Raw genomic sequence first — 141,961 nt, 5'->3', positions numbered from 1 at the left:
TCTTCCTCTCTTACCATAAGAAGCTGCATTAACACTAGGTAGGCACCGTGCGCTGTGTCCCTTGTTCTGCGTATGCCTTGCGAAGTTACCAATCACTTCAACAAACTAAAACATTTTAACTCCTCAGACCACTACTTTGGCAGTATCGAAATTGACATAGACAATGGAACTCTGTAATACTGCAACGCCACACACAATGCAGAAAACATCATGAAATGCTGTACGCACATACAGCACAACACTGACATAATCAGAGAGATGTGAAAACATAGGTAAAAAATTTTTAACAACTTAATACGAAACCTGGCGGTGGTGGTAGCACTGTTTTATCGACCCTGTCAGAGTCACTGCTGCTAATTAGCCTACAAGGTTTCTTCCGGAGACGTCGTGAGTCTGCATCAGATTGCAGGTCTGATGTTTGTTCAGCAGTATAGGCAGTTTTCTTCGTGCTTCGTTATCTGAACCTAGCAGAAACAGAATGCGGCTATCACACAGAAACTTCTTTAGAAAGTGACAAAATGCGATATGCTACAGCTAAATGGCAACAAAGATTGGAACAGCTGCAGAATTTTACAATAAAAGTTCATGTGGCTGCTGCCGGAGATGTTGTCTCACGTTCCATGAAATGAAATCCGTATAAGCTGGTGAACATGTGGTTGCAGTGAAAACTGCTTATTTCTAAGAAAAAGCCACACTCCAGCACAAAACGAACATTTTTGCCTGTGACGTAGTATATCCTTTGAGTATTTTCCGGAGGAGGGAGAATTTAATCAATACTGCAGCTTCCATAAAAAGAGGCATACTGTATAGACATCCTATAGAGCGTCAGAGCTCACACTCGAGCCGCAGGACGATATGCTCTGACGAATTTTCCGATTTCACCATCCGCATGTCCTAAGCTTATTCCGTCGAAGCTCAGTGCATGCACGAAGTCGTGGATGATACCCTCCGCTTGCTTCTCCCGTTCTCTTTGACGAACGAGCGTGTCCATCATGGTGGGCTGCAGACGCTGCTCGCGTTCCGCTGTTTTTAGCTTGATGTGCCGTTTCGATGCAACATGTTCCCAAAAGCGATCATACGGCTTTTTGTCTGGGTCTGGCGACAACTCAACTGCGGAGTACTTGCAGCACAGTAGCGTTGCTGACTCCGGTGCAGACGAAGTTGGAGTTGCGTCGGTGACACCGTCGCCTTTCTGTCGCTTTATGACTTCAAAGTCCGGGTACTCCTTTGACAAATCTTTGGCGCTTTTTTTTTTTGCGGCGCCCCAAAAGGTTAGCTTTAACTAGTTTTAGGTTACCCGCAAAAACTAATACACACCGAAAAGTTAAACCTTCGATTCCCGGCAGCCTCTCGTCCCAACAACATTCGTATTGCTCGCTGCTCACGCATGCGCATCGCGTGACATTCCAAGGGCGCAAGCAAGCTGATCCAATTGGCAGAGCTTTCGTTTTTCTTTTTTTCGTTTTATAACATTTGAAACACCAGCGTCATCTATTGACATTCCGTCGAAATATCTGCGCTGGAATGGGAGACACATTGAAGACCTCGTCTTCACCTTGTCGAAGTACGGTTTTCCAGGTATTTATCGGGTTTAACCCAAACTGCCCAAACTTCCATTCGGGGTGCAAATTCGGGGAAATATCGGGTCAAACCCGAAAACATCAGGCTCTATCTATAAGGCAAGGAGGTACTTACAGAAACCTTCTATTACAATGCATGGTACTTTCCTCCAGCTTTCCAGAGGTGCTTGACCCCTCACAATCATGGTGTGTAGCTTGTTGCAATTTTTCTCTGGCGGCCACCAACACAAGCCACGGCCACGTAATTTTCTTCATCCGGAAATTTAACAATGAGGAAGGCTTCTTCATCTGCATAAAATGTTTGCGTATAAACACAACAAAGATTTGACGCACACAAAACAAACCTTAAAAATGCCCAATGTTTATACAAACTTAGGCACAGACATCTTTCTCCATCAATGGTAGTAATGACGACGAGCTAAAGCTTACTGGCACATGAGTGACGACGGCCATCATGCGCCATCAATGGCACAGTGCATGTAGAAGTGGGAAGACTGCCCACTCTCCTTCAAATAGCAGCAACATGCATTTTTACTACGCGACCACCAGTGACCAGACACAAATGTCCGAGGGCTCTGATGCCAGGAAGATTTTTAATGAAGATGAAGGACAGGGAAACGAGTACATGTCTCGCATCCGCAGGAACTTTCTTCCGATGATGCAGGGCTTCTTTGTTGTGAAAAAAAAGCAATATTGTGTACTACGACCACCGTGCCATCTAGCAACGTGCAGCAGTTGTCATCGCAGCTAGTCCTCAAGATGCACTTTTCGCCTAGAGCAACCGTTTTGTATTCAGGTCCTCCACACCCCAGTGGCAAAGTTCCGGCAGTATGTTGAAGACTCGATGTTGTTTTGTCTCTTTCTGCTTTCACATGTGGGACGGGTGGTCTTTCTCTCTTTCAAAACACGCGTGAATAACTGTTCAAGCGGCCGCTCTGGCTCTCTGATGCACTGCTTCACCTTCTGCATTAAATTTTCGAATGGGAAAGCGCTCCAACTGTCTACAGGGCCATGAGTGTCAACATCATCCGCTAATCAAAATGTAATGTTTTTTTTAAATTCCGTGTTAGCGCCTGTGTTAGCAACTGTGGCTATGAGCGGCATACAGACGTGGACAGATGGAGAGAGGACAGCAGGAAGGAGTGGGGGACAGAGGGGTTAGTATGCGTCCTGGGCCGACTTCAGAGGGAACTGTGCCGACATTCGTCTGGAAAGTCTTCGGAAAACCCAGGGAAAACCTCAGACAGCACAGCCCCGCTGACAGGATTCGAACCCGTATCATTCCCCAGTCTCGGCGTGGAAAGCCATCATCCTAACCACTATGCCACAGGAGCTGGTGATGATGAAAATGTAGACACAAAGTATCGCAGCAGTTCCTTGGCATGTCCCAAGTGCTCCTTGTAATGTGTGGCACTTGCGAGTATCGTGAGTGCACAATATAGCACCGTGAAATTTTTTGCGCGTGACGCTTGGAATCGACGAGTAGAGCACTACTGGTCCAGTATAAAGTAGCGCCATTCTAAATTCAGCCGCTTTCCACGCGTCGAGCTCCATAAAGCTCGTCGGCATCCTCGCAAATTCAGCACCAATATGTTGCCGAAGGGACACATGGTTTTTGGACACCTCCATGCATGTTTTTGAGCTTTGCCTACATGCTATTCTTGGACCAGTAAACCAGAGTTGGAGCAGCTTCCGTACAACGCCTAGGCAAACAAGATACATAAAATCAAGAGGAACTGCACTGATAATATCGATGGGAGGTTGAGTCAAAATAGTTTCTCCAGTGTGATGTTCTTTGCCTGTATTAGTCCTTCCATCAGATGGCACAACAGGGTAACAAACTCTTCCGTCCTTGTAGTCCCCTTTCACAGTACACTTAGTACAGCTGTAGAAGCGGCCGTGACTTTTAACGGACCAGATAAATGCTCTTGCTGGGGCATCAGACACAGTTGCTCAGACTTTAACCTGAACTAGCTTGTGCTGTATTTCGATGCCGGTTGTGAGAACATCTTTCCGTTCTGTTACAAACTGCTCAAGAAAAACATTTGCAGATTGTGGTTTTGACTTTCCACAAAATAATCCAACATGGATGGGTTCTCCAACACTACAGTTGACTACTCTGCAAAGTAGGGGCCAGAATTGGTCCCTTGTGCTTTTCGCAATTGGAAGGCCGTCAATATTGAAGTGAAGCACGAGAGTATCTGGAAGGCACGACACACCCTGCAGCGAATGTTGCAAGCCCGATGCGAGTCTAAGAGGGCAGTACTTTCCGCAGCCCAGTTCGACAACTCTTGCACTGTTCCTAGGCGCCCGTAGTAGTGTTCTTGCAGAGCCCGGCAGGGATTCATGACAAGGGTGTGTTCGCAGAATTTTTAACAAATATGTTAAAACATCATGTGGAATGCGATGTGTGACACTCCACTTCCGCAGCCTGTTGCAGAAGCTCTGTGTGTCCCCTTGCTCGGCGTCTTCTGAAAGATGGTGAGGAACAGCTGTTGGAATACTCTGCGATGTTGCTTGCACTGTATGGATGTTTCTGCTGTCTGAAATAGGCGAGGCTTGTGCACACGTCTCAATCTGCTCATCTGTCAGGTACTCTTGCGTGCTGGTCTCTGCACACTCGTTCTTGATTAAATGCTGAGCTGAACCCTGTGAGGTCGAGGGCTGGTCCTCTATACTTGACCTGACGAAGCATGTTGGGGGTGCTCATATTTTCTGAATGCTTCTCGACACCTCTCCACGTGCCGAAGAAATGTCTTCCGTGTATCCTTCGGCATATTACCAGAAACAAAATTGCACCTTCCCATTCACTATGCCAAACCAAACTTTCCTAATTTGGTACTAATCGAGCCCAAAATGTATAATTACAACGTCAGCTCTGCTATAGATATGCAGAATATAATGCAAATGTATAAAAACTGGCAAGTTTCACGAAGAGGAATGAACCAGCAAAGGAGCAGTAAAAGTGATGTGAGTGCAGAATGCAGTGCTGAACACGCTTCCTTCACAAACACAGGTATTGTATTGTTCTATACTTGCCCATTCCCGATGTCACGACTCCAGGATATCAAACAAGTGACCACAACAACGCAGTGCACGAGGAAGATCATGTGCACTTCATTGTTAATTCCCCCATCACTCGAAAATGAATAACCGCTTGAGAACTAGACGTCCAGCTCGAGGCAAATCTTACAGTAAACCGGTTACCTTTTCAGCAAATATTTTGTGGCACCTTTCCTAAATTCCAAGTCACGGCGCAATGACAGTTGTCACCACCGATGTACCGTGCCGTGCATACCGCGAGGCAATCCCCCGTGCAAACTGGAAAACGAAACAAATGGCAACACAAACGAACCTCCACATCCGCATGACAACGAAAGCGAGAGAAGCGAATGCGAATAGCGTGTCATTGGTAACATGATCGGCAGCGAACATACGATTTGAGGCCCGCGCTTTGTTACAAAACATACGTAGACACTGTCACAGAAGCACCAAATGTTGACAAAAAACTTACACGAGCATAGGGTGTACAGCTTGGGACAAAAGTTTACGGAACACGCGACACCCTAGCGGCTGCCGGAATCGGGTGAGTCCACTGTTTCGAAGGGGTGGACGGATGCGCTGTTAGCGACACACAGTGTCGCTTATGCGTGCCTGGGAAGTACAAGTTACCGCTGTGTGTCGCTAACAGCGCACCCTTCCACCCCTCCGAAACAGTGAACTCACTCGCTTCCGGCAGCCGCTAGGGTGTCGCACCGGAGAACGAGTACGTCGCTCGCGTGTTCCGTAAACTTTTGTCCCAACCTGTACATTGACTGAAACACAACGAGCACAACGCATTGAAAAACATCCAGAGGTCAGATAAATTCACATTCCGCAAAAAATGCACCACAACGCTCCTTGTACATACTAGGAACGGAGTTGCCTCAGGACAGAAGCCGCCGATATTTCGAACAGGGACTGTTCTTCTTCTGAACGGAACAGAACAGAAGAACAGTCTGTGTTCGAAATATCGGCGGCTTCTGTCCTGAGGCAACTCCCTTCCTACATCTCTACGGGTTCGCTGGACTTCTACCCATCCTTGTATACATACCAGTACGTAGTACCTACGTACACGCGCTATTTAGGCTTAGGGTTAGCTACTCCCAGTTTTCATTCAAGTTTTTTTCTCACTCACCCATCACGGCACCAATGTCCGTAGACTCGTTGCACAACTCACAAGCTTCGCCTGCGCGTATGTTAATCCAATGTTTAAAGGACATCACGCAACACGACAAACAAAGCAGCAGCAAAGAGAACAGCGTGGACATTGTCGGATTGGATTGCCTTGGCTTCGAGATAAAATCCACCAGATGGAAGGGCACCCTGGTGGGCTTCTTGGGAACGAGAATCAAGCTTAAAATGTGTGGTAGACGAGAGCGAGTGGGTTCTGGTGAGGCATTTTCGTACGGCGCCCCCAAATCCAACAACCACACAGACCGCACTGATGGTGAACGCAAATTCGCCTGTTCGCCGTGTTTCACAAAAAGAAAAAGAGAAAACCTACATCCGTGGCAGTCAAGGCTGTATTTCTCGTGTGTGTGTCTTTTTTTTTTCCTTATTATGGGGGAGTTGGGGGTATCCCGTTATCCAGCAGGGTCATTCCACGCCAAATGATCCAAAGGTCCTGCTCGACCCCCCGCACTTCTGGACCAAAAAATTATCGTAGATACCCTATGGTATTAATAGACATTTCCCAAAGTTTTACCTGGGAATATTGAGCCCCTGTGATTTTACGCGGTGTCAAAGTTTTCGGTAATCACGGAAACCATAGTATCCGTGAAATAATCGGGCGGGTGCATCGCTCGCGTTACACGCATAATTATGGTGCTGAAACAGACGTCTGAGTTCGGAAAATGTGCTGAAGCAGAAATGTTTGGGAAATTTCAACTTTTAGTGCCCTAAAACTCCCCGGCTACCGGCGCTTTTTCTTGCGACTTTGCGTTTTTTTTTTAATATACTTTACATGACAGCTGGAATTCTTGAAAACTTTGTGGTCGTTCACGAGGACCCATTCTACAAGCCTGCTGGTTTTCAAAGCCGTCACTGCAGTAGTTTTTGCCACAGTACACCTTAAACCTCGCAATTTTCGCAAAGTTTGACGTATTTACGGCCAATTTTGAAAATGAAGCGGTCGTCATAGAACAGTCATTTGGTATACATTTGGTAGAGGAAACCCTCAGCCAAAATATCTAAAAAAACTAAAGAGGTACTTTTTGATAAGCGCTAGAATTTTTTTTTTAACTGAACGTTCTACGCAGAGGCGCACGCACTCTCCGGTGGAGGGAGAGCGTTGGTGAGCATCGCGGGCCAGGCGCGCTGCAACGCGACAGCTCAGATACGCCACTGCTTGTCGCACAATGCCAAAAACAATAATTTTGACTTGTGGGCACCGGTCTAGTGCATGCACAACCTACTGCCAATGTCGCGACAGGTAAGAAGCTGCCTCCACCAGTATAGCAACGCGAGTGGATACTTTGCATTACAAACCCGACCGAAACGTATAGCCACGTAAAAGCACTTTTACTTACACATTCTTCTTATCGTTCTCATACGAGTTGTACAAAAACAAAACACAACACAAAGAATCGTTGTGCTCAGCACACTAGCACAGTGAAGGAGCTCAAGATTATGTCCAGTAGTTGATGCAGTAGAAGGCGGCTCCGCGCTTCTAGCAGGTTTTTGAACACCCGGAATACCCGATGCTGTTGGGAATGGATGTTGTCTTCATGGTGATTTCAGTGCGGCTAACGGGTTCGAAGCAGAGATGCCTCCTTGTTTCAGGCACGGCCCTTGCGCTGTCGTAGCGGTTCTTCAACGCCCCTTGCTGCCGCATTACCTGCTCCTCCAGCACCCAGATCGATGTAATTGCGTCGAGATTTGCCTTTGCCCAGCTGTACAAATCCACGGATCTCAGTATGTGACCTTCAAAGGGCCTCTGAATGCTGGCTTTAGCAGCAAGCCTCTTCAGAGTCCCAGCTCCATCGCACGGCCCTTTCCCACGTGAGGTCGCATAGAAGTGCCATGATGCACTTATGCTGAAATCCCAGTAGTGGTGACAGAAGTTGATGATACATTTTTTGTTTTTGTATTGCGAACCTGCGCCGTCCGTGAAGTAGTGAAGTTTATTGACATGGGGATAGTCTGCTCTTATTCTGCGTGTGAGCTCTGCCTGAAAGGTAGAGACCACGGCATTATCGTGCCGTATGCAATCTGATATCACAACGAATGTACGGTGACGCAAGTTCATATCATCAGGGAACCGGTTGTAAAATACAGTCGAATGAATGGTGGCCTGTCCTTGATCCCAATAGAAAGATTGCGGAGTGTACTGTACGATAAAGCAGTAGTTTTCGGCAAAATCTGTTAGGATGACACCTTCTCCAGGAGGGAGCGAATCTAGATTCCGAAGGAACTCTTGATTGTTGCTTTGCCGCGCAGTGATGGTATTTCAGTGACTTCAATTTATGCGTCTAGTGATCCACAAAGTCGTCCCCACAGGGACTTTTCTGTCAGCCACAGAGCATTAAAGCGTATTACACGTATATGTTCACGTGTCGTTGGGATTTGCATCCCAGAGAGGAGATCTGTATCTCCTCTAGAACCTCTATCTCCAAAAGGCTCCCATCTCACTATATATTTGCCTTTTACAAGCGCAATAAACTGGCGGCATATGCAAAGCTGACTAACGTGTACTGCCTGTGCCATGCTGCCACTTGCACCGCAGGCTACTGTCTCCAAAACCAGGCAACTGTCAGTGGAGGACCAGGATAACAACCCTTTTTCACTGATAAATTTTCAACTTTGTAGACTACGTATATGATGCGCGCAACTCTGGGACGTCATCTTGCGTTCCTTGCGCATACTGGAGTACTGAGCAGGACCATTTATTTTTGTTGCAGACGTTTTGCTCTTGTACAACACGTATGAAAATGATAAGAGGAAGGTGTAAGTAAAAGTGCTTTCATGAGGCGATATGTTTCGGCCGGGTTTGTAATGCAAAGTATCGACTCGCGTTGCTATACTGGTGAAGGCAGTTTCCTTACCTGTCGCACATTGGCAGTAGGTTGTGCATGCACTAGACCGGTGCCCACTAGTCAAAATTATCGTTTTTGGCATCGTGCGACAAACAGCGGCGTATCTGAGCTGTCGCGTTGCAGCGCGCCAGGCCCGCCATGCTCACCAACGCTCTCCCTCCACCGGAGAGTGCGTGCGCCTCAGCGTAGTATGTTCAGGGAAAATAATATTTTCTCGCGCCTATCAAAAAATACCTGTTTAGTTTTTTTATATGTTTTGGCTGAGGGTTTCCTTTACGTAATGCATACCAAATGACTGTTCTATGACGACCGCTTCCTTTTCAAAATTGGCCGTAAAAACGTCAAACTTTGCGAAAATCGCCAGGTTTAAGGTGTGCCATGGCAAAAACTACTGCATTGACGGCTTTGAAAACCAGCTGGCATGTAGAATGGGTCCTCGTGAACGGCCACAAGGTTTTCAAGGATTCCAGCTGTTACGTAAAGTATATTTAAAAGCTCGCAAATTCGCAAGAAAAAGCGCCGATAGCCGGGGCGTTTTATGGCACTCAGAGTTGATATTTCCCAAAAATTTCTCCTTCAACACATTTTTCGAACCCAGTCGTCTGTTTCAGCACCATAATTATGCGCATAATGCGAGCGATGCTCCCGCCCGATTATTTCAAGCATACTATGGTTTTCGTGCTTCCGTGCTTCGTGGGTTCCGTGGGTGTTCACATGTTTGAGGAGGGTTTCTGAATCGTTTCCTTCTCCCGCACTCTGGTGGCACGACTTTGGAGACGCTTGAGCTCACCAAACTACTCCCTGGGTGTGCTAATATACCCTGAAAAAGAAACAAAAATTTGGTTAACGCGCTTGGAGCACGGTCGCCGACCTTAAGAGTACTTGCAGCTCAATTTTATTTCGGTAAGATATGTATACAATACATCGTAATCTGTGGAGATTTCAAACTTGATGCTATCAAACCTTTAGGCGAAAGAAAACTTCTTTCCCAGAAACTGTACCGCAAGCGATACTGCCCCGACGACATTGTTATCGGCGGCGCCGTTCAAACCTTATTTTGAATATTTTGAAATCCAAATTCCATACTGAAGCACTGTAATCGAGGTGGCGAAATATGTATACCATTATTTTATTGTTATTTCTTTTTCATTTCTTTTATCATTTGTATAGAAAAGTTGCAAATGGGGTTTTCCAAAGAGAAACCCAATTTTGCAACACATTTACCCTACCACAAGCTAGCTACATGCATAATACGGCTCCGCTGGTTTGGCTGGGCACCAACCTGTTCAGATATTTCATGCCAGACAGTTTCTGTTCACAGGAGGTATATAGTCACAGTGGATCCCTTCTACTGCTGGACTGGATGCGGAAAGCTTGGATGTTATATTTAGTTTTCGACAGGATGTTACCTCACGAAGTAACTGTACATGATCTATAAAACGACTTTGTGACGTCACAGGGTGGATACACGTATTTCCGATACACACGTTTCCGCCAGGAATCAGGCACAGTGACAAATTTCCCATCTAAATCCTAAACGGGACATGCACTTGACGTTCTGAATGTCGTCCCTCTGAGATATCCATGGGACATCCTCACAAAGTTTCACCGGGATATTTCCTTCTCCCGGATGTTATGGGATCGTGGGGATATCCGGAGGATTTTGTGTGTTGTCTGGGACGTTCGCCCTCCATGAGCTGTGTCAGTGCCACCGTGGGAATCAAAATTTCCGACAGAACAACGCACAACTAAAATCTCTCGTTTCCGGTAGCCGTAGGTACCTCAAACCCTCGGAGTGGTCCTCAGTAATCCTTTTGGCATCCATGCGCTTCAACCCAGTCAGTTTATATCATGTGAAAGGTCATGTCTAAAGCTATCGGATGATGCTAATCCAATGGTGGCATCCATCACCTGCAGGGGTCTCGCAATGGGCACATTTTACGTTTTTCGAAACTTCCACAACGTTCTTTTACCAATGAAAAGGATATGATTTTCACACTGCCTGGGGGACTGGCGGCAACCTGAAACAAAGGCGACGATGTTACCAGTGCCTAAAGATCTTTACGAAGCGCTTCGTTTCTTCTCACTGATTTGTCGGTATGTTCGTCGGACTGGGCTCTTCGTCAAGGGCGCACAGACAACTCATGTATTCTCCCACGGTTTGAATGAGCCTGGCGGAACTGGGAGACCATTGGGTAAACGTAAAGTGATGCTCTGGGGACACTGTGGGTTCGAGTCCTACAGCTGGCTAACCTTTTCAGTGACTTTCATCATACATCGTTAACTACAACAAGCTCACGCAGTGTGGTCATTGATTTCCCAGTCAGCGGGAGACCTGTAGCAAAGAAGAGGTTGAAGGTCGCGTGCTTGTGGATGGGGCGCGCAAGGCCACAGCCGCGTGGGCCCTGCCTGACAAAAAAAAAAAACAAAAAAAATCGCTGCGCGTCTCTTAGGTAAAAATAAGATTGTCTCACTTCGCGTCCAAAGTAGGGACATCACGCCACCTTTTCAAAAATAATCAAGGAAATCGAAAATGGCATTTTTGAGAAAATTGAGATGCAACATTGGCAATTTTCGCCTACCATGTGCGATTCTGAAGCTAATAACACAAACCACTGGGCTGAGAAAAATAAACTCTCTACAGTACGAAAGTTCTTTCAAGGTCCTATCGAATGGCACTAAGCTCGATGTTCTCAGATGTTCTGTCATGACGCAAATTGGTAACAAAGTTTGGCCTTTTTGAACGTTTACTACAATTTTGGCATTTTTTAACCGAAAATCTGTGGCCCTCAGAGTTCTGTGGGTGGCTGTCGACAGTGTCTGTAGAGCAGCCTATAATCATAAAATTCCTCCAGTTCCTAGGCATAAAATCAGCGGTGGTAGACCCCGTCAAAGTCGGTTCAGAAGAAAGCGCGCTCAATCATCCTCAGAATTTCCTCCTCACCCACGCGGAAACTACTCCACGCACGAGCGTCGCAAGTTGTGCGATTTGCTTCGTTTGAGCTATTTTTTCTGGCCGAATTAAAAAATACGACTTTCACCCGTTGTTCGATTTAAAATGAAACTACCCCCTCCCCATTATGGGTGACGTCGCCAGGTACTTACTTCGCCGGGAGCTGGTTATTGCGGGCCTCTCGAAGTTCAGCGACCGTTCGGAAGACTATAGGTCGTAGAATTCGGCATTTCGTAACACTACTAAAACCTTGGAATATCAGCCACAGAAGAGATGGATCTCCTGGTGAAGTGGCTGTGAAGCGAATCGTCCATGTACGCTAGAAGCTGTGCACATCGGAAACCCGGTCATGGGACTTCAGGCGATCTGGGAACGGTTAGAAGGGTAAACGGCAACCCAGAGGCAATCGAAAACGCGGTAATGGACAGGCTTGAAAGGTTTCCGAGGATACTAGGCAGTGGCCGAGAGAAACTGAGGGAGCTGGGAGCTTTACTCCAAAAACTCGAGTCAGCAAAGGCAGATCCACGCTTGCCTGGGTTCTCTACCTAGACACGTCACGTGGGGTCAACCCTATTGCAGCGAAACTTCCTCTACATTTGCAAGAAAAATGGATCGCTCTAGGATCGAAATACAAGCGGGAACACCGTGCGTCTTTCCCACCGTTCTCTGTCTTCTCAGACTTCGTCCGAACCGCAGCGAAGACAAAGAATGATCCAAGTTTCATAATCGGGCCCTCAAGGGATAACACAGGCAAGAAGAAGACGTCCTCGTCGACAACGCCTCTAAGAAATCGTCTGTAACGGTGCACAGGATCACGATTACCGCTCAGGAAGACAGCTCAACAAGTCAAGTAGAAAGAACTCTGAAGAACCCGGAAGGAATGTGCCCCTTGCATAAGAAGCCACATAAGCTTAGCCGGTGTAGGGCGCTATGTCAGAAACCTCACGCCGAGCGAAAGCGCTTGCTGTCAGAGTTCCGTGCATGCTTCAAATGCTGTGCGATGACGCACAACGCGAAGAGCTGCGACTCAACGATACATTGCACAGAGTGCAACAGCGGCCACCACATTACGGCACTTCATCCTGAGAGCGTTACCTCGCAAGCTCGACGCAGCGCCGGAACCACATCGGCAGAGGAAGAGGGTTTCAACAGGGCATCCGCAGAGGTTACATCAAGCTGCACGGAAGTGTGTGGAGAAGCCAATTCGAGAGTATCCTGCTATTTTTAGCAGGACGACATATTTTAGACATATTTAGCTCGAGACATATTTATGAGCAGGATACTGAAAAATATGTCTCGTCAAAGTGTATCCAGAAGAGTACAGCCAGAACAAGCAGTTCGGATATATGCAGTCATTGACGACGAGAGCAATAAGTCATTGGCCAGGCCCGAATTCTTCGAATGCTTCAACATTCACGGGTGTGAGTATCCATACACGCCCAGGACGTGCGCTGGAGTGGTTGGGACGACGAGCTACCGGTTATGTTGTTGAGGGTATCGACAGCGGCACACCTCTGCGGCACACCTCTGCGGCACACGTCGGCCTTTACCAACGTTGACGGAGTGCGACCAAATTCCTAATGACAGGAATGAGATCCCAACACCGGACTTTGCTCGCAGACATCCACATGCCAAGGCAGTGGCAAATGTCATTCCGCCACTCGAACCCAATGCACAAATCCTACACTGCTCCTAGGAAGGGATCTCGTTCAAGAGCACAAAGTGCGTCAGCAGCGTAACAACCCTAACCACGCTCCTTTCGCCCAGAAGCTGGACTTCGGGTGTGTCATAGTTGGGGACGTCTGTATCGAACGATTACGCAATTCACAGGTCAGTAGCTTCGCCACAAGCGTGTTGCAAAACGGTCGTCCTTCCTACTCCACACCCTGCCCCAACCACATGATTGTGGACGAAAAACCCTGTGTTGAGCATTCTACAAAAGAAGCCGTCCAGTCTCTTCCGCTGCTAAGCGACGACCAAACGAATCCCAGATACCCCCTATTCCAGACCACAAGAGATGACGAGAAGCTTACTCCGTCAATGAAAGACAAAGAATGACTGAGCTTGATGAACAGAGAATTCCACAGGGACACGTTACACAACTGAGCAGCCCCTTTGCCTTTTCGTATGCCCCGACGTGAACTTCCTGACAACCGAGAACAAGAGTTTTCTCGGTTCACTTCTTTACATCGCACTCCGGAAAGGACCGCACAAATGAAGCACTTCGTTGCCTTCATGCAGGATCTGCTCGAAAATGGCCACGCTGAGCCAGCACCACAAAGAAAAGAAGCCAAGCAATCTCTGTACCTCCCCAGCTTCGGTGTTTGCCACCCGCAGAAACCGAGCCAAATCCGCGTAGTTTTCGATTCAAGTACCAAGTACCAAGGTGTTTCGCTCAACGACTTGCACCTTTCGGGACCGGACATGACAAATAGCCTGATCGGTTTGCTGCTCCGTTTTAGAAAGGAGGCTGTGGCGGTAACAGCTGACATCCAGCGAATGTTTTATTCCTTCTTCGTGCGCGAAGACAGACTACCTGCGCTTCTTGTGGTTCCGAGACAACGACACTATCAAATATGTCATTGAATACAGGATGTGTGTACATGCGTTTGGCAACACATGCTCCCCCTCTATTTGTGACCTACGGCTTAGGGCGCACCGCACAGGAGGGAGAGCAGGACTTTGGAGCGGACGTTCGACACTTTATCGAAAGAGACTTCTATGTCGACGACGGCCTCAAGTCCTTACCGACCGAAGAGGAGGATATTGACTTACTCAATGGGACACAGCACATGGTGAAAGGAGCAAACATGCGGCATCACAAGATAGCCTCTAACTCTGTGGAAATCGAGGAAATCTTCCCATCCGGTGACTATGCCACGGGCATTAAAGACATGGACTTCGACGGAGGTCATGTACCGATGCAGCAGAGCCTTGGACTAAACTGGGACCTGAAGGCACGTTCACCTTCAAAGTGCCCGTAAAAGACACTCCGAATTCTCGACGCGGCGTACTATCCACTGTGAAAAGCCTATACGACACCCCTAGGATTGAGAGCCCCAGTGACGGTACAAGGTAGGCCGTTGCTGAGAGATATTTCTTATCCTGAGACTGGGATGCCACTCTCGACCTGAATGACAACTGGCGAACGTGGCGCGACTCATTACATCTTGAACGGCTCAAGATACCACTCCAGTACACTGCAATCTCTCTCTCCGGCGCTCGTCGACGGGAAATCTGCGTCTTCTGCGATGCCTCAGAACAGACAATCGCCGCTGTGGCTTACATCAGAGTCACAGATGCTGATGGAATGCAACACGTGGGTTTTGTGTTCGGAAAAGCAAAGCTCGCACCACGCCCCTAACAGACCATTCCAAGACTTGAGCTATGTGCCGCACTGCTCGCCGTCGATACCGCCGAGTTTGTCGTCAGCGAAATCGATGCTCACATTACATACTACACGGACAGCAAAGTTGTGCTCGGATACATCTTCAATCAATCGAGGCGTTTCTACGTCTGTGTCAGGCAGCCGTGTGAACCGCATACGAGGATCTACAAAGCCCGAACAATGGCATTACGTTCCCACCGATCAGAACCCTGCAGATCACGCCCCTAGAGCTGTCGCTGCAGATGCTTTGGCTAGCACGACTTTGCTGACAGGACCGAAATTTCTTCGGCAAAGTACGGACGCGTAGAGGAAGGGCACAGCCTTCCTGCTTTTTGAACCAGACCAGCACAAGGAAATCCGTCCTCAACTGGCTGTCTCGGCAACTCGCGTAGGAAATCAACAACTGGGGGTTCATCGCTTCGAGCGCTTTCCGACATGGGCATCTTTCCTGCTGGCCGTGGCATACCTGGTGCATACCGCTCGTTCCTTTCATAACCCTTTGGCTGATTGTCACGGGTGGCATTAGTGCAGGAAACCTCTAAGCGCGGATGAGCTGAACGAGGCGAAGGAAGTCATCCTTCGCTGCGTCCAACACGAACAATTTTCAGAAGCCGTCACAAGTCCCCGTGCGGACGCAGCTCAACAAAGTCTCGTTTCGTCCAGCAACCCTTTGTGCGAACTCGACCCGTTCGTCCACAATCAGGGCCTGTTGAGAGTTCGTGGACGCCTACGAAACTCCGACCTCGACAATTCGGATCACTCGGATCAATCGGATCACACCCGGAGATCACTAAAGGGTAGTACACGCATGTCGGAATCGAACTCGTGCCAGAAGCACAATGAAGCAATGTAATCCGGAGTACTCTTTCCTACTCTGGTGCCACTGGTATCATCCATATACTGCAGATTACTAAAGGGTAGCACACACTTCTAGGAATCGAACTCGTGCCAGAAGCACAACGGAGCGATGTAATCCGTATTACTCTGTCCTGCTTTGGTGCCACTGGTATCATCCGCGTACCGCAGATCAGTAAAGGGTAGTACACGCTTCTAGGAACCGAACTCGTGCCAGAAGCACAATGGAGCAATGTAATCCGTATTACTCTGTCCTGCTTTGGTGCCACTAGTACCATCCGCGTACCGCAGATCACTAAAGGGTAGTAGACGCTTCTAGGAATCGAACTCGTGCCAGAAGCACAATGAAGCAATGTAATCCGTATTACTCTGTCCTGCTTTGGTGCCACTGGTATCATTCGCGTACCGCAGACCATTAAGGGGTAGTACACGCTTCTAGGAATCGAACTCGTGCCAGAAAGACAATGGAGCAATGTAATCCGTATTACTCTGTCCTGCTTTGGTGCCACTGGTATCATTCGCGTACCGCAGACCACTAAGGGGTAGTACACGCTTCTAGGAATCGAACTCGTGCCAGAAGCACAATGGAGCAATGTAATCCGTATTACTCTGTCCTGCTTTGGTGCCACTGGTATCATCCGCGTACCGCAGATCACTAAAGGGTAGTACACTCTTCTAGGAATCGAACTCGTGCCAGAAGCACAATGGAGCAATGTAATCCGTATTACTCTGTCCTGCTTTGGTGCCACTGGTATCATCCGCGTACCGCAGATCACTAAAGGGTAGTACACGCTTCTAGGAATCGAACTCGTGCCAGAGGCACAATGGAGCAATGTAATCCGTATTACTCTGTCCTGCTTTGGTGCCACTGGTATCATCCGCATACCGCAGATCACTAAAGGGTAGTACACTCTTCTAGGAATCGAACTCGTGCCAGAAGCACAATGGAGCAATGTAATCCGGACTACTCTTTCCTGCTTTGGTGCCACTGGTATCATCCGCATACTGCAGATCACTAAAGGGTAGTACACGCTTCTAGGAATCGAACTCGTGCCAGAAGCACAATGGAGCAATGTAATCCGTATTACTCTGTCCTGCTTTGGTGCCACTGGTATCATCCGCGTACCGCAGATCACTAAAGGGTAGTGCACTCTTCTAGGAATCGAACTCGTGCCAGAAGCACAATGGAGCAATGTAATCCGTATTACTCTGTCCTGCTTTGGCGCCACTGGTATCATCCGCGTACCGCAGATCACTAAAGGGTACTACACGCTTCTAGGAATCGAACTCGTGCCAGAAGCACAATGGAGCAATGTAATCCGCATTACTCTGTCCTGCTTTGGTGCCACTGGTATCATCCGCATACCGCAGATCACTAAAGGGTAGTATACGCATGTTGGAATCGAACTCGTGCCAGAAGCACAATGAAGCAATGTAATCCGCATTACTCTGTCCTGCTTTGGTGCCACTGGTATCATCCGCATACTGCAGATCACTAAAGGGTAGTATACGCATGTTGGAATCGAACTCGTGCCAGAAGCACAATGAAGCAATGTAATCCGTATTACTCTGTCCTGCTTTGGTGCCACTGGTATCATCCGCATACTGCAGATCACTAAAGGGTAGTATACGCATGTTGGAATCGAACTCGTGCCAGAAGCACAATGGAGCAATGTAATCCGCATTACTCTGTCCTGCTTTGGTGCCACTGGTATCATCCGCATACTGCAGATCACTAAAGGGTAGTATACGCATGTTGGAATCGAACTCGTGCCAGAAGCACAATGGAGCAATGTAATCCGCATTACTCTGTCCTGCTTTGGTGCCACTGGTATCATCCGCATACTGCAGATCACTAAAGGGTAGTATACGCATGTTGGAATCGAACTCGTGCCAGAAGCACAATGGAGCAATGTAATCCGTATTACTCTGTCCTGCTTTGGTGCCACTGGTATCATCCGCGTACCGCAGATCACTAAAGGGTAGTACACGCTTCTAGGAATCGAACTCGTGCCAGAAGCACAATGGAGCAATGTAATCCGTATTACTCTGTCCTGCTTTGGTGCCACTGGTATCATCCGCATACCGCAGATCACTAAAGGGTAGTACACGCTTCTAGGAATCGAACTTGTGCCAGAAGCACAATGGAGCAATGTAATCCGGACTACTCTTTCCTGCTTTGGTGCCACTGGTATCATCCGCATACCGCAGAACACTAATGGGTAGTACACGCTTCTAGGAATCGAACTTGTGCCAGAAGCACAATGGAGCAATGTAATCCGGACTACTCTTTCCTGCTTTGGTGCCACTGGTATCATCCGCATACCGCAGAACACTAATGGGTAGTACACGCTTCTAGGAATCGAAATCGTGCCAGAAGCACAATGGAGCAATATAATCCGGATTACTCTTTCCTGCTTTGGTGCCATTGGAACGACCAGCATATTGCAGATACGACAGGATTTCACGAATTCCGGACTATTCACACGATTTCAGGAATGCAATTAAATTTCTCCCAGAAGCACAATAGAGCAATTTAATATGGATTACTGTTTACTGATTTGGTGGCAGTGGTATCACCGGAATATTTCCGATCAAAGGGGCGGTGCACACGCTTTTATGGTTGGTTCGGTTAAAGTTCTGGTTCGAGGTTGCTGGTTAGGTTCATGTTCGTATTCAGCGCAACCAAAATAACGGTTTGAACTCGTATTAATCGGATCGAACCGGATTACGTGTGCTATGCTAATCAGTGTACCATATGAAAGGTAACGCAAGGTTGTCCCTCGTTCTCTTACACGCTAGCCTCTACACTTCATAGGTACAAAGAATGATGCAGTTCATAGGAGATCATCCTTTACTGAACCGAAAAGTGCTGGGAAGTGGCGTACAGGATACAATTGAACTCCACTGCAAAAAGCTATCGCCAATTTCTAAAGAAAAAAAAAGAGAGAGAGAGAGAGCTCCCCTCTTCTGGTTCGGCGGTTGACGTTGAGCTGGTGTCAGAGCTCGACGTTCTGCTCCATGCTCTGGACCGCACGCCAACCTAGGGATTCGGTGTAGAAGACGGATTGTGCGTTGAACGGTTAGGATGAGGCTGCGCAAGGGGGTGAACACATCACCGCCATCTTCTGCCACGGAGTGCCTAACCTCTCGTTCCGCAAATATAACCCGGACTTGAATGCGGACCGCGTATAGCTCCTCAACACTGCCCGCGAGCACGAATGAGATTGGCACCCCTGGTGTGTAGCCAACGTAAATACGTGCTACCTATATTTACATGGTAAAGTCAACGTCTCTTTTACGTTGACAATCGACCATTGACCAGGTACAGTTTCCACATTGATTAAGAGGTAGAATGCTGTATACGACGTTGTTCAACATCAGACAACATTCTCTGTTGACGGTAAGGGTAAGTTCACGGTATGGGTTCAGAAAGTAGTTTTGTAAGAGAATTCTCCATGTAACCTTGCACCTTAAAGAAATTAACGCAACCGGGGAAGCTTCGTGAAAAATCGGGTATGTCTGCTTCGCCTGAGGTGTCTAACAACGTCTTTAAGCTGTAAGCCTTATTGTTTGTGCAGGCAAGCCTGAACAAAAAGACACTTGTGCTGCGACTGCGAATGACGGTCACATGTGCTTGACACTAGATGAGGATGCTGGATGACCTGGGCAACCTCTTCAAGGGGACATGCCCACGGTTCTCTCTAATCATTGTGCTTCCGTTTCAGGTTATTCTCGTTTTAGTGGAAGATATACGTCTGGGTTAGTGCTTATACAATATCTCATCCAGATGCGAAAGGCGTTCTTGCGTGGGAAATGCTATCCCGTTCCCCAATGTCCTGCGACTGGACTTGCTTCGTGCCTCAAGACACATTGGAAGTGCCAGGCAGTCATTATTACTGCGCGAATTGTAGAACACAAGATATCCCTGAAAGAAAACTAGTGAAGAAACGTGGCTACGCTTGCGATGTCCTCTGCCTTTTCTTCAAATGCGTCCTTCAAAAAAAAAAAAAAATCGCGCAATAACAGACGTTGGATTTGCATTATGCGCCACGGCTCTCGCATCACTATAGAACATAGCTCTAGAATCAGTTAGTTTACTTCTGTTTTTCATTCTAGCCACTCGGTCGACGTCTACATCGGCCCTACGTAAGTGACTGAGCTTGCACACAAAAACCATGACTTATTTCATTACTCTGCATCTTTAACCCGGAATCTTGCATGAGAAAACCTCCATCAAGGCAGAATCACATGAAACGCTCCGTGAGAACGGCGCGCAGGATATGCGAAGCTTCAATACGCAGGGCGAACAGGGTTGCCAGATGCCAAGCTGGTCTCCTGACAAAACTGATTCAGAAAATAGCCCAAATATAGCCAACTCACGCCAATGCATAAAGGAAAAAAAAAAAAGAAAGAAAAGCCAAAATATCCAAAAGTTCACAAACCGGGAGAATATACACCATAAGATTGGGGGAAGCATGCAACTTCTCCTGAATTATGGATACATAAGTTCGCTTTTAAACATGTTCAGGTAGGGTTCGGATGGCATAAAGTCTTTTCAGCAACGTCCCATGCCGCGGACTAATACGAGACGAAACGTCTCGTATTAAATGTTGTTATTCAATGTTGTGTTAACTGTTAAGTCGCTGGTAAATGTTTTCTTCCGATGTTCTAAAGTGGAACAAACAGCGTCTATAAGAACCGCAATATGTGTATTGAATCAGATATGATGCACCACGTATAGCTTATAACTTAATTGCTTATGTAAATAAAGGTCACTTTCAAAGACTCCAAGCCCGAGGCACCATGATATCAAGTACAGGTCCCATATACAAGCGGCAGCTTTGCGTAAAGGTGCTCCCATGCTCGCCACATTGTGGGTTGCTAACGTGAAGCTGGGAACCTGTCCTTGAAGTTAGCAACTCGCGTTGCCGCGGACCCAGCAAATTTTAAGTTGGAGCAACCGTTTATATGCGCGCCGTAGTTACTAAACTATGTTAGTAAACAGACCTGTACATGGTCAGTCTTTAATATTCCAGCAGCATTAGTTTTGGGGCGTTTAATAATCGAACATCAGCGGGCCCAAGGCACTACGTACTCTCTCCAGTTCGCACAACTTATTTAAAGTCAGCAAGTTCAGAAGAAGAATAAAGTCGCACGGGAATTGGTTCCTTTGAACTTGGAAATTCTGATTGTACAGGAACAAAAGCTGCGTTGCAGTATCACCACCTGTGTCCGTCACAGAATTACCGAATTCTGAAAAAAGGATTCCGACTTGTGTGTCTTCGTATCTGCTCATATCTATTCTGCTGCCCATTAACGCGTCCGACCTGGAAGCGCAAAGGATCATTACTTTATTCAGTCTTGACAGACGGCAGTGCATTAATGTGTGCCGGGACACAATGCAGAAACGAGGGGTGACTGTCGTCGCGTGCTGTCATCCGAGCGCATGGCGTGAAACGCTGGTATAGCCCCAAAAATAGCCAAATAGCCAACATGAAAAACACCCCGCCAACTGTCACAAAAAGTAACCCAACTTGGCGGTTTATAGCCCAATCTGGGAACCCTGAGAGCGAACCACATGGCGCTTCGGGTCGGTTTCGTACAGCCGGAGCGATTCCAAAATTTAGCCAAATTTATCTTCACGAGTACTGTACACGTATACAACCGTACGAGCTTTATTCTGAATAATCACCCCCCGCCTGCAGTTCCCGCTGTTGTGTTGTTGTGTCTCCACCCTCTCTTTGGCTGCAAGTTTTTACTCATGAATAATCAAGTCGTTTTGTAGGAATTTGTCGAAACGTGCCGTAATGGCGGACGGCGAAACCTGCGCTTCGAATCTCATCCAATGTCACGCACGACTTCGGCCTGCGGGCATGGCAAAAGGACCGTGCGCTAAGCCATCTCCTTTGCTCTAGAAATAGGCCCACTCAGACATTTCCGCCGGCGGTGAATGTAGCTGCATTGACGATAATGTGGCGCATAATCCAACACGTGGAAGCTAAGTCACGTGTTTTCTTTCCGCGCGTATTTAAGGCGGTTTTTAAATTACGTCATCAGCGACTCCCAAGGAAGCATCCTGTTGTCCAAGGAGTCTCCTAAGCAGTGTTATATGTATCGTCGTTGCAAGTAACACCGTTACAGTAATCGATACTTTTTCTATATCGGAGTGCGTATCGCGATATTTTTTTAAACCGGTATCGTAAAAGTATTTCCGTTACAAATTATGGTAACGCGATTGCTGTATCGTTACCGATACCGATACTTTCTAATGCCCCACTCCATAGGGCTGACCACATTTCTTATTCATTGTCAATAGTCCGTCTAGCCTTCGACAAGAAACCTGTGGATACGCCTACGTACGCCGCAACTGGAATTATGGAATTGTACCAAACATATGTTCACTCTTTTCCTTTGTAACTGAAGGGAATAACCACGGCGTGTTCAACAAGAGTGTTGAGGTCAACGAACATAGGTCAGGTTTTTGACAGGGCGCTCTGGATTCTACTCCTAATCTGCAGTGTCGCACTGAGTCACGCTCACATATACTGTGGTATTGTTAAGGGAGCGCAACCCCCTCCTGCTCAATGGCATTCCTCATGCATTTTTCAAACCACATAACTCCGCAAGGAATTGCTCAATTTTCATAAAATAGGTCTTGAATTGGAGATCTCAATGGGTTCTAGTACTTAATGGCGCCAGAAATTCATTTTTTGTGTTGGAAATTTTCTCGCAGACGTCGGAAATTGCGTTTCGCGCTTCCTTCAAATTTGTTGGCTGGTCACAAAATAAATAGACCTAAGGTGAGAATTTTAATCCCATTAAGTACTAGAAAAATATCGCTAAAACCAATAAATACCGAAAGAATTTGTTTATGTCGAAGCATAGAGTTGCTACACGGATTCTTGTGAGCAGTGGTCAGCGAATGCTGACTCGCTGGAATTTTGGCTGTGCGCGGTGGTGCCATCTATCTGCATGCTACAGTAGTCGGCACAAGTTCGAAAAACCGGATGAATTGTCACAATCTGCCCTTTCGCATGTGATAATAAATGGAGCAGCTGTCGCTCGTTATCTCGGAATCCTTCGTTCCGTGGTTGTGCTGTGCCTGCCAGTCACAGTTTCACGCATAGCAGGAAACCTGTCTGCGGAAAACGGAAGAGACGCAAAGAACAAGCCCTGAAAGTACCAGTAGTAGTACCAGACTCTCACGAATCAAGCAATCTTTCATCCAGAGCTAGCAGAAGCGACAGAACGCAAGATGTGTCTGCAGGAACGTCAGGAAACGGACTCTGTGTTGTTGGAAGGCCAAGCATGTGGACAATATGCACTTGTTCAACTAATTTCAACCTCTGAGAATCCACAGCCCATTCAACTGCACACTTGTTGTCATGAAGATAACGTCAGAGAACAGAAATGGATTGCGGAGCAAAATTAGACTGCAATGGAAAATGTGCTTGCTGAAGGCCGTTACAGCTACTGAGGGCCAACCAGATAGCATGTCAGATCGTATGGACGTGAACAGAGTATAGCTGTATCCAATGTGCTATCTACTAGGGCTGGGTATACTTTGAGCGGCTTTATAATGCTTAGCTCCATCCAGAGCTTGTTGACCCACGCATACCACGCAGTATGCCGATCAGGGACCCTGACCACAAGAAGAAATACAACACGCAGGAAAGGTCTTCGTAGTGCAACCATTTCGACAGATTGTACATATTCATACTGTTGTGCATGGTATATGCACTACAATTCCCTTTCCGTCACAGCGCTCTGCATTGCTGTGCTTGCAGTTGACCCCAATGTGGCCTTCATCATGTAATCGAAGTTATCGGACCCAGTGGCCGAAGCCTCTGCTCCGCCTGCGGTGTCATGACGAACATGAGCACATTCCCGTGGAGCGTGGACAGCGTCACACTGAGGAAGACTGTACCCTAGCTGACTTATCATTATCACAGGAAACTTAATTCATGTATGTTTGTGTGTCCGTGGTGCTCCTGGTGTCCAATGGGTACTGTTTATTTTGGAAGCTTATCTCTTGTATTCATCTTTAGACTGCCCCCCGAACCCTTGTGCGAACAAACTCAGTTGAGCCACAGGTGTCTCCGATTCTCATAATCAATCTTCGTTCGTTTTTTATCTACACATATTTGAGCTCTTCTTTGTCGGTATGCCGCTTAACTGAAATATGCGCATCCTGCACAACGCTGTAGTTGGTCAGCTTATTGCCCAATCCCATTTGTGCGCGTCAGTCGCATCTGTTATAGACAACACTCAAACGTTACATTGTCTTGAACTGTCCTTGTGGATTAGGACGTGCTGATTAGGGATACGTGAGTTTCAGTGAAATAACAGAGCGTTCACATGCCTGCTTAGCAAGCATGTGAACGCTGTGTTAAACGCGTGTGTTGAAACGTCTGTTGAAACGTTGTGTGTTGAAAAGAAAACTAGTTTTCTTTTCATAGGGTAAAATACTACAGGGAACGGTTACACTAATGTGCCACAGGTGACAGTTCGGTACAACAGGTACAATTTCGATGTTCTGCATTCTGTGTACTAAAACATCTGGCAGCGAACAGTTTGGCTGACAGTTAAAACATTGGTGTAGAACGTAGCCTAGAACTTGGTATAGAACTTCGTGTACGCCAGATCGCCCTTCTCCAGGTGAGGGAACGGAGGGACTTGTTGCAAGCACGATGGCCGATGGTCAGCGTCCGCGTCTCATTGGTCACAATTTGTGCACTGAGCTCACCTTAGAAATTCCAGTGCACAACTGTTAATGCATGCTACCTCGTTACAAAAGCATCTGGCTATCAAGTTATCCGGTTGTTACAAGCTTACCCTTGATGCCCACCAATGGCGACCAGCAACCTGTCCGACGCCACCGCACGCTGTACAATCCACCACAAGCACTGTACCGCTGGCACTGTGCTCGTGAAGATAACTGCCGCCGCTGTCATATGCAGCTTCATTCCCTTCTTTTTAGACTTTGTGTACATATGAGTGTCGAACTTGCGGCGTCGGTGTAAATGAGTCGACAACAGCACTGTCAACTATACTCAGACACCCATCACTGTTCAGGTGATTAGATGCCGTCAAAACTGAGAATGTAAGACCGCACTGCCGACTACACAACTTGGCTCGTCTTTACCTATCGCACTGAACCAAAAATACAGCATTATATGTGCCAGTGTCAAAGCACCGTGATATCGCAGAACAGTCCACAATAATTTTATAGGACAGTGCCCTGATAATCTGGGGCTGACGATGGTGCAGTAATTTTGCTGTTTTGCTGACGATTCCGAATACATAGAAGCACATGTGAGCTTGCCATGAATTTACTTTTTTAGCAACTATAGCAGTACTCCGTTACTTTAAAAAAGAAGTGTCGATACCGGTATTTCGATAATTGTCACTAAAGCAACGAGTATCGGTATATCGCGGTACCATATTTCGCTAACGGGTACAACACAGCCACCAAGGAAGTATTCCGAGTCTGACACACTTTCAGATGGTGATGGCCGGCCTACAGTCGATTTCGAAACATGATCACTGCGCAACGGGGAGTATAATGGAAGCCCGCGTAATTTTTCGAAGCTGTAATGCGACCGCGCGCGTCGATGGCCAGTGACTGCACATTTACGATAGGGTTGGTGTGTTCTGCTAGTTTCAACTTGTCCCTGAGCATTAACATAGTTGTTCTAAACCACCTTGTGGGGCACCTCTTAGAATATGCGTTTTTGCTTGAGAACTAATAGAAAATATACGAGAGTGCGGCCCGTGGACCCCACTCACTCTGAAGGTCGTCTGCTCCCGCAGGTGCACTAGCTTGCGCAAAAGCAGACGATTCCTGTATGTTATCACGGACTTCCCCGCAGGGCGACGTTGCCGTTCTTATTGTTGCCAACACAAATCGCGTCATGCTCTGCAATCTTTATCAATTTAATTCGGTCATTTAATAACCTTGACATGCTTTGTCGGGCAAGTTTGCAGCATCCCATTTTCAACAATGGGCATTCGAATGGTACACTTCTTAAAAGGGGCAGGGGTACTAGACCGTCCCTTTCACGGGACAACGTTCCCCTCAATGCGCGTAATAAACGAGCTGTAGAACCGGCTGCTCCTTATGCGTCACTCTTTTACGGGCTGTGAAATTCAGAACGGGTATTTGACTTGCGTCTTGCCGTATACGGTGGGGCAAAACAGACACGTTGTCTTTCTCGTACTCTCCATGCCCATATTGTTCTGCATCATCAAGATGAAATTCAGAAACCCTTTGACGGTCACTTCCACGTACAGAAGACCGGTTCTGAGCGCGCAGTGTTGCTGATATTGTGTGCCTGCGTTCTCTTCCGTCCTGTTAAGTCCGCTATATTAGGCAGCGGCGACTGCTAAGGCTTACACACCGGTCCGCGGGGCTCTCTCGGAAGCAATTAGTCGCCGCATTCAGGACGCGGTGGTCATGTCCGAAAGGTTACATGATATGCCTGTCATTCTCCTGCAATAACCAGAGCTACCTCTTCTGCGTAAAACGACTGGCTCACTGATATGGTGTCTGACGAAATTCGGATTCAGAGAGAGCGCCGTCAGATCCTCGTATCATGCGAGAGAATTCGCCGAGCTTTCGCAAGTGGCAACGGTAGCGGCAAATTTGGTTCTGTTAATGTCGCGCAGAGCAGAATAAATGTTCCCTCAAGCACGCTAGAATACCGTGTAAGGTATAATATAATTTAAAAAAAAGGCAAGAAAACCTATGAAAGTAGACGCAATCACTTTTCGAATTACTTGTACATAAGACATCATTCGTGTTGCTATACATGAAAGTAGTTTTCGATTCCGCAACTGTTCGTGTATGAAGCAAGGGACGCCTGTACGAAACGTACACGGCAGATCACAATTTCATTTTTTATTGTCCTCTGGAGCTATACCGGCTGTTAAATCCACGGGCTAAATAATTCGCGGACGGATGCACCAATATACGAACTCTCTTCCTCACAAGTATCTGTCCCATTCTGCGCACCGTGTGCTGGCCTCACCCGGTCCGTGGCCCAAGATTGTTGTACACTCCAGTCGTGCCCGGTTGCCCTTGTGCGGCGAACACCCCCCCCCCCCCAAAAAAAAAAAGAAAGAAACATAGCTTATAAAGCAGTGCCTTGTCGGCATTAAAACAGGTGCTACGCCTTTCCGGACATTCAGTGCCGCTGAAGCAGGTCATCCGTTGCAGTAATTAATTTCTTTCGGTTCACATATTATTGTCGCGGATGGTCGCAGTGAAGCGCAAAAGGAGGCTCTTCCACTTCGTACACCAATCAGTCAGCGCGTTTGCTGTGAAACCGGGTGTTATTTTGTCACCAAACCAGAAGCGGTGAAAACTGCATGTTTACAATTCAGAGAGCAACACTGAAGCTTCAGTTGAATAGCATGCCACTGAGTCTCGCATTAGGCCCTTTCTCTAACACATCTAATATGTCTGCAATCATTTTACAAGTCGTTGTCGTTCATCCACCTGCTTGAGCTCCTCTAGCCCCAGTGACTTTTGAATAAGTGCAGAATAGTAGAACCTAAATAGCGTGTTGTCGAATGAGTGAACTGCTATCCCCGCCTCCTATATGTGTAGTGTCATGTGTGCGTATGTCACACATATTGAAGTAGTGTATGAAAATTTCATATTACTGCGTATTACAACCTGAAGTCTTCGAGGTAAGAATAGGGTAAATATTAAACATGTGCTATAAATTCCGGAAGACCTTCCTGTCTGCTAAATTCGGAAGCAGGTTCATTTACTCGAACTAGCTATGTACCGATTTAGCACAAACAGTGATGCAACTGCATTTCCTGCCAAACAGGTTACTGTGCACCCTACAAACGTCTCAGCGAGGTCAATTTCACCCAAAAGAGGCATCCCTCAATTCGGGTTGCCAATTCGAGGAAGAATCCGTTCAGCCGTTAAACATTAGGATCAATGCAAACCGCAAAGTTCTACTGCTGATGTAACGCCTTGTTAGTCGACAGCAGGCAAACGCACGAACCGTATGTGAAACAAGGGAAAGGGTGTAGGGTTCTCCATGAACCTTATGTATTTCCTGGCTGTTGCTCTTCTTCGATGCATTTGTGCATCTTTTTTACGTGTGATAATTCCTAAAATGTATTCGTTCTTTCTTTAGCCCCGGCAAGTACAGGCAAGTACACCTGATGTCAATCTCGTTGTATTCAGGGGCGTCAGATGTGGTCTGCTTTATAGCATTTATATGATAAGGCTACATGCCGCGTTTGGAGTCAGTGCCGTGTTAGTGACTTATACGATCGCGTGTTGACGTAAACTCCCGATAGCACCTTGGGGCACTATCGCGAAGACGTCGCGAAAAGTCTTCTGAAATGGGTTTCTTTAGTGCGCTTCATTGCGAGCTTAGCAAGTAAGTGCACTGGCCATCGTTGCAACAAGCCTTAAACAATGTTCATCTCTACCTTTCGCGACTTGGAATGGACCTTTCGCCCGAAAAGTGCGTAGAGTTCCCTTTCCCTATCCATAATTTCACTCTTTGGGTGGGTGCAAAAAAAATTCGAGCCTGTGCGTTCCCATCACTTCCTTGGTGTAGCACTGGACTCGAACCTGCGCTGGGCTCGCCACATTAAGCACCTTGAAACGAAAGTGCAGCGATGGCTTCGTGGAATACAAGATCTTTCTGGCTTGGGCTGGAACTGTGATCAACGCTCACTTCTAGCCGTTCACGCTGCTTTGGTGAGGGCGACTGTGCTTTACAGCCTCCCTCTCTTGCACAGAGTGTCTACAACATCATTAAATATCCTTCGGACCCTATTCGCCCGAAGCCTTCGTCGCTGCCTTTGAGTTCCAAGAATGGCTGAAACAAGCAAGCCCTACCTGAAGCTGGTGAACTCCCGGTGGAGGTCCTCCATGAGCGGGAAACGGCTCGACAATTCCTACGTTTGCGTGCGCACATACCCAGTCACCCACTCTTCAGGAAAATTTGATACCGTCCTGAAAGTGATTTCCATCGCGTCGCGCAGAGGACACGCTAGGCTCTCAGTGATTTCATATCTAAGGACGTCACATCGTCGACCGCACACTGGTCCCTGCCTGTGCCACCCACCTTAGCACGTCTTCCGGACCTCCGGGACCGCAGAGACAAGGTTCCCCCTCAAGTCCTTCGAGCCCAGCTATATACTGTCGCATAGACGCAAAGCTTTCTACCTCTGCCGCCGCATACACCGATGGCGCATCTAAAATGGCAAGTCCGCGTCGGCGTTCGTCGCCCCATCCGAAGCCGTAGTTGACGGTTGTCGCCTTTCGCATGAACCCTCATCCACAGCTGTGGAACTTTATGCCACACTCTTCTTTCTGCAGCACATCGTTCAATTTACCGCACGGAATTGGGTGGTATTCACTGACTCAACATCTGCCCTGCAAGCAATTGTAAATTCTGGCATCCGAGGTTCCTCCGCACCGTTGGTTATGGATGTGTTAATGGCTTACAAACTCGTCTACGAGGCAGGGCACAGGCTCGTTCTCCATGGGTTCCAGTTCATTGCAGTGTCGAAGGCAATGAACAGGCTGACAGTACCGCTGAAGCAGCTCTCTCGTCTCGGACACAGACGCGGACTGCTGAGAGGAGATCGCCGGTCCGTGCTTCGTCGCCTCGTGACTCCTCTGGCTACTCCCCAGCGGACCGCTGACATCCCCCCCCCCCGCCATGCTGAGCAGAGTTGATCCAGCGCTCGCTTTCCGCATGTCTGCACATATCCCTCGTCAAGATGACACATTAGTTCATGAAATGTTGAACATGAGAGTGGCTTTCATCTTTGATCATCGAATGTGCCTCGATGTGGCCTTCACAGCACCGCTTGAGACAAGTTGCCTCTTCCCACGGCAAGCACTGCGCTGCTGTTGAAGATCTAGAGCACATTTTTTTCCATTCCCCACTCTACCAACCTTCCCGAACCTACCATAACGAGCTCGACTCCTGCCCCCTCTCTCTCACGAAATTGCTTGGTCCTGGCCACATCCAGCGCTCTAACGCTCTGCCCTCAAGGCTCTTCCCTAAGAAACATTGTCATGCCTGAAATATCGGACGGTTATCACACCGGGACTGGCAGGACGTCCACGGGAGGGCGAAATCGGTCCTCTGGGTACCCCCCCCCCCAATTGGTTAAAATGGGACTCTCACATGTCCGTACGATAAATTTTTGGTTGTTCCTAGGAGGTCATCAAGGACCGATGTAGGAGAGTGTGATGACACAGCAGAGACATAGTCTAGCATCGTTTTATTTTACCTCATTTCCTTTCATCAGAAACCATAACGTGGTGCGTTGCTACCTATACGGCAATGCTTTTCCCGCGAGATATGTAGCCGGAAGAATAGTAACAGTCGTCGTAATGTGGCTCGATTCTATCGTTAAAAGGTTTCCAGTGCAGTAGTAGAAAACATAACGCTTCTAGCAGCTTCAAAAGTTTTGCGAACGTCTGTCTTACGTCCATCCCCAGACGAGGAACAGGGAACCGTTAGATAACCATATGTGATTGTCATGTGGTATCATACGTATTGTTCACACAACAGCCTCTCGAGTCGCTCAAGGAATAGAATGGACACCCGATTGTACCCAGTAATGGTCGTGCATTGCGAGGAATTAGCTGCGTAATGCGGTCTGGGTGGGCGGGCTTACGGTGACATGTTGTTGTTGAATATGGGTTTAGGAGCCAAGTCAAGAGCTGCTTGCGGGCCCGACTCCAAGGAAGCAAAGTTGTTAGTGTAGTGTATTGTCAATTGCTAGTTGCCCGCAACTTTCGACCGAAGGTTAAGTTCATAATTTTGAAAAGTTGCAGCAAACTGCTAGATATACTTGCCAGTGCACATTTGAGGCCGATGCGATCGGTTTGTTTGTCATCAACGCAACTTAAAGACAATCACAATTTCGACCAGATAAAATCACCGGCGATCCTGCAAAGGCAGCTAAGCGGCCATCATGTGCAGGGGTGGATCTAGGATTTTCCCGTGGGTGGGTCCGCTATGGACAAGTGGCACGTGCGTACTGGGATTTGCCCATTGAACAGCATCTTCAAGTCTGGGATTTGGAGGGTGTAGACCCCTAGACACCCCTAGATCCCTGCCTGGTCATATGATTGGGAGACATAAGCCAAATGGATCCTTCAGGTGGACTGAAATCGATTGATTGTTCTTCCGCAGGAACGAGTACTACCACAGAAGACGACTACCTGACTAAGTCGCACGGTAAGTGCTTCAGGCATTGTTCCTGGACGTACCGACCTGCAGAGGGGATGGGGGTACGCAGTGGCATCGGAACTATTTTTCTACTAAGGGAGCGGGGAAAAAAAAAGTTGCAGTAAACTGCTAGATATACTTGGCAGTGGACATTTGAGGGCAATGTGGTCGGTTTGTTTGTAATCAAAGCAATACTTAAACGAAACTTAAAGACAATCACAATCACGACCAGATAAAATCACCGGCGATCCTTGCAAAGGCAGCTAAGCGGCCATCATGTGCAGGGGCGGATCTAGGATTTTCCCATGGGTGGGTCCGCTATGGACAAGTGCCACGTGCGTACTGGGATTTGCCCATTGAACCGCATCTTCAAGTCTGGGATTTGGAGGGTGTAGACCCCTAGACACCCCTAGATCCGCGGCTGGTCATATGATCGGGAGACATAAGCCAAATGGATCCTTCAGGTGGACTGAAATCGATTGATTGTCCTTCCGCAGAGCTCAGCAGCGACGAAGGAACACCAACGACGACCTCAAGCATGCAAACAACGACGAAAAGCACTCCAACAGTTACAACGCAGGGTAAGTGCTTCAGGCATTGATCCTGGGCGTACCGACCTGCAAAGGGGATGGGGGGTACCGGTACGAGCATTTGTAGAAATTTCAGAGATAGGGGCGTTACTGCGGTGCGCTGCTACCTATACGGCAATGATTTCGCGCGAGATGTGTAGCCGGAATAGTAACAGTCGTGGTAACGTGGCTCGATCGTTGGGTTCGCAGTGCAGTGTTAGAGAACATAATGCTTAGAGCAGTTTCCGAAAGTTCCTGCGAGCGTCCATCCCAAAAATCAGGAGCGAGGATACCTTGGAGGCCGTCCGATAGGGACCTTTATTCGATTGTTGTGCGGCATGATGTGTATTGTCTACAGAATAGCCTCTGAGCGGCAATACCCTGAGGAGCAAATATTATGCTTTCAGGTACGTATGAAGATAATATACCTTAATTCTACCATAAGCATCATCATCATCGTCATTTATTTTCCTTGAGCCCTCATGCATGCAATACAGGGGTGGTAGTTGAAAAAGTGAAATTGAAAAGGTGTTCCAGGCAAATTACGACATGTGCATAATTGTACAGCACACCTGAACTAACATTGCAGAAGTAATGTGTATGAATATGTCAGTGAGCAGATACTATAAACATAATTTACGTATCTTTTGTAGATATTTCACAAACAAGGAAATAGATCAACGAACGCTATTAGCCGCGAGAACGCGGGCTTTTTCTGTGGGCTTTTTCCAGTCAAGGATATTTCTGTCCGGGTTGCCGATGCGGCAGCCCAACAATGGAAGACTCAGCAGAAGGAGCATGAAATGTATGTCTACGCGGTAGCCGCGGCACATCACGACCGCAGGACGTGAAATCAAACGAAAATCTGGAACTATATTCCCCGGGGCTGGAAGCGGACATCGTCTGATCCTCAATCCTTTTGCCTCTTGCAATTAAACCTAGCTTTCCTGACGCGGTCTGGGCCTCAGCAAGAGCCTATCGTAGTAAGCTAGCACTGCAACGAGGACTGACAGGGGAGAATAAAAACAAAAACAAATACTGTGCTAGACTTCCAACAACATATTTTATTGACTCCGAAACATGTTCCTTTTATGAATGCCTCCATTGTAATCATCCACGTGTCACATTCCAGTCTACACATCAAATCCCTTTGTCCCACTTCTCCAGGAACATTACCTCTTTATCAAATAACGTCACGGATGCCTGGCTGACGCATAGTGACCCCGTGACGTTAGTTGTTGTTGGAAGTCTAGCGCAGTGTTTGTCTTCTCCCCTGTTAGCCCTCGTTGCAGTGCTAGTTTACTACGATGGATCCATACCAAATAGCAAAATATAGCAAATTCTAAAAACACTCTACGCTCAAGAAACTTAAAATAAAACTCGTCACTCAGGCTTCTCCACAAGATGCACAAAAATGATCTCTGCTCCTTAAAATCACAATCGCCATCTACCCAACAAGTTGTACAAATCCTTAAACTCAAAATTGCTACGCAGGCAACCTAACTGAACCATTTTTACGTCAGTCTCGTCAACTTCACTTAGCTGCAGGGGTGGGGAAGTCCGAATATTCTTCGAAGAGGCCTGAGACGTCTTCTTGTCGGCTGGGTATCTTCTGGAATTTTTCTCGACGTCACAGCGTGGCACACAACACGTGCACACGTCCCAAAAATAATCTAACTGCACTGTACTGCAACCTGCACTTGACACTTCAGGCCGATTGTGGTGCCAACACCGCTGCTATTGCCGCCTCCACTATTCCCAAACTTCCCCGGCGGACAGACCGCTGCTATCCCCCTCGCGTTTACGTTCTGCCGTCTTCTAGACCAACCACGGGGCGAGTCTCTCAAGTTCATCCAACAATCCTTTATAAAACCCCGTTGAACGCAGGGGCGGATCCAGGGGGGGGGGGGGGGCGCCCCGAGACATACCTCTACCCCCCATTCCGGCAGATTTTCCTTCCGCACGCTCTGTTTTCCGCACACGCCGCACGGTGGCGTTCCTCTATCCTCTACAGCTTGCTAAGCTTCGCAACATGTAGATCATAAATAAAGTTCTGGTGTGAAATGAAAGCGCAGCAGCTCGCCGTCTTACATGGCGACCCCCCCTTCTCTCTTTTTTAAGTGCCCCCCCCCCCGAGGATCTTCCCTGGATCCGCCCCCGGTTGAACGGGGCTCTCACAAGCCACTCCACGGAACATCCCTCTTTTCTTCGGCAGGAAAAAGTCACGACTCCACTGTCGCAAAACTCAACTATGGGCGCTTGACGTAAAACAACAACAACAATAATTTATTTGTAGTAGAGTAGCGCGGAAAACACACGGACACAGAAGAGAACAAACTGGAGCTTTCTTTCAACACTTGGGAAAATGTACATGAACACATAAGGCCACACAGAACCCACAAAAACCTGCCGTCACACTTCGTTCCGCCGGAGAAATGAGGCTTGTCTATCATGAAATGATATCTCCTTTCCGGATAGGTTGGTCGACGTCGTCGCCACACATTCATCACCCAACTTATCAATTGCGTTTACCTCCACTATCTCCCGTGTCAATCGACAAGAAGACCTTGACACGCAGATCGTGTCTGAAAACCTCGGTGCACACCCACATGACTCGCAGTGGAGTGCGAACAATCCTTCTCTTTTGTTGTCCACATTATAGGAATGCTCTTTTAGTATTTCATTGACGTAATACTTCCCGCACGACAGCGGGATCTTATAGACTACATTTGTTGTACACTGTAATGGCGGGTTCCTATGCTTATTAGTACACGTACCAACAACAGCATCATCGACATTCTTCATCCCGGACAATTTTCTCAACTTATCTGGAGTTGAAAAAATCACATCCACATCCCATCGCACGGAGAGCACGGACCTCACATACATTTTTCAAGCGGCGCAAGAATACGAGACACAATGACACATGTAACCGCCGCCCCACCGAACATCAAGCACTTCATACTCCACGTAGGGACGAACGACAAAGGGACATCAAATGGTCGACAGCACAACACCTCATCCAGGAATTCGAAGCACTAGTGTCCTCCATCACAAATAACAGACCAGGTGCTGAGATAGTACTGTGGCGGCCCGTGGACGACGATGAAGACGTGCTTCCGCCATGACCATCTGCCCGCCGGGACATTCCATCATCGCCGGTCAGGACTCGTGTGGAGGAAGACCATCGTCCTGAACATTTGATGACAGGAATAAAGAACACCACTTTCGCCGTAATTCGGCCCCTCCCCATCCCAAATTTTCCCACGACCAGCGAATCACTCCGGAAGCCGTCACTGAAGGCACGGTGCATAGTTCCTCCGAGGACTCGCTAGGCGGTGACGCTCTTCGCTCAGCATTCAAGACCTGGCATATCACGAGGCCGCTCCCGCACCACATCACTCTCACCACGCCATACTCACTCTCACTGCGTCACGCCGCCTCACGCTTCGCGACGATCCTCCTCGGGCATACACCAGCGGCATGTTCCCGAGCCACACGCTGCTGTACCGGTCGCGGTACGCCGCTGTCGACCGCACCACCTGCATCCCCTACGCTAGCGGTCCAGGAACCCAGCCCGCGCTGTCTTCTCGCCCTGCCTTCCACAATAGTTCTGATCTTCGACAACCCAGTAGCCAACCACCTTATAGCAGGCAAGAGGCCCCGAGACCACAATTCCACCGGGGACACGAACGGAGGCCACAATGAGTCCTACTCCCGGTCTCTCCGTGCTCCAAGACGGTCCTCCCCGGCAATTCACAGGCGACAACCATCAGAGCTAACCGCTCACGTGCCGGCCGCGATACTGTCGCCCTCTCGCCCATGCCACTGCGACCGGCCCTCGGAGACCCGCTGAGCGCTTGTTCGCGCCATTCATTTCGCTCCTACTACACATGAACAAAACTCCCATCCGTCCCTGTTCCACGTGTCGCCCTTCTTTCTCCTCTTCACGTATCGACGCGGACCTCAACCGCTAGATCTACACCGCTCCGCGTTTGAGGGGGGTAGTAATGTGGCGGCCCGCGGACGACGATGAAGACTTGCTTCCGCTGGCGCGCGCCACTGCACGCAGTTCTACCGGCACCGTCCTAGCGTAAGGCCACGACCATCTGCTCGCTGGGACATTCCATCATCACCGGTTAGGACTCGTGTGGAGGAAAACCATCGTCCTCTACAGTACTGACAGCGACACTTCCCCGACGACAGAGCAAACACGAGCACACACACACACACACCAGGACACATGACTATAAGAGTTCAACAGGAAGGAACACGCTGTCAACAACCACCTCGTCCACATGCGTCAGGCACACGCCAACGTTATGGTTTTCACGCACGCAGCTTTCGCTCGGGACGGCATCCACCCAAACCACGCAGGCGTACGAGCTATGGCACACAACTTCACTAATGGTCCATAGATTCCGTCCTGCACTGACAAACGCTCTAACACAACATCCTCAACCAGCTCACACTTTAATTGCCAGCACCGCAAACCCCCAGAACACACGATGGCATCAAAGGGACCACAACGACCACTGCACCCACGCATATACACACAGCAAACGACAACACTCCAACAACCCGCACAAACTGACACGGAAGACGACGAGCACGCTAACACAGACAAATTACATCGAGGAACACAGCGAGTCTCCACAGCCACCGACCCCACACTCTTAGCTTCGTACCCTTATAGTAAAGGCAAGAAATTTGCCAAGGAATTATCTCTAACTGTTAAACTGTTCCCTTTCGTTTCCTTTGAATAAAAGCTACGGTGCACCTCTTAAAATATCACGGTACTTTGGTACTACATATACTTAGAACCATTTTTCGGTACAAAATTTCAAAACAATCTTTGGAGCGGCACCGCACACACAGAAGGCTCAAGTGACACTCAAGTCACTCAAGTGACAGAATAACCATCCGAATAAATTTGAAAGCGTCCTCAGAGCGAAATCAATTTTGAAGGGGATGCTCAACTTTAAAGGCTGTTTTACTTTCCTAACTAAACTTAGAAGAAAAATTCGTAGTTCGGGATTCTATCACACGCAATGAATCTCGCTTTCGCTATAGTGGCCCGAAGAGATGGAAATCGCTGGGGGCGAGGTCTGGACTGTAAGGGGGATGCGGCAGCAACTCCCAGCCAAGTTCCGTGTCGTTAGATGCGCAGTATGCGGGCGTGCATTGTCCTGTAGGAGGAGGACTCCTTTGGTGTGAAGCCCGGCCGCTTATGCTTCAGCGCATTATGCACATCCCTGAGAACCTGGCAGTAATATGCACTATTGATGGTGGTACCACTGGGCAGAAAATCAACATGAACAACGCCAGCCCCGAAAACCGTGTTTGTCCCAGAAAACCGTGGCCATGACCTTACCCGCAGACGGGGTGCTTCGAAACTTCTCGAGAGCTGGCTGGCCGGGTGCTTCCACTGTTTTGATGTGCGTTGAGACTCAGGAGTGAAAGGGTGCACCCACGTTTCATCGCACGTGATGATCCGATCAAGGAACAGCTGTCCTTCAGTGTCGAAACGGTGCCTTAGCTCTTGGGAGATTTCCAGTCTTCTCTGCCGGTCAAACACGGCAAGCTGCCTCGGAACCCAATGGGCACTAACTTTCGTAAGCTGGAGGTGTTCATGAATGATAGAGTTCAACGTTCCCACAAAAAGGTCCGTCTTTCGAGCCAGTTCGAGACATGTTATCCGTCGGTCCTTGAGGATCAGGCGCTCCATAAGTTTTCTCCACAAGTGATGTTCTCATGAACTCAGACACTGGACTCTGAGCCGCCCCGGCTGGGATCGTCCTGCACTGTTGTACGGCCGTCTCGGAACCGTTTGTACCACTCAAATGCTTTGCTGCGGCTAAGTGTATCCTGGCCATACTGAGTCTGAAGCCTTCTGTGAATTTCAGATGTCTTTGTGCCTTCATACACGACAAACTTCATAACAATTCGCTGTTCGATGTGCGCGCTCACCTCGTTGTTGCCGTCTTGTCCAGCACGTGTCTTCTGTTTTGTGCAAACTTTGGACCACCACATGGTGAACGCGTTGGCCTGTCGCGTGTGGAAATGACGAAAAAGAAGTAACGCGAACCATTTGTACACTCAGGAGACAAAGTCCCGGTTTGACTTGAACAGTCCTCGTAGGACGACAATGAATTTCACTGAAACTCACCTGAAGCAATTTTCAAGCTGATACATTGTATCCAATTATGTATTTCCAATGTACGATATTAAAGCATATTCTAAAAAGCATTTCTACTACAGCATATTCGTAAAGGAAAAATACTTAACCACAATGGATTTCTATCCTATTTCATGGCACAGCATCAGATCAAGGTTATTCAAATAATGTTAAAGAAGTAACCGTGCAAATTATCAGTCAAACGGTGAAGCTGGCTGCAGTACACTACAATGTGTCACATGTAACAATATTAGTATACCTCAGTGTTTCCAAAACTGACACATGAACCTTAGGGAGGCCGCAACGTCCGAGCGGGGGTTACACCACTAGGGGAAAAGAGAAGGCAGATGAAGTGAACGCAATATGCGACAAAACTAAGGAAACTATCTCACTGCTACTGCAATGTATTGAAGTTGTTTTACAAAACTGCAAGTTCAGTTCAGCGCACAAACACGCGGGAACCGAGCAAAGGTACAGCAACGCTTTCCATCGAGTCCGTCGCATTATTTCTGTCTCACGACGAGACCCCCGAACCTACAGCATACGTCACTTGCGCAGAGTCGTATGCGATTTATATTATTGTATATGTGTCAGAGCAGAGCTCAAGCTTCCCAAACAAGCGCACGTGCACACGCGCACACACACACACACAGGCACAGACGAAGAACTGTGACCAGTTTGGTGTAAACTCCAGAAAACGACAACAGCTGACTGCTGATTTCATGGGCGCGGTCATGCGAACCGCGTTGGGGCAGTTCAATGTTCAAGAGAGGAGCAATTTTAGGTGAACGCGAAGGTGGCGCTAGTGTTGGGCGCAACAATTTGCACTTCAAACGACGTGGATGCTTGCTTGCTCATCTGTCATTACTTGGGCTTGTAATTCACATCAGGGCTCAGCAAAGGCTGCTAAATGCCGATGGCCGGCACAAGAAAAACGTGTTTGCAATGGTTTTCCTCCCGTTGCGGTTCCAGAGAATATACCTTTTTCGCCGCTCCCTTCGTTCCTTCCTTTGCTGTTTCCTTTTGTTTTTCTTTGTCGTTTTTTACTGTTGGAGCCCTGGATTGGAAAGCTTCTCCCGTTTAGTTTAGGGATCGTCGTAAGTTTGGATAATCAGGGGCGTCGGAACGTGGGGGCAGGGGGGACAGTCCACCCCCTCCTAGAGTTTTCACCGTGGCTGTGACCCCCCCCCCCCCCCCACTCTCCGAACTTTCGCTCAAGGGTCCCGCCACGCCATGTTTTGTCCGCAAGTCTCATCAGAGACAGTTTTCCTCATTATTTTACCGCAGAATGAAAATGAACACCGGTTTAAAAAGTAGTACGTAATAGACGATGAAAAAACGAAATTCACCCGAACGGGTACTGTATTCCAATTCTACGTGATAATGTATGTGCATACCTACTACGCGGACAAGGTTGCCGGGATACAATATATACACTTTGGACGAGTGTTCCAAGGTCTGATTCTGCTGCAGGTAATCGTCGAGATACGCTGGCGCCAAAAATAATATTCTCAGGCTGAGAGCTCAGGTAGAATGATACAGGTAGAACGATGTGAAAGCAGCAGAGCTCTCAGCCTGAGAATATTATTTTTGCGCCAGCGTATCTCGACGATTCGTGCAGCAGAATCAGACCTGAACTCGAACAGAATCAGAACTCGACTGCTCCGCTGCTGCCTCCAGACTAGCCACTGCCTCCCTCGCTTCCTTGGTCTTAAATGCGCACTGCCTGCTTCGGGTGAGCTGATAACGCAGGTGCCGGTGCCGCCATGCCCCCATGAATCACGACACTTGCGTGACTTTCGATAAGCGTTCCGACAGGGTGATGGCGTCCCACATCTCCCCCTCCTCAAAACTCCGCCAGGTCGGCGATGTCCAGCAAAATGTCTTCGGCGTTGCGTACTCCGACATTTGGCGCTAGCAGCTGGGGGCGTACCGGTGAATGCAGAGGACAGCCGAGGCCAAGTTTTGTGGTGCCGGCAGCCCCCCACAGCTCTCGCAAAATCTGTATCAAAATCCGTGTTACTGCGCACGGAGCAATCCGTGCCTCTCTATTGGTCGGGCGCCACAAGCGTGTCCGGATTGGTTGCCGGAATTTGAAAACTGCACTTCCCGCTTCCTCGCCTGCGTGCTGCGTACTCCCTCGGCGGTTTCATTTGAAATTTGAACGGCGGACGCCGGGTCGGCGGTGTCTTTCGTTGGGAGGCAAGCGCGTTCGCCGTCTTATCCGTGTATTATGGTGTCTTCGATCGTGTTGTACTGCCCCTCGATACAAGCATCGGTCTACGACCAGCCAATCGGATTTCACAGTGAAGTGTTGTCGTGAATTCTGGCTCGATGAACATGTTCGAGCAAGAAAATAGAATTCATGAAGCACCAGCATTTAATGTTTGACCTGTAGCAGGCAAGGACATCATGATCAAGAGATTGTGCGCAAGTATGTGACAGTTGTTCGTTGCTGGGAATAAGCTGTGTCGATATGCGTGTTTTGCAAGTTTGAACTCTAGGAAGTGCTACGCCTGTACTTGTTTGTTGTAATACTGGATTCTACGCTCAGTGCATGTAAATGCGTCAAGCTGCCGACTGTGTCAGTATAATGACTTAAATAAATTTCTGTTAATTACGACACTTTTCACAGTTGGTTGGGGATCATTGAATAACTTTACGGCGTGCATGAAAGCTAGTAGACTTAGAGGTCAGGGGTAGCCGGTACAGGCCAGTATGGAAAGCAGAAGTCAGCAACAGCCAGAACCGGTCGGGTTGCGAGCCGGACGGAAAGACTTCTGATTGGAGGATTGAGGGAGCAACCGCTGCATTCTCATTGCCCATGTGCCCAGTGTTGTGTGAATTTACCTATACTATGGGCTCTCTGGGGAGTTGGTGAGAGCTGGTTCAGGCGAGTCCTCGGCTGGAGGGGTACCGTGAAGTGTCCCCGACGGAGGATGCTGCTGCTGTAGACGCTGGGAATGGAGAACGCCGGAGCAGTGGGTTGACGGGTGGATGAGTGCATGGTACTCCGCACACGGAGCACAGGTGCTGCAGTTGCCGATAAGTTTTCCTTGACGAAGACGCTGACGTAGACTGACAAGCCGTCCGTGGTCCTACGGCTACGAGGGGCCGCAGGACGGCGGGTAGAGAAATGCCGCATCTCCATAAAAAACAAAGAAAACATCGCCTTGGAGGTTTACGGGGGCGAAGTTTATAACGAGGGAACCCCGGTAATCCGCCCAGGGATGTCCTATCTTCAGCGCGTTGAGACTCCGTGTCGATGGGATGTTGAAAAGGTTGGGATCGCGACGAACTTGTGCCGGAGTCATCTTGCCGTTCGTCCTGCTCCAAGATGCGATCGATGAATTCCTTGAGGTCTGTGATGTGAACTGGGCCGGACACTTCGCTTGTACTGCAACGTTCAAGTCTATAAGTAACGGGAGTAAGTTGCGCACTCACCCGGTAAGGCCCGTCCCATCGGTCCGCGAGAGAAGCCCTTCGCTGCGTCGCTAAGTGGATGCGTCCACCTCAGGACTAAGTCTCCTACACTGTATGTTACCTGGCGTCGACCCTTGTTGTACTGGGATGATTGGTCCAGTCGTGCACCCACAAGATTCTCACGTGCACAACGAACTGCAGTTGAAAGACGGTTGCGAATGTCTTCCGCATATCGTGCATACGGGCGACGGGGTTGTTCCCTCAGTGTTCGTAGCGTGTTTTCGAGTGGAAATACTATTTCCCGTCCAAAATTGAACCCAGTAGACCTATTTTCTGTCGTACGAGTGGCGAAGCCAATCTCTGTTAGACGCGCGTCCCAATCCTTATGCCTGGTGGTAAGCGTTACCTTCATCATTTTGATATTCCTATTGAACCGCTCAGTTATGTTTGCCTGAGGGTGATAGGGGGACGTCTTCTTATGTCGAATACTCAATGCCGAGCATGTGTCGACGAACACCTTACTTGTAAAGTACGAGGCGTTATCCGTGACAAGCTGGTCCGGGAATCCGAACCACGAAAAGACATCGAGCAGTCGATCCCAGATCCAAGCTGACACCAACTTCCGCAGGGGATAGAGCTCAACCCACTTCGTGAAGTGATCTGTAATGAATAACAGGTATTGGTTACCACGGGGACTTCTGGGGTATGGCCCCATTACGTCACATGCGACTATCTGCCAAGGCTCCTGACTGACAATCGGTTGCAGCAACCCTGGCGGCTGTCCGCCCCTAGGTTTCGACTTCTGACACACTGGACAGCTGCGAGTAAACAGCAAAACATCCTGTCTCATGACTGGCTACGTTGCGATACGACATAATTTAGAATAAGTCTTGCTGCCGCTACCGTGACCTGCCAAAGCAGAGTCATGGAAATATCTGAGGAATAACTTGCGTACCTTTCGTGGTACTACGATCCTGAAAGGGTTGCCACCGATCGATCTCCTCGTCGTCCGCCTGGAGGATGTACCTCACCAGAAGACCATCCTCGCTCAGCTGATAGGAGTCGAACCTCTCTTCAGCGTCTCCGGCGTCCGCTGGCCCCATAGGCTCCAGCCAACTTACTACACGCTGACAGAGTCTGTCCATCCTCTGGGCTTCCACGATGTGTCGCCACGCCAGCTCTCTGTCCGTTACGGCTTGTCCAACCGAGGCTACGAGCTCCTGCGTGGTAACGACGTCCTCCAGGTGCAGAGGTGCTCGGGACAGCGCATCTGCCACTTTGTTAGAGGTCCCTCTCCGATATTCGATCGAAGTCGTACCGTTTCAACGTCAGACTCCAACGTGCAAGTCTTCTGGCGGTACTTTTCAATCTAGTCAGCCAGGCGAGTGCCTGGTGGTCAGTCTGGATTGCAAATTTCGCACCATCCAGATACATGTCAAACTTATTCAGTGCGAACATGATAGCTAGGCACTCTTCTTCGTCACGGTATAATTTCGTTCAGGTGACGTCAGCGTGCGGCTTGCAAATGCCACAGGCCGAAGTTCACCATCGTGCTGTTGTAACAACACTGCGCAAAGTCTATAATCGCTCGCGTCTGTCTGCATTACAAATGGGCGATTAAGATCTGGGAGATAGACAGGTGATCTGCGCTATTGCTTCCGTCTCGGCGGAGAATGCATTCTCCTGTGCTTCTCCCCACGACCAGCGCGCACCTTTCCGCAATAGCCAGGTTAATTGCTGCGTCATGTCTGAACACCGCGGTATGTATTGTCTATGAAATCCAATCATACCAAGGAAGCGCTGCAAGCTCTTTACATCCTGCGGGCGAGGGTAGTCTAGGATAGCCTTCAGCTTGTCCTCGTTCGGCCTGACCGTGCCGGACTCCACTGTCAACCCGAGCAGGTCGATGCGGTTAGTCGCCAACTGCATCTTTCGAGGACTGACTGTCAACCCAGCAGCTTGCATACGTCCCAACGTACACTTTCAGGTGTGAAGGGTGTTCCTGGAATGAACGTGAAAAAATTATTACGTCATCCATATAACCCATGCCGAAGTTGTACTTCGCATCGCCAAGCACCTCGTCCATCATTCGCTGAAAACTAGCCAGGGAATTGGAGAGTCCGAAGGGAAGCCAACTCAAACAGTCCCCTATGACAGGTAAATTCTGTCTTTTCAACATCATTAGGTGCTATCGGTATCTGCAGGAATCCTCGACTGCAGTCCAAGATACACTCGTACACCTCGTACACTCCAGCGTGTACGAGGGAGTCTATAGAGTGAAACGGATAGGAATCTCTCAACGTCACCTCGTTCAACCGGCGATAGTCCACGCATAATCTTGGGGTTCCATCTTCCTTCGGAGCGAGTACCACCGCTAGTACCACGGGCTGCGCGAGGGTCTCACAGCACCCGTCTAGATCATTTCGTTCAGCGCAGCATCGAGCAACTTGCGCTTGTGGACGCTGAGCGGCCGCGGGTTGCATCTCCAAGGCCTCGCGTCGCCGGTGTCTATGCCGTGTTCCAAGACGTCGATCAAACCTGGTTTTTCCGTAAACATCAGAGAAAAGGGTAGCAATGCTTGCTCCAGCATTTCTCTCGTTGCTCTGAGGTTCCTGGACATCCTCGAAGACCCTCATCGAAGGCAGCAGTTGCACCTACAGGCGTTCGGTATTCTGTTCCGTGATGATTCTGTGTTCCAACGGGCAGTAATGGTCCAGCACCGCGAAGTACTCCAGCGGCTTGCTGCTTAGGTTCATCGCTGTTGCCAGTCGGTTCCCTGTTTCGTTTGAGCAGTCGTCCTGGGTTCCCTCACCAGTCCGGCGTTGGTCCGCGCCAGGGGTTGTCCACTCCAGGAATGGGTAGAAAGTACTGCTGTATGCATGCTGGTAGCCTCCGCGACGCAAGTCCAGGGCAGGTCCCATCTGGATAATGAAGGCACGTCCCAGGGTCATTGCTCCTGCCAGTCCAGGAAGGTAAACGAAGCGTTGTCTGACCCGATGTCCATCGACAGTCAAGGTAAGGCGTACCGCGCCACCGGCAGGTACAACCGCATCAGAGGCGAGCCTTAGACGAGTCCTGATCGTCCGTACAGAGATGATTCGCTCCCGGCACCATCGTGGATGGTGTCGCCGATTGCTGCTCCGGTGTCCATCAAACCTACAACTCGCTCCGGCCGACGACGGGGTTGCGTAATCCGCGGTTACCGCCGTCGGCGTTCCGAGTTTCCCTGGGGGGTCCTTTCGGGGGTGGCCGATGTACAATGCGGGCAGTCCCGACGGATGTGTCCGTGTTCCCCGCAACCGTAACAACGCGGTCTCCCAACGTTTAGTCCATTAAAGCGCGGTGGGGTTGATCCCTCAGTCCTGTCGTTGCGCCGGTATCCTGACGTTCGGCGACGTTCGCTATCGCTCTGTCCTGCGCTCGAAGTCTTCTCAACAAGCCTCGCTCGGTTCCTTTGCTCGTGCGCAAAAGGATCGAGTGAGCGGTGTGAAGGACCTGCCGACGGTCCGCTATTCGGTCCTGCATGCCAACGGGGATGCAGCTCCGTTGCCTGTACCGGTCCGCCCCATGCACAACTAGACTCCAGAGTCTCCTCCGGTCTAGGGGGTGGGCGGTAACGCAGTTCGGCTAGCAAGTCGGCCTGAATGCTGGGCGCTTCTGTAGCTAACTCCGACAGGGAAGTAAACCTTCGACCCCGTAAATATGGCTTGAACCGAGGGTGGCACTGTCGGATAACGCGTGCCACCTTCTCTTTTTCGTCTACGAGAGGGTACGCTCTTCGATACAGTTCCTGAATCGTCCAAATGTATTCCAAAAGGCTCTCATCACTATGCCGCGTTCGTGCTGAAAGCTGCGAGGAGGATCTCGTCCCGAAACTGCTCCTTGAATACGCTCATCAGGCGCGTTTACATGAAGGCGACATAAGTCGACTGGGCGAGATAGGTCGATCGATCTCCCCTCTCCATGTATACCCGCCTACATCGACCTAAAGGGGACGTCAACGCAGCAGAAATAAGTCGCTACGTTGGCGTGGTGTCGTCTGTCGTCTGCGTCTACGACTGGTGTCGTCTCGCCTTTGCCATGTAAACCGGGCAAGTCGCCTGTGCCGACGGTTTCCCCTATGTCACAACCGCATCTGCCGCCGTGCTCCGCCCGCAACATAAATATGGCGACGGATGGATGGTGCGATGGTGCTTGTGGGGGTGAGTATAGGGCTGTTGCCAGACTGGCATGCAATGCAGCCAAAACAAGACTCGTTCCAGGTGTAGATTTATTGACTGGGCCGTTGGTAGAAGGCTTTAATGTTTATAGGTGCAGTAAAGGAAGTAACACACTGATCAAACAGTATGCAATTGCAAAGTGACCACTTTAGTGCCTTGGTGGCGCTGTCATCGACTGAGTCGACTGAATTGCCCGGCTGACTAAGGCGCATCGCTTCCTGCCATGTAAACTGTCCCAAGTCGATCTTTGCGATCAGTCGACTGTTGCTTTCACTCAACGTATGCGCCCTTGTAAACGCGACTATAGCGAGAAATGGGGGCTGGGGCTGAAAATTTCAATTTTCAACAATGGACATTCGAATGGTACACTTCTTAAAAGGGGCAGGGGTACTAGATCGTCCCTTTCAACGGGACGACGTTCCCCTCAATGCGCGTAATAAACGAGCTGTAGAACCGGCAGCTGCTTATGCGTCACTCTTTTACGGGCTGTGAAATTCAGAACGGATATTTGACCTGCGTCTCGCCGTATATGGTGGGGCAAAACACAGACACGTTGTCTTTCTCGTACTCTCCATGCACATATTGTTCTGCATCATCACGATGAAATTGAGAAACCCTTTGACGGTCACTTCCACGTACAGAAGACCGGTTCTGAGCGCGCAATGTTGCTGATGTTGTGTGTCTGCGTTCTCTTCCGTCCTGTTAAGTCCGCTATATTAGGCAGCGGCGATTGCTAAGGCTTACACACCAGTCCCCGGGGCTCTCTCGGAAGCAATTAGTCGCCGCATTCAGGACGCGGTGGTCATGTCCGAAAGGTTACAGGATATACCTGTCATTCTCCTGCAATTAACCACAGGAAGAACAGCTCCTCAGACTGGGTGACTTACTGACTTTGTGAAATATCGCCAGATCAAAACTAAAGTGACACGATAACTTAAGAAAAAGACCGGAAGCATCGGTGTTCACCGTTCAACCAGGCAACAAGCTTTGTTGTTGAAGCTTTCTTGTTTTATTTTCTTTCTTTTGTTCGTGAGAAGAAATGTATGCACCATTTCTTCTGCACGTAGTGTCGCGCAGCCAACATTGGTTCCTGGCAGTCGGTCATTGGAAAGTGCTGGTTTCACAAGTTTCCACAATGCCTGTGTAAAGGCACATGCCACGTAATACTCAAGGAGTCTTTCAACCCTTATGCCCCTTTGGGAAGGCCGGCTCAGCATTTTCAAGCGATGAGCGCTGCCTGAGCAAACAGAAAAACCAAGAAACTTTGTGCACGATCTACCCTCCGATATATTGGAGAGATTATTTGGCTCCTTTTGGACTCTACGTGCAGGCCAATGAGACGAAGACTGGCTCCAGGAGTATGCTGGCAGGTTGGCAACCTGCAACAAGATTGAGTGGGTGTGAATGCCTCCGTCCGAAGGTGCTATACGGCAGTTGAGGTGGCCATACATGGCTAGGTGGCTGAGGCTTTTTGTCAAACAGTGTCTGCAGCTTCATCAGCAGCTGTGGGTAATGTAGGTCAACATACATGGAGAGCTTCATGTACATGTACAGAAACTGGCCACCGTCACCAGCCACATGTCGAGCAATACCGAATATGGACCATCTATTGGTATCGTACTTTCAGTAGTCAAAAGGTGCTCACAGGGGAATACAGCATACTTCGAGGGGATTCTGACATCAAGACATACCGAAAACCTGGACGCCTCAGACGCCGAACCAGGGAAAAAACACTGCGCAGTGTCAGGCAGTTGGTTTGCTCAGGAAGCAAACCTGGTGCTGAAACTGAAGGGTGCTGATGTAACTGCACCACTCGTCGAGCCACAAGATTGAATCACTGATCACCTGTGAGATCATGCAAGCAGAAGAGGATTTCATACACAAATCCCTTCCGTACGCAAACACGTTTCGGTGCACAGTAAACTTTTTACTTTGTTCGTGTAAATAGCTTGTCCCATGGCGCACGCCTTTTTGGTGTTGCCTTTATACTCATATGATGGGTGTTTTCTAATGCACCCTTTAGTTAAGTGTATTCCTAATAAAACAGCCGCCTTTAGTCTGCTACGCAGGGATACACAGGCTGTTGCTATGCACGCGCTATTATCTCTCTTTATACTCTCTTATACTGCTTCGTCGTTGTCAACACAGCCTACCATACATCGCCGCGGTTTCGACAAGTCGCGGTTTCGATTGCCAGAACTACTACCCTGGTGCTGGGAGCATTGCGGATGTCCAGGTCTCTAGTATAGTAGTAGGTCATGGCTATCGCATTTCATATGTGCCAACTGCCAAAGTGCATTTTGAATCCAGTTTTTACGCTTACGTTTTGTGTTTTACAGCTGAACCCGACCTGAGTGAGACGTCACAGACATCGAGCACGTCCAGCACGACGTCGACCAGCACGACGTCGACCAGCACGACGTCGACCAGCACGACGTCGACCAGTACGACGTCGACCAGTACGACGTCGACCAGCACGGCGTCGACCAGCACGACGTCGACGTCGACCAGCACGACATCGGCGAAGCCGCCACCACCAACAAGTGCCCGTAAGTATCAGGCTTGCAATGTACTGTTGCGAGGATACAGACAAAGTACGCAACTGCTCAGGAGGAGGACCAGAGCTCGCGAGATTTCGATTTGTCTTGCACGCGCGCTTCGGCGCTAGTGGCCCTGACGATATTGCCGCCACAGTGCTCCCCTCTAGAGAGTGACTGGTGGACGAGTGATATCTCAATAGGGTGGAGAACCAGGCGATGTGACGGGTTGTAGACGTTGGAGGAGGCGGATAAGAAGTGGGGAGGGAAACAGCGAGGGCAGACATCGAGTGGATGAGTTGGCTATCGATGTAGGCTGTTTTCAGGCGCTCGGTTCTCACGATGTCCTCGTGACCATAATGCAGCACTGGGTCGATGTGGACTGGGTCGTCGAAGGACTTTGTAAGGGCTGGTGTGGGTGGGTTCCGTGTTGCGTCAGTCCGGACTAAGACAACTCCAGGTCCGGGTGTTGGTCGGTCTTGGAATAGTGTGAGGGTCGAGTAGAAGCTGGTCGGAGGGCGTTCATTGTACTGCGCAGACGAGAAACCTAGTCCGAAGTAGCGAAGGGTGGTTTGTTAGCTCGGGAAGACACAAGCTCAGCGGGAAGTCAGGCGGTAGAAAACTCCAGGCGTGTATGTCGCTGGGTCTTGTCGCTTGTCGTGTATGTCTGCGTCATTAGAATATTAGCGTCGTCACTGGCGGCGGCATGTCGAACGTCGCAACCCCACCCCAACCTGGTACAGTGAAGAGTACAGTTCGTTCGGTTTCGGAGTAGGGTTGCCACACTCTTAGAAATGAACTTCACCGCATAGCACGTTCCTAGCCAACCATAATCTCGAATGATACCGTTATCTGCCGTGATTTATTGAAAACGGGAGGCGTACGCCCTTTTTGTGACAAGTGTCACAAAAAAGGCGTACGCCTCCCGTTTTCAGCAAATATACGATATCATTCGAGTTGATGGTTGGCTAGGACCGTGCTGTGCGGCGAAGTTCATTTTTAAGAGTCTGGCAAGACTCTTTTTTTGGCTTTGGCTTTTTGGCTTTTTTGGCTATAGTCGTGACGATGCCCAGTTGAGTGCGGCCAACAACGGCAAGCTACCTCGACACCCCCCCCCCCTCATTTTTAAGAGTGCACTTTATCCGTCGGCCGTGGGGTATTAGCGCAACGCAGTGGGCTGGCGGATATAGACCTATGAATCGATACAATGTATGGTATTTTTTTAACCGGACGTTGCTTCAGTTATCTCACGCGACAAATGACCGGGCGTCAGGCAGAAAACGAGTAGAAGTCTGTGACAGCCGGGTCCCGCTGAAAGGCGAGATAAGGGGGAAGGCCCCTAATTGGACGACTGGAATGCATAACGTTGCATTGCTCCTGGAATGCATTGCTGCAGTGGTCCTATCACTTTGATTGGCATTGTACCCTATGCCGTGCGAGCTCCCTCAAAGTAGGCGTTCTATGGGGAGCTGTTACTGCCACAGAGACCCCCATGTTTTGCCCTGTGCTGGATTGGACGAAGTGGGTTGTGAACGACCGTACACTATTAAAAATGAATTTCGCCGCATAGCACGCTCCTAGCCAACCACCATCTCGAATGATATCGTTATCTGTTCTGATTTGTTGAAAACGGGAGGCGTACGCCTTTTCTGTGACAATTATGAACAGCATAAGTGTCACAAAAAAGGCGTACGCCTGCCGTTTTCAACAAATCAGGGCACATAACGATATCATTCGAGATGGTGGTTGGCCGGGAGCATGCTATGCGGTGAAGTTCATTTTTAAGATTGTACGAAAGCGCGAGTCGTCAGGATTGTACCTTCACCCAGAACCCCCCACGTAAACCTTGAATTCCGGACTGTTGAAATCCGAGCAACCGCACTCCAGAGAGGTCGACCGAGCATTTGGCAGAATGAGGCCAGGGGGCGCTGTAAGTGGGGGGCGCTGCTGACATGGGAGGGCGGGATAACGTTCGTTTCCCCGTTGCACCATTAGCTTTTTCCTTCCTTCTACAAATTTTGTCATCTGCATATTTGTTTGCTATTTCTGCTGTGCGCTCGTGTTTTGAAAGCAACCTCGGTGATAAACTGCTAGGAACGCGGTTGTGGGCAGATCGCCTTCAACTCTCGGATGAAACCCAGATCAGTAACCCAAGAAAACCAAGATAGATCGGTATAGGGATCGCCATACCGCGATTTAATTACTGCTAATCGGCATGTGTTTCAAATTGATATTCGTTTATGCGGAAATAAAACCATCACCATTTAGTACGAAGTAGACCTGACGAGGGAAGTGAATTCTATTTCGTTCGGACAGAGGCCGAGTCACGTGATGAGTACTAAGTGAGCCGTAGTGGTACTTTTATTCGGCATTTTCCTATCATGTACTACCAAACTGGTTCACGACAGAAAAATAGGAAAATACGGAAAGGCAATTTGTCTCGAACGAGCATTCTTTTAGGAGCCGAGCCATTGTGAACAAGCTTCAAGTGTTTGCGGGTTATTATCAGAACTAGGGATGGGCTAACCGAATCCGCGAATCCTTCACAGGGATTCGAGATTCGGGAATCCGAATCCCGGTGCCCAAAACGCTGAATCGAATCCACCAGCCGGTACGTTGCTCTTGGCTCTCATTTAAGTCACATATAACATGGTAAACAACACATGTAAACAATAACAACAACACGTTAAATTCCATTTAGGAAGAAATATACGGGTATGTTTGCTCTTGAAAGTGAACTATTATTTAATTTGTTTCTCGTTAAACAAAGATATCAAATTCTGCTTCAAAGCACTAGAAGTGTTTTTCCCTTGGCTTTCTAACTACTTTTTTTCAAGGAGCCGAAAGATCCGAGATTCGTAAGATTCATAGATTCGCAGAACCTTCATTGGGTTCGGATACGGATTGGATTGAATCCACCCCATCTCTAATCAGAACCAATACATTCAGGTTGTTCTAGGTGTCTCCCGGTGCCACTAGACACACAACACAGCTAATTGCTTGCATTACATGTAAATGGGAATTATGCATCTGATTCAGTTCACATTCACGAGTAAGTAGTTAACTGGCAGGGGTTCATCGCGCTTGCAAGAAAGCCCTCCAGTCATACCAAACATGACCTACCGAATAGTGTGATGCAAACTAAATTGGTGCAATGTGGCATTCTGTACTGTATTGAAAGGGACAGTCTCGTTCAGCCGGGCTAATGCGCACGAGGACTATCAACGAACTCGTATTCACGGAATTTCTCTAAACGTTGCGTAATATCAGACGACGAAACCTTCACTCTCAAGCAACGTCACGCATGACATTGGTCTCCGGGTAAGTCGCTTATTGGCTGAGCGAAGAATAAAATGGCTGTTTGCAGTTACCGCAGCTGTCATGGCAGTTGCAGCTCGCAGAAGGATTGTGGGTTGTCATCCTCATAAGCTCCCATTTGCTCGCGAAGTGGGGACAGCTCAGATGTAACAAGAGCTGCAACCACAGACATCAGACAGATCTCCACCACGAGCCGTTGATGCTGACCGTGCACTAACTGTGGGGTTGACCGAAAATGCGGCGCGTAATCGGCTACGCGTCTCTTTCACACGTTTTCTTTCCGCGAGCACATAATGCGGATTTTTAATAAACACGCGCTCCTTCTCCACGTACGTCGACGTAGTTGGTCTCGGCTGCATGCGACCGTCAATGACGACGACTTGTGGGTGGGGTTGGCCTACAGCTACCACCAATTAGGCTGCGAGTTCACACGTCCCCGCAGTCATTTTTGAAAGTCGTCCACTCATCCAATCACCCGCAGGGTGATGAAGCCATTTTGTTATTGTTGCGGTATGCTGTGCAATCTTTATCAGTATGTCTATTTTCAACTCTACGAGAGACATTTTAAACGGTTTGAACCAGTTTTCATGTGCTGTGCCCATCAGAGTACCACATGTGAGAGGTAATGTCAGGTTCCGCCGATGGCTTGCTCCTCCTTCCTTCCTCTCGCTCCGTAGCGTTTACACTTCATAGCTACAAGGAACAATGCAGCTCATTCTTTACTGTACCAAAAAAAGTGCTGGGAAAATGCGTACAACATACAAAAGGCTTCTGGCCGTACTGCTTGCGGATGTCACGATTACAATTTCCGTCGCCTTCACACTGGGACGCTGAATGAAGCAGCAAAGGCATCACTGCAAAGAGTAGCTAGCTGTAGGGTAGCACATCTTTTTGTTTGTTCGTTTGTTTGTTTGCTTACCCCTCGGGTCGGGTACGGGATGTCGTGAACTTTTTGGAGGTGAGGACGCAGGAACTCAGCACTTTTTGGTTTATCAATTCTACGAGGCGCACCATACTCGTCAATGAAATCCTCCAGAAACCTGATGACATATTGCTCGGCTCGGTACTGCTTACTTCCACCCTCGGGTAGGCATGTAACCGGTTAAACTTCGTGATGTTGTCGACAAGAACAAACAGCACATTGCTCTTCAATGAAATTCTCACAAATGGACCTAAGTGGTCCATATGGAAGATCACTATCGGCTTCTGCCGTGCCAGAATACAATTGAGAAGTCCTTGAGCTTTGCCGCATGGAGCCTTAAGGAAGAGACATTCCAGCTATTGCCGCGTATGTTACCTGACGGACGAAACCATTTTAGAGAACCAGAATTCCTGTCGGATACGCGCGACAGTCTTGCCCGTAGCAAAATGCCCCCAATGCAGCGATTCTTTACCACAATGAACTTTCGGATTCTTTTTTTTCATTCCATCCTCGCGTTGCCATCCTCGTGCTGATAGTGGAGAAGGTAATTGTTTAAGCTTGAAGGCTCTCACATCCTACCGTTCAATCGATGGTCGTTAGTCTTTTGCAGTATTTATTCTCATCTTGCACTAAAATGCAAAACTAACTTGCTCTCAAATGAAATTCATGTTTCAGTTAGTATAATGTAAGCAAAATTGCAGAGATACCGCTTACGCCGTTGACCGGGAGCGCGAATAAAGACCAAAAACGTGACCTCAATTCTGTGCACCAGTGATACGAAGGAGGGACCCTCGATCTTCGTGAAGGAATACGGCTTCCGGAAACAGCGGTGTTCCTCGTCAGCGCTGTTTCGGCATCTACCGACGTCATGATTGTCAGCATAATTGTCGTCTATTGAAATCTGCCTGAGCCTTCAGAAACTTGTGGAGAGGCGCGCCAATCGTAGCGTAGTGCTGCACAAATATCCTAAAAAGGTTGTCAATACGAGGAACCTCCACAGCTTAGTCACGTGCGTAGGCAGTGGTGGTTCCCTAAGTGCTGCCTGCTTTCGCTTTCCCGGCCCTTTATTTGTGAGTACAAAACCTAGGCACTCCACCTCAGTTTTCGGAAACTTGCGACGGTCGTGCATCCAATCTCTACTTGGATTGGTGATGGCTGCTTGTTGTGAACTGACTGACTCACCAAGATCCTGAATGTCGATCAAGTTTACGCGGTTTATGGTGATGTCGCAAGTCTTAGCATTCATGATACGAAGGCTTGTCACAGGTAATCCACCTCATCTTCTCCGGGTAAAAGAAGGTTATTTTGTTCCGAAAAATCTGAAAGAAGTAGACCCATTGGACAGCCCATTGGATTGCCCTCGAGCTTCGCCGTCTCGTTGGTGGACAGCCACCCGCAGTGTTTTGACTGAGGGAAATCTCGCTCATTCAACAACACGGTTGTGCCTTTATTCCGCTGTACCACGACGTGTGCTGAATCCATGACGTTCGTTCCCACGATGACCTCAGCGCCAGAGAAAGCGTCGCCTGGAACCACCTGCATGTGCAGCCCTCTGATGGTGTTCAAAATAAGCATCAATCTTTCCGAGTGTTACGCAAGTTCCTCCTGCAAGTTTCTTTCCGGTGGAGCCTGCCACTTTACCCACCTGCGTTGCAGATTTTTTTATTTGATGAGGGCTGATCTGAGCACCAGTGTCCAAGAGAACAGTTGTCGGCTCGCCATTCCAACACATTCACCATCTTTACCGCTTACGACGATTCAGACTTCATGTTGGTTTCCGCTTGTGACTCCTAGGGATGAAGCAAGCATGCGGAAGGCCTCATTTAGTACTCCAGATGGACATTTTGAGGCGACATGCATGTTCTTCGGAAGTATTTTCTCTTCGTTCAGGACAAGCCTTTCTCCGATCCTTGCTTTTCATAGCGTGTGCACGTCTTCTTTCGTCGTGAATTTGACATCGCGATTTCGACGTAGTGTTTCTGTGCCATTTTGAAGATTTTCAGTGCATAGATGCATGCGTATTTTTGGTTTTTAGTGCTTATTTATCCGCACTCGTGGTCGAACTTACTTGGAGGTGTCATCGTCCGTTCGTGGCGACGCCTGAGCTGTTTTTGAAAATTGCGTAGGCTCTCTTCCTTGTCATTCGCGCCATTCTTCACACATTTGTGAAACATGAGTGAAACGTGAGTATCGTTAGATGACACTAGCATGTCGCTGAGACAAAATGGCTTCTCCAATCGATCACCAGCAAAAGCAACCCCTATCGGGCTTGCATGCCAGTTGTGCCAGCTGCATCCTCGCTGTGCGTGTAACTTTGCCTGTGGGGACGATCCTCGACGGCGGAGATATACAGTGTAATGCTGTTATGTGTACCAAAAGACGCGCATAGTCGTTGTGGGGTTCAGTGCGCAAACAGTTTCGCGCCTGCCTGTGCTCAAGTTTGCCAGTGCAGAAAATAACCAGGAGACTCACATGCATGTGCGATTAACGTATCCGTGGCGTCATTGCGGCTCATTGCCAACTCCTGGTGAAAGCATGTTGAAGAAAATGTGCTCCACGTAACACTAGTAATGGTATTTGCGGCACTTGCAGCTCGTCACCACACAATTGGCACTACACACACCTTGTAAGTGGAAGTGTACTCCAATTGTCTATGAAGCCCACGAATGAACACTTCCAACAGAACAAACGATTATTGTCCTTAACTTCCGAGTTGATCGAGGCCAATTGACATGCTAGGACAAGCGAACCAAATGTAGAATATACGAGTGTAGAATATATGAGTTGTGAACCGAACCTGAACCATTACTTTTGACGGAACCGAAACCGAACAGAAATTTTCATGGGACTGTTGAACGCGAACCGGAGTAGAAGCGGAACAAAAAATAATAGCGGTAACCGATTTGCAACGAAACTATTCGGAAAGAAGTGTCTGGTCTCCACTCTCCATATCACGGATTTCGTAAATTTTCATCGAGCAGTCAAACGAGTACGTACAGTAAGTTTGCTTTCAGCGTCTTTTTAACACGTTGAAGCGCAGTTGTCCTTGTAAGCGCCGCGGTTTGCGCCTGACGAACGTGCTGCTGAGTCAGCTGTTCAGAAAGGGGCGCGGACGCTTGTCAAATGTCGGGTTCCCAAGCAAACAACGTGGCTGTCCTTTGCCACCAATTGCTGTAGTTTCTGAAGGTGAGTGGCCATCGTCCACCGAATGAAGCAGGAATGGAGTAGGCCAGTTGTGTAGCTCGATAAGACGAATATGTGGTTATGCAGAAATTGAGAAGGAGCATACCCAGAGCGGTGTCTGTATGATTGGTGATGGTTGGGAAAAATGCTTACTGCCTTTACAGCCACATTGTGTTTTGGATTAACTGGTACACTGCTGTTAGGTCGGACACAGCGAGGTTGGTAGACTTATCTTCGACATACTTCAGTACGGTTTAGTACCGTCGTGTATGTAAAATGCTGGCTATCTTACTTTGCTGGCACTGTGCGTGTGAGAAATACGATTTTGGGAATAGACAGTAGCTATCTGCATATCCATTTCTTCTTTCTCCCAATGCAGGCACAGTACGCATTCCCTAAAACGAACACGTTGAAGCGGTTCGCGAACCAGTTCGGGGCTGCAAACTGGTTCGATTTTTGGCGCGGCCGAGCCAAAACAGCGCCGGAACGAAATTCAAGCAAACCGAACCGAACCTGTATTAAATAGAGAGTTTTAGCAGACCGTTGACAACGGTGGTTTGCGTCAAACCGTATTAACCGGATCCAATCAGTGGATAAGATTCTGAGTCACGCGCGACTACGATTGGTTCCGATAGACACGATAATCTTATCAACGGTATACTAAAACTCACTAATGTCTCTGTAAAGCGTAGTGTCGGTGGAGAGGGGCACTACCTCTCTCGCGATGCGGTATCCCCCCCAGAGCTTGTTTATTGCTCGCCGCTGATAAGTCTAGGCGGGCGGCGATTTATCTCATTGGAAGGAACACAGGAACCTTGGTCCATAGAACATGATAAGCCCAGATTCATTTGAAGAGGCTGCATGTTGTGGTTTGAGAGCTTCTTTTATTGTATCGTAATAATGAAAATTAATTCGTACGCTGCTGCCGCAGCTGCCGTTCACGCAGGGCACGGTTTTCGCCAGCGCTGCGAGCTTCGCTCGTGTCTAGCGCCCGTCACATTGATATCTGGGAAGAACCATTTCGTGGTATGTCGTTTTGCTCTATTACGGACTGCTAAAAAAATTTTTCGGAAAAATCGGCAATAGTCTCGCGAGGTCCGAGCAGGTACTTTGGAGTCGGTTCGCATGGAATTGCCCAGGTACCAAATTAAACGTCCCTTCTGACACGACCCTGAGCAATCCGTGAATAGTGTTTCGGAGTCGGGGTTGCACAAAGACACTATTCAGCACTCGAGAGTGTAACTTGGCCTCCTACTAAGGCTTGCTGTCTGAGAACCTTGTTCGGACCGTGATCGAGATTTGATCTTTGAGATTGCGATTGACATCCAGATCGTGGGACCACGTTGCCGCTGGTGACGGTCATTGCAATACACCAGAATTCATTTCAATGTCCTTTCAATTCCGTTTCAATGCTGGATATCCCTGGGATTTTCAACCCTTGATTTTCCTCGTTCCCACGGAGCTGCAGTACAAATATCACCTTATCCGGAAACCTTGCAATAGGAGTCAACTAGGAAATCAGCTATCATATCTGTCACGAATTTTTGAACGAAGGACTATTGTGCAAGTCATTGTAACTTGTAATATTTTTGCAAAACATTGAAATCGTTGTTATAACTGTTTTGCATGCAACGCAATACGAACAGAAGGAGAAAAAGGACAAGGTGCTAGCTCCTTCCTTGACTCTAGCACCATGTTCTATTCCTCCTTTTGTCAGTGTCCGTGTCACTGAATTTTTCTGCAAAATTCAGTGGGAACCGTTGTGGCCACCCACAATCTGTTATCAGCGGGAATGTATTGTGAAGCCGAAACAAACAAACATGAGGAAATTGATTCATTGGTTGACTGATTTTTAAAAGAAAAAAATTGAGATGTTAGTCTTGAGCCACTCGGGACTGGTTACGCGTTATGAGGAAATTAGAATAGTGCAATAGAGCTAGTGTATTGTAGAAGGAGAATAGAAGGAGACACAATACACAGAGGACAACATGTACGATTAAGTAATAATTACGACTTAGTAGTAGTAGTTGTTGTTGTTGTCGTAATTAGTAGTATTAGTAATAAGTACGGTTAAGTAGTAAGTTAAGTAGTACGGATTAAGTGGTGACTATACGTCTAGTTCGACTCACTTTTATTTCTAGACAGATGCCATTGTATACCAAGGTACAAATTTGGGGTAGTTGGTACATAGCCATGAGTAAAACTTGCAGCCAAAGAGAGGACAGAGACACAACAACACAACAGCGGGAGCTGCAGTTCCCGCTTCAGGAAGCCTCAAAAAGAGAAGACTTCGTGTTTGTGTCTGTCCCTTCGTGGTTCCCTAGTCTCGGGTTCTTACATTATGCACCGTCATGATTGTTGCAAGCGGATGTGAAGTGTGTACACGCTCTTTTCCAGCGTACAAGCCAGGAGACTTTCTTCTGTGTTCCGTCACATCCGGCATGGCAGACCATCTCCCTAAAGATGGCTTGTGCAACGTAATCTTCTTTTCGCTGATCACGACCAACACCAGCGTGATGTTTTCTAGTATGAGAGTAATTGCGTTGAACCGCATCAGAAGATACGTTGCTGCGTCAAGGAGAACTCAATGCGGGCTCGACTTCCCGTTCAAGTGAGTCCTCCAATTATGCTTTATCCTTGCAAGGATTCCCCGGGCACTTGCCTCATGGTAGTATGAAACTACATATGCGGACGCGTTTTCCATGGCAGCTCACCTAGATTTGTACCGTGCCATCAACTTGCTGGCAAGTTGCCTGCTGCCGACAGAGCGCCGAGGGGTCAGCTACAGCTGCTGACCCCTGCTGCTGCTGTATGGCATCCATTGCAGATTGGTCGGAGGTGTGAAAAGTTGCCAACTTCTATAGTTACCACCTAGGTTAGCATAGGGTGGTAACAGCAGTTATCGTATAATCAAATTGCAATCAGCGGGCGTACGTCCCCCTCACTCACCTAATCGGGTACAGGTGCCAACATTTAGGCACAACGTATGGGGCAATTATTACTTCCGAAAAGGTGTAGCTGCTCCACCCTATTTTCTAAGAGTACAGAAGCGGTGTGTACACACGGGTGCAGTCGTACTTGTGACATATTTTTCACAGTGATATCCCAATTCAGGCTTCAAGCGATCACTGCACTCAAAAGTTGGCCTTTGGTCTAGGAAACAACAGTGCTAGAATAAAGTGCAATGCAATGCGAGAAAATAGCGACGACGCGTGACCCGTGCGTACAGTGCATGGCTAAAAACTAGAGACGATATTGTAATGTTTGATATTCGCCCTGCACGGTCACTAATTCGGGAGGCACAATCCTGGTACGGAACTATTTTATGGCAGTGTGAAACTCCATGCGAACGCGTTTTCCGTGGCAGCACGCCTAGATTTCTAACGTGCCATCAAGTTAATGCATTCACTGCCTGCTTCGAACCCGTAACCATGGACCGCTTTGAACTTTGGCACTTGCTGATAACGAAGGAGAAAGTCTCCAAGCTGTTCCGATTCCTTCTCTCTCGGCCAGGTCACTCATGTCTGCGAAAACGAAACGTTCCCTCCTCCCTTCCTCGTTCCTGTAATCTCCCAACATGCGCCGCGCGTAAAAGGAGCACTGGGAACACTATCGGAACAAGTCTGTCTGCTCTGTCTGGAGCAATTCTGTGCTATTTGCAGATTGGAAGACTTCCAGTCGGTGGTTTCCCACGTCCCGGGGTCAATGCAAAGCCACCTAGGCAGCAGAAGGCCCGCGTACTCTTTCAATTCACGTCATGCTCCTGGACCGAGTGTCGCTGAGAAGCCATCTCATTGAAAATGTATGGCAGCCGGTCGAGGTGCTTGACGGTATCGAAAGAGTGCACAGCCCTTGTTATCCAGGTGGCATTGGTCAAGGCCACCCCACGGAGCACCGCTGACTTCTCCTTCCAGATGGATAGATTTGACCGGAGCTACGGTGTCACGTGGCATCTGGTTTCTGCTATTGGTTACTGCACTTATCTTCCATTCGCTTTCGGTGACATAGTGGAAGCTCCTGCTTGTACAGTGCTGGGCAGAAGTTTACGAAACACGCTCCTCAGTATTCCTTCCTCAGAGTGACAAGCTAGCAGCGCATGGGGACCGTACGGATTTGCAAACAGGACTGGGTTACCTAGTCCGTACAATCCCGTTCCCTGCTAGCATGTCGCTTTGAGGAAAGAATACGCCGGATCGTGTTCCGTAAGCTTTTGTCCGGCACTGTACTTCGCTTGCGCCCGGTCGTGTGCGAGCGCCCCCACACCCCCGCTCATTCTAACGCGTGATACAGACCGTGTGCTGTTGGCCGGAGCGGGGCACTCTATGCAGTCGCCTGATTGTTCCGAATAGCTGCACCCGCACCCAGGGTCAGTGACCACTTTCGGGTTTTCTATGCAAAAAAGAAGCATCTCAATGTCCGTACACTCACTTTCGCACTGCTTACTGCATTCGCAGCACTATTGTCGAGCACCGAAACAACATCGGAAGTTCATCGATGCTCCAAGCCATCAGAGAGATCGGTGCGCCCTTGTCCGGCGTCCTCACTGCCAAAGTGGGACCAAACTGGGATGAGCGTAGCGAAGCCACGAGTGTCTTGCTTCGTGTAAGTTGTAGTTGGAACAGTTTAGGCTCGCGTATTACGATACCCCGGCAATGTAGGCATTGAACGTCTTCGTCAAGCGCGTTATTCCACATATTCCGCGGAAAGCACTTCTAAAAATTGTGTGCGCGAAAAGTTCGGAATTCCCACTCAGAGGTGCCTTCCAAGAAGAAAATACACACACACAGACAAAAATGCTTCGCAAAATTTGTTGTTTTTTTAGTCAAAAACGTCGAATTCGGTTGAGACGGCATTTCTATGCTTCACCTCTTCCGGTGATGTAATTGGCATTGCCGCCGAGATTCACCACGCTGGTTCCTATCCGACACGTAACGAAATCATGAACGCAGGCGTCTCACTGTTCGGCAGCATACTCCATTGACGTCGGTCCAGTTACACGTATTTCAGGCACCCACTATTCCGATAGCACCTCCAGTACAGCGGCATTTTTTTCCAGACACCACTTTCAATGTGCAATATATAAATAGTAAACGACAGCATGGAAGACAGATGTCTAACAACATTGTCACTCTGAGGATTGCTGATGCATATTCGTGCAGCACTGTGTTGCAAACCATATATACATCCCAGGTAGGGTAAGATGGGACAAGATAATACAGAAATTTGCAGTTGAATATGAACTGAGTATGGAATATGCTCCCCCCCCCCCCAAAAAAAAAAAAAGCTGGCCACAGGTCTAGAGCTTCCGATCTGTAAATCGTAACCGACGCAGCCGGTTGTACAATAAACACAGAAAAAGAACAAGAAATTCAAAAATGCAGATTGTCTCATCTTGCCCGAACACTCGTGACAAGACGAGACATCGCGTGCACTAAGATGTGACACGCCTTGGTAATGAGCTACAGAAAATAGTTTTTGCTCTCCAAGCACCTACACAGCTCCCTTGAGCTCCAGGACCACATAGTGTGCAATAAAACCACACAGAACCCGGTGCTATTTCTTGCTCCACCGTCCTTTGCACGCCATGCACCGCCAGTCTGGAGTGTCGCTGGTTGCTCGCTTTTGAGTGCTGTGAAATACTATAGGCGATATGCAAAAAAGAAATATCTGAGGAGCATGCATAAAACTACCTAGTCGCGTCTTGCCCAGTGCATACAGTCGGATTGATTATGTTTTCTGTGAAACACCGGGTAACTAGGAATGTGCACATTCTGCGTGTATCTATATGAATGAAAAGAAATAGGATATCCAGTTACATTGACAGAGTAGTCCTGAAAACGCTGCTGCACAGATGACAAAAAAGAGTACAGAAAATCGCGCCGTTTTGCAAGCCTTTACATTTCAGGCCTTCGCAATAATACTAAATAAATCCGCAATAAAGCAGACATGCAGAGCCATCTATGAGTAAAGTGGCAATCGCATGGAACAACGCGTCTCTGCGACAGGAAACGTCGAATACATAATGTCGCGGCTTGCCCTGTGTCTCATCTTGCTCCAGCTTACCCAATATCCTGGCGAAATCGCAAATTGTCACCGTCAGTTTATGTAGAAAGTAGAACCATGCGACCGCCAGATTCCTACTGTCCACACATCCCAGAATCAGAATGGATATTTGGATGTTCAGGGGATGTCTTCCACCGCTCCACCAAGATTATGGCGGTAATGTAAAAGTAATGCATATGCTATATGAGTCCGATAGGAGGAATGCGCAACGAAGTGAACCTGTACAGGAGTGCTTTTGAAGGGGTGTGGACAATTGGTCGCCATGAATGCGCGCATACAAAATGCGATTTCAAAACATTGTCGACCAATCGAAGCTCGCGTACAGTCTCGGCCAATGTGGTTGCAACACGATGTGTGGGCGCAGTGGTACATAATCTACAGCCGCATCCGCGGGTACTTGAGAGGGCTGATCTCTGCTCTGGCAGTGGAAGAGGACAACTTTTCGAATAACGCTCCATACATGGCGCTGGAGGTCATACGAAAACAACATGCCGGCTCCAACTCGCCATCTTGCCTCAGTGTCGATCAGGGTTACGGAGTTGGCACTCCGGAGTTGGAATGATTCCGGAATCATTTCAGATTTATCATAGCCTGGAATGGAATTTGAATGGAATGACGGAAACTCTTCTAGGAATGGAATGGGAATGAAATTAGGGCTTTTTTTCGCAGGAATGGAATTCGAATGGAATGGTCTGGGCGCTCTGGTGATAGTTTTGATTTCAGTCCCGTGGTTTCTGCCGTGTACAGACGCACAGCACCTGCACACGCTCAAGAGCGCAAAAATATTGTTGAATATTCGGCATGCACCTTCATTTCAAAAATAAGAATACAGAGATGCTCTCCGCGGTCCCCCAGAATTGCGCGCAGCTCCAGCAGACGGGAGTATTTCCCACAGCTTGGCATATTATGACAGCACAGCAAAGGACCCATTTCCAGAACCGGAACACGCGATATCAGCAAGATTGCTCACATGTGCAAATTAAAAAAAAAATGTTTCTCATCGCAATTAGTACTGTATCGATGTTGTTGTGATTTTAGGAACCTCCCCGCAGCTTGTCTTGATGTGCTTTTTCCGCGCTGGGTATTGATAACTTCCCCTAACAATGTGGGCTAGCCAGTACAGTTACCGCTCCTTATTTTTTTGTTTTTATTGGTGGAATTAAAAGAATGGGATTGGGTTGCCTAGACATTCCAGGAGTGTGAATTGACCATGCCTTTCTATTCCGATGAATTGAAAGGAATGGAATTATAACAAATCTCCATTGCTGGGAATGGGATTGGAATGGAATGGAATTCAGCAACCCTGGTGTCGATACTCTGAAGCATAGCTTATTCAGTGGCTCCAGTTGACCGAGCCTTACCGTAGCAGGTGTCTCGTGCGTCGCAGTTGCTCGCTTGGCGTGCTAAAAAAACGCAACGAACTCCGAAACAGTGGATTAAACTATAAACGGTAAACACCGCCCTGAACACTAGTGTATAGGAGCAACGCTGAACCCAATTATGCCGACCGTCGCTTTGTTACCCACTGTGCTGTCCAGACTTGCCGTCCTGCGCCCTTTTGGGGAAGTCGCCCGGGGCGGTTGCCCCTCTCTTCGCGCTCGAAACGGCTCCGGGCAAAAGCCTTTTCAACCTGTCAGGTGACAGAACGATGTCATTCGGGATTCTGAGCCTGCTATATGCGGTGAGTGTGAAGTTGCAGTGGATGCGCTGGGCAGAAAACACATATCAATGTTAACGCAGCTCACCCCGCACGCAAAATCATTAGTGACAATTAGTGACAGTTACCACCTTACAGCTTCAGTTGTCATTCCGTGCTTGTAAGTGACGTACGTGTTGAATCAAAGTAGAAGGAACGAAAAGAGATGGAGGGTGATAGAGCACGAATTGTTTCCGGAAAGTATCAGTATATATCTACGACTTATGACAGGTTTCACTGGCAGCGAAGAGGAAATTGGAGTTCACATCCAATATACACACGCGAACTTTTCTGAAATATCCGGACCAGGTGTGTCGTTGTTGCCGACTGCGGGATCACAAAATAAATAAATAAATAAAAAGGAAAAGAGGAAACAACGAACAACTCTGCACGAAAATGAATACTGTTATGAATAAGCAAACAATGTATCTGAACACCAAAACGCACGTGTCACAAACGTTCGTTGGCCACAGTGAGTGAATGGTTGCGACGTGAGGAGCAACTAGCACAACCTGCATTAATGACGTAATTACAGTACCGCAACGCAGGGATTTCCCTACACCCCCCCCAGAGGGGGTGTACATTTTTGCAACCCCCCCCCCCCCTGAAATTTATCAGGTGACCTCACCCATCTCAGCTACCAACACGTTTTGGTAGTGAGCCCGGCGCAGCGAATTACATCCGTACTGTCAAACTTGGGCTGTAGGACCAGTCATGCAGATGATCGTACCATGCATTTGTCTAAAATCATTTGAAAGTGACTGTTCAATGCATATATTGCGCGCATATAGGAGCAAAAATGCGTGCGGGCACGCAAACTCAATGTGGATCATCAAGAACCATTTGCGCAAGGTATTCTGCTTTTTTCGTCTAAGGTTTTCACTGTCGGTTGCAAGGTATTCGTTGAGCTTCGTGAGACAAGGTGCTAGTCTTTTTTCTTTGTCGGTCGTGTGAGTATGCATCTTAATGTTGAAATGCCGTTCATAATGAATATGTATTATACTGTACTGTGTTCTAACGTAATAACATGTACAAATAAAACGGGAAAGCTGTGCAGATATGTCACCATTATGCCACGATTCTTTCCGTGTCTAAGAGAAATTCCGTAAGTGCAACCTTCACCAAACGTAACCCCCTCCCACCCAGGATCAGTAATTCAGTGTTGACATTAGCCATTTACGACAATTTGCCACAATCTAAATCAGAAGCATTCAAATGCAACGAAACTATGCGCTAGTGTGTGCGAGCTCAACGGTCGGAGTCTCCGAAAGTACGCGTAAAGGCTCATTCACACATGCGTTTTCAAAAGCGGCGTCGCCGCAGCGTTCGCGGCGCGGCCGAGCGGAGCCGGTCACACATGCATTTGCCGCCAGCGTACAAACGCGTTTCGTTGGTGAGCCAAGCGGCTCGCGTGCGCCGCGAACTCGAAACGCTTTCAAAAAACGCATGTGTGAGTCCAGCTTAAGTCTGGAAAAGCTCCCGCCTGGCCGTCTCCAACGTTTCTCTCCTAATCATTCTCACAAAATCACCAGGTGTCTCGCAGCCAGTAGTAGGCGTTCCGCGCAACCGCGCCAGCAGCGCGGTCCGCTGGTCCCAACCCCTTAAAGCTCAGCTACGCTGATTTTCGAGTGTTACGAATAGAATGCTACTCATATGATGTGTTCATAAGGGAACACTGATTATGTGTGCAAAATAGTTATCCCGAACTCCTCGCAGTTTTTCGAAACAGTGAATTTTTTTGTTTCACTGACATTCCGTCTTGTGGCCCGCAAACCCTGTGTCGACGACACATTCGTGGTCTGCCCGTGCTCCGGTTTGGCATGACATTTGGCTTGGTTTCTTCCGCCAAGCCGGCCGGTTTCTTCTGCCGAGCCGTCTGCTGCGCAGATTGACATTGGGGAAGTGATAAACAGTTCGCTACTAAGGAGCCAGTATATTTCTGGTCTTCACTGAACCCACGAGGAACGTGAGTTTTGCTCCTTCGACTGAAAAGCATTTGCAGGGCCAGTACAGACTTCCTGGTGTGTTTCGTGTTCTGTGCTGCGTGCCGAGAATGCGTGAGCGTTTTGCTCCCGTCTGCAAGAACACTTCAGCATGCAGTTCCAATGTTTCAAACCACAACTTTCCGAAAGGCGAAAGAAAAAGCTATTGACTGCAACAATCGGTTACAACTCCGACTGGGTGCCACCTTCGAAAGCAGCGATTTCATCTGTTCATTTCGCTCATACGAATGTTACGGAAACACGCAACTTGTTTCACACGAAGCCGAAGATGCCGGGATGCTGTGCCAACCTTATCTGCAGCAGGACATTGCAGGGGCAGGACTAGGCAGCAGATAAATGTAAGACGCGTAACGTTAGACAAGTCAGTCATGCGGTGCAAATGGCATCACATAGAAAAGAAAAACACGCTATCTCTCAGTTACTGCTCCTTCCTTTAGAGATTAGACCCCAGCGTGTGTATTCTCAGTACAGATTTGGAATTGCCTTATTTGTGAAATGATTTCGCAGGCATTATGGCACCACCGAAAAGCTTGCACTCCACGTCTCAAATATCACCGTCTAGGTTTCATGCTGAAGGCTGTCACCAGTGCCAACCAGACGCCCCTTCAAAGTTCATCTGTTTTTGTTGACGGAACAGTGACATCTGGTACTGATACATTTCATTTTCTGATGAATCAAGTGCATTGCATCACTTGTGCTCGACTTCTTGTGTTCGTATACCCTTGCTGTTGCTCGCTAGCTTAGAGCAACCATGCCTGAGGTGTTTCTGTTCTTACTCCAGCACTTTCAGAGTACATTTCAGCAGTATCATCGTATCATATGCACGGCAGCACATCTTTTGTATTTTTAGTAAGGTATAAATTAAAATGTTGGATCAGCTGTTCTATTTTGGTCACAAATAAGGTGTTCTTCCAGAGCCCTCAAGGGCAGTTCAGGCAGTTTCATGTGTGCAACAGCACATACCTTTTCTCAGTTTTGAGTAAGATAAATCGAAATCTTCCAGTTGATGTGTGTCGGTCATAAATTATGTTTTTCGAGACGTTTCAGGATTACATTCGAACAGCATCATGTGTGCAACAGTACATTCTTTTTCTCAGGTGAAGTAAGGTAAATCTGTCCGCTGTTGTGTTCTGCCAATGCAGCAGAAGCTTGTGTTGCATTCAAGTGGTATCATGTATACAACAACTTGTTTATGCCTTTCTGTAGCTGCTATACTAATATTGTGAGTACAGAGACATTCCTGCAGACCATATCCGAGCATCTTGTGTGCTGTTGTTAGTATGATCTGCAGCAGTATATTGATAATATTAATTATTCAATGACTTCAGCTAACATTTACATTCTTACTTCCAGGTAAACGTGTCACGCAGATGCCCTACCCCTTGGCATGCTTAGTTCAAGATTCATCTGGAGCATTATTTTTCAATTCAATTTGCAGTGGCATTAATATCACAACACACCACACACTGCATGTCTAAGGTGCGTGTAGAATGCATCAAACCTATTCTCAGGTACAGGCGAGCTGGTACGCAATTACAACATGAAACAACTGACAGAGATCGTAAAGTCATGCCTTTTCCTCTGCGACTCGGGTTTCATGTTGTTATCCTCACATGCAGCTCATTTCGCCTGTGCTCTGCAGCATGAGCAAAAAGCACATATTGTTTGTGGTCACATGACACGGGACATAAATACAGTGAAACCTTCCTATGTCCCCCTTCTTCAATTTATCGTCCTTAGTGGTACCTGGTGGTGGTGCCTGGTAGTGGTACCTCTACCGACTCTTCACTGACAATTATTATTGATTTTGGTAGATTCAATTCCGTTCAGATTCCACTCAATGGCATTACCTCTGGAGCTTTTCGAGCAGCGAGGACTTGTCTCTGAAGCGTCAGCCCGCTTTTCATTGCTTTGGTGCAGTGCGCATTCAAGCCTCTAGACAAACCGAAGACAAGTGCTCAAACAAAGAATTACAATGTAAACTGACAGTACTTGTTTTTGGACTCGAAAAGCTAAAACAACACAATGCTGAGACAAGTATAGGGGAAAAAAGAGCGAAAGTCAAGGCCACTGGCTCATTTTTGGTCTATTTGGTGCAAAGATGGAGCGAGATTGAGGTAATTTGGCCGGGGTTTTGTCCGACTTAACAGGGAAAACCCTGTCCTACTTCCGAGATAGGGAGGTGTCCGACATAGAGAATTTCATCCCCATGTAGTTTCAATGGGAGCCTGCCCGTGCAATGAAATCTTGCCCGACATGGGGAGTTGTCCGATGTGGGGAGTTGTCCGATGTAGGGAGGTGTCCGACTTTGGAGGTTTTACTGTACTATACAGCATTCTACATCATGTAATCTAACAGTTGTTCACGTTTGGATATTTTAACCATGGAATTTACCCTGCATGCAACATACCATGTCCAAACACCAACAACTGCTAGACAGCAGCATGTACTGTTGCTGTATAGCACTTATGGCTTGCGTCCTGTGATCGGAAACAATGGTATATTTTTCTGCTGCAACCGGTAAACTACAGTAAAGATTTAGAAATTCTGTGTCATACCATAAAGCACTACGCGAAATGGGAGTTTGAAAAAGCTGGAGAAGACTGTCATTAGAACGGGGGACATGTTCTACGGTGAAATTTTTTACAGTGTGTGCTGTACCACGTAATGCACTGCAGGTCAATGGGGAGGGAGAGGACATTATTCTGGAGTCTCGTTGACCTATAATGTGTCGTGTGTGAAGGTCATTTTGAAGAGTGTAGGTGGTACAATACTGCGTTCCCACATTCTTGGCAGTGTTGACTAATAACCATAATAAAGTGGAGAGTACATTTGTTGCTTCATATATTTGTGTCAAGGCAAAGTATGTAGAGATACATCTGTCTCAACATACAGGTGCCAAAACTGCTTCTTGTGCCTAAAATATGACAAATAGTTGTCTGTTCAACACCACTAATCATGTGCTGGCCTCCATGACATGTCTGTGACATTCCAAAGTGATTAACATGTCCCATAGATGTGTGTAATGCTGAAGATGACTGTGTACCTTCTATGGGTTCTTGTTTCAAGAAAAGTACTGTGTGATTTGCTAACAGCGCCTGGCTGTACCTTCACAATTATACATAAAAATACGTAAAGTTTCCGGAAGGAAACATCATGAAGGTCCATAGCGAAAAACCCTGAGACGAGGGATAGGAAGGGACATACACAATCTCTCAACATTGTGTGTGTATGCCCCTTCTTGTATCTCCTCTTCAGGTCTCGCCATCATGGACACTATCACCAGCTCGCTTACTGTTGAACCGTTCTTTCAACGATAAAAGTCACTTTCATGAACTAGATGGCAGCCAACGTGCTGTCAATAAAACGAATAATGGAAGGAGCTCAATATGATCCTTAGGCTGTGCATGGTCATTGCTTTCTGACAAATGGTGACTTAGAATTTCAGGACAGTGCCTGCAGTGTAGTATTCTTGTGTTCTCACCCTTGACGCCCATTGTGTGCCATCAGTCACCTGTAATCTGCTAACATGCACATAGCTAAAACAAACCATATTTGTATTTCTTTGAATACAGTTGGTACAGCACATTGTTTTTTGGCATGTTCTTTGGAAAATATAAATAAAAAAATTCTCTACTCTGCAAGTCTCCTGTCAGCTCTACAGAGCAGCTTCGAATTTCACTAGAAGCCACGTGTGAAACCTAAACCAAACTAGTGTTGAAGGTCCATATAGGTCATAGATAGATACTATTATTATTATTATTAGATCATAGGTCAGGCTTAGGTCCTGGTTGGTAGCAACGCAATTGAACCTTGGTGCAGGAGGTGACCAACATAACTAAATACACTGACTCTCACAAATTTTGTGGTGTTATACTTTTGAAGCAACATTAATACGTTGCAGTGGTCTTTTCTCCTTTGTTCCTTTCAACCTAGAAATATTAGGTCTTCGGCATCGCCAGCTTTAGTGGCTGAGCGTGCAGTTATTTACGTTGAGTGCTGCAGTCTCATATTTGTTTCTCTGGACAAGCAAGCCCGGGCTTCCCCATTTTGATAAGGGTCTTTCAGTCTTGACATCGCATTTGTGGACAAGGAGAACATATACCTTTTGTCATATGTACATATGCCTTTTGTCGCTGACTACTTTGGTGGCAAAGTTACTTGAGTGGCACTTCTGCAATTTTAAGCACATGTTTAAAAAAATTAGGGTATGGGAAGTGCTGCCTGGTTGAACATGTGGAGCATACAATGTAATAATTGGGGGTTTACCTCGCGAGACAACTGAGTGTGGAATACACAGCACAGTGTAATGTTCCTTATTCTGGCAATGTTAGCATGGTCCAAGAAGTGGGAAATGTTGCATTACCCTTAATAACATCTGTTGGGCCCAGCAAACAGGATACATATATCCTGATCTGAAGACACTATGCCTAACTCAAAAACAGTATGAGATCGACCCGTACGTGTTTATTTGCGAAACTATTATGAAATATGGCCTGTGGTATAGTGAACATGCAACTCAAGTGAACATGCAAAAAATACGTATAAGGGCTCTCGATCTACATGCCGCGAAGCGCTCTACGAGATAAACAACACACTACAAAACTACATCCAACACTTTTTGTCCCGGGCAACTCGAATGACCACTTTCATATAACCGACGAATGGTTGAACGAATGCAGTTCGAATGGTCACGATAATTCCTACGTTGTTCATTGCGGTCACGCTATGATGCTGCACAATATATGTATGTATCTCGTGTAACAAGCCTGGCAATCGTACGATGTGCATGGGCTTCTTTCTTTGAAGACCAGTCCTCTGCAGGTACATGCTCAAACGACCACGAAGTCTCACGTTGTTGCTCAACCGCTCCCATTCCTGCACTTGTAGTAAAAGCAGCAAACAGGACGACGTGAATGGCAGCTGAACGGTTGAACTGCGAAGCTCTCGGAACACATAATCACAATTTCATGCTGAAAATATTGTTGAGATGAGTTCGCAGTTGTTGTTTCCATCGTTCAATAGCTCTTGGGATTACCTCGGACGAAACGCTCATCGTAGCCGGCGGCCATAACTGGATTTCCTCGCAAAAGGGAGAAGACGCCAGGGAAGTCAGAGAAAGCCTCAGCTTTCATCCAATCAGAAGCACGATTCTCTATCTACGTAGATGGTGCAGGTTTTTCCCATCTACGTCACAAAAATGGCTGCGCCCATGGCTTGTTTTGGTTTCTTTGATTAATTAATTTTCGTAATAGGAAGACAAAATTGAGAAACGAAGGTGTGTTTCGGGGGCAGTTGGATGTGCTCGTTCTGAATATCACAACCGTTTTAAAGGTACTGTAAAGCAGTAGACAAGCATGATATGCCGGTGATGTCACTAGAGACTTTGTTGCTTCTAAATACCATATGCGGAACCATACGACCGACAACGCGCTATAAATATTTTTAATTTGCCATGAAAAATGCGGCGTAGTGGAGCGGTGCGACGCCTGATGTCAAACAACCCTTGTACAGCGGGCAACACTGAAAATTGGTATTACACACTATGACATTGGAACTTTGTTATTTTAGTAACCAAATTAGTTTTCCTGCTTACCTATGCATTCTGAAACCCCTGAAACAGTTTAACCTGTTAACCCCTGTTTTTGCGAAGTAACCCAGTGCTGGCCGCTGTTCGATGGGGGCTCTCCCTTCTCTGCTGCGCCTGCGCGCTCCTTTTGTTCGCGGCCTCTTTCGAACGAACAACTCTCTCTGTGAACCTCTGTGAACAAACAAGTCCCGACGCTGTCTGGCTTCTTGAACGTCTGACACATTTTTTTCAACGGCTCAGCATTTCATTTCAGTTCGCTTATCCGTTTATCCTCAGATGTGGATAGTTGTGTGGATTGCAGGGGCGGATTTTATGGTGGATTGTGGTGGATTGTTATGTCGGGCCCAGTGTTATACGCATGCAATGTGGTTGCCGCCGTATGTGTCAGGAGTACGGATTCATTTCGAATACCTAGTACAGTGTTGCCCGTAATCTTTAATTGTAATTTTGTAATTAACTGCACCGTCGATTGGAATGAAACTTGCACAGTTTTTGTCCGGTGGCTTGGACTATCGAATAGCCACACTAAATGATATTTGATCGGTGCTGCTTTACAGTGTCTTTAACACATGGGGAAATCGGCGTAGCTGACCTTTAAAGCGACACTCCGGACCTCCGGAGGGTATTCAGATTGCGACTCCATTCGATTGTGCTCCACACGTTTATCATCCACGTAAAATAGAAAGGGTGAAAGCTTCCCCGTTTTAGAGAAAACGAATTAAATCCCATGGTTAACCCATATCCGGTTTCGGTTTCTCCGTGACGTCACGTCGCTGTTGTTCGCGACGTCATAATTGTATAAGACGACACAACAACACCCGGCGTTGTTTGAGGTGCAAATTGAGATTTTCAGGTGAGACTTGACCCAGTTGGGATTGGCGATTTGTTTACTAACTTACGTTATTCCTAACTATGTAGCTTCTAACATTTTCTATGCGGGTCTGCTGTAACTCAGAGAGACGCGCCTGACAAATGTTTGTGATGTGTAGGCCAAAGCTGTGACGAGAACGAGATACTGCACCAAGCTTTTATCCAGGGTGGTGAATACTGCATAGCTGCCTCAACTGTTATAGGGGTTCGATCTCCGCAAACCCGAAAAATGACACGGACGTTGTGTTTTCATTCTTGTTCTCACGAAGCACTCAGGAACACATATGCTTCATCGCTCAACATACACCGCCACGTATGCGGTAACGAGTCACTATCAATAAAAAGTAGGAATGCTATGCGTATTGAAAGTTGAATGTACGGAAACCGAGAACGGCGACGCACAAAGAACACACAGCCCGCCGAGAGGAGCCGAGCAGACGCCGCAAAGGCCGGAAGAGAACGCTCCTAGCGTGACGACTGTCCAAGTGCGGCTTTCAGTCGGGGGCAAAATTTGTAAGTTGAAAATTGAATTACAAATTCTAGGAGCCGAATCATAAACGAAATATTTGGCATGGTGGCTCGGAAAGAATAAGGAATCATCTGATGAGGCCTGCTTACTTCACATCTGGGGTCCAGACTGTCCCTTTAAAGCGTCGTCATGCAGCTTTTGTCACTAAATTCTACATATTCCATACCTTTCAGTTCATTGTACCTTTTGCGCAAATGGGAAATTGGACTATACACTCTAAATCTGGTACCTTCTAGTAAAGGGTAAAAATTTCAAAATTTTTACCCTCTATTTCAGAAGTTACCCTGTAACCTATGGGCAATGCCCTCTATAAACGTTACACAGATCACCTATAAATAGAGGTTATCGTCTCCGAACCGCCAGACCGACGTAAAAGTTAGTTCCGTCATCCATGGCTGTCTCTAAGACGCCCGCCTCTTCACAGGCGCTACAGAACAAATGGTGCTCAAAATGAGCTCTCATCAGTGCAGAACGCATCCTAAAGGCATCCAGTGGCGAAAATCGAGTGACCATTACATGTACAGATTCACATGGACAACAAATGAAAGAAAGAAATATTTGCAACTGGAGCATATGTATTATTTAATTGGCGAACCTGGAACTACAGCTGAGGCAAGAGCACGAGGACGTCACAATACCAACACTTCAGCTGTGGTAACGACATTCAGTTTCAATTAGGCATACTCTTTACAGTCCTCACGTTGTTGCAACTCCCTCTCCACTACGCCGAAAACATTTCTATTCCCTTATGATATGTCACAATGACACATCAGCGACGCGGCTATGGTTAATCAGAAGCAAACGAAGAAGTAGAACACAAGGATGACGAAGGACTAAGCAAATAGCGGACGCAACACACACACACGTACACACTGTGTTGAATCGTTGAACCGTGTTGAAGAGCGAGACTGTGCTGCGATTAGTGTTCCTAGACTGTCCAGCAAAAAACGTAACTACGTAAACTTTGTAGTGAACGTACCAAGTTCCAGAATTTTGAACACGATCCGCAGTTTGTACAGACGCAGAGACACAATAACGTAACGCACATTGATCCGAAACTCTCGTACTGAATGATTGAATGTGCGGCTTGAACGACAACACAGCAGTACCTTTTATACAGGTTACCTTGCAATTCAAACGCGGAATTCGTTTAGAAGTTACAACATTCCTATAAAGGGTACATTTATAAGTTACGACGATTGGATTTCCGTTGATCTCTGAACCTCTGTTGCTCGTCCAGTGTCATGTTACAAGTCGCGTTTATCTTCTTGGTAGAGGTAACGAACATGTAACCTCTACGATATTTGGAAATCTACGTCTATATAAAAGTTACACATTGCTGAAAGTTACAATAAAGCGTACCGAGTTAAAGATTGTAGTGCATCTTCGGCTAGGTCGGGAGGGAATCGACCGTCTTGAAAAGTTTGTTTTTGTTGGATAAGATCAGGTCAGCGTGGTTTGTGCATATTTTTCTGTATTTTACAGCCTCACTGCAGAGAATAGCCAATTTTGTGTGACGTCGGTGGCAACTGTTGAAGGACAAATACTGTTGGGAATTTGTGGGCTTGAGACAAAGCTTAGTTAACACCATCAGTTAATTTAACTTGCACATCCAGGAACGTAATAGTGATCGCAGAATATGAATGAGTGAACTTCTTCATTTTCGGGTTTTATGATTTTTCAAATTCGGGAGGGAAAAGTTGAGAATTCGGGGAGAAATCAGGCGATATCATTCCTGTTTGATATGTCACCGGGGATTTTCGGGTGAAACGAAAGGCATATAAAACAAGCCACTGCTGCGACACTGGGACGAGAAACAACAATCTTTATATTTGCACTCGGAACTGTGATAGTGAATGACCGCGGTATTCAGACACTTGCCAGAGCTCAACAAAAGCTCGTTTTTGACTCCTGCAGGAGGGAACCCTAAAAGGCGGACAAATAGGTTGTCAAAAGTAGCTCTCTTCGCTGACTTTTCCGGTTTACCGAGAACGACAAGTTGTTGGACCGAATTCTTGAACTATCGTGTAAAATCAGGTTTATTCTGAAAACGATGAACTCTATGTATAAGATACATGGATCATGGATTCCGTGCACTTTGCAAAGATCGCCTCTGTTGCAGAAATGGCGTCTAATGTAACTAAAGGCAAGAAGGGGATGGTTGAAATTGACATAGCAATTCCAGAAAGCGCGTGGCGTAGATCAACGTCAATCTTATACCACACATTTCGAACCTGTGGCTTAAACATCCTCTGTTCCCCGTCATAGCAAAAATCATAAAGTTTCCATTCTTCGAGGTGGATATGACGACGGAACCAATTATGCGGGGCTTTAATGGTGAAACTAATTAGGATGCACAATGTGCCGCGCGTGTTTGCTGCAGTGCAGATGCTTCTGAATGATTTACCACAATTTTCGGACCCTGTGGCGTATACGCCCTTTGTTCAGTAATCAAACCAATCAATGAATATAAAGGAAGCACAAAGAGGAACGAGAGGGCATTTCTGAAGGATCCACCAATGGGTCTTCCTAAATTTTGGTACTGACGGGCTTATCGGAGGGCATTGTCTTGCCGGCAAATAACGGCAGGTGGCGCGTCCATACGGTCATTTTTCAAGATTTTGCCGAGCTGCCATCTTTCGGGAGTTACGGCGATGCAGCTAGAAAAGGAAGCGAATAATCGAATTCGCCGAAAGAAACAATGCCTATGCAACTGCACAGGGTGTTTCACGTCACCAGAGGAGCTTTCAGTTGGAGGGTTTCAACTCTGAAAACTGACGACCATGGATAACTGCAGACTCAAGAAAAATCGAAATAGGAACAAAAATAGTCGAAAAAAATCACGCCCTGGCCTGACGGTTTTGTACTTGATCACAACCCAAATGAATACGCAAAGCATTTAATTTAACCTGTTTGATTGTCGCATAAAAGCGCGCGCGGATGGTGCAACGAGAGGTGGAAGTGATCCGGCTCTTGTTGACATTGATGCTGGTGACGACCGTCTTATCACAAAGAAAACAAAAGACCGCCTCATCACAACAAAGCAAAACAAATGAAGGCACGAGCACTTCCTCCTGTTACCGAACGTGTTGTCATGCGCGCTTTTTTGCGACATTGGATTGTACATTCAAAACCACGCAGGCACACAGGGAGAAAGACACTCGCTCGTGTGTCTTTCTGTCTGTGTTCGTGTGTAGTTGCGCTTTTGAAACTACAATGGAATACCAACAAGCCCAACACTCTACCCTTCTACAAAGCAGGCGGGGCTAAAGCAGGCATAAAGCACTATTTTTTTCGACTATTTCCGTTGCTATACTATGCGTACTTGGCTACGGCTTTCCGTGGAGGACTTGAAATTTCTGTAGCAAAATGAGGTTGGTCGTTCGATTCCCTCCATTAAAAATTGTCCGAAGCCTTCCCAAGTGGTGGCAAGTTTCCAGGATGTAATTGCCAAATATCCACAATGCTCCGGCGATTGCCCTATTAGCATAAGGACAATGAGAAAGTGAACGCAAGTGAAATTTTTTATCACCTTGTACATCACAAGCGATATACATTAGTATACATATGAGATTATAAACAGTATACATTGTCAGCACCGGCGCACCACACCGCACCGAATTGCACGCATAGCACGTTGTGCGCCAACCACTGACAGAAATGATTTTGATTTTAAGAGAAAGACGTACGCCTTTTTGCAGCAATTATCATATATCCAAATTGCTACAAAAAGGCCTACGCACCTGTCGCTCTTCGAATCGGAAACGGTAACAATACGAGCAGTGCCAATGGTCTGCGTACGACGTAATATGCAGTGAAGTTCTGCTCTGAGAGTGTAGGTGAGAAACACACACGCATCTTTCAGAGGGATATTTTCGTAATATATTACGGGCCACCATATTGTACCCTTATCGTTGCCTCGTCATTTGCGCAAAAGACGCGCTATCCCGCCGTATTTTTACCTCTAAAAGTAAAGGTTATAGTATAGCCCTGGGTAGGGTAACCGAGGATTGACACGGTCGCACAGCGTCGCGTAATACCGGAATCAAGATCAAAAGTATGCCGAAAAACAATGAAATTCTCAAATAAGCTCCTGCGCTGCATGTGCGTGGTATACTAATAAATTCGGTTTTTAAGTCGCGAGACAACTGAGATCATGAGCGACGCCACAGCGGTCGGTCTGTGGATTGCTTTTGCCCACCTGAGGGTTCTTCAACGTGCCATAAAGCTCATCACACGGCACCCCATATTTAACGTGCGCGGTATACTTTTTGTGTGACTATTTCGTCTAGAAGCAGAAATTTGAGAGTACTGCACCAACAAAGTACACATCAAACCGTCATACGCGTTATTTACGAGTAAGTTCGTTTACGGGTTGATTACGTCATGGAAACAGAAAACGCTTGCTATGTGAAAGTCTGGGCCAAGATCGAGGGCCTGACCTGCTAGGATAGAGTTGCCAAGTGAAATATCGTAACAACACTCGACTTGTCTGCTCGCTAAAATTCGTGCACAGAACTCTCGCTAGCCCACCTGCCGAGCTGAGTAAGTCTGGATCTTCACATCGGATCTACCGCAACGGCTAACATATAGAGGAACAATAAAACTTTACGTTTCGGGTCAAATGAAGGCCCCATCATCAGAATGAGCCAATTTGGTCTGCACTAACCGATTTAAATAGGGTTAAAAATGGGTAAATGGGTCAAATAGGTTCGTGCCTCCCAGGTTGCCTCATTCTGAGGATGCGGCCCGCGTAGACCCGCATATATTAGCCGATACGTTTGAATTATTAAAGATGACAATTCCCGGCCTCTGAACAATATTCAGTAGTCGGAAGTATAGGTACGCTCGCAATCGTCGGGTGCCGGCGGGTTGTGACTGCGAAATTTATGCTATCCTCAATATTTCGCCCACCGAGGAATCGCAGAATATGGAGCTGAATAAAAAGCACGCGCCCTCTGCTAGAATCGGCGAGACCGTACGTCTTCCGTGTCCACTAAACGTAGTCTGCAAGCAGGTGGGTGTGTGGTGACTGCCGACGACGAAGCCGGTCAACTGGCGCCGCCCACGCTGCGCACCTGAGCGCCTGAGGTGGAGTTCTCCGCCGACGGAATCTTCCCCGTTCCACAAAAAGTGCGGGCAATCAAAAAGTTTCCTCTGCCAACCTCTGTCCGCCAGCTACGCCGTTTCCTTGGGCTCGTCAATTTTTATAGACGGTTCGTTCCGTCCGCCCGCGGTACTTCTTCGACCCCTCGAAAAATTGCTGAAAACCAAACCAGCTTCCTCACCCGCGGCACCCTTACCCTGGAACGAAGACCTGTGAGCCGCATTCGACTCCGTCAAGGATGCCTTGGCTTCCGCTACAATGCTTAGCCATCCCCGGCACGACGCTCCCACGTCCCTCGTTGCTAACGACTCGGATAACGCTATTGGCGCGGCTCAGCAGCAAGAGGTCAACGGCGTCCACGTGCCGCTCGTGTGAGGCCGACAACGGCCGACAACGGCAAGCCCTATCACCACCACCACCACCACCACCACCACCGCTCGTGTTCCTCTCACGCAAGCTCAGCCCCACGGAGTCAAAGTATAGTGCCTTCGAGGAAGTATAGTGCCTCCGTCGCGACGTACTCTGCGGTGCGCCATTTTCGTCATTCGTCCGACCATAAGCCACTTGTCGACGCTTTCTCATCCGCCAGCACAAAGTACAGCCCTCGCGATATTAAGCACCTCGCTTATATCTCTGAATTCACCACTGACATCCGCCATATCAAAGGGCCCAGTAATGCTGTAGAGGACGCCTTGAGTGGTGTTCACGCTGTGACCAGAGCGACAGTCCTCAGCGCCGACGCCATCGCCCATGCACAGTCTGAAGACTCTGAGATCGCCCACCTTCGTAGCGGTGATTCAACAAGCCTCAAACTTGCCAAAGATTTGCCCGTGCCTGGCTGCCCGCGGCCCGTCCTGTGCGACACGACCAATGCCGCGCCTCGTCCAGTAATTCTCGCTGCCTTGCGGAAGACTGGTTTTGGCTCCTTCCATGGCCTCGCACACCTTGGAGTCCGCGCCTCTACGGCGTTGCTTCTTCAATGGTTTGTTAGGCCCGGAGCACGACAGGACATCCGTCGTTGGGTCGGCACTTGCAGTCCTTGCCAGCTGAGCAAATGTCACAGGCACACCGTGTCTCCTCTTGCCACCTTTCTGCCTCACAGCTCCATGTTCAGCAAGGTCCACCTTGACATTGTCGGGCCTCTACCCTCACCGCAGGGTCACCGTTATCTGTTGACCTGTGTCGACAGGTTTACCCGCTGGCCTGAAGCCTCTCTCATGAAAGACTCGACTGCCGAGGCCGTTGCGTACACGTTCCTGTCCACCTGGATTTCGTGCTTTGGCGTCCCAGAGGATGTCATTACAGATAGGGGACCACAGCTTGAGAGCCACCTCTTCGCAGCTTTCCTGCGCCTCATCGAGACTGAGCGTATACGCACTTCCGCGTACCGTCCGGCAAGTAACGGCCTGGTAGAGCGTTTCCACCGTTACCTCAAGCAAGCCGTGATGGCCCACGGTGACCGTGTGAGCTGGACGGATAGCCTGCCGTCCATCCTCTTGGCATCCGTGCGACAGCTAAAGTCGATCTTTGCTGTTCGTCGACGGAGCTGGCATATGGATCCCCTCTTTGCCTGCCCGCTGACGTCTTTGCATCTTCACCCGTTCCCTGCACGGACCGACGGACGGTCTGCTTTCCTCGCCCGCCTTCAGACAGCTTTCGCAACGCTTCAGTTCACTCCGACCCGAGCAGTAGCATCACCAGCTCCCTTCATGCCCTCTGAATTGTCGTCGACGCCCCACGTCTTCTTTCGGACGGACCGCCTTCGTCGCGCGCTTGAGCCTCCGTATTGCGGGTCCTTACAAGGTTCTCCGCCGTTCACGCAAATCGTTTGTGATCGACGACTACGGCCGGCCTGAATCTGTCTCCATCGACAGGCTGAAGCCTGCCTTCATCGACAACGCTCCTCGCGTTTGTACCCTCTCCGGACCCAGCTTTCCAGCATCTCCTACGTTCGTGCCGGTGAAGCACGTCACCTGGACAGATTCCGTACCCCATGCTAACCGCGATGCTAACCTTCCTGTACCGTAGATGCTCTGAGCGGGGGGTAGCTGTGGTGATTGCCGACGACGAAGCCGGTCAGCTCGCGCCGCCCACGCAGCGCGCCTGAGTGCGAGACCGTGCAGAATAAATCATTCCTTCGTTATTGGGCTTGCTGGTCGGACCTGTCTTTCTTACCTTTAGCTGGGATAGCTTCCCACAGGTGATGGGGTGACCAAGCCTGACTCGACCCTGTGCATTTGTCGCCATGTGACGAAAAGCGTGCACTGCGTCTCAGTCGCTGAGCCATGGTAACGAAGGATGGCGTACACTACTAATGGTAGGTCTCTCTTTCAGGTGCTGCAGCGCAAACTACAGAGCACGGACGGGCCAGCCATCGGAGTGACTGCAGAAGGCGCGTCCGGCAAAAGAAAAGATGTCCTTGGAGTCCTTTCCACGTCTTTTGAAGTGAGCAAAGTTGCACTGTTAGACAAACGACGTTGCTCCAGAGGAAAAACGTTGGAATCGTAGGTGTCTGGTAGTGATACTGCATGCCTAACTTACCCCAGCTCCAAGAACGAAAGTCTCAATGGGTGTGTTCCAAAGTTTCGCCCGGTGACTGCTGCACCAACTTCTCTCCTATAGTGTTGAACACCTTTACTGGACGGCACTCTGGCATGTTCCCTTCCTTAAAGCAGAAGGAGGAACATAATCTCTTTGTGGAAATCCTTGCGCCACGATTTTTTCGGCGCGGCAGTGTAGGTAGGACTTCACGGTCACAGATGGTGCCGCAGAAATACGGTTCGGAGCGTCCGTGCACAGCGAGCGTCCGTCAATGGATCCCGCCAAAAGCGGACCCTAATCTCAGACAGGTTCCTGTTCGATAAAAGAGATAGGGCGCAGACTAACTGGTGCATGATGATGAAGGAACGAATAACCGAGAGACACGGGACACGAAGACAAGCACAAGAGTTCTCAAACACAGTAATGATTTAATAACACCCAAACCTCCTAAATACCTAACAACTCCCGGAGGGGAGGGAGAGGGATAAAGGATGGCCTATTTACACTGTTCCCACGTTGCGTTATCGCCACCGTCTCTTTCAAAAGTCTTTTCCACTTATCCCGTTCCCTAGACACAACCACGGTTTCGCTGAAAATGGGCTCACAGTTGCTGCATTGCCGAAGATGCTCAAACTAGCTCGCTGGAGATATGGCTCTTTTTTAAGTTGAGCTGGTTTTTCTCGAAGGCGGTCATTTAAACAACGTCCAGTCTGCCCCACATAACAAAAACCACAACTTAAGGGAATAGAATAAACAACAGCACATGTGCATGGTACAATCGCAGACTTATGCTTTACAGTGCAACCTTTTGGCACGACATTGAATGGAGTCAATCTACTCAACCTGAAGGCATTAGAAAAAAACATTTTCAACCCAAAACCCCTCGCTTGTCTTCGTGTCCTGTGTCTCTCGGTTATTCGTTCCTTCATCAGGTTCCTGTTGTTGACTCCCTGTATGCTCCGTGTGCGAATGCTGCTGTCAGCACTGAAAAAGCGAATAGCAATGATTCACGCTCGTATCATAGTGGTCAGCAATAATGACCAGCATACATCGAATAACCACCGTATGCGCTGTCGTACATGTCACTGATTTTGTTCTCTGGCCTTTGCATTTTCAGAGCGGTAAATCCTATGTATGTGGTCTTCCGTAGTTCTATCCTCGTTTCGGATAAAGGCTGTCAAGTTCGAGCACCCTCACCGTTGCATGGCGCCTCGCCGTCTTTGTAAGTGTCTGCGCTCATTCTGTGGATACAGACACACGATGGGAGCGGGGGACCTACACAACAACAGGCTCATGTCAAACTGTGCGTATTGTAAATACAGTACACCCTTTGCTGTGCTCTCCGAGTAAAATAAGAAGCGCCCTCAATAGCCACGATATCAACGTCACTCACCAAGCGATTGATGAGTGTTGGATAAAACAGCTTGTTAGAGACAGCTTGTAAAATCCTGTTATACACATCTCACGCCACTTGGCTACCGCTTATTTAGGAGTGACAAGATTGCAAAAATGCTGAATTAGAGGATTTCTATGCGGCTTTGAACCGCATCCTCGGCGCTCCCCTTGGGACTGTATTTTCCATCGCGCTCCTACACAACCTCTCCCATGCTATGTACCACCTTTACCTCAGTTCGCCATCTACCACAAAGAGTTGCCCCGAACGGCTGAGAAGAATGTGCACAATATACAAACCAAATCTACTAAACCAAACCAAATTTTCCAATGTCACGTTATCTGTGCGGCCACAGCCACATACAAAACGAATGTAGACCTATTCTAAACATACTGTAAGTAGTCAACATGCAACCCAACTTTTATGCAGAAAATGTACGGCAAGTATTGCACTTTTTACTTCAAAATTATTTGAAATTTTTAAAATTTTAAATAATGCAAAATCTAACTCACTGCAATACTTGTCGTGGATTTTCTATGCCAAACTCGGGTGGTTGAAAAATAATTGAAAGGGAGCAGACAGAGAGAAACAATTTATTTTAATATCAATGAAAACCATCTTGAAAGAATCACTCCGGTGCTTGCGGCTCGACATCGTTGGGCACGACAGTTGCAGAGACAGGTGGCAAGCAAGTTTCCAGGCATCACACCAGATGGCCCCACCGTCATGTCGATACGTGCGAAAGAGAGAGAGAACAACAAAATACTAGCGCCGGGCAAAAATAGCAACACTACAACAAGTCTAAACATGTGAGATCACATACAAAACACTGCTCATCTGGAGGGAAGAGGCTTAAGATGAGCGCTGAGCTAGGAATCGGGGTGCTTAGGCCTAACCGCAGTGCTTGGCCTCATGTTGGTTTACGTGGAACCCGGAAAAAGTATAGCTGCGGGTAAAAATGCAATACAACACTGCTAATCAAATCTAAACACGGGGCAGTGCATACACTGGTAATGTGGGGAAAAGGCTTCAGACGAGCGAAGAGCTAGGTAGAAGTGCGTCAAGACCAGACACATCGGGAGAAGGCCTAAGGGCTACGGCAAATCACTCGCCTTTCCCCCGCGGCGAGCGCGGAGTGCGTCCGCTCTCATCGACAGCCAAGGCTCAACTAACGTGGCGGAGCGTCCGACCGCACGTCTTCTCTCCACGAGAGCCAGCGCACGACTGACGCAAGGGCTGTTCTACGGGTGGCGGGTACGGGCTAGCGCGCGCGCTCTCCTAGCTTTCTCTGCGCCGACGCGCGCTCCTAGCGCCACTTGCGGCGACCTAGAGTGAGAAGTAACATGACCGTACCTGCGAGAGGCTAAGAGAGAAATTAATTCCTGCTCCCTCTGCTTGCCTTGCTCATTGGTCGTGATGTCATCCCAATGTCCCAAGGCTACAGCACTGATTTTCACACGGTGGACGCAACTCCTATGGACAAGGTCCATCTGCAATAGGGCCACAACGTGACATCATTGCTTCCTGTCCTAGGCATGCAGCTGCATGGTTCAAGAATGCGTACAGCTGCGCTCTACACAGGAGACCTATTATTTATTGAATCACTATCCCATGATTTTTCTCTTTATCCCACTATCACTGCATAAAAACAGAAAAACTATTGCAGAAAAGCACAAAACATCTGAAATCAGATCACAGCAATTAAGCCCAATGTGACTTACCAAAACCAAGAAAGAACAAAATATCCTAACAAGAAAACCATCAATAACTGATAACAAGGACTAGGTTCACAACAAATCAACCCGCTGTCGACGGGTGTATCCCGTTTGAAACCATTCAAAATAATCTTTCAAAAATACACGCGTAAGTACCCACTGTTAAAAATATATCTCCCAGAATATACGCTTAAAAATAATCGCCAAAATATCTCCGTTTAAATATAAACGCTAAGGAATCCACGGTTAAGAATACAGTCGACCCCCGTTTATCCGGACGGTGCCGTTCCCGGCGAAATCGTCCGGATACCGGGGCATCCGGATAAATGAAACGACCGAATAGAAACGTCCTACAGAGCAAGGTTTAATTAAAACACAGAGATCTCGTCAATGACAGCTGTTACATAGTAGTGTAGGCACTCGATTCCTGCAAACTTTTACTAATTGCATAGAGTTGAGCCACGCTGTTGCGCTGCTCGAAGAATGTCAGTGCGGACGCAAAGTGTCAATGTCGGAGCCTTGTTTCTCACTCGCGTCATCGGCACCGTCTTGCTGCACATCATCGGAGGCAACAGCAACAATCACACAGTCATAGCTGCACACGCGTCATCATCCTTATCAGCGTCAACGTAGTCAGAAACCGCAGCATCATCTACGGCAGTCGCAGTGAGCCTCTGCATCAGGGATCGCAGCTCAGCTAGGGAATGTCTTCATCGGCCAACGGGCCGTGAGCAGCAGGCCTTCGGGTTGGAGGCCTTTAGAACCGCACAGTGCTCGAGATATTTCCAAATGACTCGACTGGTCAACGTGACCCAACGCACACAAATAGAAAAGGGGGTCATCGTGCACGGTTGTCTCCCCTACGGAGGAATGTAGGTCCCTGACGTGTGGCGGGAATAACCCCAACACGGCGAAAAGGGTGACGAAGCGGGGTCAGCGTCTCCTTTTACTCACGGTAGTCCGGATATTTGAAGCTGGATTACAAGAATTTTCGACTTTCATTCCCTGGAATTCTTGTCCGAGTCCGGAAGCTGAAGTCCGGATAAACGAGAACAAAATACATGGAGGGAAAATCCGTTCCCGTGCCTTTTGTCAGGATACCGCGGATCCGGATAAATGAAGTCCGGATAAACGGGGGTCGACTGTATATCGTTAAAAATAAATTGTTTCAGAATCCCCCAAATCCACCCTACAGTTGCTAGAGTCATGTGGTATGGCCCAAATCAAGGTGAACTGCAAGCAAGGGGCTTAACCTAACCTCAAAGGACCAAACTAGCCTGAACTATCCCAAACTTACCGAAACCAAACTAAACTAACCTAACATAACATGATATAACCCGGCGTAAATTGCAATCGGTCCGCCTCCGTGCTAGATGGTGAGGGGACTTTGAAACAGTTTATTTTTAATGGTGGATTATTAAACGGTGATCTCTAAGCGGGGATAGTAAGCGGTTTATTTTAGGAGATATACTTTTAACCGTAACCGTGTATTTTTTAAGCGGATTATTCTTGAATGTTTTATTCTTAAACGTTTATTCTTAATGGTGGATTTCGGGGACCTCCCCTGTCCACCACAACAGCAGTCACAGGGAGCGCAGAACCGTTCCATCCGAGAGTCAGGCACACAACTGAATAATGATGCTTCCTTTCTGCTGAATAAAGTCGCACATCTAGCCCCATTGCGGTTACTTTCTGAACTAATTTCATCGCAAAGTTAAGAATCATGCCAGTGCTACTGATGTCCAGATCAAGGGTGTGTCAGCACTAGCGTCATCGTCAAGACAAGAATGATCAACAAGAACCTTTCTTGTCAAAAAAGAAATATACAGAGCATCAACAAAAAGAAAGCATACATCATAAGACAGAACAGGGCGTGTCACGATATTGCTCAACGAGCACTGTCACCTGACAAAAAATTGCATGACTGCTAGACAACAAACGAAAGCAAGCACGGAGAAAGCACGGAAAGTGGAAAACACAAACTCCACTCCTAATCGTAAATCCGTTCACGGAAGCGCACATCATTAACCAGTGACGAACCGCACATCCGTACCCTGTCAGAGGCAAACAGAATCCCACCGAGGCTACGCTTTTCCACTAATGGCCAACACAATTCCTAGGAACAGAGTTACTGTGTGCCACGTCCCACACTCGCTAGTGGCAGAGGGAGGAGTGAATCATTGTGCCCTCTGCGGGCCTTGCTCATTGGTCATGATGTCATGCTATTGCCTCAGGGCTACACTGTTTTTTTTTTCACTAATGCCCAACCCAACTGCTGTGGACAAGATCCACCGGGATCGGTAAAGCCGCGGCGTGACGTCATCACCCAGGCATGCATCTGCATGGTTCAAGGACGCGTACGCTCTAGACAGGGGACCTGTTATTTATTGATTCACTATCCCAAGATTATTTTCTTTATTCTACTGTAATGACTGCATAGGAAACAGAAAAAACTATTGCAGAAAAGCACCATGCATGAAAGGTGATTTTAGGAATTAAGCATTTCAATCCCGAAGTCTTACTAAATAAGACTTACCCCCGAATACAGGAAAGAACAAAATATTCTAACAAAGTAACACCATCAATGGATAAATACGATGAGCTCTGAGACATCTCCGTCCCTCCTTGCGGTTACTCTCTGAACTAATTGAATTACAAATGTCAATCGTTCTAGCACTACTTCTGTTTAGATCAAGGGCGTGGACGAACTATCGACATCGTCAAGACAGTGCTTCAACAAGAATATTTCTTGTAAAAAATAAAATATAATAGAATAGCATGTAGATGGAAAGCGTGCATCATAAGACAGAATAAGTCTGGGAATGTCAGGATATTGCTCAACGAGCACTGTCACGCCAGCAAAAATCGCATGTTTGTCAAACAACAAGGGGGGAAAAAGCCAAAACAAACACTTGAACAAAGTGGAAAACACACTCTCCAGCATCAAACTATTTCTAAACACACATACATTCCTCTTATTCAAAAAAATAGTGCTCATCATAAATCCGACCAACCTCCCATTTTCTGATGCTGCACTTTTTCTCCAGCAACGGTCAACGCATTGCTACAGACGCGTGAAACATAGAGCCACTGCATGACGTCATCACATCCTGTCTATGCAGCGGAAAGGAAATACCGTCCTTTTATTTAGTGAATCGCAAGGTTATTTTCACTGTTACCTTAAAATTCAAAAAGCACCATGCATCTGATCGGCCCCAAAGGCTTTTCAGAAGACGTCCTTGGTACTGTCAATCGTTAGAATCACAACAGCAGTAAATTACCACTGCTCTTTAAAATATAATTGAGACCTTGGAACATTCAACATCATCACCAGGCTTATGTAATGCGCGGTGTTCAACCCTTCCTATGCTCATATACTCATTGTCTGAGGCTACACCTGCGAGCAAAACGGCGCGGAAGCCTGGGGGCAAAGATCCATTCGCGAACGACGGACGACTAGACAGGACGCCGTTACGGGAACATATATAGAAAACCTATCACAAAAGGGAAAACTATCACAAACTATTACAAAAGCTATCACAAAAAGCCTGTACTATACTCTCAAGTATAATTTAAGAGCCTTAAAATTCTACTCATTATGGAAACTATAATTTCGGTATTACTAGATCAACCGCTCAAATGTTCTTCTCACTCCCCATTCAGACTGCCGCGTCCTGTCTTGCAATAAAGCAGACTCACATCCAAGATAATTAATATACACTGAGGGGTAGCGTGCCTCATAGGATTTATCGGCTCGGATACCAGCATTTCTGCTCAAATACTCATACCTGCAAACAGCTTACTTCATCAACACATCGAGCAAAGCGAATACACAAGCAACAACATCAATCAAATAACAACAAACAAACATGCCCACTTCTCTGGAATTGAGCTGTACCAAGCGGCTTGCTTCTGTATAAACGCAGTGGAAGTAGTAAGTCAGCGCACTTTTCCTCGAATAGCATTGGCTGCATAAACCGGACCTTACGCTGATAAACTGTGAAATGCACATCCAATTCTGTTTTCAGAAAATTATTGCATTATGCACACACAAATGCATCGTCTCTGTGTAAAGAAAGCACAGAGCACGGGTACACAAATGGAACAGGGAAAATCACTTCTACGCGGGCAGCATAATGCGATATACGCTGAATTTTTACGGGGTGAAAATTACAAGGCACTACTAAGCAATTCCACACATACGACAGTGTATACAACATACGACGGCGAAAAGGCTTAAGACGGAGCGCTCAGGAATAATCGCAGCGTTCCCGCACATCGCTACGAAGCTGAACGGCTATCACAAGACGACAACAACAAGGTATTAGCGAAGGGTAAAAATTGCAGCAAGAAACACAGTGCTGAACAAGTCCAGAGATGCGACATCGCATACGAAACACTGCTGATCGGGGAAAAGGCCTAAGCCTGCGACAGAAAGTCATAGAGCATACACAAGTTCATTTTTCAATTTTGCGTAAACTAAACGCGGTTTGCTATGTCCTGCTTGGAAAACGACGCACAAATTTTCTTAGGGAGCAGAGAAATATAGGAATTTCTATTCCGTGCTCAGACACCAGCATTTCTGGTCAAATACCCATAACTGCAAAATTCAGCACTGCTTACTTCATGAACATTTCGAGCACTCAACAAGATCTAACAAACAAACCCACTGATAGAACACTATTCAGCTTTACCAAGCGGCTTTCTTCTGCGTAAAAGGAGAGAGAAGGAAGAAACGAGCAGTGAAAAACTACACGCACTTTTGCTCGCATAGCTGTAACTGAAAAAAAAAAAGAACGAGGCACACGCTAATAAACTGAGACAGACACCCATTTCTGCTACCAGATAATTCTTGCATAATGCTACATGCACAGTGGCGTTATCCCTGCGTAAAGAAAGCACAGAACGAGGGTACACAAATCCGATCCCTTAAGCGAGGAGGGAAAGGCACTTCTGCTCGGACAGATAATACGATAAATGTGAATTTGCGCGAAGAAAACTAAGCTTGAACACCGCTACGAGCGTGGTAGACACATACTAACGAAGAAAAACATTCCTATTCACTTCTACTGATCGAATTGAAGCTAAAGGCTTGAACCGCACGATAAGAACAAAGCACACGGCTTCAGGATGGCATATCAAAGGCTCGTTCAAACCCAACAGATTATAACAAACGTGATAACAATTATTTTTTAAACCACTATTTCACGCAGTAGTACATAAATATATCATTCGTATAACACGAAAAGGCAAACACAAAGCACTTACTTGTCAAGTGCAGTCCCAGCTTCACAAAAGCGCGCGCACACACACACACACACACACACACACACATTTTTTGTAGCCACAACGAGCCCAAACACAACGCCTATTTCACAACCACATAAATCCATATTATTCCTCAGGTCAATAATTATCCTACCTACCTCAGTAGGCGGTACACACATATATGCGAACGCGAAACAATAGGTCTTCGTTCCGGACATAATAGGATATCATCAGTTGACCGTCACAAACCAAAAAAAAAAGGAATGCATGTTTGCTATACATCCAGAAAATACGATGCCGTGCTTTTGCGCAAAACATCCTGTCTCATGGCTGAGCACGTCGCGATACGACATAAGTTAGAATTAGTGTGGCTGCCGCTCCTGTGGCCTGCTAACCCAGTCATCGAAATATCCGAGCTTTCGTTATACTACTTTCCCGAAAGTGTCCGACGTCCGACCTCGTAGTCCGCCTCGGGGATGTACTTCAACAGGAGACCATCCTGGGACAGCTGATAGGTGTCGGCTGGACGCATGGTGCAGTTCTATGTCTACGAGCTCCTTCGTGGTAACGACGTCCTTCAGGGGCAGAGGTGCACCAGACAGCGCACCTGCCACCTCATTTGCGGCTTCCCTCCGGTATTCGATCGAGAAGTCGTACCGTTACGTCGTGGCGTACTCCAACGTCCAATGTCTTCCGGCGGGATTTTTCAGTCTGACCAGCCAGGCGACTGCGGATGGTCAGTCTGGGTTGCAAATTTCGCACCATCCAGATACATGTCGAACTTATTCAGTGCGAACATGATAGCTAGCCAACCGGGCGCGAACATGATAGCTAGCCGAAACCGGGAACCGACTGGCAACAGCGATGAAGCAGCAAGCCGCTGGAGCACTTCGCGATGCGGGAACATCACTGCTCCTTGGAGAGCATCACGGAACAGAGTACCAAACACCTGTGGTCTGTCTTGGACGAGAATCTGCGATGACCTGCGACGACTTCCATGTACCTCGGAACAAGGAGAAATTCTGGAATAAGAACTGCTACCATTTTCCCGGATGTCCCGGAAGCCAGGTTTGACCGATGTCTTGGAACACTATGGGAACCAGTGACGCAAGGCCTTTGAGATGAAACCCGCAGCCGCTTAGCATCAGCAACCTCCAGTTGCTCGATGCTGCGCTGAACGAAATGATCGAGACTGATGCTGCGAGACCCTCGCGCAGCCCTGTACCGTGGTACCCGTGTAGTAGCCGGTGGTACTCGCTCCCAAGAAGGACGGCGCAGCAAGGTTATGTGCACACTACTGCCGTCTGAACAAGGTAACGGTGAGAGATTCCCATCCACTTCCCTCTGTGACTCGATCGTATAAACGTTGGGATCAGCCCGTGTGTTCACAATATCGGACTACAGTCAAGGAATCCTCCAGATGCTGATAACACCTGCTGATGTCGATAAGACAGGCTTTACCTGTCATAGGAGACTGTTTTGGTTCATCCGGCTTCCCCTCTCCGGCTGTCCAGTTCCCGGCTAGTTGTCAGCAAATTATGGACAAGGTGCTCGGCGATGTGAAGTGCAACTTCATCATAGCTTATATGGATGACAGTATTTTTTTTCACGTTCATTCCAGGACCACCTTTGATACCTTTCTACCCGTCGAATGAAAGTGGTGTTGGGACGCATGCGCTCTGCTGAGCTGACAGTCAAACCTCGAAATAGGCAGTTGTCGACTTTGTTATAACAGCACGAAGGCAAACTTCGGCCAGTGACATTTGCAAGCCTCACGCTGAAGTCGCTAGAGCGAAATTATACCGTAACGGAGAAAGAGTGCGCGGGTAGTAAAGTGCATCGCTGTTGCCAGTCAGTTCCCGGTTTCGCCTTGGGCTGATGTCTTGGGTACACTCACCAGTCTGGCGTCGATCTCAACCAGGGGTTGTCCACTCCAGCAATGAGCGGAAGGTACTGCTGCATGCATGCTGGATAGCCTTCGCGACGTAAGTCCAGGACAAGTCCCATCCGGATAATTAAATCACGTCCCAAGGTCATTTCTCCTGCCAGTCCAGGAAGGTAAACAAAGGGTGGTCCGACACGATATTCATCGACGGTGAAGGTAAGGCGTACCGCGCCAGCGACAGGTACAACCGCACCAGCGCCGAGCCATAGGAGAGTCATGGGTCGGGTCGTCCGTACCGAGGTGTTCCGCTTCCGGCAGCAATCCTGGATAGTGTCGCTGATCAAGGAAACAGCTGCTCCGGTGTCCACCAGACTGACACCCTTGCCCAGAAAGCGCACCACTATACACGGTCCAATATTTCAGATGTCATCTTGCAATCGGAATGCAAGCGGGAGAAAGGCCACTGCATTCTCAGAAAAGATAGCACAGCTAGAAGTAACTTGCCTCTAGTAAATGTTCGCTCCCGCCGCGGACGGTATTGCATTATCTGCGTTTATCACAGTCGGCGTTTTCCTGGAGTTTACCGCAGTCGGTGTGACTTTCCCTGGGGGGCTTGTCCAGGGCCGGCAGGAGTACGATGCGGGCAGTTCCGACGGATGCATCCGTGCTCTACACACCCATAACGCCGCGGTCTTCCACCTTTTATTTCAACTGAGTGCGGCGAGGTTGTTCCCTCGAATCGGATGTTTCGCTGGTATTCTGAGACCTGCAGGCCAGCGGGGATGGAACTCCGCTGCCTGTCTGCCCCATAGACAACTAGGATGAAGAGAATCCCCCGGTCTAGGGTTTGGGTGGTACCGCAAATAAGCTAACTCTTATCCAGTATGGTGGCATTGTCGGAAAGCACGTGCCACCTTATCTTTTCGTCTGAGAGAGATTCCGCTCTCCCATACAGTTCTCGAATCGTCCGACTGTATTATAAGAGGTTCTCCTCACTATGATGAGTTCCTCATGCTCTTCAGCAAGCGCATTACATAGGATAGCATTACATAGCATTAGCATTACATAGCATAGCATTAAATAACAGCAAACGAACGAGGTTTTATTTTCCGATGTTTTTTCCGCTGCCGCACCCAGACTGTCCATTTTCCTCTGCTCATTCCCTCCTTTCGAGGGAAGTGATAACCAAAGGGGCGTGATGGCACGTGCGTCTGCTCGCGTATATCGCGACTTCGGCGTTTGTCGGTCATGGGCTTGCGATATAGCGTCACAACACACCCTCATCTTAGTTCCTTTGCCTGTTAGTTGCCTGTTGGTGTTAGTTAGTTAGTTGCATGTTGCTGATAAGGTAACTAAACGGATACTGTATTTGCTGCTTTGTATTTATATAGTTTTTGCAACGAGAGAATAAAGTTGCAGAATCATCACAAAATGAAAGTGTCTCGCTCTGTAACAAAGTGGATTCGTTTTTCACCTGCATCCCGTCGTGTCTGCCCTTGCATCCCTATAAATTACTGACAAAGTTAGTTACAGGAAAAGTTTTTTATACTGAAAGGTATCTCTGTACTGGTTAAATAAATTACTCCTCATTTACTCTCGGTTTCTCATGGTCAGGATGACAACATGTGAAACTGATTTAATGTGTAGCTTACCAACCATGAAATCATCGTCGTAAGGGTGGTTCTTGGTTAAGTACAATTCCTAGTGACAGGTGACAGTTGGAACACATTGAAATGATGCTTGCTTCCTATGGTTTTCATGCTTAAGAACACGTGTGCACGGTGGTTGTAGGTAGTTCAAATCCATAACTGAGTATCATGCGATCAGTGCCAAAACCTCCACAATATTATTTTTTCTCTCTTGCAGTCTGTGTGGAAATTATAGCGGATTATTCTGCGCAGCAATTGTCACAGAAGTGCACGCGATAGTGTTATGCTACCGTAAAGCAACCAATGCTGAGGGCATTGCTTGTAATGCAATATTGACTGCATTTTTCGAAAAATGTCAACCTATGCGTCTTTGTGCTGGACTTTCTCCATCGGGTGGAAGAACGTTCCACAGTCTCCTGAAAGCTTCGTTTGGAAATGCCTTAACATCGTGTCCCAAAGCAACTCCTGGAACTTATATTATAGTCAATTGCAGGAGGACGCGTGGCAACTTTTGCAATGGGCCTCAGCGTCATTAGAACCAACAGCAAAGAAGTTTATGTCTTTCACACCAGCTGTTTTACTCTACAACCTCGTGAAGAAGGGAATACATGTAGACTCACAGTGTAGATCGGTGGAGTACAGCGATTTTCGTTCTGTAAGTACACCAGGGTTCCGCAGAGTACATCAGATTTATCCCGCTGTATGTTGCACATGTTTAACGGGGCACATGTGCACTTTTTGCTAATGCATTCTTTTACGTTGCCGGAGGTGAACGCTTTCCAAAAAATATTTAAGAAAATGTTCTAAACCACTGCACTTTTTCCTTCTCATGCCCTGCTCTGCGATGCCTTGCCGACAACAGACAGACACCATTTTGACGTCATGCTCAACCCGTCTAAAGAGACCCCTGTACGATGTCGCTTGATTGTGACACGGGAAAGGGATTTAGATCCTAACGGATAATTTGGCTAGTAATTTCGCGGTAGCTTTTCTTGGCAAATCCCGAGAAGTCACGTTCGCTTGGTGCAGCAATCTCGCATGTTCCCGTGGCATTTTCGAACGCCAAGCAGCGCCTTTTTCTCCTGCCCTCTATAGAACCTTTTAGCGGGCTTCGAAGTGGGCTATAGCCGATGTCGTCACATTGGCCGGTATTGGCATACACATGGGTTGGCAGACCATGAAATCTGAAGACGAGCCACCGCGGTTTCCCTTGATTCCTGGCAACGCTTATTTCATTCAGCGCGGGCGCCAGACTAGGTATTTCCTGCGCTAGGCTGTGTTGCCAGGAGCCCACTCGAATTCACCACAAGCATCTCACCGCTTGAAGCGCACAATGTTACAAGTTCAAAACGTTCCACTTAATGTGGGCATTATATCTTCGGCGCGGTGTTGTCTTGCGATGTTGCAAAACAAATAACAAAGGACGGACGGACGGATGAGCCATTCGTACAGTGTCGCCACTGCTGTCGTGCCCATTTACCAACTCGCATGTCTAAGCGGATTGCGTGCTGGCCATTTTCTATTTTACGTCGAGACTGGGAGGTAACCGCCGGGGGGGTGGCTGTGTGTGTGTGGGGGGGGGGTCTTCCTCAGACGCCGTAAGACATGTCCGCACAGTTCCCGAGTAAGTCAGCCCGAGACGCACTTCCCACGGAGCGTTAATCTTCTGTTGCCCACCTCGGAGGCCGAAAATGGCAAACTCTACCATCAGTGTCTAACACAAGAAACCACATACGAGCCACTGTGAGCAGGTGAAGCCGGCAGCCATATTGGAAGGGGCGCCAATATGCTAGCGAGTAAACCTTTCAGGTGGTTTTGGTGGGGAACCGATAAAAATAATTGTTCGTCTGACACATGTCTTTATGAGCACAAGTCTAGGGCTTCTGAAGGTCGTGCTCGCCCTTCCCAGGGTGTATTTCACATGACTCGAAGGGTGCTGAATAGCTGGTGCAAAACTTGCGAAGAGGACGAAACCTAGTAGGAAAGACAACACTCACAGTTTTGCATGTGTGTGTGGTGTTGCGACGCAAGGTCCCAGGTAAAGACAGGGCTCTGGTCTTGGAAAAGGTAGCAGCGTTTATTCTGACAGCTTTCCTAGCTTTCGAAGACAACGTGACTTCTGAGGTCCTGGCTGAGGTAACAGCATTTGCCCGTGGCTTCTAACCTTGCTTGGGGTTTTCCTCCGTCTGCTTCGTGGGGCGGACAGGTAGTAGATCCCGTCGGAATGTTGGCGACGGCGGGTTTCCGCATTCGGATGATCTTCTCCGTCTGGGTCCGCGTGGAAAACAGGTGGCCAACCCCCTTGTAATGACACAAATGTTTTCGAAGTAGTCCGGGTTAATCGCAGATGCAGCTAATCCCACCGTGTATTGTTCGATGTCTGGTTCTTTCGCAACAGTGGTCTTTCTTCCCTGTCTCGGGAGTTGTCCTGTTCGCGGAAATTTCATGGTCCATTTAGATGGAGCGGATGACCGGAACGGCATTTTGAAGGAAAGCACACATTCTAGAGCTACCTTAAGCTTGGTCCACACTGTTGCGTTTCAATGCGTCCGTCAGCTCTGTGTCCGTCTATGAAATGACGCAAGCGCCTTCGAGAGCGACGGACGCGTAGGTTCGCAGAGTTCGGTAGTTCGAGACGGAGTGACGCAAGAAATTCCTGTCATTGCCCCGGTAATCGTGCCGCCGCGTTCGCTGCGGCTCGTGGGCTTATATAGTCCACTTCATGTACTGGGCTATAAGCAGCGTCTCGTATCGCAGCCCCGCGAAAGTGCGAATGTGAATTGGAAACCCATGCGTCCTCCTCACAAAAACTCTGACGGACGGATTTATTGAGACGCAATAGTGCGAGCCAGGCTTCTTTTTTCTGCCCCTTCTAAGATGACGACGTGCGGCGTCACTCCAGCTGCGTGGCGGCAAAGTTTTAGTATGTAACCTTCTTTATCGTATCCATCCAGCACCAACTATTGAAGGCACTCTCGTGCCTTAATGCATTACGATGTAATGTTTTTTTTTATTGCGTGTTAGCGCCGCGAAGCAACTGTGGCTATGAGCGGCGTACAGATGTGGCCAGACGGAGAGAGGGCAGCAGGAAGGAGTGGGGGACAGGGAATTAGTATGCCTCCTGGGCCGACTTCAGGGGGAACTGTGCCGACATTCGTCTGGAAAGTCTTGGGAAAACCCAGGGAAAACCTGAGACAGCACAGCCGGCGGTAGGGATTCGAGCCCACCACCTCCCAGTCTTGAGCACGACCTTGGTTACCACCAACGAGCGGACGCCTTAGCCCACCCGGCCATGCCGCTGGTATTTATTTATGTAAATACCTTAAATTATCCAAATGGGGCATTACACGAGGGAGGGAATTACAGTAAAGGAACAAGAAGAAAACAACATATATTTACAGCGAGACACACTCATGAATAACAAACAAGATGAACCCGTATACCTGCTAGGCACACTGATAAACAAGAAACAAAAGAAACACGATATTTATAGTTAGACACACTCATAAAAAGCAAGATAATCGATATATGTAAAATAATCTGCATAAACAGTTACTTATATCTGGAGAAAATGCAAAAACTGACGTTTGAAAGCAGTTTCATCATGAGTGATGACCAGCGGCAATGGAAGACCGCTCTATTCAGTTGTGCATAGAGCTAAAAAAATGAGCGAGAAAAATGTGTGGTGTTTACATAAGAAAGGCTAAACTTTTTAAGGGGTGATCCAGTCGCGGGTACATACAGCTATGTACAGCTGGTAAAAAAAAATTCGGTCTCAATAAACTGGTATGAAAGAAATTTATGATAGAGACAGAGCCTACGAGATTTCCTGCGTGTCTCGAGGTAAGGGAGGTCAATGGATTGTTTAATAGCTGTAACACCTGAAGGATAATGAATGTCCAACACGTGAAGCGCGGAAACCAAGAACAAGACCTGAGGCATAGGAAAGCGTGAGCTCTGCATGTTCCCAAGAAGGCCGAGCCCCAACTGGTGCCAGTGCGACGATGGCCTATAGGCTGACACCACGGTTGCTTGACGCGGAACTCTATTAGAGTCGTAAAACGCGCTACAATGTCCTCGTAGTAGTGATCTCGTATCGGCAGAGTGGCTTGATAGAGACAGGTTCGTGCCTCGAACTGCAGATTATCCAACAACATGTGTAGCGCTGAACCAAGGACAAGACCTGAAGCATACGAAAGCGTGAGCCCTTCGTGTTTTCATGAAGGCCGTACCCGAACTGGTGCCAATGCGACGATAGCTTGAAGGCTGACACCACAGTTGCTTAACAAGCAACTTGGTTAAAGTCGTAGAACGGCGATAATTTGCTCGTCGTAGTGATCCCGCATCGGCATTGTGGCTTAATAGAGACAGGTTTGTGCCTCGAAGTAGAGATTGTCTACACGTGTAGCGTGGAAACCAAGGACACGACCTGAAGCAACTGGTGCCAACTGGTGACGACGCGACCATGGCTTATAATGCTGACAGCACATTCGCTTGACGGGAGACTCTGCTAGAGTCGTAGAACCGGCGACAATTATGTTGAGAACGCGAGAAAGCTGAGGACGCGATAAAACCTCTTCTTTCGTCGAGCTCTCTGTTCCAGGTTGCCCCATTCAAAATAAATTGCACTAATCCCTACAGGATCAATGTTGAGGGTTGATAACTCACTGAATGAATAATTGCTAGTTGTACGCTGTCCGTGTTCATGTGTTCCATCGTGACCATTGAGGTTATCACTCCATTATCACTTAATACTGGCACACGGAGTTTCTTTTTATTCAGTTCGTTTCTTTTTAATGTAAGATGCACAAAATAGATGCACAAAAAGCAATTAAGCTACACTTAATCATCCAATGTAATGACTACTCCACATGACATCTTGTCTTTCTCGCTACAACTTCAATATTTGATGTACAATGTACAATTACTGTTGATTTCAGTGGTGCAGAGAGAAAAGAATCCGCGTCACCGATGGAGTCTACAGCCTGGCGTGGGACGGTTTTACTGTGAAAGTGGCAGATGACCTGGTCACCACAAAAGAAAAGGTAAGGAGTACGGGGCATTGTTATTAGGACACCAATCTGCTACCACTCGTAGCAATGCTACTAGAACTGCAATGTTATGCATAAAAGCTGGTTCTGTGTCACACGTTGGAAGACGTGGTGAAAGTGTATTGTCAAACCTACGGTGCAGTACAATGCCCTGTATTTCGGTGTGGTTATTTTGTTCGTTGGCGACGTATTACTGTCACATGTTTACGGAGATGAGATTATACGCTGTTGTTTATTTCGCTTATCGATACTTTTGTCTTTTTTAAGGTATGTGCGGCGAGATCTACCGGTTTTCAAGGACACTGGGCCGTTTTTGCCCTAGAGCGTGCAGACGACTATAGTTGCGGGCACTCCAAATTGTCCTATACGGACATTCTTTGAAAAATGGACCAGTGCAGCCGAACAAAAAATATATAATGACCCAAACCCATACTAGGCTGTCACATCATTGACTCACGAACGCCTCATTACCATATGTGAACGGCACGATATGACACATACGCATATGTTGGCAGGCTCGGAGAGGTGCAGCCCTGTGCTGTGCACACGTAAAAGCAATAATGGGCCTTAGTAGGCAATCCCGAAACATGATAAGCCATTCCCAATACCACTTCGAAGTGGCTGTATGTATGTAACTGTATGGTGATGGTAACTGATCAAAAATGCTTAAAAGAAAAAACGTTGGTGGGTCGGTCGGGTTTCCTCCTCACCTCCTCCCGCACCAGCCTCCTCAGCAGGTGACCCCAGCTTACAGTGGTGGAGGAAGACCACGGCTTTCCTGAGTGAGCCATTCTTAGCAGTAGGTGACAGGTTCCCTACATAAAATAATGGGAGAGGCTTGCTATGGGGATTTCTAGGTTAGGAGAGGGTTGCGCCAACTCCAGGTTGGCGCAGTTTTCGGGTGGCACAGATCATGGCAGGTGTTTTTTTTTTTCTCGCTGGTTAGTTTTCAATACAACTTGCTTGCTCTATTAATGCATTGCACGGGTGTTCGCAGAGGACACTCAAGTAACCTAGCCAACAATAATTTGACGTTGCGCACGTTTCAATGAATATCTCAAATGAAGTTTCAATGCGCCCTTCGGTGTTGGTTGTCCTGGTATGAGCTGCCCTGGTGTAAACTGTCTTGTTTGTATGAGTTCGCAGTCAGTTGTGAGTTTTTCAATGCCGCGTAAGCTGGGGCTTAATCAGGGCACCTGAAAAAAGAAAAAATGGCAAATAGGATATAGGTTTGCTCGCCCAGTTGTTGCAAGCGATCTCGAAAGAGGAAATGCTCGATTGCTTCGCAAGATATGTCATGTTTAGAATCCGATACCACTAATTCGTCGATCAGGAGCTGCAGGAGCTCAATTCATGGATCTGGACGGCTAATTAGTAATGTCGAGTTTTCTTTTCGGGCTTTTGTTATTACTGTTTTTCAGTATGCACGTACACTTCTGCGCTTTCTATTCGCTACCTGGACAAAGCGTCTTCGAGCTTCGCCGAAGATGCGGACCCACTTGCGTAAACGCCGAAAACACAGAAGCTGAGTCAGGAATCGGTCTCATCGAAACCAATCCTGACGAATAAAAATTATTTGTTATTTACCATTCTGCTCCGCCTCAATTGCATTCGTTGACGGTAAGGAGGAGGACAAGGAGGGTGGAAGTGTCGGGTGCGGTAGGTCCCGATCAAGAATATTCCCGGCGAAAACGTCCCCAAAGAAAAGGTAAGTATGAAACTCCAGCCAAACCATAGAACCTACGTCATCAAGGTCTTATGACGGTCACTCAAGGCCGCAGCCGCTCCGCCCTCATCAGTCAGGTCATGACCTGCAATGGGGTGGAGTGCTTGGGTGATCAGTGATACAATATCAGTGTTAACCAGTGATATCACAACATAGTTAAACCATATCATTGATAACATGAAAAAAGATAGGAATCCAACCTCTGTCTTGCTAGTTGTCAGTCAGTAATTGGGCCATTGGCTCAACATGTACACAGGAGTCAGTATTGAAAATACAATAATGAGGGTGACAAGGCAGATGGCGCCACGCAGTGCCACGTCCGCCGAATTTTGCCGCCGCAGCTTTGCCTCGCTATAGTTCCTGTTCAATAGGTGGCACTACCGCCGACGAATTTTAAATTTCCCGCCGCAGGATTTTCTTGTCATATGGTCTTGCTTGTGTTTTGCTTGTGTGGTCGTCGACTTTTGTATATGTTCAACAAATGGCGGTATGATGAATGGGACATCCAATGGACATATCGTGCTATTGCGATTTTTACATTTCCCGCCCATAGTCTGCTGTTGCAAATGGAGTCCTTTGTAAAACATTTGAGTGGTTTGGTTAACCAATTTACCAAATAAACCACACGCACACATGAATCCTCTATCATTTGTAGACTCATCCGTGAAAATATTTGAGCGGCTTGGTCAACCGTTCAGTCCACTTTCTTGAAAGCAATAAAATGTTAGACCGCGCTTTCAATGTGGGTTTCGTCGTAGCAGTCGTAGAATATAGAATTGTTCGTCGTAGAATATCGTAGTAGGATTCGTAGGAATTCGTCGTAGTAGGAAAATCTTGCGATTCAATAAATAATAGGTGTGTTTGTCTGTGCCGCTGCCTTCTCCAGACTGGATGTGATGACGTCCACGCAGTTGCTCTGAGGTATCTGTAGCAATGCATTGACCATATTGGAGAAAAAGTGCAGCAATAGAAATGGGAGGTTGGGTCGATTTGTGTGCATTTTCCTGGAGCGGATTTACCGTGAACATTGTTTTTAATAAGACGAGTGTGTGTGTCTGTGTTTAGAATAGTTTGATGCTGGGGAGTGTGTTTTCTGCTTTGCCCAAGTGTTTCTCTGCGCTTTTTTCTCCCTTGTTGTCTGACAACATGCGATTTTTCCTGGAGTGACTGTGCTCGTTGAGCAATATCCTGACATGCCCAGACCTGTTCTGTCATGCTTCCTTCCTTCTACATCTAGTCTGTCATGCTTCTTCTACACGTAGTTCTGTATTTTTTTTTTCTTGTACAAGGAACATTCTTGTACTGTCATGACGATAGTGCTGCTCTGAATGGGAGTAAAGCTAGAACGATTCTTAATAATTTTGCGATTTCATTTAGTTCAGAGAGTAACCGCCAGGGTTTGCCAGATTGGGCTATAAACCGCCAAATTTTGGCTCCTTTTTGTAAACAGTTGGCGGGGTGTTTTTCATCTTGGCTATTTGGCTTTTTTGGAAATTTCAGGGTTCGGCAGATGCGAACGACTGTCGCTGTTGCTGTCGCCAGGTGGACGACAGCACATGACCACACGATGTTGTCACATCTCGTCACACCGAACTTTTTTACACCCTTTTTGAGTGTAAGGTGTGTGTACCATAACTCCTAAATTGTACCATAACCCTAAATTGTCTAGGCGTAATGAAATGCACCTACCTCTCATGATGTGTTTCACAACACTTTCAAACCTTTGCACCTAAAAGTGTGTGAGTTATAGTACACCCATGTTCCTCCAGAAAGGGTGTAACCTCATCTTAGCGCGTGTGTGGCTTGTTGGAGTACACTGGTAATCGGACGACACCCTATCTGATTCAATTTTGGTGTAAATCAACAGCCCTAAGCAATGCATAACATGGCATAACTATATACATTGCCTGTCTTGCGAGCGTCTGAAAATTCGATAGCAAGTTTAACTTGATTATATACACAAACACCGAAATCAGGAATTGCTTGCAGTATAAACTCGTACACGCCATTCATATTCCACCACGATGTTAAGCATCTTACAATAAGGCAAAAACACCCATAGCACACCCTGAACACACCATTGTAGATGTGCACCCAACTCACACCCATCTATCAACCTCGAAGGGCCATACCTCGACCATATTGCCACGAATTCATCATCGCGGAACTTCCAGGGCAGGCACGAAATGGTACATCTCATCCCGGCGCATGCTGAAGAAGAAGCAAGAAGCTTCCAGACACAATCGCCTGCTCTCTGGAAAAGCACGTGCTGTTTCTAGACTTTCCGCGCGACGCTTAGATGCTTGTGCGCTCCAAGCTGGAGCATTCATTCTTTGGACTCAGAGCTATCACTCTTGTGTTTCTGCTACCAAGTAGTTTAATAAACCGTTTGCTGTTTATTCGACGACTCGCCGGCCCATTTCGCTTCGTGACATTTCTGGTGGAGGTGCAGGTTGGGCGGGTCGCGAATGCGCCCAGCTGTTGCCGTGCCGCGCTGCCGATGGTGGCTGTCGTATTCATCTTCTTGCAGATTGGGGGTTCCAATGGCCTGGATTCCGAAGGTAGACCACGCTGTCTTCGACTAAGTCGTTTCTTCTCTTCCAGGCCGTTCAGCAGGGATTGCCCCGCACCTCCACCAGAAGTGTCGCGAAGCGAAATGGGCCGGCGAGTCGTCGAATAAACATCAAACGGTTTATTAAACTACTTGGTAGCAGAAACAAAAGAGTGATAGCTCTCTGAACACAACTGAGTCCAAAGAATGAATGCTCCAGCTTGGAGCGCACAAGCGTTTAAGCGTCGCGCCGAAAAGTCTAGAAACAGCACGTGCGCTTGCCAGAGAGCAGGCGATGTGTCTGGAAGCTTCTTGCTTCTTCTTCAGCATGCCGCGGATGAGATTGTACCGTTTCGTGCCTGCCCTGGAAGTTTCGCGATGACTGATTCGTGGCAATATATCACGTGACCATTCAATGAACATTCTTCACCTGAAATTTGCCCTGCGGAACAAATGGACTGTAAAGACTTCGTGCCATCCGACGTCTTCCTGAACAAGTTTACTTGTAGAACTAATGTGTCCATTATATGAGTTTTATGCCCCTATGTCCCTATCTTATGCTGTATATTCTACCGGTCTTGTGAACAGGAAGCGAAAACGTTTTTTTTTTTTTTTGTTATTTGGGCTATATTTTATTTTATGTGTTGGCGTGCTGTTGGCATGTTTGGGCCAATGGTTTTATGAATCAGTTTTTGGCTGGAGATTGGCATCTGGCAACCAACCGCTAGGAGGGACAGGTGTGTGTGTTTATTCGGGAGGAACAAGCGTCATTATTCAGTTAACCTGCCTGGCTCTCGGATGGGACGGACATATCTCGCTGAGCTCGTCGTATTTAGCCATTGGTGGCGTTACTTGTTAGGATATTTTTTTTTCTGTATTTGTGTCATTTAGTAAGACTGGAATTTAAATACTTAATTGCTATGCAATCAGCTTTGATGCATGGTATTTTTCTGCTATACTTTTACTGTTTCCATGCAATCATATAATAGAATATGGAAATATTTGTGGGATAGTGATTTAATAAATAACAGGTCCCTTGTCTAGAGTGTAAGCGTCCTTGAACCATGAAGCTGCATGCTTGTGTCATGCCGCGTCTCTATTGTTTCAGGTGGACCTTGTCGAGGGCAGTTGGGTTAGGCATTAGTGGAAAAAAAACAGTGTAGCCCAGAGACAATAGGATGACGTCACGACCAATGAGCAAGGCCTGCAGAAGGTGCAAGGATTCACTTCCTGTTGGAAAAAACCATAAAAGTCCATACAGATTATGTATGGACCTTGTGTGGACTCTTACGACTTTGAATGGAAATGGTATGGAACGCTTATGGAATTATATGGTCCTCAAACGCTTCGCGTACGGACTGCTATGGTGCACCAATGGAATCCATATGGCATGTGCGGACTTCTATGGTGCCGTACGGGTTCCATAGAGAGTGTGTACGGAACTCTATGGCAGCCGTTCAAAGTCCGTAGAGCGAGTTTGCGGACTTCTGTGACGGCCGTACAGGTGTCCATACAGCATAACTTCTGTGTGTACGGAATCTCTTGGCAGGCATAGAAATCATATTTAGCCGAAGGACACTAGATGTAAAATGCGCTGTGTGCGCATCACCGTGACATGGTTGCTGCTTTGCGCACTGCGGCAACACTTTCACCACTATCATAGAGATTTTTCCAAACTGCAATCTGTTAAAGCGGATTTGTTTACGTTGCTTTTTTAGCTTACGGCACACAATCAAGCTGTTTGCACTGTTTACATAACATAATAATAATAATAATAATAATAATAATAATAATAATAATAATAATAATATAATAATAATAATAATAATAATAATAATAATATAAAGTTGTTGTCATTCGCGGAGAAAAAGATACGCTGGTGCTAGCAACAGGAATTAAGGAAGCAGAACCCGGCTGGCTTTGGAACAATCATTGAATTTCGCCTAGTGCTATACTCAATAACATATATATGTTTGATTAATTTACCATAAAGGGCAGATGGGATACGTTGATATGCAGGAATAAAATGATTCAATATTTACTTGTTGACGCATGATAGGGATCTAAAAATAGGCAAACAATATTGAAGTAACACATAGGCTATGCTGGTCCTTTGTTCATATATCGTTGGGTGCCGCTCGTGGCGATTTTCTGGAGATATCACGAGTTATCCTTTTCGTGATTTGACATCATTCTCAATGCCTTGAAGTGAGCGTTCTATAATCACAAACACAAATACACGCACATAATTGGCGTAATACTTTCCGTGGAACGGTGTTTTCATAACACGAAAATGCAATAATGAACAGAAACCGAAACAGACAAACTGCCGTCTAAGAATGGCGATGGTCGTCAACGTATGGCACTCTGATTAATGTTATGGGGCACTGTTATTTAGTTTGAGAAAAATGATGGTTAATCCGGTTAACCTTTTGCGCAAAGCCAAAAGTCGGTAAGAAATAATATATAAAAATTACTGTTGCTAGATGCACTTTGCCTAGGGGGCTACGTGTCGCTGTGTTTTTGGCTTTGGGTGGTTATGGCGGACGTAGGCGAAGCACGTTGTTTCTGTGTGATCAATTTCCTTTTTCAGCAAAACCTTTCTTGGCTGCACAACGTATTTTAATCTGCGTGCAGTGTATGAACTCGTGATATATGCGGACAAAGTGGAGGTAGTTACTACAGTGTCAAGAAGTTGCACTTCCATGAAGGATCGGTGGACGATTTTAGCTCAACGGCTGTTTATGCCTGCTGGCGAAGAAACGATGGACTGTTGTCCCGCCAAGGTGCCGATAATGAAAGGTAAACATATAAATATTTGTTGTGATGTGATAATGAAGTGATACGGAATGCTATCTGTGATTGCAAAGTGCATGCGTGAAGTTTGAAAATCCTTTGCGATCCGTTCAAACAAAGGAACGAAACTCGATCACGAGAGGAGAGTGAGATTCGCTAGAGTTAGCAACAGTTGTTTAGGTATCGGGACCCGGCTGATTAGCTTTGGAATAAGCGTTGAAATGTGTTACATAATCGTCATTGCACATACAAAAGCGCGTGCCATTGAGGATTGCTAGGTGGGGTTCTGTGGTTTGTCATGTGCGACTTGGTTGTGCGCGGATGGGTTGGAAGCTTAGATGTTTCTGTTCGGGTGTGTCTCGGCTACATCTCGTCGTTTAGATCATCATATGTTTGAGATGCACGTACTTGAATGTGTGTTTCTATGTCGCTGCAAATACAAGTGCCCTGTGTTGTAGACATATAGTATAGTTGGCCCCGAAATCGTAACACATTCACTTTTTAAAACAATCCCGTGTTATCTTGTCAAACCATTGCTTTTGTCTTTCGCAACGCTTAGATAAAATAACACAGGTGAATTTCTCATAAATAAAGTCAAATGTATATGTTAGTAATTCATGATTAAATTTTCAGAAAAGTAGAGTGGGCCGGCTGTTGACCACAATAAGTCACATGTGCATCCAACGTAATGAGAATGAGCCGAGGTAGTCTACAGGCGTGGACAACACGGCGTGGCTTGCTCACCCACTGCATGCTTGCGTACTGAAGCCATCTTTCTTTTACTCAAAATTTTGTTTTAAAATATATTCTGACATATATGAACATGAACATAGTATTGTGTACTTGTAGTGTTTCCACACTATATTAGTTACATGCATGCCATGCTTTGTACGACATACTCCTCTGATTGTGCCTTTCATCTGTCAAATGCTGTTTTCCAGAAAACGCCTTATCAAGACAGTGTGACGTCCACAAGCAAGTGCCACAGATTTTTTATGCTCATGACACGGATGCAGCTCTGTGGTAGGACTACGCTTTAATACTTTTTATTTTCGTTGGGAAACGGTGTGAATGGCATTTTATTTCTCACTACTTCTCACGTGTACACAGACAAGCATGACAGTGTGAGTTTAAAATGCATGAAGTCAAAGCATGGATCTCTGTTAATTTTATTACTCCCAGTCTGCATTTGTCAATGTTCTGTTTTTTCTTTTTTTGTAGGATGTTACTGTGGAGCAAAGTCCATGTTCATAAATGCATCTACTGCTTACGTTAGTTACTGTTAAAGCTGCTGATACCACACGACAAATACTGTGGCATGAACAAGGAAATTTACAACTCAGGCATTGCTGTACAACCAATTGGAGAGGTGCACCATACTGAGATCTCGTTTGCTTTGTCCAAGTAAACAACACTTAGATATATAGAATACGAAGCTTGTGCAATGCATGTTCTACACTGCAGCAGTGGGAGCCTGACAAAAGAGCAGCGGTGCAGCGTAGTTGGCATGCTTAAGACTGAACTTATAGAACGGACCAAAAGTTGTAAGGCATGTTGGTCAGTATACTTATTCATCATGGGCAGTCTGATAAAGGCACAGCATTCCACTAGCAGCCAACGTGCCAAACCAAACCTTTTTCGTTCAAGATTTTATGCCAGTGCTAGAAAAACGGCTCTGGAATAAAAGATACTGGTTCATATCTGTTCAGTGCTAATGTCATTATAGGCACTATCAACAGCATTGTCTGTAAACTGTTTTCAGATTGTTGTGCCTGGTTGGCCAATAGGCAACAGGGACAATGCTGTGCCTACAGCACCATTAGCACTGGACCAATATGAACCGCCATCTTTTATTCCAGAGCTGTCTTTCTAGTATTCGTACAAAATCTTGAACGAAAAAGTTTCGGTTTGTCACATTGGCGGCTACTGTAGCTGTGTCTTCATCACATTACTTATCGTGAATAAGTACAATGACGAATATGGCCTACAGCTTTTGTTCCATTTTATAAGTTGTTGTCCCAACCATGCCAACTACCTTGCTGCTCTTTTGTCAGGCTCCCACTGCTGCAGTGTACAACATGCATTACACGAGCTTCTTATTCCATGTGTTCAAGAGCTGTTTACTTCCACATAGCTGACAAGATATCAGTGTAGTGCAGTTCTCCAATGGCAGTACCCCAATGTCTGAGTTGTAGATTTCATTGTTCGTGCCACGGTATAGTATATTTATTGCAGTGTATGTGAAGCCTGCCGGTACCTGTATCAGGCTGGTTTGAAAAATTCTGCAGCGAGAAGTGGCAAGAACAGTGCGGTCACCTAGGGAGCTCCACGGACAGATCATGACTGCAAAGCGGCGCCAGCAGTTGCTGCTGTCACGAGTATGTGTATTTATTCTGCCAGAACATTGAGCAATTTTTCTATTTTGACAACAGTATCCACTTGTTAAGGAGCAATGTGGTGACATTTAACATCACTCGAATTCTTGCCTCACCTGTCAAGCTGTCCATCAGGCGCCACCATGCAAAATATTTTCACTCTTCTCTGCGTTATAGCTGCGCAGTTGAATTTATAAAAAAAATAGTTGGAGAGAGCAGTTGCAGACAACGAACACGATGCTTTTATGACACGGTGAAGGCGCCATACCTTGTTTCTTAGTTTTTTTCTTCGCACATCACGGTCTGCTTATAACTGCTTGAGCAGTTCTGCAGTACATCACTGGTCTCGTGAAGGAGTAACATACATCCCGACTTCCTCTCGTTCTGCGATGCACTCTCTTCACGAGGCGAATAATTTTTCAAAGGGGCGCAGAACAGAGCTCTCTCGCTTGCTCTCTGCGTCACCTATGCTCATGGTTCCTCAGCAGGAGCTATTTGTTTGCACCTCAGCACTCCTTTAAAGAAAGCCCTGAGATGATCCCCATTATCTGTTTGTGTGGCTGTGGGGGATGTTCTTCAACAAAAAGCCTCTGTTTGAGAAAGCTCTATCATCCCGTTCGTTTGAGAGGAAGCTTTACGCTATATAGTAAAGCTGCTTCGCACCAGTCTTTGTCCTCTAAGCTGTTATGTACAATACTGATGCAGATGCAAGCACAATTTAACATTTTTGAAAGAAAGCCAGTGAACACTCCTCATTTAAACTTTTTTTTTTGTACAGATAAAATGGGTTTCTGAGCTCAGCTGTAGCATATGGTGTTAACATTGTCAAATGAACAGCAAACAGTATTACTTGCGTCAAGAGCTGCCTCGTTGACCAATCAAATTACTTGCCCCCATGGTGCTGGTCACCACGAGCTGTCTTACAAAGTGGGACAGCTTAGCTCATTGCAGTCTTGGACCAGGAAATGTGGGTTAGAGTCTTACAACTGGCTTTTTCAGTGACTTTTCTTCTGTATTTCTTAGACACTTGAAGCTTAGTGTGTTTTCGTTTAATCTCTGTGTTCGAGCTTCAGAACATCAATTTCCATCATGTTAAGAAGTTCCTTATTTTTGTAGAATATGCTTCCACAGAGCATATGGTAGCGTGGTATTTGGTACTAACGCATGCTCATTTTCTTATTTTAGGTTGCTTTCAGGAGTACACTGCCACGAAGCCCAGCCGCAAAGGCAGAAGTCTGACTGAGTGAATTGATCCAATTAACGGCTACTTGGCTGACTTCCTAAAAAGGCTGTAAGACAATAAATTTTGTCAAATTGACATGCACTAGTTGTGTTCATTTTGTGCTGGTGTTACGTTCAGCAAACACTCACGTCTCATCCCATCATCTTGCGGACTGCCACACATACCCATGCCATACAGCAAGGTCGGGGGCCATACAGGCTATGGACTCCATAGGAGGCCATACAGTGTACGGACTGCCATAGGAGGCCATTCAGTGTACGGACTGCCATAGGAGGCCATTCAGTGTACGGACTGCCATAGGATGCCATACAGCGTACGGAGTCCGTACCAGTCCATAGAGTGTATGGAGTCCGTTCAGTTATACCGTGACTGCCAAACGGACACTTGTATGGTTTTTTCTAATAGGGTTCTCTCTTGGACACTGGTGTGTGGACGCGTCAATCCTCTTGTTAGCAATTGTGTTGGCCGTTAGTGGAAAGGCGTAGCTTCGGTGGGATTCAGTTTGCCCCTGACGGGGTACGGATGCGTGGTTCGTCACTGATGAATGGTCTGTGACGATTCAGGCGTTTTTTGTGTCGAATGGATTTGTAATGAAGGAATGCAGTGTACGTGAAAATACTCCGATGGACCAAGAAGCACGCCAATATTGGTTCAATATTTAACACATATGGGCTGCCAATATTGCCAATATTGGTCCATTATGGTCCATTATGGCCCATTTTGCGCCAATATTGCCAATATTTCTGTGATAACACCAACGGGAAGTCCGTGTAATAATAAGCCATTATCCGGTTTAATATGCACACCTTATATTACTTCTCTCTTATTTTTTGCCTTTTCATTTCTGCAGATATCATTGATCCGCGTTGCAAACGGATACAAAAAAAAAACTGCATCGGCCCAAAACCGAATGAACGGAACTGCGAATGCCAAGGATCCCTCGGAAGCATTCATTGGGATCGCAATATTCTATAAACCAATAATGTCCAACCCACTCCGAGTGTACAAAGGAGCGAAGCACTTTCGTGACGGTGACGGACATACGCCAGAGCAACTCACACCGCTGGCAGCAACTTGAAAGCACCCAACTTTACAGAAGAGCCATCCCATCCTATCAAACATTGTTTTTTACTTGACCTGCCACAATTCCGTTATCATTACAGCAACCAGCAACATTTTGGCCCGTATGAAACGTCCGATAGCACTGTCGCGCATGCACATTAGTTGTAGGACGCGTGACTTCGCTCAAACGACCCGCTCGCTCTCAGTCGGCCCGACCGGTTGGCATTGGCATCGCGAAGGAAGATGCGGCTGCTTCCATCACGGTGAGTGGAATGATAAAGTTGTTGAGTTCTAGTAAATGTTACAATGGAATTGCTACGTATGTTGACTGTTTCGAACAATGTGTATCATCTACGGGAAGTTGTTGGATGTAGCGACGTAGTGAATTAGGCATTTCACACGCTTCAACGTCCAATCTTGCCGTGCTGCTTGGGCATTTCTGCAACTGGTATCTGGTGAATGTTACTGTGATTGCCAAGTATGTTGACTGTTTCGAACAATGTGTATATTCTGCGGGAAGTTCTTGGATGTAACGACCGATTGAATTGGGCATTTCATACGCTTCAACGTCCAATCTTTCCGTGCTGCTCTGGCATTTGTTTGGGAAGGGTACATACCATTTTCTGCATTTTCAGTCGATATGGGGTGTACACGGGCTTGCCAGGATTTCCCTCATATTGGCTCAAACTGGGAAATATGGCACCCATATTGCAAAGATTTTCCCAATATCGGGAAAGCCTATTTATATATTTTCCCAATATTGGGAAAATCCTGGCGGAAACGGGTCTCATATTCAGCCCATATCGCCAATGACCAGAGGCCCAATATTATGTGCTGCTTGGGGTTTTTTACACTGTTCAAATGTTTTTTATTTTCTTTTTCTAGCTGTGCTTGCTTTACTCTGTTCCTCAGCAGTCGTGCGATTTTTCCTCGTGTAACAGCGCTCGTTGACCTCGCTGACGTGACCTGACCTGCATGCTTTCCTTTGTTGACGCATCTAGATTTGTATTTTTTTCTTTTTTGGACGGGAAAGATTCATGTTGATCATTCTTGTCTTGACGATGACGCTAGTGCTGCCGAACCCCTGATTGAAATCGGAATAGCGCTAGAACGATTGTTAATAATTTTGTGATTAGATTAGTTCAGAAAGTAACTGCAAGAGGGACAGATGCATGACTTTATAGAGGAGAAAAAAGCATTACGATTTAGTTATTCGCCTGGCTGTCAGATGGAATGGACGCGTTGTTCTGTGCTCCTCGTGATTGCCGTTGTGGTGGCCTGAGTTGTTGTGTAACTAATTCGTTCGCACGTGATAACTTTGTTTGCGATGTCGATTCAAGTCGCCCCGTTCCGTCAGTCGGCAGTCGGCCCGTTCCACGCCATTTTCTATCTTCCGCAAAAGCTGCCTTAGGCCTTAGGAGTAGTGCTGGCATGATTCAGAACAATATTTCTCATTAAACTAGTTGAGAAAGTAACCGCTAGGGGGTGCAGATGCGCGACTTTATAAATGAGGAAAAATTACGAGTCAGTTCTGAGCCTGGCTGTCAGATGGAGCAGTCGCATCGTTCCGCGCTCCCCGTGACTGCTGTTGTGGTGGGCTGTTTTGCTTCTGTGCCTAATTGGTTTTGTTGTTAGCTATTGATGGTTTGCATATTTACACTTGCTTTCACAGGAGTTTACTGTATGTACTTTCTGTATTATAAGTTTTTCTCCTTGCATGTCCAGAGCTGTCCTAACCTGCCGTGACATGATGACATCACAGCTGACGTCACAGGATGTCCAGCACTGGTGGTCACAAGGACGGTGGCGCCACCTTGTGTGATGCTTGCAACTAGGTAGTCACCTGCCTCTGTGCTCTGTCGCGTAGCGATGGTCAGCGGCCGTTCCGGGCCGCTTTCTTCAAGATGGCCTCATTGATCTTCAACTAAACTCCTTCTCTCCACTCTATTTCTATCTATATTTTATTTTCTATTCTTTTATTTTTTATCAGTTCAAATAGCCGGCAACTCCGACAGTGGCCTGGACACGAGTTAGATGATCCCCAATTAGTGTAATGACTCCCTGGAGGGTGCTGATTACTGTGGGGGTCCGAAATTGCTCTAATTGCTAATTAATGGTGTCCAGGCCTCTGTGTGAGTTTCCGGATACTTGATCTGACCATGTGGTACTGTTCTCCAGCGTCCGAGTCACGTCATGAATTCAACAACACGTTCATTACGAAGTTAACTGGACTGCCAAATGAATATGTGTACAACCAGATTTTCAACTTTTGATGTGCTTCATTCAGGACTCTTGAGTGGCATATAACCCTTATGAAAGATTGATTTTTCCTTTCTGTTGACTTATTGTTTCCTGTCTTGACAGTGTGCTGACTTTCACTTGTTGATCAAGTCAACAGGAATTGCTATTGACATCATTTTGACAATCTCTTAAACTACCTTATGTGTACCTTCTGAGGACAAGGTATATAGATGTCGTTGTTGACAGTTTGTGGACTTTCTATGCGCCTATGTAGCCAAGTACTTATTTTAACCCTTCTTCGTTCTACATAGACGAATTCCGTAGTATTAGTTACTGCATTATCGCACAGTAACGTCCACAGATGTCGACCTCAAGGGGGTACCGAGCATCCCCAAAAGGGGGGGGGTATGTATATAGAGGCATACTTGTGGACAAACATCAGTAGGAGACAAGCTGTATGGGTAATATCAGCAATTTCTGGGTATGTTGCAAAAAGTCGTGGGGTGTACACCACTCCTGGAAGGTGGAGAGGTCCGTGCCATCGGCTCTCTAAACAAAGCGGTATTTGAACCTCAACTTATAATTAATGTAGTAGATTTCATGCCACTTTGCCACCTCTTAGCTGCATATTAAAACACATTTTCGATGGCTTTGAGAAGACGGTTCCTCGTATTATTTACAATTCAGTTCAGTGTACAATATATTTCCAATTTATACAACAACACACCCATGCGACAGGTTTACTGCACATTTTGATTCTGCGTCGCCATGCCTCGCCCTTGCCTCATCACGCAGGAGACATCGCCATTAGCATAATCGGAATGGCGTTGGAACTAGTGATGGGCAAGTCAGTTAACATTGGTGAACTAATTCATTCAGTTCAGTTCACTACACTGAACGGCTTAAAATAATAGTTCGTTCGTTCACCTGTTCGCAATTTCACACTAGCACGTGATATAGTGACGTCACGGCGCCACAAAATCGCTCTAAGGGTGGGTGCTATAAGAGGTCAGCCATCTTTTCATGCGTGACGCTATACATACTTGACAGAGAGGCTTCTGCTGCCACGCAGTGAATAATTTATGCAAGAGAAACCTACGAAAAGAATCGTGGTTAGCAGCCACAGCGTAACAAAATAAATACGACCAGGCAAACTTTCGTCTTCATGTATTTCCTATGCGCTATCTCGATGGATGGAGGCGAAAGTTTGCGTGGTCGTGTATATTTTGTGACACAGTGATTGGCAACCACAATTTTTCCTTAGGTTTCTCTGGCATAAATTCTTTATTGGCAGAGGGAACCTGTGCTTCAAGGAGGTACAGTGTCTTGTACGAAAATGTGACTGACCTTTTAGGGCACCCACCTTCTATGTGGGTCGACCAAGAAGATACAATAAGATGATCTAGCAATGTGGTTATCAAAAGGCTCCAGCTCATCAGCATAGGAAACGTCATTTGGACGTCAGTTGTCACGTAGACTAGGCCGCAGTTTTTTTTATGAGAAAAGCAATGCACACATCAATACTAATGCAAGATGATTTCGTCGTTCACTGTTATGATCACGTTTTTGTGATCACATATGTCTGCATGCTGCGCGCTTAAGAACATAGAAGTGTGACAGAGCGTACCTGCAGTTTCAACTCAATCGCTGTGGCTACATGCGAGCTCTCTGATACCTGCTGCCTGTCATTACTGATGTCGTTACTGTCATCACTGCGCATCATACTTCACATATCACACTAAACAGCGACGTACCTGCTAACTTTACAATGCATGAGTGATCTGAAATAAAATGTACAGTGTCTGGCGTTCTGGAGAATATTTGTGAAGCTTGCAGTGCCGCGAAAACAGCGTGCCCACCCCACAGCTTGCAAGTCACGAGTTGCCCAGAAGTCAGAACAGAACGGCGCGAGCAGTTCAGAACGCTCTCAGCGCAAACAGTCCTGAACGCCTGTGACCTAATTGCGTTGAGAGTACTCCGTTTATATAGTTCAATCGTTCAAAGTACTTCACTTCACATGGCCGCTGGCTGTCCCCTCCTCGCGCCGCCCGTGCTGTCCCTTACACGCGAGCGCTGAGGGTGAGCAACAGATCTGACGGGCAGCGGCAGGGCTAGCGAGCACATCATACTTCAGGACGACCCCGGAGTCGTTTAGTTCACCCGATTCCTTCACACAGTTCACACCTTCAGTAGTGCACTGAGCGCAGCGTCGCGCCGTATACAGTAAAGGCCGGAGTGTTCCGCCCAATACGCGTACGCTCGTGGTGGTCCCCGCCCCTCTTCTTGTGTGCATTCACATTGTTAGGTTTACAAAACGTTCCATTAATGGTGCAGATGTCAGAAGCAGATGTACGAAGCGCATGTGCTGTGAGGTTCTGGGCATTTCTCTGCCTATGGCGCGACCCAGTGAACTGAAGTGTTGAACTAATGTGTTGCTCGTTGGTGACCTAGTTTATTCAGTTCACCCGAACGACACGTTGAATTTGAAGGGTTCGTTCACGAAAGACGCATCAGTTGGAACGGTTGTAGCATGTTTCAACTATCTCACGATCTCAGCGTTCGCTAGTCAACTACAGAACAAAGGAGGATATGATTTTGCGTCGTAAGGGGTAAACTGTGTGATAGAGGGGCGTCTACAAGCTTCATTTATATTGATACGATGACTGTTGTGCTGTAGGTTTTTGCTGTTTGCTTCGAGCAGCGGTTGCAGTCTTGCGTCCCGTCAGGTAAGTGTGCAAGTATGAGTTGGTGGCCAGTGTTGGTTCTGCTAATTTCATTGTCGTTTTTGCAGGTCAAGAAAGAACAAGCGAGGATATCATTTTGCGTTGCAAGGGGTAAGCTCTGTGATAGAAGTGTGTGGTCAAGCTTCACTTGTATTCATACCATGACTGTTGTGCTGTAGGTTCTTGTATGTTTCGAGCTGCGGCTGCAGTTTTGCGTCCCGTCAGGTAAGTGTACAAGCATCAGTTCGTGGCCGGTGTTGATTGTGCTAATTTTATTTCTGCTTTTGCAATTCTCACTTTGTTGAACAGTAAGCTGGGTGAATCAAATTTGTTGTTAGTATGATCATTTCACTTGGTTTTACTCACTTGAGTTTGAACATTACTAATTTGCGATTGAACACCCTATTCGGACACATTTCTCTCCAGCGCTTCATAGACGTCACTTTCGCCGAAATTCAGTGAATTTCGAAGTACACGTTATCGTGGGTCGCCAGAAGAACTCAGACCGCAACCGGTCATTGACTGTCTATTGTGAGACGCGATACTGTGTTGCATAAAGCATGTGTACTTGTGGAATACTTCACTACTGTGTGCGTGGGGTGTTTCATATGATTGTGTCGACACTGGATACCACTTTCAAGGCATGCATTTTCCGAATAAAATAGACACATATATAGTTTTCCTGTACTTCATTTCATGTATTTTATGCGTGTTGCAATTGAGTGAGCAATACAACGGAGAAATTCGACTTCGCTCAAGTCACAGAAGTCCACAAAAACTCTTCACATCATAAGCGGGATGATGTTAATCGGGATAAGCAAATCATGTATCTTCCTCGATTAAGAAGAATATATAACGAGTGCATCAAGCAACGTTCGCCATGCCCTTTAAAAAAGAACGAAGGTAGCTTCGTGGGTGACGGCGACTCATTGGACAGCTGAGTCACAACAATTAGTCCACGGAGAAATTGAGATCACGTATAACAACACATGAAGGTCACACGAAATTTGTGTAACGTATATGGAGAGTCTGCAGAAAGACCTGTTACCTTCCTGTGAATAATTGTCGACAAGACTTAAAGATCCATAAGTCAACATAAAATCAATGTGTGAGGTAACCCCAAGAACACACGCGGTCCCAGGATGTCCTCAAAGTGTCATCACGTCCTCGTTCGTGATGGATGAACGGAGGACGTCCACAGGCTGTCATCATAGGAGCTTCCAGTGATTGTCATTTGCGTACATCCTGCGGTCGTCAACCGGAGGACAAGCACAGGAGAAGAAAATTATTTTAATACTGCGTTGTGCATTTTAATACCTGCTAGCAGTAATCAAGTTCCCGATTTATTTCTCATTACCCAATACAATCAAAGAAGGAGTGCTCATGCATAAATTCCCCAAAAAATAATAGCGTTTCACTGCTCAAGCATCACTTACGATGCATGCATGAAACCAAAGCAGTAAGAAACACGGACACTACCTTGATAGCGACCAAGGAATTTCTCACTTCATTGTTGGTTATGTGCGAAATCAAGTTAAACTTAGATACCTCACCCCTTGTTTTGACTGAGATGCGAAGAGGACTCCCGAATCTGCTGAAGTTCGGAAGACAAGAAATAAGTTGTATCTGTTCTGTCCTGGGAAGGAAATGGTGCTGCATCATATGGGGGGGGGGGGGCTTTCGTGTTTCGCAGGTCTTAGTTCCCATGAGCCTTTGTGTGCCACAGGTGGCGCTTGGGATCCCAATGAAGGCTTCTGAGGGATCTCAGGTGGTTGCTGTTTTGTGGTCTATTTTTGAAGCGTGATGTGGGCAAGCTAACGCTTGTCCCATCCTACAGTTGGCGATACAGGGTCTTACAAATGGAATGGAAACAAAAAGTAAACAGCCAATTTTGTAAGGGAATACCTGAAGGTGGGTGCAATTTAAGAAAATAAGTCAATTGAAATGCAATTAAGAAGCACCCCAGTCAACATCGAATGTTGATGGACCGTAGAATCTACGTATGTCCAATGTTAACTGATGTTGAATGTAGAATGATGACTCTGAACCAACGTTGTTTCAACTGTACCTGGTCACTGGTGGATTGTGAACGTAAAGAAAAACGTTGATTTTCCATGACACTCAACTATAGATATATGCACTTATGCAGCAAATATTTTGTGTTGATTCTACATTGTACCTTCAACATATTGTCACCCTTTATCACGAATGGAAAAGTCGCTGCTCCTTCAGTGCGAATCCAATTGTTTCGCGCTGTATTTTATTTTTACATTCTATTGTGCCGTTCGCGTGTAGAGTAGGGCCTGTATGACGTGGTATTTATATCACACATGCTGTCATTAATAAACAATATTTATTTATTTTATGCCCTCAGAACTATACACTTTTTAACCATATTTGTAAACGACTCTTCATGGATGGCACGTACTCAGTAAACAAATACAAAACATACTTTACTTTTCAAGCCATTATAATGGACGGTCACGGAGGTTAGGGGATATAACAAGAAATATTACCCAACAAGCGCGAGCCCAGCACAGCCACGTCAGCCTCATCGCCCATCGACATCCTCCAAAGGCAATCTCAAACAATCGAGGCGAGGCGAGCCGCGTCGTCGTGACTGTTCGGTAGGGTGGCATTGCATTTTATCACACGGAAAGGTCTGTGGAACTTCAGCATCATGCGTATTTTGTACCTGCAATCTCTGGAGCATGAGCAGTACTGGCCAATGCGGTAAACTATGTTGAGCGCAACCGCGAATGCCGTAGCGTGCGAGGCAGCGTTCTTTGTTCTCCGGCTATGAAGTTTCACAGATGAGTTTCTTTCCTCCTTTTGCCTCACTTAAGATTTGTGCATTCTTGTTTTCTCTCAACGATCACATGTGGTAGAGGTGTGGAGCATACAGCTTAGTATCGTTTTCCTGTAGCTGCAGAATCTGGTTGCATATCACTGACGAAGAGGCTGTGTGTGATATGTACTTTGGTGTATCGAATGTTGGGTAAATACGTTCCGATGAGATCCTACTGCGGTAACGTTTAGTGCTGTCTATGTTTAGTATGGCTTCTGTAAATGTCTTTCCAGTGTCGACATCAACGGGAGCCTTACTCATTGTTGAAATCGCGCATTCAAAGAGTATGTAGCGCAGTTATTTAGATGCTAGAAGTTACCAAATGCAGGTATATTTGTTCTACCTCTTCGATTCATGTACTATTTTATAGGTGCTTGTGATGTCTTGATCTGGGAGTGATGAGAGCAGCCGTGGCCTATTCTATAAGCAATCTGATAATACAGATAAGCTTGGCTGCAAAGGAAATGGGTTACCTTTTCAAATCTGACTGCGCTGTTCTGCGAGGTTCCGTGTTTTTTTTTTTTTTTTGTATAACCGCTAATCTTTTGATTGAGCGAGCTTGTGTCGCTGTTTGTAGTTTCTTTAATAGGTGTAATAATGCAGTATTTAATTAATAGCTTCTGTTACCAGCTGTCAGAAAAGCTTGAACTGTGTCTGATTTCGTCACATCGATAGACAGTCTCAAGCTTGTGTAAATACTTCACTTCTTCGCACAATGTCCTCGTAGAAACTACGCTGAGCACCTTCTTCTACATCATACAAAGCAGCCTCAGCTGGCTGGCGAGCATCACATTATTTAACGAACATCAGAATCCACAGACACAACTGGACAGAACGCACAGGATCGTAGTCCGCAGTGATTGGAAATACCGTGCACACTTCATACACCCATTGAGGAGCGACGGCAGCCAAACTCACGCCGGATTGTATACGGATTGAAGTGGCTATGTTGAGAAATATCATGCTCGGTGCACATTGTTTGCAGATAATTCTACTTCGGTACAAATCTAGGTGGCAGATTTTGCGATGTTGGTAACAACCGTTCCACCAGATGGCGATCCCCGTTGTTTTACGCGGGGAATGTGCCGAAACACATGGCAAGATGGCGACTTTGACCCATCTGGCCGAAAAGAGTCTCCCCAGATATCAGGGTTGATTACCGAAAATATTATTGTTTCTGGTTCCGTTTCCAGCAACTGAAAGGCTCGGCTTTTTCGTTTCCGTTCCCTTTAAGAATTCCATTTCCGTTTCCGTTTCGGAGGTAATTTCGGTACTGGTTTCTGTTTCTCATCCGGAACTCGTAGTGTCTGGTTTTGGCTTTTTTATGTCAGATATTCTAGTTACATAATGGATGCAAAAGGACAGCCCACACCAAACAAAACATGACGACACAAAAAGCGGTGGACAATCGAGGAACCCTCTGCCGTCACGCGTAGACGTGGACACTTTTTTCAAACCCTCAGTGGTCATGGATCACGGAGGAGAAGTAAGGAGAACGAACTCTGCCGAGCCGCCGTTGAGAAAGCGTGGTCTCGATTCCTCGAGTCTAATTGTGGCCGCGGCGCGGCGCTCGCGTTCCGTCAGGTACTTGCTCCTCTGAAATAAGGTTGCTGTAATGCACTCTTTCAGATGTACGTGTGTGTCCAGTGAAAGCAGAAAAAAATATTTTGATAAGTAAACACGCTTATCGTGTATCAAGGAACGATCTCTCCGTGAATTTTTCGCCTACAGTTTTTGTTAGTGCAAAGCGAGAAGCTTTTATTTTAGAATCCGGGGAAGCCGCCGTGAAGGGGCTCCGCGTTGGCTGGACGGCTTGAATGTCTCCGTAAGCGTGGTGGTCTCGCAGTCAAGAAGCTATTCTCTTTTTTCTTTTTTTATTTGCGATAAAACACGACACCCGAAGAAGCACAAAGGTTGTTATCCGACATCGTACAGGATGGTACGCGTATTTACATCACCGCCAACGCACGACCACGAGATGTACATTGATAATGGTTTGCATTGATCAGTATTAGTTCCCGGGAACACCTCGCAGTGTAGGGTAATGATGTCATTGGGCTGGTTAATCCGCATTTGCATTCTAGCTGTTGCAGGAGAGCTTTGTCGCGTATGCACAACGCTTTGGGGAACAGGAGCCTTTTGTCGTAATTGTGATGCATCCGCTGGGATAGAGAGTTACATATTTCGCATGCCACCATACACGAATTTAATACCAAGGTACCAGAACGCACTTCTGTCGCAGGTTTTGCACACGCGCGGTACAGGATTCAGTGCATGCACTTCCTGTTTCTCGAAGACGATTTTCATCTTGGTGTACCGGGGGGGAAGGGGGGTAAATCCCATATCTACTGGATTTAGGGCTTTTTAGCTTTTCTGGCAGGTATGTATTGGTGGTGTTGCAGTGTATTGTTCCTTTTTTTTTTGTTGGTGGTGGTAAAATATCCGGTGCAACGCTTTGAGAAGCATATGCTTGTACAGAAGTAACTTGAAACTGAACATCAAAGCGATAGTGTATAATGTAGAAGTGAGTGTTCGTCAACATAAATTCGAGACTAGATCCCGACTTTATTTTGCAGTTCGCAAAAAGCGAGCGATTGGCATGCATGACAAGATATAAGAAACTAAGTGCCAGAACCTTCGGAACCGCACCGTGTCCCATCATCAGAGCGTCCCGCCCCTCCTTGCCCCCACTCACACACACAAAGGTCTCTTAACTGCTTGACACGTACGGAGATAAAACTTTCTCAGTCCCAGCTTATGCAACGACTCACATAACGCGCGATTCCGGAAAGATCGCATCCGGCGACATTCGATTACACAGCTTCTAACTTTGTTTCTTCCCTCCTGACTTTCCTTCCTCCATACCACTCAAATGCGTGGCTTTTCGGAACAGCGTTTGCTTCCTGTGGGGTATGTTAGCGTGTTAGCGCAGCGGTCAAAGTACGCGCGCACCACAGAGAGAAGGGCACGATACCCGAGACGGCCGGGGAGAAGCGACAGAGGATTCCGTCGGAGGCATTCGACACTGCATCTTTGGCAATGTCAGACGTTTGTCTTACGTATTAAAGTTTCGTTTTTTTTCTTCTTATTTCCGATTCAATTTTTATCGGACAGGTAGGTTCCATCTATGAGACAAAAACGAGGTAGCAGAAACCGAAAAAAAAAAGAAAAGAAAAAATAATTGTAGCTGACCAGAAAATATTAACTCGTTACTGGTGACACCGTTGTTTATGCTTATCAAACAAACATTCGTTTTGAACGCTTTTTAGTAGAGTATTCGAGCACAAACGCCGCATTGCCGTGCAGGCGATTTCGCAAAGCGAGTACCGAGGGAACGCGAGCGCCGCGCCGCGGCCAACAATTGACTCGATAAATTGGGACGTCGTTTTTCAGTGGAGTTCGGTCTCCTTACTTCCCCTCCGTGTCATGGATATTCCATGGAAAGCAGACGGAATGCACAGCTTCAATGGAGGGCAGCGAGTCTCAGGTTATGCGAACATTAAGAGTAGGTGTCCCGCAGTTCTGGGAATAAAACGAATGAATGAATGAATGATGACTGGAAGAATAGTGCGGATATACATATAATTTTCATATTAACGCGAAAACACTGAGGGAAACTTCCTGCGAATTTGGTTTCCGTTAACGTTACCACTTCGTTTCCGTTTCGGTTTCTGGTAGTGGAAACTAAAACAATTTTGTTTTCGTTTCCATTTTCGTTCCCTGTTCAATTTCGGTAATTACCGTTTCTTGTTTCCATTTCCGTTTCCGGTAGCCAACCCTGCCAGATATTCGGGACGCGCGCTGCACAGGGGTGCCCTGTCGTATCCCTTCCCATTGAAAAGAGCGTGCAACCCTGCGCAAAGAACTGTGGGACGGTTCAGGCCTGACGTTTACGCAAACGTCATCACTCACATGATCAGTAAAATGGCGGCGCACATGATCGCCGGTGAACACGTTTGTAAACAATGTCACTTTTGCTTCTGTGATTGGATTCAAAAGCATGTTTTGATCGTACTGACAAGTTTGATCGAATGCAGCAACAGTTAAACATGATCCTCATGGATGTGGCCTCATAGTACACGGTGAAGTGTTGCGTACAGCGGCTAATTCCTTCGCAATATTTCCGCGGTACCGGCTGCCCGTTGATAAATAAACCTTGTTGTGAATGTATGTCATCTTTGTGTTTTACCTAAACTGAATGTGAAGTGTCCACAAAAAGAAAAAAAAACGTCCCCTACCTCAGTCAGTTGGGCAGCCGCAGTAGTTTATCGCTTTACCGGGTTTTACCATGACATGGTGTTCCTGAAACCTTGGTTAGGAAGTTTGAGAGACAAGTTGGTAGTCCAGTAGTTACTAAATGAAGTGTTTACTGACGCAGGTTAAAGGAACAGTGCTGGGGAGACCCAGAACAAAAAGCAGCAACAAATTATTTACATGAGCCAAACGTTTGCTCTTGACATACACTATGTGAGTTTGTATTGTATCACTATATACAAGGCAACATGACCCAAGGGCAAGTGGGTGAAATATTTACAAACTATAAAACAATGAAAGGATGCTCTATATAATATATACATTACTGTAGTAGAACAGAGTGTGTTACAGTAGTAACCTGTGAAGTGGTCTTAACCATAGATCGAGAAAGTCCCCGTCATAAATAACTCGTTACAAATTCAGTTACCCCGTGAAAAATATAACAGTTAATAATTATGTTCTTCAGCCTGAAATGTAACTTGCAGTTACTGAGTTACTTGCACTTACCTTACTTCGAACAAAAAATAGGTAAATAGTATTTGGTAATAGTGTTAGGTAATTAGCAGCGCGTGTGAGCAGTTGAGCTAGACCTTGAGTTACCTGCGGAGAAGTACAATACGACTAGGTCGTTTTCATTTATGTCCAACAATAGACCTCTCCCTTTTTGTAAACAAATGACGTCATAGTGTTCGACACCGCTACAAATTTGGTAAAGTTGAACTACACTCGAAGCTAGAGGTGAACAAGGTCAACTCCGTCTTGATGATATTATGATGGTCCCAGAAAGGGATGCGACCTTCTTTCCTATTTTTCTTCCAGTAGGAGGCAGCAAACAAGTTCCCATTCGTGGAACCCAGCCCACCCCTTCCGATTTGTCTCTGTCTACCAACATTATGATGACGTTTCTCTGGTAGGGGTCCATTCGAACGCTTTGCATCTTGCTCCCTGTGGGCACACAACGGGCCAGCTTCATTTCAATGGCAGCAGTTCTTACTCCCTGAATAGAATACTGTCATTGATTGAGCATCACGAAATGGTAAAAAATGGCATAATGAACTGGAGGGAAAGCAAGAAAATATGTGGACGTGAGTGAAAAGTGAATTAAAAGTAACTTGGTACTTAACTTACGTTACTCTGGCAAAGTTACCTAAAAAAGAAACGAGTTCCTCTGAAAGTTACCACGGCACAAAAGTACCGAGTTAAGTTACAAGTTGCCAAAAAAAAAGGAACTTTGTTACGGTAACGAGTTACTTGTAACGAGTTACCTCGAACTCTGGTCTTAACCGTGATACTGAGTACCTGCTCAATGCAATGCTTCTTGCAACAAACAAAACACTTCAATTACTCCCCCTTAAACTGTGTTAACTTTGTGAAAAGCTGCCTGCAGCGCTGTCTATGCAAGTCAGCAGTGGCTTGCCTGCTTGCATGATGTAATCGTACCTCGAGGTATTTTTGTGCTATACTCTTCACGATGTGATAGTAATGATTTTCCAGTGGACCCTGATCAAGCATATGTTGTTGCCGGAGTGATTGAAACACTTGACTTTCAAAAAGGGGTTCAAGCACACGAGGAAGCAGTTCACGCAACACTATGCTCGACGGCTGTCCCTTCTCATTTAGCGCCCCACGGAGAACTCTTTCTGATTTTCGACAAACAGCAATAACGTCTTGTGACGGAAAGACAGCTTCACCTTGCAGTCTTCGTAGTATCAAAGAGTGATATGGCCTTGGATCTGACATGGTTAGCGTTGGGACACATGTCTCACATTTCAGGTACCCTTGTAGGTAACGTGCAATATACCCTGCGATGTACACTACCACCCTCTCTCCAAAAACTGAGGGTTCACGTGAATCTGGGAAGTAGTCATGGTCCCGCAGGTCAGCCGGCACGACGTGGTCCTCTGTTGTCATGTTTCTTCTAATCGATGTTACATTAATGATGTCTTCTGATCGAGATGTATAGCTGCTGGCATGAAGAATTGCAATGTTTTCTAGTGGAAGGCAATTTCCCATTCCTGTTTCTTGTACTTCATTTTGGATGAGCAGTTTCTTGAATCCAGCTGCCAATTGTCGTGCTGTTGGGTTGTTATTCCATCCCCCCTGAGCTCGAAGTGTGCCAAAGAAGAGTTCCAAGTGATCTTGGCTGATCCTATGTGTGGGTAGGTACGTTATGGCACCCTTGGAAATCAGGTGCTCATAAACTTCCAAGGAGCTCTGGCAACAAACAAGGAATCCCAAGAATCCAGTTTTCCTGTTGCATTTTAGGATAGCAGGGCCGGATATGCTTGTTCTAAGTGAAGTGATGTACGCTGCCGCGCAGTTGAAGAGGTCACGAACATTTTCTATGTTTTCTGGACATAGGGGCTTCTTCCAATTCTTCTGTATCATGCTGCGGGAGTTTAGCACATCAAAAATGTCATTCACCATCCTAAGGAACTTCTCAGTGGCTTCCGAGTCACTGAACTCTGGAAGGGGGAGACTGCGGCATTCAGCTAGTGCATCAGCTACAGATGTGCTCATTACTTGGGCGGCCAGGTTAACCTTCATAGGCTGCCGCTGCCAGTTGATGTGTGCCACCCGCAGCCTATTTCCTGCATGCAGGCCTTCCCTCGCTTGCAGCAAATGCAGCTTCTCTATATATGCCCATGAGATAGTGTCTCCTTCATTATCTACAAAGGTTTCCTTGTGGGACAGGGCATTGCGGATTAGTTTTAGCATATGACATGCGTCCAAAAATGCACTTATTGGCTCACCAGTCTCAGGGTGGGGAAAGCTTGTCTTGAGGCCCTTTTCGTAGTCAAAGGAGCAACCCAAGTTGCGAAGCATGGCAACGTTTGACGATGCCCATCACAAGTGATTGACACGATGGTTGCACCTGCTTCATGTAAAAGTGATAATGCCTCGCGCACAAGGTGTGTCTTCTGCTCACCAGATATGCCATCAACTAAGAAATAGCCGATTGGCAGCTTCCACTTTTCCGTGATGGAAACAATCATCACAACAAATGCTTCTTTGGCTATTGCTGTATCATCGGTGGAGTCAGGCCCGAGGCTGACATAGCCGTATGTCCTCCTTCCATCCCACTCGACATGTTTCCTTATTGCCATTTCATCAACCATGAGGCTGCACACTGTAACTCTGCCTTTGCTGTTTTCATAAGCTGTCTTCATTCGGAGTGCTGTGAGGGCTTCTTTTGAGAATCCTGGTTCGCCGTCGATTGATTGATACCACTTCTTTATTGTCCGTGGATGTGGCAGGCAGGTGTCGAAAGTGCTACGCACATATTTATAAGCACGAGGGGAATAAAAGTGGAGTGTCAAGGCAAAGGCACGTAACTCTGGGCTGTACTGACGTGGCACGGGTTTTCCCTTCTGTTTTGCTGTTTGTCGTTTGAGGATGTCTTTGTGGGCTCCTGCTATGTTTTCTAAGCAGTCTGCATTTTCTTGCAGTAGTATGTTCTTGGACCTCAAGTCTTTTATTACATCTTCGAGGTGTGCCACTTTTTGCTTTATGCGTCGCTGTGCCTGCTGGAGAGCCTTTATCCTCTTTTTGCTGGCAGTGTGCAGCGATGCCACTCGTTTCACCTCCTTTTTCAAAAACGCCTTAACAGGTGTGTCCTCAGTGGCATGGCTGTCCTGGACAGTGAGCATGCAGTCGTCTTGTTAGACGTAAATTCATAACACACACATTGAAATTTACCAGCTTCTCGCAATAAAAAATAAGTATGCATCATTTAACTTATGATTTTATATATTCTACATTGAAATTATCGTGCAAAAATGCAGGTTGCACGGTACATAATTATGCCAATCAATATTAGGTACCTCATTGTAAGTTTAATCAAAGGACCTTCAGAGAAATGTCTCAGCTTTCTTTACCGCTACGTTGTTGCAGTTCACATCCCCCCTGCCTTTGTGTGAAGGGTCAGCTGCGAGTGTTTCCACCTGACTTTCAGTTTATAGGAACAGGCATGATTCATGATTGATTTGTACCATGCACATGATTAGAAGCAAACGAGATGCACTAACAGCTTGCGAGGGCTACGTAGATGGACAAGCTGGAGTGCTCTTCCTCTATGCCTCCCAATCCTACTTCCTAGAATAAATGACACAGACATGCAAATCAACAAAGAATAAATCAATGTAAGTATTTTATTTCATCATTGAGTGTACATCATAAATGCAATTCATTTTTCTCATGCTGTTAGTAAAAATCAGTCAAATCACAGATCTAAATCAATACATGCCATCAAGATGTCATGTTAGGAATTAGAAGATACATGCAAACACATTTGATGGAATAGAAAGAGGCTGGTTTATAGCGCGTAGTACGCTCCAAGTAGGCTACGTAGATGCAGCCTGTACAAAATGTCAGCCGCCATCATACCCTCGTGATGAAAGATTTTTCTTCTAAAACGTAAAGGGCACAATAAACCCTTTAGTGTTCAGGGTACATCTTGCTCTCCCTTTCTCTTTTATTGTGTGCAATATGTTGTATTTAACTGCACTTAGTTATTAATTTCGAGGTAGTGGCCATGTCTCAAGACAGATTGGTATATCCTCCAATGACAAGAAGAACTATATGGTTTGAATGTATCCCCAACTGTAGTGGCACAGAGAGATTCTATGTTACTGTTGATATAAGCATGCCGCACATTCCCTCTGTGGTCTGAGATGAAACAGTAGCCCTCCTGATAGTTCTTACCAATATAATCCCTCTGGTAGGGGTCACAGGAGTGGAGCTGCTCGCAGTATCCTATGTGTCCGATAGAAAAATAAAATGCATGTATATACCTTGACTGCACTTAAATGTATAGCATCCTTTCAACTGTTTTGCTTTTGGTAGTCCTCACCAGTGAAATCCTTCTGCTAGATGTGGCAGCAGCATAGGGAGCATAGGTGATGGCACTGGTTTCCTGTATACACAAAGGAAAGGAAAAGATGGAGATCACCCTCAGCTATAGCTAAATGTACTGTAGAATTGTAAAAGCAGGTGTACACCAATAAAGAAGGCAAAGCATAAAAACGTTAGCATTCACAAAGCATCACTACTGTGTTTCCATACTTATAACCCCTTCATAGCAACAGTGTGGGCGAGTTGGTACATACTGGACACAAAATACACTGCAGAGACCGGACATGACTAGTCAAATGAGATGGATGATTCAAATTCATAATAGAGGTGGTAACAGTGTGCCTTCCATTACCCTCCTTTCCCACGAGACCCAGTATGTCAACCACAAAATTGTTTTCATTCCTTCCCAATAAACCACAGTTGTTAGTCAGAGCTTCATTTGTCTACTCACGTCCTGTCTCTGCGCTGTTTTTTGTGCCAGTTTATACCTAGGGAGTGACTTTTTCGGGTTCAATGCCTTTCTCAGATTCGGGGGGTAAAAATCAGGCGATAATTGTGCCTTTGTTATACATATATATGATTATATGTATAAATATATATAATTGTGCCGGGTGTTAGCGGGTGTTTTTGTTTCTCCTCTTGTCTATTGAGTCCTTTCCTAATCTCTCTTTTTGTGTTTTTTTGCGGGATCGTGACCTTCCAGTGGTAATCCTCGAAGGCATAGACAGTGTTGACACACATGGGTGTATTGCTGGGAGCGTAAGTGACCCATTCTTAAATGTGTTACACGTGGCGACCTTTGTTTGTCTTCAGTGGAAACGTCACTTGAGGATTCCATAGTGACTGGAGATCAGAAAGAAATCGGGTTTAACCCGAATTGGTCGTGCATCAGTTCGGGGGTAATAACCGGGCAGAATCGGTTTTAACCCGAAAAAGTCACTCCCTATTTATACCCCTTCTTCATTTCTCTTTCACATTAACATGTCTCGGACACTTGATAGCCTTATGGACATAATTATGTTTCGGCCCAGCTTACTGATTTGACCCAGGTATAAAAATAACCTTGGGTCATGTGCATTGAGCAGGAATTCTGACAGTTGACATTCTCACCAGTGAGGTATTTAAGCTTGAACAAGAAGCTTGAGGTGATGCATGTCCAGCTTGGACATATCCCTGCAAAATTTGATGAATGCAGTACTGTAGCACAGTTAACTCTGTGCAAGCATATGGAGAACCAGAGAAAGCAAGTACTTACTAATACGTCCTCATCTTCGAGCTCTGTAAATGGGTTGTGCAACGGGTTACAGTCAAAGCCCGTGCTTTCCTGCAGCCAAAGTAAATCACATATAATACAGGTTTGATGGTTTTAAGAAAGCATAAAAAAAACGATTGTTCAGACCAATTAGATGCCGTTAGATGCCGATGTTAGAAATTATGGTGCTCTGTGCATATGACTAATATTTTGCATAGCTGAAAAGGCAGCAATTTATCTGTATAATGTAAAAACCCCGAGACTAAGGAACACAAAGGGACAGACACAACACCCTTCGTGTTCCCTAGTCTCGGGTTTTTTACATTATGCATCATCTTCACCAGCTCGCGTGCTTCCTAGCCATTTTTTCATAATTTATCTGTGCCCTGTTGTGACCCCGTCAGATGAAAAGTACTGATAACCAAGCAGAACGTGCACAGTGACGTGCTTTGTTTCAGCACAATATAAGAAACAACATCGAGTCGTCTCACTTTGTGTTTGCTGGTTGACATGTTGAGTCACTCAGTTATCTCGATATCAGTTGTTTAACAGGAACCACACATTTTAGTGCAGCATGATTTAGCATCATAAAGCAAAATGTACTATACTTACATCACTCATCTCTGCACAGGAGCTGGACAATAAGTCTTGCTGTCAGGATAGAAATTTCAATGTGAGCTGACTTGTGGAACTCACAGCAGAGTAAACTAAACTGTCTAAACTCTGAGGTAATAAGATGCACAAATAAATTAGCAATACGCTATGCAAGTAGGTCTCTGCGCACGAGAGGGGAAATGTTTGGAAGACGACATGACAAAGTGAGTATCCTCTCCGAAGGCAACAATAGAGGACCACATGTGGACATGTAGTAAAATTATGACACTATATGGTGAAAGACGAAGCCACCTGGTACACAGTGTAATTGATGGCCCTCTTATTTTCGAAAAGGGTGGGGAAATTAGGATGGCTCCACCGGCACGAGGAGAAAGGGGCAACCTAAGGGGCTGCGCAGATAGCTCACACGCTTGCATAGCATACAATGGCATACAAGTTGATGTGTAGAGACTACACTCCTTCACACAGTAAGATACATTATGCATACTGATTGTAGCAATAGTAGACAATGGATAGCGATGGTGGATAAGTTTTTTAGACTCTGTGTTAGTACTGCAAAGCAACTGTGGCTATGTGTGGTGTACTGAGATGGATAGATGGAGCGAAAGAGAACAGCACGAGGGAGTGGTAGAAAGGCTCTGCATCCTGTGTCGAATTCACAGGGGAAATGTTGCATGATGTAGCAATAATTGTCCAAATAAAAAATCATATACATGTTTGAGGACTTCAAGTCCTGTAGCTCACAGCACCCTGAGTGTGTACACGAAAGGGCCACTCACTTCATGTTCTCCCTCACAGGTTTCCTCTAGAGCGAGTTCCTCCTGTGTTCTGTCTGGAGCTGGGAGTTGCTCCTGTGCTCCACCAGGAGCTGTGACTAGTTCCATCTAGGAAACAACCAGTATGCCATACAGCAATTGCCACGACATAGCAGAAAAATACAGAATATAAACCTAAATGTATGAAGCACAAACACTGTGCAAGGAAATGCTGTGAACACTGCGTATCATGCCCTGAGAGTGTGAACACGAAAGTGACACTCACTTCATGCTCTGCTTCACGTGCTGCCTCAGGTGCTGTTGAAAGCTGTGCTACCTGGAACATAACCGACATTATATGTGTGCCATAGGTAATGAAATATTGCTAGGGATTGGCAGAAAAATGTAGATCACAAGTTCATATCTCATGTGCTGCACTTTCTCGTCATGTTACTTAATTGAAAATTTCAATAAGGTTACTGCGCATGACCAAAACAAAAAGTATGTTCTCTGATAGCATTACTTACAGAATTTGCTATTCCAGTTTTTTCTTTCCTTTCTTTTATTTTTGTCGACATTAACGCTCACTGATTCATAACAGGTTGTCACAATTTCTTGTACCGTTCAAACAATATTATACGCACTTTGGAGTACGGGAACGAGAGCACTCAAACGCACCTGCAGCTCAGGAGCAGACACAGAAGGATGAGCGATGGGCACCGCACCAGGTCTTAATCGAATCCGTGCTAACGATGTCCTGTCCATGTCACGGTTCTGAAAGTGCTTGGAGCACACTACACTGTGTTTGCTGGGTGTCCATCCAGTTCTCCCAATGGCCTCAACCCAAGCTTCTCGAAGCGTAGGATCTCGTGGGAAACTGTAATCAATAAATAGAAGTAAAGTCAACTGTCGTACGATGTGCGACAAACGCATATACTTACCAGTGAAATGTTACGCCCGAGGCTTTTGTTGCCTCGCCGGACCGGTGCTGACAGCCCATGTAGCAACAACGTCCCATATTTATTATTGTAAAGTGTTATTCACAACTTTAAATACCTAAAAGACGCACAACGACACCAGACTAACACCACATAGTTGCGTTTGGCAAGTTGCCACCGATTGCCACACAGCATAGAAACCACGCCAATTTGTTTTCGTCGCCTTCCGTGCGCGCCGTATCGTCTGCTAGTGACGTCAGGCCTGGACAAGATGGCGGTTTTGCAAGGAGCGACCGCTTGGGGGTGGTTACAAGGTCTGGGACTTCTGGCACCCCTGTGGCGCGCTGAGCTTCGCCTGGCTAACTACTGCTCATGCGTCCAACAGGCGAACATAGATGGCGACACGCGACACCATCGACGGGAGAATTGAGAAACTGAAGCGAACGCAGCGGGGAGGGGAGGGGGGGGGAACCTGACAAAACGAGGACGTCTAAGTGAACTGGTGAACGAGTACGATCGACGATAGTGAATGAGTTCATTCAGTTTGTGCCCGGGATTCGTTCATTCCGAGCTGTTCATTCGCGAACGACACATCACTAGAATGAAGTTCTCCGGACCAGTCAGCACGTTCTCGCTTGCTTGCTTGCTTGACGCGTTCTCCGGCGCACTTCCTTCATCTGCTTCTGACGCGTTCTCGGGCTCGCTTCGTCAGCTCAAGTGTTCGTCCTTGTGATGCGCTCGAGGACAACAGGTGTTTGCTGGCGCTACGGATCGTATGTTTCGCCGGGAATTATCATGACGTGCGTTGCCACTCAGTTTAGTGTTCTAGGTTGCTGGGAATGTTGATATTTCACGTCCTGTGTCGCTTGTATTGCCGCGCTTTTCGACCGTAACTGGTAGGTTATGGAAGCTCTATCTATCGCGTTCTTCTTCTGTGCCCCAAGCACCACGCGTTCTTTCATTATGAACAATTTGGAAGGGTTTATGAGGCTGTTCTCAAATGTCACGCTCACTCTGTTATTCCGAAGAATCCGCGATTGTGTTTCGGCGTTCTGTTTACCACGTAACTGCCTCGGGAAATTCAACGTTGATGTACGCAGTAGTAGTATAGATAGGGGGTCACACTCGACCCTTAGGTGCCTGGTTCGAACCCTCACAGCGTCTGGGCCGACTTCACTTGCGTATTTTTTTGGGCGCGCGGCGGGTGGCGCTCGGGTGGAGGCCTGCTGCGGTGGGCGGCGCGTGTCCGGAGGGCTGCTCGCGCGTTTACCCTCGCACATTCTTCAGCTTGGGCCAACTTCTTTCGCCATTTTTCCGCCTGGGCCGACTTCATTAGTATTTGTCCCGCTACAACAGGTGTGTAATAGGTAGTTTACATGCAAAGGATAGCCATAGACAAAAGTACAAGTGAAAATATAGACAAGTCATTAGTGCCGGGAATTATTACCACACATCATACACAATATTTATATTAATGATAGTCATACATACAAGTTTTCAATTAATCAGATCTAAATTGGGTAGCACATCTAATCAAAGAAGATATTTTTAATCAATACGATTACAATTAAAATTACAAGTTTTATTATAAAAAGTCTAACATTATTATATGTGAGCACCATAGTGGAGTTTTAATTAACAAAGTTCTGATAAATGTATGTAACTTCAAGCACAATAGGCAAGCTAAGTTGAATATTCCAATACGGCACAAATTTATTTAATCAGATTCGATCGGTGGTCGGTACGTTAGCGGAGGGCAGTGCATTCGTTTAAGGTCGCACATTTTTCAACCTGGGCCGACTTCTCTCGCGAATTTTTTCTCGGCACGCGGTGGATGGGGCGCAGGTGAGGGGCTAGCCGGGTGCTCACCGCCGGACCGAAGTGCTGAGCGTGCCCTTATAATTGTGCATTTTTCACCCTGGGCCGACTTCTTTGGCGATTTTTCCGCCTGGGCCGACTTCATTTACATTTTTCACACAGGGCCGACTTCATTCGTATTTTTTTTCGATACAACAGCTGCTCGGTGGGCGGTTTGCATGCAAGTAGGGACATGCACACTGACAACACCTGCGCCGACTTCGTATTTTTTCCTGCTAGAACAACTGTGCGGTGGGCGGTTTACATACAAGTATAGACATGCACCAAGCGATGCTACCATCACACCTGGGCCAGCTTCACAGGCATTCTTTTCTACAACAGCCGCGCGGTGGGCGATTCACATGCAAGTATAGATATGCAAAGGATAGCCATACACAAAAGTATATTTATTAAAGCCAATAATGGCAGGAATTATGTTGTGACTCAGTGTGAAGGAGAAAAACTCGAGCAAAAACATGAAACAGAAGAAACACAATATACATAATAAAGAATATGGGAAGCTAAGTTGAATATTCCAACGCGACACAATTAATCAGTTTCTTATGACGCGAATAGCACACCTGCAATGAAATAATGAGAAACACTCTAAACGGCGCATCATCGAACACGTAAACACATGCAGCAAAGTAATTGAAAAACAATCTGTTAAAACGAGAAACATTACAAATTTAATATTGTGACAAGCACAGAGCTAACGCCGAATAGTAGTGAAACACTCTAAACGGCACATCTGCCAACGTGTAAACAACAGACAAATGCAACATAATAATTGAAAAACAATCTATCAAAACGAGAAACTTACAGATTTAATACTGTGATCAGCGCAGAGCTAACTCTGAATAGGAGGGAAACACTCTAAACGGCACATCTGCCAACGTGTAAACAACAGACAAATGCAACATAATAATTGAAAAACAATCTATCAAAACGAGAAACTTACAGATTTAATACTGTGATCAGCGCAGAGCTAACTCTGAATAGGAGGGAAACACTCTAAACGGCACATCTGCCAACGTGTAAACAACAGACAAATGCAACATAATAATTGAAAAACAATCTATCAAAACGAGAAACTTACAGATTTAATACTGTGATCAGCGCAGAGCTAACTCTGAATAGGAGGGAAACACTCTAAACGGCACACCTGACAACGTGTAAACAACAGACACATGCAGGAAAAAAAAAGAGAAAATAGCAAAACAAACGATCAAAGTAGAAACATTACAAATTTAATAACTTGAATTGGAAATAATCTATCTTTTGAACTATCATAAAATCATCCTTGCGACCTAATCTAGTCGAACAATATACAATTTTCGTCCTACTCAAGCACTATAAACATTACCTTGACAGATGTATTTCAAATCGGCGTACAGCCGAAGCTGCGAAACAAGATTACTAGCTTCTTGAGATTGTTTAAGGGCGTCTGGTAAAAAATCAGGGAAACAAATATTGATAAACCGACAACCGCGCCGGCAGAAGGATAGCGAAACAATGATAAGTCGTTTCACGCGGCCTCCGGCTTACTCTCCCGCCCTACCAAATAGTTCCTCCTTTTAGTTGTTGTGACCCGTGGCATTGCTTATCTTACAAGGCATGTCTTAAGTAAGGTGAAGCCAGCGTTCAGAGGGAATGTCCCTGAATTCTCCTCATAGGTACATGGGATCCTGCGGCCGCTCTCCCCACCTGCGAGTGCCCAGTTGGCGCTTTGAAATTATGAACTTTCCGTGGCGCTCAAGCGGGTGACGGCGTATCGGCAGTGCCGGAGCAGCTTGCCGTGAAGTTTCGAAATATGGTGTGTGCAGCAGGACATGCAAGCAAAGCATATTGGCCAGTACCGCTTTGGATGGTATTTAGTTGTTTTTCCCTTAACATTTTGTCGATGCCCACTCTGAAAAACTCTGAGCCTCTTGGGTACTTCCGCAAGTCAATGCAGTGATCAATAAGTGGAAGGCAGGTCTGTTTCGCTTGCTTGGTGCGACGATTCAAAAATGGCCAATAATGTACTGTTCCGCTACCCACTCGATGACGGGTAATACCCTTGTTACACGGTCATCCTTAAGCGTGGTTAGACACACCGCGGTTACTGATAACCGCCGTTCGCCACAGTTACACGGCCGACCTAACAGCAGTCGGGAAGTGAACTGGTACCACTTTTAACTGGGCTGGTGGCAAGTGGGCAATATGTGGAACCAGTTCAAGCTGGTTTAGTGGAAACTGGAAAGTGAACTGGCATAAGTACAAGCTGGACTTGCGGCAACTGGATGTGAAGTACTAGATTTCTGTTTTGTGACAGTTTTCTACGAAGATTGCAAGACGGAGTTATAGGAACAAACGGAAAGTAATTTTATAGCAAAAAAATTCAATTTCTGGTAAGGGTCGTTAGTATTAACGAAAGCTAATTTGAGGTTGTTATATTTACATTTTGCGCGTTGCTGCTCCCACGATGAATGAAGCGTGAACTCTCAAATGTGTAACGCACGCTTGGTTAGCAGCACACCTGAACTGAGATTTTAGCTCCTATGTTCTTAGCGTGATGTGTGACATATACGTTGGTCGTATCATCTGAAGGATTTCTCTGTAAGTTACGACAGTACAACGAGCGCCAGTAGCTTCAGTACGGCCGGACGGGTGTCATAGGACACCGCTTTATCTTGAGCACCACGCCGAGCTTGCGTAAAACAAAGGCTTCGTCGGAAGCGCAAATGCCTCTCAGTATGGAGGAAGCGAGGGAGTTCAGGGACACGAGTTCCAAGATTTCGCTCTCGTACATTTGTTCTATGGGAAGGTGACCGTACGGTCCTTGTCGACGCACATGAGCTTGGGACACTCGGAAATCAAGAGGACGGTGAACGCGTGTGGAAGGGCTTTAGCGAAGCATAATTGCAGGCGAACGTTTCCTTTTCGCCACTCGTTCAAATGCGAAGGAGATGATACTTGTCCACATCCAAGTTGAAGTAGACAAGGATCCCGTTCGTTTTAAATCGGTCGTAGCTGTACTTGAAATGTTTTTCACCCAGTTCTTGCAAGAAGTTAAAGTAGGGAATTTTGACGAGGTCGTTCTTAAAGTCGTACTCGGCTCGCACTTGCTGGCCGTCCACGGAATGAGACAGGTCGTAATGGCGGAATTCGTAGGGGTTCTACTGGATGTGGCCGAGAAAGTCGGACGTGGCGAGCAGGGCGACGCATAATTTGGAAGGCACCCTTTCGAGGTAAACGTTTTCAAAGTGAGCGTCCAAGCTCCCGGCACTCAAACTCCGCACTTTGGTTTCCAATCCGCGTAACAAGTAGATGGCTGGTGTGGTCTGAAGCCACCGCTCGTATTCCAAAAACAGGAAAGGTGCAAGCGTCACCTCTTTTCAAGTGTAACGTCACTTCTTTAATGTTCACCTCGTAATTGTACGTTTTCTTGTCACTGGGGGCCGATATGAGTTTAAATTCGTCGTTGTTTAACAGGAAAACGACGCGAATTTGGACGGCAGGTACCATCAGGCGTGGCTGCTGAAACAGGTCGGTATTGATCTGTCCGACCAGGTTAAAGTATTTACCACCCTTCGTCGCTTCGTAACGTTGTTTCGGACCGCGAGACGAGACGTCGTAATCGTTTTTTAAATGTTCGTCTTCCTCGACAAAGAGTCCAGCCGCGTGCACGGTTTCTTGAGCCAGTGGCCTGGAATGAAGCACGACGTCCAAAATACTCATGTAGGCGTACAACTCGTTGGAACTGACGAGCTTGTTGTTCGCATAAACGGTGACCGTCTTAAACATACCACTCAACAGGTGGTTTATTGGGAAAACATCTTTCTCGTCCATTTCTCCCCCGTCGTCGTGAACAATGCGCTGTCTTTTGTCTTTCGTTGACGTCATTATGGGTCGGAGCGCACAGCGGATGTGTGACCTTCACGGCGTACCAGAGATACCTGCAGGTGCGTCGTGTGTCGGCGCCTCTTGTTGTTTTTCGCGATGTTTCTTTCAATTGTTGTTGCCCTCCATGGAAGAGCCCTCCATGGAATCCAGCACGTCTCTCCCCGTTGCTATGGCCGTCTTCTTTACTGTGCGCGATATTCCTTCGCCGTCGGCCAAATTCCGCACTAAGCACTTCAATGTTCTCTTGGCTATAGGTCTGTAAATGTGTCGAAGCTGGAATCACAGTTGGAAGAACTTGTGGTTGATGTGTCCCCATCAGACTCACTTTTAGTGGAGGTGCTTGAGATATCCGAAGCCTGCAGCAACGAAGTGGCTTTAGAATTGTTCAAGTTTGAGAACGCACAGAATACATTCAACTCAACTTACAGTGTGGTAACCCTTTTCCGGATGCTCACTGGTAATGGACGCAGAGCTTGATGAGGATATGCTTGGATCACTATGGGGAGAACCTTGAAGACGGGATTCAGATTGATTTACTGCACCGTTGCCATCTGCGACTGGCATCAGTTGACTGCTGGATGGCAGTGAGAACGCTCCTTCGCATCCTGTACGTTCAACAGGACTGGGGTACTTTGAAAAGGACGAACTGCGGGTGGATGTTGGCGTGTGTTCCTCGAAGTGTACACCTCTTTTTTTTTCAGTTGAGGATCGTATTCCTCGACACACGATCATGTGCGTTCCTCTCCCACGTTCGGTATTTTCTTTTCGGCACCATCCGGAGCGCTAATCTCACCGTGCGTTTTAAGTGGACATGAAACACAGTAGAGACAATGTAGCGAGGTTCTGCGCCTTTCGAGAAGCACAGTTGACACTGTTTGTTGTTATCACTGCTCACCCGCTCCGGTGAACCACTGCAAGTAGTTTCGACGCAGACGACGTACGCACGGAAAGCGCACAACGAGTGTTCGAGGCTTGGAAACAAACGGAAAGGGAAAATGTTGTTTATAGAAAACCACAAAACTTTCAGCGCCTCTTCCGAAAAGGGGAAAACTGCAGAAACAACCGGAGAACACACAGTGCCAGCGTCCGCTTACGAAAATGCGTCTGTCATTTCATATGACAGAAAACTGTGGTAAGAAAAAACAAAAATAAATATTTGTTTCCAGTGCAAATAAACCTGACATCAAGTGTATTAAACAAATACAGTAGCAAAGAAAAATGCGACAAGAAAAAATCCTCAGTGGTCGGCATCGAATTTTGCATTTTACTTTCTTAGAAAATCCACAAGCCGATCCAAAGCCATCTTCCTGGCATGCGTTGATTGACAGTGACTAGCCCGCGACCGTATGACTGTGACTGACTGACCATCAACTCACAGACAAACTTGACAGCCATCTTGTGAACGGTTCTGGACGTCAAGGTGTTTGTGTTGGTGAAGTGGCCTCGTGTTAACCTCATGGACGTGTACCTCTTCGAAAATATTGTTGATGTTGATGTGGGACTATCACTGCTAGATAACCCGGCGAACGCCGAGAAGTTGAAAGGCAAAAAGGTTTCATTGAAATGGGACAACAACAAAGAAGCCGCCGAGGCGTTTATTGTTGCTGCTGGTAAGTGTCTCGACATGATCTACTGCATGTTATGCCAAGTACAGTTAGAAGTACAGTCAACTGTAGATTTATGGAACCTCGATCAACGAATTCCCTCGCTTTCTGAATTTCTGCAAAGTGAACGCATTGTTTAGGCACGAACCTAGAAAAGTATTTTTGTTTCTCTCTTAGTGCGATTTATGAATGGTACTCCCTGTAGGAGGCCGAAAGGAAATGGATTTCTTTCTATATGGCATGCAAGTGGCTATCATGGCTGTCATTTCAACTTGAACGCAGTAAGACGGGCGTAGCACCTGTTCTTAGTTTTTGGGCCGGTACAGTGTTGTTTTCGTTATTGTATGCAATATGGATCGATGATATCTGCAGGAAAAAAAAAAGCAAAATGAAGAGAGAAGTAATATGAGTCGTGAATATTAAACCGCATAATGCTACATTATTACACGGTTTCCCCGTTGGCGTTATTGCAGAAATATTAGCAATATTGGCACAAAATGGGCTTGCCAATATTGGACAGCCCATACTGGACCAATATTGGCAATTTTGGCAGCCCATATGGGTCCAATATTGGACCAGTATTGACATACTGCTTGGGATACGATGCGCCGACCTCAGTGTTCTCGTCCCGTGTCATTTCGAAACGCTTGCAACATGGCAAGCTTCGTTTTCACCAACAAAGAAAAAGCTAACATGATATTGGCTTTGGGAGCTTCTGGGATGAATTTTGGAGAGCCACTGCAAAAGTACGTGGAAGTGTTTACTTCTGACAACATCCCGTCCTCCAGGACCATAGGCGCGTCTACCAGCGCCTGAAGTGGACAATTTTCCTCTGGCAAGAGGAAACGGGCCCATCCCGTAACGTCTCCCGGCAGTGACTCTGCCTCGCGCGCATTAGCAAATGTTCTTGCTTTGATTTAGTCTTGCTTCTCTAGTTCTTGCTTTGATTTAAAAATTGCCTCTGGAAGAAGGAGACCGATGTATTTTCAGCTGGACGGCGCACCGGCTCAAGGTTTCCAGAAGACGCGACAGTTTCTGGACAGCCACTTTCCTGGACAATCCCCAACGGCCTGTGCAGTGGACCGCGCTGTCTCCTGACCTGACGCCCTTAGACTTTTTATTTTTGGGGATGCCGAAAGCATATTGTTTATCGTACTCAACCTCAGTCGCCTGCCAACCTACAGCGAAAAATAAAATCCGCCTGCGAGAGTCTCACGCGAGCAGAGGTTCTGGGCGCGGCCAGAGCCGTTACAAGAAGATGTCAGATAAGCATTGGTGTGCAAGGAGACCTCTCTGAGCACGGTTTGTAACATCGCACATCTTCACTAATCATTGCATAATTTCTGTGTCATCGTAGCGTATGATTTCGTGATGAAACTTCGTGGCGGCCCCGCCTCACTATTCTTATAAATAAAGAGACAGTTTTTTGGAATGTTGGCAACTGTGTGTTGGGAACACCCCACTTACGTGATACTTTATTTATACTTCTACAAGCCTAGCCTCTTTAGCAAGCCCACGTTAATAAATGTGTGTAACAGTTCACATTCGTTCTGCTCTGGTGCCAAACTGACGTGTTGCACTTCTCTCGTTCGGTATTTGGTATTTCACTCCTCATTTGGTATATTATGTGTGCTACAGAACTCTATCGAAGGAGGATATCACTTACAACCGAGGAGGAGTATATGTTTACTCTTTGTAGAAGTGCTAAAAAACTCCTCTAGAGGTGTTCACTATGGGACAAGCCGTTTACTCCTCTTTTGGAGTCAATGTGTACTTTTTTGGATAACCGTGTACAACACGGCTTCGATGTACTTACCTTTGCTAGCATGCCGATCTTCATAACGAAGTGATCCCCAAGAGCGAAAATAAAAAAATCCAGACAAGCGTAATGAACTATTTTGTAGTCCCCAAAGTCCTCTCAGTGCAGCTTTGCTTTCATCTGTGTTTAATGTGAGAATAGAATTGTTCTCGAAACTGTAACGAGAGCAAGCGATCACTTATTCTACCATGCTATTCGAGAAACAAAGCTGCGACAGGATGCACAATAAATGATTTCGATTATCCCCGTCTTAAAGGAGGTAAGAACTCCTATCCGCATATATTTAGTTACGGGTGTAAGAGGTGTAATACTGTTCTTCTACGCTTCGTAATTCTATTTTCATTTTATTGTTTTATTACATTTTATTTATTTCGCCTTCATAACGGTGCAGTGATAATACAAAAACGCACTGTTTTTTCTATACGGGCGAGTAGATGCACCTCCGTCCTGATTCCGCTATCCATATAGTTATGTCATCTGAATAATTGTATCAGATGCAAACGCGGAGGTGCACATAACGTTCTGTTTTACAGTCTTAAAAATGAACTTCACCACATGGAACGCTCTTGGCCAACCATCATCCGAATGACAACGTTCTGGTCTCTGGTTTGTTCAAAATGGGAGGCGGAGCCCATTTTGTAGCCGTACATAATAGGCACGTGCATAATAGACTCCGCCTCTCGTTATCAACAAATCATGGGCTAGAACGTTGTCATTCCGGAAGATGGTTGGCTAGGAGAGTCATATATTCTACGGTTTGTCACCAATGCCATACGCGCTATGTGTCAAAGTTACGCACCTATCAGATTGATCTATACAAAATGTGTCACAGATAACAAGTTTAAATCGCCGTTTCGAGCCGACAGAGTCGGGGGGCTAGCTTGGTACAGTTCATAGCTCCTTTAAAGGCAATTTGGTGATAATTTAATAACAATTAATAATAAACTTACTGGTCGTAGATGTCAAGGCCAAACAAAGTTATCTTCGACTTCATGGCCTCACCCTTAAATTTATCAAATAAGGCTCTGTCGTCGTCAGTAACTTCCTCATATTCGTTGTAGTTGAAGCCTTGAGGTAACACACCAAATGTGTGAAAAAGGAAGTCGCACAGTCCGTCGGGAGGATAGGGGTAATCTGGATTCATGTCCAGCTTGTAGCTGCACACCAACGGTCTAAGTGAAAGAGGCTTTCCTGCATGAAATGAGGGTGGAGCCTTTCATTAGCAAAACTGCCTTACCGGTGACGCCTACTTTGAACCAGCCTAATTGCGACGACGCAGTGCCGCCCCCCAAATTCTGCACAATGTAAACGTTTAACTTTGCTCAATTTCTTCAGCAATTTGCTAAGTTAGGTCAATGGCAAACATGCATTGACCTGAGTGTGGCTAATGTCTGGCAGACTGCTCTGTGCATATATATTAAACGTGCTCAATATCCTTCCATTCCGTTGACCTTACGCCTCAAGTGGAGCGTTGACGAATAGGGACAAGCTAACTGGCCATGTGCATGTCAATACGTTAATTGCTGCAGAAAATTATGGTATTGCATCAGATGCTCTATCTGTAATGGCTTGCTCGAGATTTCACGTGTGTATTGGAGATAAATAATTTAATTCCAAAGTTGCTCTTCAGTCTCCACCTTCTTTGTTACCATCGTATGCAACACATGTTGGAGCCGTTTCGAACGTTGAGAGTGGCTACATCCCTACTAAAAAAAACCTATATAGGTCCCACGCATATGATGTTATTGGATATAGGACCTATAAGTGATTATAGGTAATGTAGGAGTTATAGGTTTTTGTAGGAGTTATAGGAAGTGTAGGTATTGTAGGAGTTATAGGAAGTGTAGGTATTATAGGAGTTATAGGACCTAGATCTCCTATATTACCTTACACGGTGTGTATTGGAAATACAGCATGCAATGTGACTGTGGTGATACATGCATGCACATGCAATGTACAAAAAATACAAACCACTTCCCTGCAAATTATTTATTGAAGTCATTTAACATTTCTGCAATGAACCTGTTCTTTTTGAGGCGGTCTGCTTCTGCAACATCTGTTGATGTCCTCTTCACGTAGACTTGAAAAGCCTCTGTAAAGTACGAAGCTATCAGTCAGACAAGCAGCACTGCCTACAACTTCAACAACCTATGTTGATGCCAAGGCACACTACCGTTGCGACATATTATCACAGTTCATAGTGACGTACCATACTGAACTGCCCTGCACTAGTATGTGCCGAAACATGCTTGCCAACATGTACTACAGGTTAGAACTTTGCATTGGAACACAGGTTACATAGGTGATAATTCAAAGAAAAAGTCCCCCTCGAGTTTTTAACGAGGTTTTCCCATGCACCTCCTTTCATATCTGTGTGAATCAGGATTGTCTCCACTACTGCAGTTAAGTACAAAAAAGGGGGATGTGGAAAATGATTTTCAGTGCCTCCTATTTGTGCACACCTCCACGTATTCAGAGACTGGTGACAAAGAGGCAGTCGCAAGTGTCGCATTTACTGTTGTCTGTAGGGAGCTTCAGCAATGATGTTCGAACCAATTTCGTCGTGTCCAAGCTTTTTCACTTTTATAATTAGTGTCAAGCAAGTTCATCTCGCTTGATCAGTTATAATGCCAAATATCCACGCAAAAGTTGTAAACATCTGCAGTTAACATTTACTGGTATTAATAAACATTCTAATCAGGAAGTCATGAACAAATATTTACACAGTATCGTTTGACAATATATGTACATACACATAAATGCACATCATACTAGGCTAAGCTATATGGCAGTAAGCATCGGGGGGGGGGGGGGGGGGACTGCTGTCTTGACAATCTATGAAAGGGGTCTGTTTAACGGTGCTGGGAACCCCTGGTATACAGGAGGGAATTGCCCATTTGTGAAATACCACCGAGAACACTTAACAAATCTATATGCTATGAAAGAAAAACAGTCATACTTGCAACAGCTTCATGCTTTACAGGCGTCAACGCCTTTCTGCCCTGTGCTCCACTCTGCTTTAGGCGACGACAAGGAGCTCCTGTGATGCTTCTGTTCCTCAGTTCAGAAATTGGCCAAAGCATTTTCACTGCCTCTTTGCAGAAAAGCGAATCTCTTCTGCGTGCTAGGAGCCACTCCCACTGCTCATTGGTGACAAAAATTCCTTTGCCAAGGTGAACCTAAAATTTAAGATAACAAAACTTCATAAGAGATGTATCATGAGACATAAGCCCTCCATGTCCCCAAAAATTACCACGAGGGCTTCACATAGTCAGTACCACAGCATTCAACAAACAGGACTATTAAGCCAAATTCTTGTACATAATCCACTAAAGACCAGTGATGCTTCAGAGTGTAAGTTTTTTACCTTTGCGAAGATGTATATATATAACTAATATGACGTGTATGTCCATACCTGTCCGTCCACTGCAGACAGCAGCGGCAAGTCACTTGCGCTATTCGTCGAAGCCTAAGGTGAGAAGTGACAATGGCATAAGAGTAGAGAATTTGGGTTTGCTGCTTATACTGGCTAGGAAGCTGCCAAAAAATACAGGGACGAGACAGGCAGGAGTGTAAAAGACAACTTAATGAACTACAATAGGAGCACAGCCTCTGGGATACATAATGCATGTGAGAATATGCTACAGAAGTGTGTGCACACAGGAGAGGACAAAAAGCACAAGAAATAATCTGCAAGGCAGTGTGTGTACCAAAGCAAAGCAAATCAAAAATAAGTAAACCACGTAGTTGTGCTTAAGCATTCAC

At 46.7% G+C, this 141,961-nt stretch overlaps 1 protein-coding gene and 1 long non-coding RNA gene across 3 annotated transcripts; both read left to right on the top strand.

Moving 5' to 3' along the window:
• The first annotated feature begins 31,003 nt into the window (after positions 1-31,003).
• LOC135373799 (integumentary mucin C.1-like) lies at positions 31,004-97,225 on the top strand. Its single transcript, XM_064606865.1, has 7 exons — positions 31,004-31,094; positions 31,583-31,666; positions 47,815-48,024; positions 57,833-58,046; positions 59,890-60,037; positions 96,685-96,789; positions 97,063-97,225. Exons 1-7 carry the CDS (start codon positions 31,004-31,006, stop codon positions 97,174-97,176), a joined length of 966 nt encoding a protein of 321 aa, XP_064462935.1. The 3' UTR covers positions 97,177-97,225.
• Positions 97,226-105,681: 8,456 nt separating this feature from the next.
• On the top strand, positions 105,682-107,805 carry LOC135373821 (uncharacterized). 2 transcript variants are annotated; one of them, XR_010416604.1, is made up of 3 exons: positions 105,693-106,246; positions 107,429-107,534; positions 107,604-107,805. It is a non-coding gene; the product is annotated as an uncharacterized LOC135373821 (long non-coding RNA). The 2 variants fall into 2 exon arrangements; XR_010416603.1 differs by lacking the exon at positions 107,604-107,805 and having other exon boundaries at positions 105,682-106,246; positions 107,429-107,561.
• Positions 107,806-141,961: the final 34,156 nt, after the last annotated feature.

Source organism: Ornithodoros turicata, unplaced genomic scaffold (assembly GCF_037126465.1).
Source record: "Ornithodoros turicata isolate Travis unplaced genomic scaffold, ASM3712646v1 Chromosome32, whole genome shotgun sequence".
Classification (NCBI taxonomy): Eukaryota; Metazoa; Arthropoda; class Arachnida; order Ixodida; family Argasidae; genus Ornithodoros; species Ornithodoros turicata.
This window is presented reverse-complemented; position numbering and strand designations above follow the sequence as displayed.

What these genes read in the sequence shown, in the direction of transcription:
- LOC135373799 (XM_064606865.1), top strand. Translation starts at nt 31,004, where the DNA reads ATGGATCCTTCAGGTGGACTGAAATCGATTGATTGTTCTTCCGCAGGA. An exon ending in CTACCTGACTAAGTCGCACG is followed by an intron (nt 31,095 to 31,582) that starts GTAAGTGCTTCA and finishes GTCCTTCCGCAG; the next exon opens with AGCTCAGCAGCGACGAAGGA. An exon ending in GCCACCACCAACAAGTGCCC is followed by an intron (nt 48,025 to 57,832) that starts GTAAGTATCAGG and finishes GCTCTTTTCCAG; the next exon opens with CGTACAAGCCAGGAGACTTT.